This window comes from Rhinolophus hipposideros, assembly GCF_964194185.1.
Source record: "Rhinolophus hipposideros genome assembly, chromosome: 23".
NCBI classification, from domain to species: domain Eukaryota; kingdom Metazoa; phylum Chordata; class Mammalia; order Chiroptera; family Rhinolophidae; genus Rhinolophus; species Rhinolophus hipposideros.
In genome coordinates, this window is record NC_138069.1 from 41,650,211 (window position 1) to 41,782,545 (window position 132,335).

The 132,335-nt window shown below is 42.0% G+C and overlaps 6 protein-coding genes across 14 annotated transcripts; 3 read left to right on the forward strand and 3 right to left on the reverse strand.

Annotated features, from left to right (window-relative positions):
• The first annotated feature begins 5,405 nt into the window (after positions 1 to 5,405).
• Positions 5,406 to 28,431, forward strand: CCZ1 (CCZ1 homolog, vacuolar protein trafficking and biogenesis associated). 5 transcript variants are annotated; one of them, XM_081035277.1, is made up of 16 exons: positions 6,514 to 6,708; positions 7,238 to 7,347; positions 7,719 to 7,816; positions 7,914 to 8,007; positions 8,287 to 8,364; positions 8,772 to 8,819; positions 9,373 to 9,456; positions 10,590 to 10,765; positions 15,382 to 15,463; positions 17,274 to 17,335; positions 17,614 to 17,725; positions 23,136 to 23,169; positions 23,815 to 23,932; positions 26,359 to 26,517; positions 26,806 to 26,933; positions 28,082 to 28,431. In XM_081035277.1, exons 4-16 carry the CDS (start codon positions 7,999 to 8,001, stop codon positions 28,135 to 28,137), a joined length of 1,146 nt encoding a protein of 381 aa, XP_080891403.1. In that variant the 5' UTR covers positions 6,514 to 6,708; positions 7,238 to 7,347; positions 7,719 to 7,816; positions 7,914 to 7,998; the 3' UTR covers positions 28,138 to 28,431. The 5 variants fall into 5 exon arrangements, with proteins under 5 accessions (XP_080891402.1, XP_080891403.1, XP_080891406.1 ...); XM_081035278.1 differs by lacking the exon at positions 6,514 to 6,708 and adding an exon at positions 6,884 to 7,081; XM_081035276.1 differs by lacking the exon at positions 7,238 to 7,347 and having other exon boundaries at positions 5,406 to 6,708.
• A 1,983-nt stretch (positions 28,432 to 30,414) lies between these two features.
• RSPH10B (radial spoke head 10 homolog B) lies at positions 30,415 to 64,122 on the reverse strand. The gene is made up of 20 exons (XM_081035272.1): positions 63,919 to 64,122; positions 62,357 to 62,702; positions 59,054 to 59,129; positions 57,805 to 57,873; positions 56,079 to 56,252; positions 54,385 to 54,470; positions 53,603 to 53,723; positions 50,103 to 50,279; positions 49,012 to 49,171; positions 48,692 to 48,813; positions 45,215 to 45,404; positions 44,231 to 44,345; positions 43,164 to 43,243; positions 42,917 to 43,065; positions 40,287 to 40,394; positions 39,065 to 39,208; positions 37,518 to 37,634; positions 36,074 to 36,167; positions 31,631 to 31,829; positions 30,415 to 30,715 (listed from the first exon to the last, which is right to left on the reverse strand). Exons 2-20 carry the CDS (start codon positions 62,608 to 62,610, stop codon positions 30,544 to 30,546), a joined length of 2,607 nt encoding a protein of 868 aa, XP_080891398.1. The 5' UTR covers positions 62,611 to 62,702; positions 63,919 to 64,122; the 3' UTR covers positions 30,415 to 30,543.
• On the reverse strand, positions 64,095 to 85,841 carry PMS2 (PMS1 homolog 2, mismatch repair system component; the record flags this gene model as incomplete). The annotated part of the gene is given in 16 exon segments (XM_081035271.1): positions 64,095 to 65,862; positions 67,370 to 67,539; positions 67,755 to 67,855; positions 69,881 to 70,048; positions 71,426 to 72,296; positions 74,864 to 75,019; positions 77,545 to 77,629; positions 78,558 to 78,657; positions 79,658 to 79,755; positions 80,205 to 80,372; positions 82,136 to 82,319; positions 83,077 to 83,179; positions 83,350 to 83,436; positions 84,098 to 84,232; positions 85,737 to 85,784; positions 85,787 to 85,841. Coding segments are annotated over 16 exon segments (2,673 nt in total). The 3' UTR covers positions 64,095 to 65,718.
• A 156-nt stretch (positions 85,842 to 85,997) lies between these two features.
• AIMP2 (aminoacyl tRNA synthetase complex interacting multifunctional protein 2) lies at positions 85,998 to 92,809 on the forward strand (the record flags this gene model as incomplete). Of its 3 annotated transcripts, none has more annotated exons than XM_081035284.1 (4): positions 85,998 to 86,235; positions 89,202 to 89,408; positions 91,255 to 91,486; positions 92,290 to 92,809. In XM_081035284.1, exons 1-4 carry the CDS (start codon positions 86,101 to 86,103, stop codon positions 92,676 to 92,678), a joined length of 963 nt encoding a protein of 320 aa, XP_080891410.1. In that variant the 5' UTR covers positions 85,998 to 86,100. The 3 variants fall into 3 exon arrangements, with proteins under 3 accessions (XP_080891410.1, XP_080891411.1, XP_080891412.1); XM_081035285.1 differs by having other exon boundaries at positions 86,000 to 86,115; positions 92,290 to 92,678; XM_081035286.1 differs by lacking the exon at positions 85,998 to 86,235 and adding an exon at positions 88,430 to 88,519.
• Positions 92,810 to 93,555: 746 nt separating this feature from the next.
• EIF2AK1 (eukaryotic translation initiation factor 2 alpha kinase 1) lies at positions 93,556 to 120,982 on the reverse strand. Of its 3 annotated transcripts, XM_081035275.1 has the most exons (16): positions 120,750 to 120,971; positions 117,004 to 117,044; positions 115,750 to 115,908; positions 113,162 to 113,295; positions 112,007 to 112,044; positions 111,277 to 111,376; positions 110,691 to 110,771; positions 110,064 to 110,163; positions 109,466 to 109,523; positions 108,829 to 109,153; positions 106,778 to 106,889; positions 103,215 to 103,315; positions 97,568 to 97,682; positions 97,300 to 97,382; positions 95,991 to 96,224; positions 93,556 to 93,846 (listed from the first exon to the last, which is right to left on the reverse strand). In XM_081035275.1, the coding sequence occupies exons 4-16, from the start codon at positions 113,270 to 113,272 to the stop codon at positions 93,718 to 93,720; spliced, it is 1,587 nt and encodes a 528-aa protein (XP_080891401.1). In that variant the 5' UTR covers positions 113,273 to 113,295; positions 115,750 to 115,908; positions 117,004 to 117,044; positions 120,750 to 120,971; the 3' UTR covers positions 93,556 to 93,717. The 3 variants fall into 3 exon arrangements, with proteins under 3 accessions (XP_080891401.1, XP_080891399.1, XP_080891400.1); XM_081035273.1 differs by lacking the exon at positions 117,004 to 117,044 and having other exon boundaries at positions 109,466 to 109,526; positions 120,750 to 120,982; XM_081035274.1 differs by lacking the exon at positions 117,004 to 117,044 and having other exon boundaries at positions 120,750 to 120,977.
• ANKRD61 (ankyrin repeat domain 61) lies at positions 98,341 to 103,324 on the forward strand. Its single transcript, XM_081035281.1, has 3 exons — positions 98,341 to 98,920; positions 99,835 to 99,932; positions 101,460 to 103,324. The coding sequence occupies exons 1-3, from the start codon at positions 98,705 to 98,707 to the stop codon at positions 102,403 to 102,405; spliced, it is 1,260 nt and encodes a 419-aa protein (XP_080891407.1). The 5' UTR covers positions 98,341 to 98,704; the 3' UTR covers positions 102,406 to 103,324.
• Positions 120,983 to 132,335: the final 11,353 nt, after the last annotated feature.

Consider the following 132,335-nt stretch of genomic DNA (forward strand, 5'->3'; position numbering starts at 1 on the left):
TTTACATAACATTTTAACAGGTTTCAAAAAGTTACGTTTTTGGTAGGGAGTGGATTTTGACATAATTTTCATAGAAACTCTATAATGGATATACAAGGATTCACATCTGATTTTTAAATTATAAAGCATTTCAAGCTTTCAGATGAGAATACACGGCGACATCAACACCTGCGCACCTATCACCTCACTTTATCAAATCTTGGCATGAACTGCCTGCTGGCTTCCTAATTCGCGTCTGTCAACTTGCTTAGGCTGTGAGTACTCAGTTAGGGTGGGCCACAAAAACCACTGGCCTGAGATTTACAGGGTGGGGCATGAAGCAGCAGCCAGGGACTGCTGGGGTGGTCCCTTACCTCTTGGCTCCCCTCTTTGGTGTGGGGTCCTCTTTCAGCTCCCAGTTCCAGGTGTGTGTTTCCTAGCTTTTCCTGGAGGACCCTGATTGTCAGAAATGGAGGTGTGGGAGACGGACATGAATTCCTGTGTGTCCTCACCGTGTCCGTTTACATCCCTCCTCCCTTCCTGATTGCCTGCTCTGCAGACTTCAGGCTTCAGCACTAGATGAAGGCAACGGCCATACAGAGACTGTTGAACCAGCTCTCACAAGTGCATACCTGTAATACATACAGGTACACATATGACTACATATTACATGGCTACATAATTGCATAATACTGTAATTAAAGCTAAAAATTACATTACACATATACTTTTATATGAATATGTTTTCTACTGGTTCTTATTCTCCAATTGAACCTTGATTTACAGAATTTGCTTCAGATTTTTCATTTTTTAATAAAAAGAATCATATACTTTGGAAGCTCCTTTGTCGATGATCACAGGAGGAGATGGAGATCAAGGTCAATTTTAACTGCAGGAGAGAAATTTACCCTTCGATGAAAGTCACTTCTGAATGACACAGTCTCGGCTCTAAATCAACAAAGAACAGACTGGCTACTTGACCCACGGGTCTGTTATTTCTGTCAACAGAGTGCCATGAAGGGGCCCTTTGTACAGGTGACCTTAGAGGTGTATATCACACCCCAACCTCTACTCAGCAGCTTCTCCTTGAAGCTCAGTGCTGACCTGAGTATAAGGAGAGAACTCACGAGAATGTCAGACCAGCCGGTAACCTGAGCTCCATCTGGACGTCATGCAGCAGACAGAACTCTCAAGGAGGAACGTCAATCTCTAAAGTCCGTTTCTCCCCTCTCCTGTTCCCAACCTCCGTAATTCGTCCATTCAACACACATCTTTAAGGCAGGCACTGTGCTATACAACGGAGCAAGACACCGACTCCAATCGTCCTATCAACTAGAAGCTCACTTTTCTTGTTATCAGGGATACAGATACAGGTGAGACCGTGTCTACAACCTCCTATCTGGAACTGTGACTTTCTACCTGGAACTGTGCTCCCTTTTACCACAAAAACATGGCTGTCCTACATCTCATTCCCGTGGAATTTTGAGTTCACAAAATCTTTTTTCTTTTTTCAGCTTTATCGGAGTATAATTGACATGCAAAATTGTCATGTATTTAAAGGGTACAACATGATGATGTTATGTACGTATGCATTGTGAAAGGATTTCCACCATCAAGCTAAGAAACACATTCATTACCTCATATATTTACCTTTTATTGAAATTCTACTCTTAGAAAACTTCAATTATACAAAACGGTAGTATTATCAACTATAGTCACCATGCTGTACATTAGATCCTCAGATCTTATTCATTTTATAACTGAGTTTGTACCCTTTTACTAGACTCTCCCTTTTCTCTCAACCCCTGCCCTGAGCTCGTAGCAACCACTATTTCACTCTCTGTTTCTATGAGTTTGACTTTTCTTTTTTTAAGATTCCACATGTAAGTGATACCATGAAATATTTGTCTTTCTTTGTCTGGCTTATTTCACTAAGCTTAATTCCCTCCAGGTTCATCCATGTCGTCACAAAGGGCAGGATTTCCTTCTTTCTCACGGCTGAGCAATATTCTATTGTAACATATATATCACATTTTGTTAATTCATCCATCTATTGATGGACACTTAGGTTGTCCCCATATCTTGGCTATTGTGAATAATGCTGCAATGAATATGGGGGTACCGATATCTCTCCTACGTAATGATATTATTTCCTTTGGATATATTACCAAAAGTGGGATTGCTGGGTCATATGGTAGTTCTATTTTTAATTTTTTGAGGAAGCTCCATACTGTTTTCCACTGTGGCTGCACCAATCTACGTTCCCACCAACAGTACACTAGAGTTCCTATTTCTCCACATCCTGACCAGCATTTATTGTCTCGTCTTTTTGAAAATAGACCTAACAGGTGTGAGGTGACATCTCATTGTGGTTTTGATTTGCATTTCCCTGATGATTAGTGAGGTTGAGCATCTTTTCATGTACCTGTTGGCTGTTTGAATACCTTCTTTGGAAAAAATGCCTACTTGGATCCTTTGCTCATTTTTAAACTGAGTTATTTGGGGGAGTTTTTCTTTTGTTTGTATGAGTTTCTTGATATTTTGGGTATTAACCCCTACCAGATGTGTGGTTTGCAAATACTGTCTGCTGTTCCGTAGGTTGGCTATTCATTTTGTTGACGGTTTCCTTTGCTGTGTAGAATCTCTTTAGTTTATTTATTTTTTTGCTTTGCTATTTATAAATAGTTTATTTATTTTGGATTTGGTGTCAAATCCAAAAAAATCATTGCCAAGACCAGTGTCAAGGAGCTTACCCCATTTTCTTCTAGGAGTTTTATGGTTTCAGTTATGTTCAAGTCTTTAATCCATTTTGAGCTGATTTTTGTGTACAGTGCAAAACAGAGGTCCAGTTTTCCCAACAACGTTTATTGAAGAGACTATCCCTTCCCCATTGTATGTTCTTTTTTTTTTTTTTTTAGATTTTATTGGGGAAGAACAGGACTTTTGTTGGGGAACAGTGTGTACTTCCAGGCCTTTTTTCCAAGTCAAGTTGTCCTTTCAATCTTAGTTGTGGAGGGCGCAGCTCAGCTCCAGTTGCCGTTTCTAGTTGCAGGGGGCACAGCCCACCATCCCTTGCAGGAGTCGAACCGGCAACTAGTGGTTGAGAGGACGGACTCGTTCCAATCAACTGAGCCATCCGGGAGCTCAGCGGCAGCTCAGCTCAAGGTGCCATGTTCAATCTTATTATTATTATTTTTTTTCGTGTTCAATCTTAGTTGCAGGCGGCACCATCCCTTGTGGGACTCGAGGAATTGAATTGGCATCCTTGTGGTTGAGAGCCGTACTCCAACCAACTGAGCCATCCAGGAGGCAGCTCAGCTCAAGGTGATGTGTTCAATCTTAGTTGCAGGGGGCGGAGCCCACCATCCCTTCCGGGACTCAAGGAGTTGAACTAGCAACCTTGTGGTTGAGAGCCCACTGGTCTATGTGGGACTCGAACTGGCAGCCTTCGGAGTTAGGAGCATGGAGCTCCAACCGCCTGAGCCACCAGGCTGGCCCCCCATTGTATATTCTTGGTTCCTTTGTCATAAATTAATTGACCATATGTGCATGGGTTTATTTCTGGGCTTCCTATACTGTTCCAATGAACTATGTGTCTGTTTTTATACAATACCATATTGCTTTGATTACTATAGGTTTGTAATATAGTTAGAATTCAGGGAATGTTATGCCTCTAGCTTTGTTCTTCTTTGTCAAGAATGTTTGGGCTATTTGGGGTATATTGTGGTTCCATATAAATTTTAGGATTGTCTTTTCTGTGTCTATAAAAATTACTATTGGAATTTTTATAAGGATTGCACTGAATCTGTAGATCACTCTGGACAGTATGACATCTTAACAATATTAATTCTTTAACCCATAAACACAGAATATCTTTTCATTTATTTGTGTCTTCTTCAATTTCTTTCATCAATGTTTTATAGTTTTCAGTACACAGGTCTCTCACCTCCTTGGTTATATTTATTCCTAAGTATTTTAATCTTTTTGATGCTAATATAAATAGGATTGTTTTCTTAATTTCTCTTTCTTATAGTTCATTGTTAGTGTAAAGAAATTAACTGAAGGCAGGTGGCCGGTTAGCTAAGTTGGTTAGAGCTTGGTGCTAATAACACCAAGGTTGCCGGTTTGATCCCACATTGGACCCCGGTGAGCTGCACCCTCCTTAAAAAAACAAACAAACAAACAAAAAACACCTGATTTTTGTATATTGATACTGTATCCTGCAACTTTACTGAATTCATTTATTAGCTGTAAGAAGTTTTTGGTGGAATCTTTAAGGTTTTCTATATATAAGATCACGTTGTCTGCAAACAGAGACAATTTTACTTCTTCCTTTATGACTTGAACGCCTTTTATTTCTTTTTCTTGCCTAATTTTTCTGGCTAGGACTTCAGCACTATGTTGAATAAAAGTGGCTAAAAGTGGCTTATCTTGTTCCTGATCCCAGAGGAAAAGCTTTCAGCCTTTCATCATTGAACATGTTGTTAGCTGTGGACTTGGCATATATGGCCTTTGTTATGCTGATGTATATTCCTTCTACACCCAGTGTGTTGAGAGTTTTTATCATGAAAGGATGTTGAATTTTGTCAGATGCTTTTTCTCCATCTACTGAGATGATCATATGATTTTTATCCTTCATTTTGTTAATGTGGTGTATCACATGTTGATTTGCATATGTTGGGAATGTCAGGAGCAAGAAATGATAGTAATCATTTCCTGTATAATAATTAAGTGCTGGCCACTATATGTCCAATTCATGGTCCCACTTAATTCTTAGAGAAATTTCTTGAAGGAAAGCATTTACTATTATCATTTTACAAATAAGAGATAGCAGAGAAAGGCTAAGTAATCACTCCACGGACTCACACCTAGTGAATGACAGAGCTAGGATAAGTACCCAGATCTGTCTCATGTCCAAATTCCAACACTGCCTCCCTAAATGTGAAGATCCACTCTGCCAGGTTGGATGAGCAGTCCTGTTTCTAAACTTAATCTGTGACAGAGGAGTGTTGACCCTGAGAAAGAAAATATCTACCAAGAAGGACTCCTGGTGGCTAATTGGACCAAATTTAAAAAGAGAGCCTAACATCCATTGCTAAACAGGACCTCTCACAGAAGCCACACTCAGGGAAAAGTCGGCACTGAACTGTCTACCTGCGGCTGAGACAGTCCTCATAAATGAGTTCTTGGAATCCCATTTCAACCAACAGAGCTGAGACTCTCCACATCCACTGAGAGCTGCACAGCCATATCCTCATTAGCATCTTCACTGACCAATCAGGACACCTCCATTATGACCAATCAGGACAGGGCTTTTTGGACCAATCAAACTGAGGACTTCGAGTCCTTATTTGCAAGAGAGCAGACCAATCAGGCACCAGGGGCAGGGACTTCTTTCTATATAAGTCAGCTCCCCTCTGGCTCAGGGATGCACTTTCGTTACCCACTGAAGATTGTGTTTCCTGTCTGGAGGTCTCTCACCTCAGCTGCCTCCCTGGACCAGAGGAGTGGACCAGAGCAGCGATGTCTCAGGTGGAGCTGAGCTCACCTGTCTTGCAACCCAAACTGCACCACTGGGCTTCCTCGTACCTACAGAGCCTCACAAGCTTGTTTTTCTACAGCTGTGCTATATCTCAATTGAGCTGTTTGTGCTGAGTAAAATCTCCTTCACCGTACCCCAAATTGGGGATTGCTGTTGGGGTTGAATTGGCAGCAACCATTGGTTGACATGAGACAACCTAAACCAAGGTCGGCTTGAGCTTGGCCATCAATCAGCTCCAGGGGCTTGACCTCCAAATACCAGCAGTAAGGATCCATTCCAACTGCGTCACGATTCACAGGACTCAAAAGCAAGTGAATCGTAAAAGCTGGAAAGCCTGGTGCCCTGTGAGCCAACGCCTGGGATTGGCTCTGGAGAAAACCATGCTCTGGTCTCGCTTGGGGGGCACACGCGCGCACACGCGCACATGCACACACGCACGCACGCACATGCACACACGCGCACATGCACACACGCGCACGCACACACACACGCGCACACGCACACATGCACACACACACGCAGTGCCTCCCCTGCGCAGCGCCTTCAGCTCTGCAGATCTTCCCTGAGGCAGAGGAATTGGGGTGCTAAGTCGTCGGTTTGCTTTGACCCAGCTGTCACCTGAGGTCTCTCAAACTGGGATTACAACAAGAAAACCTTAAAAGCCCGGAGGAACCCTGTGGACAATGAAAACGGGCAAACTGCACGCTGAATACACGTCTGCCCCACACTTGTTTCTTTCAACGCATAGAGCCTCCTTTGCACCTTCACGCTCCTTTCTATAAAAAGCTATGCTCCATCCATTTTTCTGTAAACAAGCAACCCTGCCCGTTAGCCAGGAGAGACATCTGGGCGCAAACAAGAAAGAAATTTCACCTTCGCCTTAGTTCTCCTAAAATACACCTGCCCAGGAACGAGTCCACACGGTGCGCCAGAAAGGGACGCCGGGCTGCCACTTCTTCTTCCGGGCTGAGGGCGAGCACTTCCGGGGGACCAGTCGCGAGGCGGAAGTGCGGTCTCCTGCCTGCGGCGGTCTGGGACCGGCGGAAGGAGGCTCCCAAGGTGGGGATCGGGCGGGGATCGGGGGGATGGCGGCAGCGGCAGCCGGGGCGGCCCAGGAGAAGCAGTTCCCGCCGGCGCTGCTGAGCTTCTTCATCTACAACCCGCGCTTCGGGCCGCGCGAGGGAGAGGTACGCGGAGCGGGGCTGCGCGCGGGCGTCCCCGGCGGCCCAGAGGGGGCCCGGGGCGGGGGTGCGGGTGCCGCCGACCGGCCGGCGTCGGGCCCCGGGAGCTGCGGGGTGCGTCCCGCAGGCGGCCCGGGCCGGCCCGGCGCCGGGCAGCACCTGTCACTCCGTCCTCCTGCAGCGTCACTTCCCAGCGGCTGCTGAGCGCCAGGGGTGTGCCCGGCCCCGGGGGTGCGGCTGCGGCCGGGAGGCTCGGGCTGCGCTGTGCAGGTCCCGGGCCAGTGCCCGTTGGGGAAGGAAGGTTCATCGGGCTCATCACTCCTCGAGCGGTGACTCTGTGTTCTCTTCGCATCGTTTCCGGATGATTAAAATTGAGCGAGTGTCTTTGTTACTGGAAGTCCCCGAAGTCCCTGGAAACGTGGAACGAGAGCGGCGGGCTGTCCCCCTACACGTAATGCGGGCTCGGAGGACTCAGGAAGTTGTTTTTTTCCCGAATTAATCGATACACTCCAGGAGTTTGGGGGTTATTTTTTAGGTGGGGACGGTGACTTCCTTCCTCAAAGGACATCCGGAGCTAGGTTTTGTTGCCAGAAAAATCAGCCCTTTTAAAGGCTGTCGGTCCGAACGACAGTGAACCCGCTGGGTGTAAGTCGCGGGGGGGGGGGGGGGGTGAGCCGGTGCACGTGCGCGCGCACGTTTCTCTCTTACACGCGTTGGTGTGTTTGTCACAAATTGGCGTGAGGACAGAGCTCCAAGGAGGGAGGGGTTGTCCAGTGCCGCTTCAGGTACCAGGGGCCTTACTCGAGTACCACGGTTGTCTGTCAGGCTGATGGGCGTTACTTACGCGGTGGAGGAGATAATTCTTGCTTTTCTACAGTGGGGCTTTTGTTTGTGTCGTTTTGTTTGGCTTGTAGTATCTCTGACCTGAGAAGTTGACGTTCAACTTAGCGTTTTCAGCAGCTAAGGTGAAAAAAAAAATGTGCATATTAATGGGATTCTGTTTCTTCATACTTTAGGAGGAAAACAAAATTTTGTTCTATTATCCAAATGAAGTAGAGAAGAATGAGAAAATTAGAAATGTCGGATTGTGTGAAGCTATTGTACAGTTTACAAGGTGATGCCTTTAAATGTGCTTTTGCAAAGTGCAGCGAATGCTTACAACTTATTTCTACTGGAGAGCTGTCCCCAACGTATTCTTTTAACCTTTTTAGGACCTTTAGTCCATCAAAACCTGCAAAATCTTTACATACACAGAAGAATAGACAGTTCTTCAATGAACCAGAAGAAAATTTCTGGATGGTCATGGTATTTACATACATAGTACTTTTTTTTTTTAATTTGTGAAGTTATGGTAGGTCCTTAATGTTAGGAATTTAGGAAAGTCTTCTGGCTATTGTGTCAAAGTAAAATTACAATAATGTTGGTTGCAATTTTAAAATCAAATTTCTATTCAGTGTATTTGTTCTTGGGGTTGTTTTAAAAAGTTACGTTTTTGGTGTTGTGTCATATTCAATTTTTTTTAATTTAGGGGAAATTAAAACATAATTGATTCGTTGTATAATTTTAGTTTATCCAATTCTGTAGGTTGTTCGGAATCCTAGCATTGAAAAGCAAAGTAAAGATGGAAAATCAGTTGTTGAATACCAAGAGGAGGAATTGTTGGTAATCTGTCATTTTTTTCATTTCAAGTTTTTAGAAAAAAAATTTATTACTGAGTATGTTGAGCAACTTGCTTGGTCAAATTTAAGCTGTGTTGCTTTTGCAGAAATTTCTCACGGTACACACAGTAAAGTTTTATGTCTGTTGTCTACATTAGCACAATCTCATAAAAATGTGTATGTACCCTATCTCGTTAATGCTTCTACTAATCATCTATGTATAAAGCCCTCCTAAAATTAGGTTTACTGGTTTATAATTGAATTTAAACACCTCTACTTTCAGCACACAGCTGTTGTGGGACCAAGTTTAAAAGCATGACATTACTTTGCCAGGAGTCATTGTACCTCTGCTGTGTGATAGAATTGGTTTCTCTTGAATTGACTTGTGCTATGTCTGTGTGTTGTTTGTAGGACAAAGTTTATAGTTCAGTGCTCCAACAATGCTACAGCATGTACAAGGTAAGCATAACATTCTTTCTGAATTGAATCTAGCTGCTCACCCTTATGTACGGGTTGTTTAAAAATAATTCTTAATTCTTCAGATGCCTGCAAGGGCGACTGTATATCTGTTTTAGGGGAGGAGATAAAGGGGCCTTTGAGACAGTGTTGAGGTTTATGCGTCATCCACTCACTGAGCACTGAGCCCTTCCCTACCTTCTAGCCTGGTACATTCCGCATTCTGGAGGAAAATGCATACTGTAGAAATGTGTATTGTTTAAAAAGTCTGGCTATATTATTTCTGTAAAGTAAAACTTTGGTAGGAATTGAGGTTAAAAACATGCCAGAAACTGGTGATTTCATAAAAATTACATCACTTAACAGTGTGTGAATTTTTTGTGCCTTATTTTATAACTTAGGCTTTCTCATGTATGGAAATGTATTCTATATTTAAAAGGAACTGGGGGAATTAAATTAGTCGAATTCATTAATCTAAAAATAAAAGAAGACCTTGTTATACTGGGTAATAAAAGGGCATGGGAAGTTGACTTTTTAAATTTTTTTACACCGTTAGCTATTTAATGGTACATTTCTGAGAGCCATGGAGGATGGAGGTGTGAAGCTCCTAAAAGAAAGATTAGAGAAATTCTTCCATCGGGTAAGTATCTGGAATTTGATTTATAATCTTGGTAGTGTTCAAACAGCCCCTTAGAGAAGTATACAAACAAATTTGTTTCTCAAATACGAAAAAAGCCAGAACTTGAAAGGGGCAAAGAGACTAAGATATACTGTGGCAAAACAAGACCGGTGTGAAGACTCATTAGATGTGTACACTTGAATCTTTTTCCAACCCTGTGTGTCGGCTCTTGCCACTCGGTCACAGCTCCTTAAAGCATCTTGAAATATCTCTAGGCTTCATCTGTATTCCACCTCCATCTATCAGAGTAGGGTTACTCAAAAAGTGAACTTACTGTGTGGTGGATTGGTTAATTAGCAAAATTTATACTATTTAGCTGAGTAGCACTTCTTGTGTATTGATTCTGTTCACTAAACAGGTGTAATCTATATAGACTGAAAGTAAAAGTTTTTGGCTGTGACACAGACTTGATCACGTTAGAGTTTATTAATGTGATTTTTCCCGTGATAAATGAATATCCCTAAAAGTTGCCATTCTCTTTTACTGTAAATTGATTTTGCATATTTCATCCAACCTCTGGTCAAATTCAGTTTATCTTAAAGGAATACTTTCTAAACTACCTTTGATAATCTGTTCTTAAATTATTTTGTTTTTATGAATTACTTTTCTTGTTTGTTTTTCATTTTAGTGACCATAATTATTCACTCCCATACTATCTCCTGATTCTTGTTCTTGTCTCTTTTACTCTACTACTGCCCAGTGGTACAAGTGACCACATGTCCCTTTCCATGATGTTAGTGTACGATGGCACGATCTGTCCATTATATCCTCGTGTGGATTCCTACCGAGGTTAACTTAATAGCAGGAGCACTAATGTAAGGAATGAACTACTACAGAGATAAAACACAATACTGAATCAACGTTAACTAGCTATGTTTGAACTTCATGTTTGGAAATTGAATTGAAACTTTACATTGAATTGAAACTTTGTATTTTCAAATCCAGGTACCAATGGCTCACCTACTTGTTGGTCTTGTCAGTGTGCTGTTTGCTAGTAATTGTATTGTACCATAAATTAAGACTAATCATTTTTAGTTGTCAGTACTAGAGTCAATGTATCATTAGTAAGTGTTATGCCTTATGTTTTCCTACAGTATTTGCAAACGTTGCACTTGCAGTCATGCGATCTACTTGACATTTTTGGTGGAATCAGCTTCTTCCCATTGGATAAAATGACTTATTTGAAAATCCAGTCCTTTATTAATAGGATGGAGGAAAGTCTGAGTATAGTCAAATACACTGCCTTTCTCTATAACGACCAACTAATCTGGTAGGTACATCCTAAGGATTGGCATGTAAAAGAAGAACTCTTTTAGGATAATAAAAATAGCAGTGACTAGACTGGTAGCAGATTGTCCAACTGAAACTAATGGCAGGGGGGCAAGGTAGAAAGCATCTGTAGATATTGTCAGAATAAAGCAATGATCATTTAAACCAAAACTAGGGTAATTCTGTTTAAAATTACCAAGCAGGGGAGTTTAAAACTTGTGCCATGAAAGGTGGAGAAAATGTTTTATCAGGTTAGGATTTAGGAATCCTATTTTTATTTTGGTGTGTTTTCCAAAAACATCTTCAAAGAAATGGTATAGTAAATGTGGGAAGCGTAACTGTCATGTTTTCTTTTAAAGAAGCTAGGTTTTAAAAACTATCCAGGAAGTTAAAAGTGCTATAAAGCCAGGAAATTCCCGCGTCGTCAAACTCTGTTTGCTTCCTGTAGTAGGAACAAAAACCTAATTTCCTTGTTGAAAGTGTTTATACTCAGGAAGAAAGAAACCATTACTAAATGCTGTCAACTACCTAAGACTAAAGTATGGAAAAGCCACTGAATGTGCGTAAGACTGTACAGAGGACGCGGCCCTAGAGTGCGGTGTGTGGATCCCGGCTGTTGATGGTGGTTGAGTGACCTGCCTGAGATGAGCTGGGGTGCAGGAGGGAGCGGCCAGCTGGAAGCCCTCCAGCACTGCTCCGGGTGCTCGGACTTGGTCAAGTTTTGTATTTGCATTTACGATAAATTAGGGGTGTAGCTTGTTTTAACACGAAAGCTGAGTTCAGCTAGTAGCAAAGGCTGTAGTGGTCCCTTGAAACCCATCCTCTCCCATGCCAAAATTTTGTAGCTTCATTTTAGGAAGAAAAACAAGCTCATCTAAAGAAATTTGAATACATTTGTTAAACAAGTGGATGAGTTTTTGCCTATGAAAATAATAACAAATCCAGATAAAAACACACCTCCTTTTTCACTTGAAAAATTGTTCATCAGGCAACTTGATGTTATACTCACTGAGCCCGTTCTAGTTGTCTTCTCTGATCTTCACGCTATGACAGCAAAGTGAAATTCTTACGCTGTTGGGAAAGGTTGAAGGATAGTTATACGGTATCTGGTCTGAGGAGAGAGCGGCCCCTCCATAGGGGGAAATTCCAGGGAGGACCTGGGAAGGTTGCAGCCAGCCGTGGTGATAGAGAGATCAAGGGAATGGGCCAGAATCCAACAGCAGCCCATGGCCGTGGTGCCCATCAGAGAAGGGTGGCTCAGATTCCAACCTCCTGGTACAACATAAGCCCTGAGATGGGTGCGAACTCTGAGACAGAAAGGATACAGTCCTAGAGCAGGAAGGGCCCCCGGAGACCAGCATGACTGGCAGGCTTGAGCTCTGGACGCCTGGGCTCATCGTACCTGTTGCCCCACTCCCGGGGATCCTTTTGGCATCTTTGTCTTCATGAATGATGTCCCCTGGAGTTGAGCAGTGCCCCAGCTCTGGTGGCTGCACCCATCCCAGAGACAGGTAGGTCCCAGGCAGTTGGGACAAGAAGGAGCTTTATGAAAAATAGCACATTTTGAGAAGCAATTACCAGTTACAAAGCTGGTATATTTAAACACCAAGACAGTATCGTATACTTCATGAACAGAATATGTTTATTCTTTTACTTACTATACTGTTTTGAAATTATCTGATTGAGGGCAGAACCATCTGTCTCCCTACACGAGGCCAGAACCTGGCACACTATGTACTCCGTAAATGATGGTGGGGAGCTCAAAGCAAATGACTAGTGGAAAACAATAGTTCTCTTTGCACTGTGTCACATTTGACGAATGGACCTGGTTTTTGCAGTGGCCGTGATAGGATTAGACACCACTGCTATTAGGAGGATCCTGCTGACTTCCTTGTCCAGAGTTTTTGGCTTGTTTTTTGAGAGAATTTTCTTTTTAATGGATTGACTTACTTTTCAGGGGTTAATGCTTTTATGAATAAATACCTTAGATATTTAATCAAAATTAACCATCTTTTATCTTGGCTGGATTATCTTATATTCAATACATGACAATAGCATACTCTGTATTTTAGACTAAACTAGCCTACGTGAAGGCTTGCGCATTGGATGATCACCACCTTATTCTTGGTAGTGATTCTGAAAGAAGTTTTCAAATTAAATAACTTAGTCTCGCCAGTGGAAACCGAGTTGGTGTGCCGCAGTGAGATGCAGGCTGCTGACCACAGCCGGGTGTGGCTTGCAGCATTGGAGTTGCTATTTCACTCAGAGCAGGTGTAGAGGTCTTAGAGCAAAGCAGTGAAAGTCCTTTGAGCATTGAAGTAAGCAGGACACAGAGTTAGGTGTAAACGAGAAAGAAAAATCCGTTTTGACCAAGTAGTAGCATTTTATGCTCACAGATGAATCAGATTTAAGGGTAAGAAGAGTTTTGTGGTTTTCGTTTTTGTTTTAAAGAAAAAAATCATTCCTATTAAGTCACTGTATTTGAGAGACTTTGAGATTCTGAGCACGAGGGGGCAATTCCCTGTTTGATGGGAGCCATTGATGGTCCTGAATCATTTGGACCTGTCAGTGCAGGGTTTTGTTGGCTTTATGTATGTATTTGTGTATCTATTTGTGCTAAGGAAGGAACTCTTGTTTGATTATTTTTTTAAACTTTATTTTGAGATCATTGAAGATTGCCATGCAGTTGGAAGAACTTTTCCCCAGAGGTAACATCTTGCATAACCGGAATAGAAAATTGTTTCATTTTTTTTTATAGAGGAGCGGGGACTAGGTATCAGGGTGGCGGACACCAGAGAGAGAGTTGCTATGGTCAGAGGTAATGGAGAGCCTGTAACTTGGGCAGGTCTCTCCGTAGGTGAAGTGGGAGTTGCCTGCTGGGTATTTTGTGTTCCGAACAGCTGGCTGCAACTTAATTTTTTTCTTTTATATTTTCTACCCAGAAAACCAACACCAAAATATTTAATGCCTACCATTAAATCTTAAGTGCAGTAATAAAAACAAAGCTGTAAGCCCTGTGCACATAGTAAGTAGTTAAGCCCTGTTGTCTGCCACTTCTTTTTATAGGGTGTTTTCTACTCAATGTTTTTTGCACTGTCCAATAGAATATAATGCAAGCCACATATGTAATTTAAAAATTCCACTAGCCGTGATAGAATAAAAAGAAACTGGTGAAATTAATTACATGTTTTGGCCCAGTATTTCTAAAATATTATTTCAACAGGTAAATCATACAAAAAATTAATGAGCTATTCTTTGTATGCTAAACCTTAAAAATCCAGTGTGTATTTTACACTCATTTCAACTGGCCACATTTCAAGTGTTCCGTAGCTACTGTTACGGGAAGCACAGCCCTAGAAGCAATTGCCCGGCACATAATCCTTTACATACCGTTTTCTACTTGTCATTAACAAACCCCTCTCACTGGAACTTTCTATGTCTTAAAAGGAAAGTAACATCCAGAACTTGTTTTGTTTCTGTTTTTCTCCTCTTTCCCCTTACCTCAACTATTTCTGTGTAAGAAAAAAAGGGGGTGACCTTTCCATGTGTTTGATGTGGAAATTCCATCTGCCTAGTTGGCCGAGTTTCAGAGCTGGCGTTGTCACAGGACAAGCACTACGTGTCCCCAACCACTTCTCTTGTGGCCTTATCTTTGGACCCAAAATTTCTCTTTCTACTGGGGAGGAAATAGAACAAACATGCTTAAGGGCATAGGGCTCCCTTCTAGTTTTAGTTGGGGACTAGACATTATGAAAATTGAACCTCAAAAGAAGAGAGGTGGTAGAGGAAGACAAAGAGGTAAGAGAAAACTGAATGAGCCCCAGGAGGTGGGTAGCACTCATTTGCCAGGACAGACCAGACTTTCCCTAACGGAAAAGAGGAGAGAGCTCCTGGAATAGGGTAGAGTATAGAGGGTTGACTTATGTAAAGTTAGATTTCCTCACACGATTTTTTCAATTATCTTGAACAGAAAAAAGCCCAGATACAGACCCATTGTCTGTTTATGTTCCTACCTAAAAACTGATTTCAGATCGAGTCCGATGCCTGCTAGTCTCTCAGGATTTTCCCACATGCTGCTCATTCTTGCCTCATTTCAGATTAGATGGTTTGCCTGAAGTTGATTTCTTTCTCTTCCTTCTTTTCTCCTGCATGGAAATCCAAACTGTTAAAATGCACATGCATTTCTAAGGCAGAGAAGGACCGATTCCTGGCCTACAGTGTCCCAGTGTTTTCCGGGATGCCAAGTGCAAGAACGTGGCATTACCGTGTAACCCAGAAAGCGAAGAGAAGTCTTTGACCCGAAATGCTGCATTATGGTTATTAATGCCCCCTGAAGAATCCCACATGGAATTCAACCAGAGGACCTAGTCTGTTGTAACTTTCTATTTTAAATGGCACATGAAATGCGCAACGACATACTAACTAGTAGCCTTTAGCAGGTCAGGCTCAGGGTCTCGTGCGGACTCAAGCCTTGCTCCTTCCTTCTTGGAATTCTCAGTCAAAGAATGGGCTTCTTGATAGAATGTAAAAGAAAAAAGATGAGCTTCAGTGTGGTCAGAATAATGGGAAGACAGATTCTGGTTCCAAACTTGTAACAGTGCTTTTCTAATGTTTCAGGAGTGGACTAGAACAAGATGACATGAGAATTTTATACAAGTACCTCACCACGTCCCTATTTCCTAGGCACATCGAACCCGAGGTATGATTGGGTGCTAATAGCTCTCTCTCCGTAGATTGGGGACGGATATCTCTATTGCTATAGACAGACAGACATATATACATGTGTGTATGTATGTATATACCCACACACAGGTGGGAGCGGGGAGGAGGGTGCAGTAATGTGGTTATGGGTGGGCCATCCTGGTCTCTATTTTACTAGTGTGATATTTAGTGATATTTGTTTAGTCGTCATCCCTTAGAACAGAAAACCATGGATGTCAGCTCTTCATTGTATTATGTTCAAATGCAGTAGCAAAGGTATGTTTTTAAGAGGAGCAATGCATTGAGGAGAGGAAAACTGGGAATTGGGTAGGGTTCTGGGAACTCCGAAAATGCCAGGGATCTTTGACAAACTGGTGGATCTCAAGAGATGTTATATTGCCTGCCTGGCTTTCCCACTCTGGTACTTAATTTCCCTGTTCTCTGCAGAGAACTGTAGACACCACAGTGCTCTCCCGAAAGTATCCTTCTGTAGCTTGGGTTAGGCTGGGGGTGAAAAGCATCCACAGCCCACGAAACCATCTCGGCCCAGGTACCCGTGTGCTCCTCTCTGGGTCTCTCTCCTTCCCTCTACTTTCTGAAAGCCATGACTTCAAACAACAAGAAACATATCATTGATAAGAAATTGAAAACAAGGTCTTGAGAAGGACCTGGTCCTGCACTTAGTTCCTTTCTAGGTTCTTTAGATACGGTAGCTAATGTTTCTGGAATACGTACCGACTACGAGACACAGTGTGAAGCGCCCAGCCAGCATGCATCTCCTGACGACAGTCCTGACAGTGGGTACCTTATCTCCGCCTGACAGAGACGACACCCAAGCTTGACTCACCCAGGGCCACCCACCCAGTCAGTGGTGGGGCCAGGACTTGATCGCAGGGTCTGCCTGACGCTGAAGCACCTGCTCACAGCTGCACCCTCAGAAAGCTCACTTCTCCAGGAGGCTTGCCCGTGTGACAGTGCTGTTGCGACAACAGACGTCTCTGGTGCTTTATCATATGCCCGAGAGCCAGGCTTATAAGCTAGGAAGCTACAGTCTCAACGTGGCGTTGGGAACAAACATGGCCACCTGAGGCCCTCTCTCAGTAGGAACTGCATATGTGAGAGTTGTCTGTGCCTTTTTACTATCGGATTTACTGTGTTTATCAATCTTTCATTTGCAGGTAAATGTTAAACTTTCATGTAGACTAAAAGAACATTAAAATCTTTTAGAAGAATAACAAGTTTTAGCTAACATGACTGTTGGATTTTTGTTCGTTTTCCATGCATGTTGAAATAGTACATCTTTAGTAAAAGGAACTGGGAATGTGCTACGAATGTAAATCTCTGAGGAATGGCTGAAGGCCAGGACTTTGATCTCAGACGGGCCTGGTTTTGATGCCTGGCCCTGCTACTTAGGAGCTGTGTGCGTGGGTGAACTTCCATGGACTTGAGTTTCCACAAGTAGGAAATAGGAAGAGTGTTCCCCACAGTGATATGAGATGAAGTGGAGTAATTTATGTCATTGCCTAGCATATGTTAACCACATGGGAAATTTCAGTTGTTGCTAATAAAGGAACTTAATCAGTATTTGGAATTTGGAATTTAGGTACAGTGAAGTTATGATAGTTCTTAAAATCTCTGAGTTTTCTGTGTACCTCTGTGATGCCCCTCGGTTTTTTTTGGCGGGGAGGAAAATGGGACTTTGATGCAGAAAAATGGCGTGGAGCCAACTAGTGGATATAAATGCTGTTTTTCAAAGCTTTGAAAAGAGAATGTAATAAGGCATTTCTCAACATTAACTTTGTTTACAGTTGGCAGGAAGGGATTCTCCCATAAGGGCGGAAATGCCAGGAAACCTTCAACACTATGGAAGGTAGGACTTCTGTTCTTTGATATACAGTATTGGATTTTCTTATCTTTTCATGAACACTGAACTACCTTTGTGCTACTTTATTGATAATAATCAACAGAGGAACTTCTGTTGTTTGTAGTGAATTAAAATTATTACTTTCTCATGATCTAACTTGGTGTTTTCCAAGTAGTATCTAGCTCCCCAGGCAGCTGTATATTAAGCAGGCATGGACTCCGTTGATATATGCCTGTTTATAGTTTACCTAATTGAATTGAGTCGTGTCTGTGCTTACTTTTCAGATTTCTGACTGGACCCTTGAACCTCAATGATCCAGAAGCAAAATGCAGATTCCCCCAAATCTTTGTAAATACAGATGACACTTATGAGGCGCTCCATTTAATAGTCTATAAGGTAACGACTGCTTTTCCCGCCAGTGTTACTGGTTGATACGGACATAAATAACATAAATCTTTCTTGCGGGTGTACATACACAAGTACGTATGCAAACCTGTGGAGCGTTTCTCGGAATAGATGTTGGCAGGCATAATTAGTGTAAAACTCAAAATGGGTGCTGTTCTGAAACAGTTAAGTTTTTCAACTCCTAGTAAACAGTTTTGTTATTAGTGAAAGAGTAACTGTCTGAGTCTGTGACGTCCTGCGTGCCCGCAAGTCGAACGCCACCAACGGTCAGGGTTGGCCCTTAGATGCCCCCTGCTGTCCTGCCCACACTTCAGTGAGTGCTGCATTTGCTCTGATTTTAAAGCTGTGGACTTGCTCATTCTAAGGACAGCCTTGGTTTCGTGTGTGTGTGTGTGTGTGTGTAAGGTGGGTTTGTTTTTGTTTTAAGGGCAATTTTTGGTTCAAGAAAGAAGGCTGAGGATGTGTTTGTGTTGTGTTCCTGCTGAGGGTACAATTAGTTTTCCCTCGTGAAGGCTTAGAAGCAATGCAGTAAGAACACAGGAAGGAGACGGACGTTGGCGGATGAGGGGATTGTGTATCTTCCTGGTAGATAGAAAGGAGATGGCAGAGTGATGCCTGGCAGAGTGGAGGAAGCTGCAGCCTGGGATATGAGTAGGGAACGAGCATGGAGGCAGGCGCGCCCCCACCCCACGGCCCCCCCACGGAAGCCCAGAGAAGCTTTGGCTTTGAGGCAGTCAGTCACCTGGGGGGTCAAGAGTAGGAAGGAGAGAGGGGAATAAGTGAGGTGTTGGACATGAACCACTCAGCTGCCCTTTCCCCATCCTGGTGCTCAGACATGCAGCTGAGCACCTGTCCTGGGCTGAAAACTGAGTCTTTTTTAAGAAGTAAACCTGGAGGGACGTAGAGTGGCTCAGGTGGGTGTCGCACCTGAGAACAAGGTCCTACTCCTGGCATCGCTGTGTGAACACTGCCACCCTGGACCTTCACCCGAGTGGCGCTTCCGCCCAGTCAGCTTTCAGTTCTGTCGTTCTTAAGTGTGGTTGCAAAACAGAACTATAGGTTCTGAGAGAAACAAAAATGATTCTGGGAACAGAAGAGAATGTTTAAAAATTAGCAAAGATTAGAGAAGTTGTAGCTCTAAAACAGGATGACAGGAAAGAGTCAAGGTTATATTAAACTTAGATTAATTGAAAATATAATCTTTAAAAAGTGTTTTTTAGTGGCAAGACAACACATTGCATAAGATATGCCATTTTAACCACGTTAAGTGTACAAGTCAGTGACATTAAGTACATCCACAGCGTGCAACCATCACCACCAGTTCCAAAACGTTGCACCCCAAACAGAAATTCTGTGCCCAGTAAGCAATAACCCCTCAACCCCCACCCCCTGGAGATATAATTTTTGACAAGAAATTCATCAGGAGGGTGAAAGATAAGTTACCCTGCCCTAGAATATAAGATAAAAATGACAGGAAATTAAAATATGGGAGGAAAGATGAGAGAGAGGGTCAGTTCAGGAATTTCACAGAAGTGGAGGAGAGGAAATTAGTAAATGGCGTTAGGAGAATATGTGCCGCTGAAGAGGAGTACATTTCCAGATTGAAAATGCCCAGGGAATGTCTAGCACAGTGAAGAAAAAAGATCCACTCCTATCCACACAATGGGCAATTTTGGAAACAAAGAGAAGTCCCAGAAAGCTTCCAGAAGGACAGTAAGGTCAGTTGTAAATCAAACTGGCATTAGCAGTTTCCTTACCAGCCCTAGATGTTAGGTGACAATGGAAGGAAGACTTTCAAAGTTCTGAAAGGAAGTAATTTTCAGGGTAGAATTTTTTGCCAAGCAAAATTATCAGTCACAGGTGAAGTAGAAGAAAGATGTTAAACATGAAAAGTCTCAGAAAGGTTACCCCATGCGTCCTTTCTTAAGGCTGCTGCAAGAGGTTGTACCCACGTAGAATAAGTGAGGAAACCAAGAAAGAGAACATGCTGGAATTCAAACTACGGTGGCTCCTACCCATAAGAACAGTAAAGAAAGGCTAGCCATGATACAGCTCGGAAGCCCTGCTCACGAACTTATCACCTCAGGTTCTTCCATAAGGAACAGGGAGGAGAGCTCTGTTCTGGGAGCAAGGGCTCCAGAATAAAGAGGTTTCATTCATACAGGAGTATGATTAACAGGTTTGATTAAACGTTAGGTATGATAAAGAATGGCGACGAGAGAATTCCAGGAAAGTAGACAAAAAGGTGTAATGTGAAAATGAACCAAACTGAAATGAGGCATAATTTAAAGCAGTAATTGGGGGAGGGGAAAAAGTCCCCTTTTATATTAAGCTAAAATTTTTCTCCTTTGAATGATTGAGGGGTAATGACTTTGAACCCTTAATGAAGGAAATATGGGCCTGGTACACTGTGTTCATCGGGTTTCCATTTTTAAAGTCAACCACTGGATGTAATTTCAGATGTGATAATGGCATTGTGGTTATGTTAAAAAGTTACCTTTTTTAAACAGCTTTATCGAGCTATTAATTCACATGCCATATAATTCACATACCATACCACATAATTCACTCACTTAATATATTTAAGTCAGTGGTTTCTAGCTGCAAAATTCAGGAGTCCCCAAGACCATCCTCACTCCTGACACCAACTGCTAGTTCAAGGGGTGCCCAAGACCACCTTCAGGTTCAGTAGTTCACTAGAAGGACTCACGGGACTCAGAGAAGCTGTTACACTCACGGTTACGGTTTATTACAGCAAACAAGCAGAGATTAAAGCCAGCCCAGGGAAGAGGCACAAGGACAGGATTGGGGTCACCAGGTGCGAGCTTCCAGTTGTCCTCTTACTGGAGTTGTGCAGACAGCGCAGCCTGTTGCTCCCAGCATGTGTGGACTGTAGCCATCATGGAGGCTCACCTGAGCTTCGAGATCCAGAGTTTTCTCGGGGGTTGGTCCGCAGACACAGCTGACCACCGGAGGAGTCGCTGACCTTAGTCTTCAGCCCTCAGGAGGCCCAGCTGATCCTCAGGGCCCTGAGGGGTAGTAGTCTTCTTTTCTTTCCGAGGCTTTAGTTTTGGTAGCAGGGTTATGCTGGCCTCAAAGTAAGTTGGGAAGTGTTCCCATCTCTTCCATTTTTTGGAAGACTTTGCAAAGGACTGGTGTCAATTCTCCTTTAAATGTTTGGTCACAGTGAAGTCACCTACATCTGGGCTTTTCCTTGTTGGAAGTTTTTAAATTATAAGTTAATTTCTTATTACAGGTCTTTTCTGATTTTCTGTTTCTTGGGTTGTTTTCATAGTTTGTGTTTCACTAGGAATTTGTCCATTTTGCTTACTCAATTTGTTTGTATATAATTTTTTATAGCAGTATGTAGCCTTCAAATCTTTTTTTCCCTATAAAGTCAGTAGTGATGTCTCTTCTTTCATTCCTCATTTTAGTAATTTGAGTCTTCTTTTGGTCTAATTGGTTTAGCTAAAGTTTTTTCAATTTTGCTAGAAAACGAGCTTTAGAGAACGAATTTTTGGTTTCATTTTTTTCTGTTGTTTTTCTATTCTCTATTTCACTTATTTCTGCTCTAATCTTTGTTATATCCTACCTCCTGCTTGCTTTAGGTTTAATTTGCTCTTAACTTTTCCAAGGTCTCAAGATGGAAGGTTAGGTTATTGATGTGAGATTTTCCTTCTTTTTAATATATGTGTTTACAGCTGTAAAGCTATAAGTAATAAGGTTTAGTAGATTTTCTTGAATAAGCATTCCTGCCTTTCCCTCTGGAAATGATTGCTTTTTATAATTTTCTCCAATTACGGTATTTCACTGGAGAGAGTCTGTGGAGCTTCTCGTGCCACCATTCCGGAAGTGCTTCTACAAATCCTCGCCTTTTACAGATTCCTTCTGAACTGTGTACGGATTAAATGATAGGGCTCCTGGAATTGTAGGAATAAGGAAGATGGATGGGGTAGGACTGTCTACGAGTTGACTGTTATTGGGAAAGTGATGGTCCATGGCGTTCATTGTACCATTCTGTGTACTTCTTTATATATTCGAAATTCAAGTTTTTAAATAGAGACTTAAAAGGCACATGTTTTAAAAATCCAACACAAACACCTACGGAAACCCAACAGAGAGCAGACATAAGGGAAGGACGTTGGATGGGGCTTCCATATGGAGTGGTGCTAAATGTGGCACTCACTGCTGCACACGTCCCAAGGATGCCAGCTGCTACCCAGGTCCGCTAGGGAGTGCCTCGGAATGCACAGCCACTGGTCCCAGATGTCTTGATATCTCAGGAGAGGCTGGAAATTGGAAATTTGCTAGAAAACTAGTGAGTATCTAAGTCAAAATTACTTTACACACAAAGAAACACATACATTGGATGGAACTCCTGTAAGGCACCCATTTTGCAACCTGTTTATAGGCAAATAATAATTTTGATTTAGTTACAAAATAGTTACAAATTAACTGTGACCGTGTAAAAATAGTTATAGCCCATAGAGGTTGAGAAGTGGAAGTGGTGAGAGGCAGGGACAGGTGGGAACGTAAATGTCCTCATTTAAAAGTTAGGAACCGGAGCTTGTACCTGTGACTGGGGGCGTGAGAAATGAGCCGTTTGGGGCTGTAAGGTGACCAGTGGGGGAACTAGACTGGCTGTAAACCACAGGGAGGAGGAGGAGAGCAGCTGAGTTGTCACGTCGGTATAGACCTGACTAGGAAGTCAGTACACTGTCTGAAGGTGACAGTGGTACCCACATTCTCTAAATGGTCAAAGTGGTTGCCTGTGGGAACAGGCCTCAGAGAAGGGAGTCTTGCTTTTCTTATTATAAAGTTACATGTTCTATTTGACTTTTATTTTTAACACTATACATTGCTTTAGTAAATTTAAACATTTTGGGTTATTTTTTTTATGGGTTTGGTTGCTATAAGTTGCCAGTATTTGCTAATGTCATAATTGCAGTATTTGCCGTAATAAACAGTGAGACAAGGTGACATTAATTTGCTGGGGGGTTTTTGTGTTAATGGAAATTGTCAAACATACACAAAAATAGACTGGAATAATGAATCCCCAGGTACCCATCATACAGCTTAATTAATTAACAATATGCTAATCTCATCTACTCTCTGTGTTTTGTTTTATTTTTTTGCCAGAGCATTTTCAATCATCATGTCATTTCACGTCTAAATACTTCAGTTTGCATCTCTAATAAGGACATCTATTTTAACATAGCCACCCCGCTCTTCTCAGACCTGAACATCATCTAACATCCAGTACACGGTTCTCCAGTTGACTAAAAAATCTCTTTATAAAGTTGATTTGTTCAAATCAAGAGTCAAGCAAGGTCACTGCATCTGTGCTTAAGGATCCTTTTCGGTACCATGTTGTCACCTGTGGTTTGTTTTCTCCTCGCAGGCCATGAGTGCAGCCGTGTGCTTCATGATTGATGGTAGGTACACACCTGTGTCTGCTTTCAGCCGTTGCTCTTCACAGTTTGCTCCGTTTATTCCTAAATGATCAGTGTGTTTCCCTAAGCAACACAGAGGCTGTATTCAGCGCTGTGCCCCGTCTGGAGCCTCTGCCATCTTAACTAGCTATTTCTGGTCTTTTTCAAGTGCTAGTTTTCCCACTTGTCACCAGTAGGATCTGGACACCTTTCTGGGCCTCCCTGACTATGGAATGGTAACAGTGGTCCTTGTCTAAAAGGGGGCTTTGAGGATTAAATGGGGTGCCAAACAGCACCTGTGTGGTGTTTGTTAAATATTTGACCATTCTAGGCCTGCTTGGGGTGGCAACCAATTTACCACCCCACAGAGCATGCTAAAATCAACATCCACAGTGAGGTGGGTCTTGATGATTTTTTCCATCTTAAATGTAGCTAATTTTGATTCTCTGTTTCTCTTCTGTTTGGGGGACGGGTGGGCAGGGAGATCTGATCATATCATTGTTTCATCTCCCAGGTGCAGTAAAAGTTTAATTTAAATTGTTAATTCAGTAAAGATGGTAACATTGTGCTTAAGGCAGTAAAGTGAATATTGACTCTTTAACACAAAGTATTATAACACTAACTGGTATTTTTTTAAATTCCTTTTAGCCTCTGTACAGCCTACGTTGGACTTTTGCCGAAGACTGGACAGCATTGTGGGGCCGCAGCTCACGGTGCTGGCATCTGACATTTGTGAGCAATTTAACATCAACAAGAGAGCATCTGGGTTTGTACTTTGCTTCCTGTTTACTTTCAAGCATCTAACTCGTTTTGAACTAAGGGTGGTTTTTGCCTAAGAATACAGGCAGTATTGGCATTAGTGTTCTCTCTGAAACCACAGCAGCAGTGTGCTGTTCACTCACGTCTGAAAAGCTTCCGGGGGAGCTGCTCCTGTGTTTTCTGCCCCACCTTGATAGTTGGGGCTGCGTCTCCTCTGAATGCAGTCCCTCGCTGTCCCGATTGTGGTGAACGTGTGGGCTAGCTATGCCTGTGAACTGGCCTTGTGAAGTGCCATCTTACATCCTACTTGACCAGCCCAGACTGTGGCATTCACCCTGGTGGTTGTAACCAGCAGGCTTTGCTTTGCAAAGGCTGAAAGCACTTTGCCTTGTGTGAAAGTGGCTGTGCTGGAAGCCGTTAAGGCATTGGTACCAAGTCTGACAGCTAGAAAGGCCCAGGACCAAGCATTAGGAGACTCAAGGTTAAACTCGTGTTGGTGCTAAGAACACTGAAAAGTCTCTAACCTCTTTCTATTCTCTTCACAAGTAAAGTGGAATTACTGTAAAGATAAGTCTGTAGATGGACAGTACATCTTTTATTGAGAAATGAAAGCCCTCTTCATGTGGACTTCCCATGTGATTGAGCAGTTACTAAAACACTGAATTTATATGTGCACTTGTGTTTGGTGACTCGTTATGTTACAGTGGGTCTGGTATGACCCACTGTGTGTGGTCTGGTATGAGCAATAGCCTATCGCCAGGTCCCGGGGAACAAACATTCGGTTCTGTGTGGTGATTGCTGCTGACAGCTTTCTTTGTTTTAGAAAAGGTACTACCGAGGACAGTGCCTGACCAACTTACATCTTCACAGCTGCTTACCCTTTTTATTCACTTGTTCATTTTTACCATGAAACTGCCTGATTTTCACTGTTGAAGGATACATAAGTGATTTAAATCTGTTTTGGGTCATGCACGTTGTGAGTAGAGAGAGATAAAGTGTGGTTACCTACGTCCCCGGCCCCGGAACATCACCGGATATTAACTGTTCTGTCTGTGCTTTCAGTAGATGTGATGAATTTCAGGTAACACAGCAACAAATACCCAGAGGTGAACTTGCTGTCCAGCACCTTCTGTTTCACAAATAAGATGAACTCTCCTTGGGATCATGCAGAAGAAAGGAGTGAGCCTTGGGTAGTAATTATCCGATCATTAGAAAGCACTTTTCTCTCCAATATTTTATTATGAACATTTTCAGACACAGGAAGGTTGAAAAAGTTGTACCGTGCACACACATATACCCCCTACTTAGATTCTGCAGTTAAGATTTTGCTGTATGTGTCTTCACACACATCTGTCTGTCCTGTAGGAATCATCCACATTCTTTCTTTTCCTAGATATAAAGTATTACAGTAGTAACCCCCTTATCTGGAGGTCAATTTCCAGTATCCTGAGCCCTCCAGAACATGGTTGCTAGCCCTGAAGGAAGCAGAGACGGCTCTGCACCCCACAGTGGCAGGGCCTCTCAGGCTGTCACCCAGACCCCATACTGGGACATCTGTAAGAGCACAGTGAGAGGTGAGGGGGGGAGGGCCTGGGAGCTCATGGCGCAGCTGTCTGCGTGGTTCCCTGAAGAGTTGCAGACCCTGACCTGGGAGGCCCAATCATTTAAAAATCAGAAAAGTGTATCCCAATTAAAATATTCATTTCACTTGGGCAGAAAAGGCTAATACTGTTTAGAATGATCTCCATTTAGGATGATGAAGTACTTTCCAGTAGTTAGCTTCAGTTCTATGGCAGATTAAATACATGGAACGCGTTTGTTTCCTGGTGCTGTCGGATCAGGGAGATGTTACTCTCCTAAAACAGGTCGGCAGACTTCCACAAAGGACTGAATAATAAGGATTTCAGACTTTGTGGACTGTGCGTGTTGCAACTACTCAACTATCATTTAAGTGTGAAAGCAGCCGTAGACAGTACATAAACATATGCCTGTGGCAGTTCCAGGAAAACTTAATTTAGAAAAACAGGGCCAGGTGTGGCCCCCAGGCCAGAGTTTGCTGATCCTTCCACTAGACAATAAATGGCCTGTACTGATTTAGTTTGCATTTTTTAAAAAAAATTTAGTGATTGCCATTTATAAAACATTATAGTTTTATTGAGAAAATTATCACAAAATGGTTAAAACATTTTTGGTTTTTAAAAAATTCACTTTAGCTCTCTGGAAAATTCCATCATATTGAGTACCTCACAGATATCAAGTAAGTGACTGATGAATGAGGAGCATGTTACTTTTAACTGAGATTCTTGATTTGAAGGCTCAGCCATTGCAAGTACAAGGCTTAGCCTCACGGATTTAAAATTTTAACAATGTCGTTATATAGTTTGGATAACTGTTCTTTCAGAATGTTACCATTTTAATGATATGTTTTCACAGGTCTGAAAAAGAACCCCAGTTTAAGTTTATCTACTTCAACCATATGAACTTAGCAGAGAAAAGTACAATTCACATGAGAAAAACACCCAGTGTGTCACTTACGTCAGTTCATCCGGATTTAATGAAGATTCTGGGTGACATCAACAGTGATTTTACGAGGTAATTCTTGCCACCTCTCAAATTAAGTGTCCCTTTTGTAATAAGACAAGAGACATTAAGAAATCATCTTCCAAACCAAATGACCCAGAGCGCCTTAGGGGAGCTCACACTTGACCGCCCTTCTGGGGGCCACTTCCAAACAGATCATTAAGCCCAGAAGTCACTGGTCACTCGCACATGACTCCCTACACTTTTTAAATGATTGAAGTTTCCTGGTTTTGTTTTAGATTGTGTTTCACGATCTGGCTGTTTTGATAACTATTGCATTTTGAAACTCTTATCTTACAGAGTGGACGAAGATGAAGAAATCATCGTAAAAGCGCTGAGTGACTATTGGGTTGTGGGGAAAAAGTCTGACCAGCGGGAGCTATATGTTATTTTGAATCAAAAAAATGCAAACCTGATTGAAGTAAATGGTAAATACGATTTGGTATTTGAGCAGAATTTTAATGCTACTGATATTTAAAAACTATTGTCTTTTCAGTGTACTAAGAAACACTAAATAGAACGTCATGACTGCTGAGATTTTTAAGCACATGTCTCTGTTGCATAAAGGAAACCATCATTTGATCCATTCTATGTCTGTCTCTAGCTTAGTTCCTCGAAAAGTATGTGAAAAACTTTCCTGTTATCACAGGAAACTTGGATAAAAGAAAATTAGTTTCTACAATGCTAAAGGGAAAGAAGGGAGTCCCGTTAGTTTATACACCGTGTATAAAAAGGCTATTTGTATTTCCTGGAATAAGAATACACATTTCGATGCAGAGTGGCCGGGTTCATATAGCCGTTTACAGCCATGTCTGTCTGTGCACAAGCAAGATGTAGCAGTTTCCTTCGCCTTCCAGCCAGTGCAATTGGTCTGGGCCTCTGCACCGTGTGGCCTGCACAGCTGCTTTGATTGATCTACCATTTGTTGCCTGCAGGGAAGGGTGATGTCACCTTCAGGGCAATAGGCTCCTTTGCTGCTCTGCAAGCAGTGGACAGTTGGGGGGGGTGCGCCCCAAGTACCGCTTGTACAAAACGGTGGTGGTGAGGTGTCTTTTCTCTGCACGGATCTTCTGGGGCACATTAAATTCTTCTCTTTGTTAATACTTCTGTCACTGGTAGTTGTGTGCATCAGAAACATCAGGAAAGATGCCTCGTTACAACGGGAAGTGGGTCAAGATAACGATGCCTGTATGGAGCACTGATCTGCAGGTCACCGTTGTAGCCAGAGTTTGTTTTGCGGCATCAGATTTCTCACGATTTTAGAAGCTGGGCTCCTCACCCCCTAGCCCGGAGGTGCCGTAGGCAACTCGGGGGCTGGCTTTGGGATTCCGCAGACCCTGAAGCAGGGTTTGTCCGTGTCATGTACTATGAAGTTTCGTGGTCATGGTAGGCTTTTTCTTTCTCTCCATTTATTACCATTTCTTACCCAGGCTTCTGGGATTGAAGGTCACAATTAATGCAGAAATGTATTTATTCCCAACTTTATTCCAGAAGAACTTAAGGTACTGCTATGTATCATGCAACCTTGACGTGAAAACCGCTGTTCCGTACTCACTGTTTTCTGTTCTTTTTGCAGAAGAGGTAAAGAAACTTTGTGCAACGCAGTTCAATAACATCTTCTTCTTGGACTGACGACAGCGGCTCACCAAAACCTCTTTTAAAACAGCTCAGCAAGCGTCTCGTTTACCACTGCAGATTATTGGTCATATTATTGACTGGATTAATGACAATAGTAAAGCAATACTTGCTTTGAAGAATCAAATTTCTACTCAGTCTTCTGATCCTCTGAAGTTTTTAGATTTTAAATATTTATGTGGAATTAATTCAAGGTAGTCAGTTACATCTCTGTCATTCCATTCTTTTGACATTATGTGAATATTTTACTGGAAAATCAGACTAATAAATTGTTAAAGTTTTTAAAATTCTGGTTTTGCATTGAGTCTCTGTCCTATTGCCTGTTCGTAGAACGTGCTGACCAGTGGGTTCGTGGCTCGTCCTCGGTATTCTAGCAGCTAGAGCTTCGCAGAATTGGGGTCCCTTCCTTGGTCACTAGACCTGAAGTGGTGAGCTAAGGCATTTGCACAAAGTAATTAATTGCTAGACTCGGTTTTTCTCTTGAGAACTAACATGATATTTAGACCACGTATAATAACACAGAGAACTTAATGGAAGTTTTCAGTATGGTCTAAACAAAGTGTTGTTTGTAGCGCAGCACTCCCATGCAGGTTCACAGCTGAGGCGGGGCCTGGCTGAATTTTATGTAACTTAACCTAACTTTTAGTTAGGTTAGGACAGCAGAGTTAGGTCTGGAGCAGAGTTTGGGTGCAAACTAGGCAGGTATGGTCTGGAAGCACTGGTACCACCCGGCCCTCACGGGCACCACAGTTCCCCTTCCCTTGGCCTGCGTGAGCTGCTGAGGTAGAGAGGAGACGGGGAAGGACTTCTCGCCAATGTGTAGCATTTTTGTTGTCACCCAGTCTTACACAATTCGCAGTTTCCATTCTGATTTCCTCTTGACCCAGGAGTCATGTAAGGTTGTGTGTTTTAGTTTCCAGTGATATTAAGCGTTCTTGATGGTGGGCCTTCAGTGCTGTCTTAGTAATTGCTATGCAATGTGATCGTGGTCTCTGATGTGTCATTGGAAATAGTTGCACTTTTCAACCTAAAATGTAGCCAGTGTTTATTGTCTGTTGTATTCTGGTTTCTAACTGTTGGTTCAGACTTACTTGAGTTCCTTAACTTTTCTATATTCTTACTAAATGTTGGTCTTCCTGATCTGTTTCTTCTATCATTATACCGTGTTTCCCTGAAAATAAGACCTAACTGGAAAATAAACCCTAGTGTGATTTTTCAGGATGACAGCCCCTGAGCAGAAGCCCTAATGTGTCTGTTGGAGCAAAAATTAATATAAAACTTGGTCTTATTTTCGGGGAAACATGGTCGTTTTCTTCCATTCTGTCAGCTTTTGCAAGGTTAGTATGTAAGATGCACACGAATAATGCATCTTTCTGCTTATTGGTCCTCTTATTAATTTTTACCTGTATCATGCAGGTGTTTGCTTTAAAATCTGTTTTGTCTGCCTTTAATATTGCTTGCTATTCCTGTCATCTTGATTAGATTTTCCTGGTATACCTTTATTCATACCTTTATTTTCATCCTTTCTGTATGGTTTTCTTGAAAATGTTTCCCTTGTAAAGATTCACATTGAAACGAATTTGATTTTTTAATCCAATCTATCCCTGAGTGGGGGTCAGAGGAGGGGTGCGTTTAACCTGTTACGTTGCTGATTACAGTATCGTAGCACTCCCCCCCCCCCCAGCTTTTATTTTCTGTTTCCATCCTTTTCGTTGTTTTCCAATTTCCCAGGCTTATGCTGGATGAGTTCCTGTCCTTCTGCTAGTTTGGAAGCTACCGATTGTATTTTCATGCCTTTTGTGGTTCCTGGTAAATTTTCACACCATTATTAGCTCTAATACCGTCGAAGAGGCTGAGTGTGCACTGCACCGCCGACGGCACTCTTGCTGCTGTTCTTGGCCTTCGGTCCGTGCAGTGTTGTCTGCGGGGCAGTGGGACTTGGTGGGATGGGACCGGGGAAGGAACCGTATCAGAGGTGGCAGGTGAAGGACAGGTAGGACTTGGCTACAGGGCGGGTACAAGGACAAAGGAGCTGTTTTGGGGGAAGAGGGATCCAGAGAAATGTTTAAATAGCTTCATCTTCTCCCCACAGATTTCCAGTCCGTTTCATCAGATCCTAAACTTAATCACCCATACTTTACTTTGACTTTTTAAAAATCATATTGAAAGCACACATTGAATACCCACATACAGGTGTTTTCATTCAGCACAGTCTTCAAAATGGGGGCATATCAGTGATCCAACCTTAGAAGAAACCTTCAACACAGAGGTGGTATTTCAAGAACACTAAGACAAGAAGTAAACCACAAGCGATTTTACTGGTCAGAAAATTGTTACAGTGCTTCGGTTCTAAACGCCTCCTACATTGACTTGTTCTTGGGGCTCATGTACAAACCCAGCGACCTACTTTTTCTTTTTCTTGCTCGAGATGGGTTTGGACTGGGACACCACTGCCTCCTCCTTCGTGGGGCTTGGCGTGAACTGCGAGGAGGATGTGTCTGTTGGCTCCTTGAGCACAGCGATGTCCATCTCATCATCTAGTCTTTTGGCCTCTTCCTCTCTCAAGATATCCAGCCTAACACAAGAAGCAAACACAGGAACGTATGTTTTCTTTGTAGTTTCAAACCAGTTTTCTGCTGTGCATAGTGTCAAGTTGTCCGTACCTGGATTTCAACAGTGTTTGTTAAAAAAGGCTGTAAATTATCCTCCCTTTGCCTGAAATAAAAAGCGATGCCATATCTAGACAATTCAAAACGAAATTTTCATATATCTAAAGTGACTTGTGAACCACTTTTCTCTGTAGCAACTTAGCAGCTAGTAAGGAGCCTTTTTAAACACTCCTTAGTCTTTTTCCTTAAGTATAATTGAACGCCTTCTTCAACAGACCTGCCGGCTGCAGATGCACTTTACAATAAATAGGCATCTGCCCTCGGGACCAACATGTCTGCATAGAACTGAGCCTGGACCATGATTCTAGAAAGGTAAGTGCAGCACTGACTGGGTGCTCACCATGTGCCAGGCATGGTTGTAGGTGCTTTACAAACACTAGCTCACGTAATCCTCACAGCAGTCCTTTGGGTTATTATTTCCAGCTTCCAGAGGTGGAAACTGAGGCACACAGTGATGGACACTGCCCAAGGTCACCCAAGTGTTTAATGGTGGGGCTGGGATTTGAACCTGGGCAGTATGGATCTGTGGCCTGACTCTCAGCCACTCCGTCATAGTGCCTCTTCGTGTGAGGCTTGGGACACAGATGTCATCACCACCTTACACAACCGGTAAGGAGAGAACCGGTGGCCCACAGGCAGGATTCTTCCAGGCCTCTGCAGGTTCTCCAGAACACATGAGGACACGCCACCCTTAGGAAGTTGGATATTTTTAATGGAAGCACTGCTCCTGAAGCTTCTGGCAGCTCCAGACAACAGGAAGGAGAGAGAACTGAGAGCTCGTGCAGGGGAAAAAGAGCCAAGAGGCGTTATTATAAAGTTACCTTGCTTCCAGTTCCTCATTTTCAATCTTCCTCTGTTTGGCCAACGCTACAAGATGTAACCTATTTTCCTTTACTTTCTCCTTGAGAATTTCTTCACATTTGTGTGCTTGGAAGAATGTGTTCACAAAAAAGATACACATATTACGGACCCACATGTTGAGCTTTTCCTTCCCTTCCTCCTTGGATTTTTCTTTTTTCTCTGGAAGAAAGTTTAATTAAAATGAGCACTCACACAGTTCTGCAATAACTTAGGAGAGTGTGTTCATATTCTGGTTCTGCCACTTCCAGAGTGGTGCCTCATCCCCCGGAAAATGGGGAGGTGTGGGGTTCCTCGCACAAGGGTGCCTGTGGCCACAGAATGCTGCAGTGACTGCCTGGGTGGCTGTACAGCACGGCTATGATTGTCAGCACTGCCTGTGAGTCTCCTGGTACACGTACTCCTTTTAAATAGCTTTTGTTTTTCTAAAATTAAGTGCTGCACCTTTCTAGAAAATTTGCAACACTTTCCATGTTGCAGGGGGTGGGGAGTCTTGTTTTTTGCTTACATTGTCTTTAAAGGCAGTTTTCATTAAGAAAATAGTTAAAAGAGGATTTTAATTCTGAATTGAATAAGGAGGGAAGTACTTTCCATTGCATCCTGTTTACATTCTGATGTCATGCAAGTTCTGTAGCAGTGGGTGGCTAGTCCCTATCTACTCATTTTATTGCTGTCACAGTGATACCTTGTCACAAAATAGGTCATATGTGCAGTTTTGGGTTTTTTTGGTTTTGCTGTACTGTCTTTATGGGAGAATCTAGGGAGATGAGAAAACCTACACCAGTTCCACCTCCGTCTTCCCAGAATTCCCTCTCTGGGTGGTTTCCTTCCTTCCTGAGAAACAGTAAGTCTGTTATTTTCATTTTTTAATCTTTATCAGGTTTTCATATCTTGGTTACACTAACGTTAAATAAACTGAAAGCTTTATTTTATGCTTTGGATTTTTAAAAAATAATATAAAAATATAAGAATTTTGGGGGGTGGGGGGTGGAAGATGAGGGTAAGGGGTAAAAAAAGAAAAGTCTACATTTGCTCCATGTGGCATTAAATGTAAGTTGAGTAGGAAAAAAAAAGAATAATTCTTATATTAGTGCTTCCTTAAACTTTTTAAAGAACTTGCTCATAAAAATTAAATTTGGGGGAATAATTTTTTTGACTTTTTTCTCCCATGATTATTCAGGTTTTTTACGTTTTCTTGAGTCTACTTTTGATAAATAATTTCAAATGTTTCCAATTTATTAGCTTTGCAGTGCATATATAGCACTCTCTTATTATACTTAGAAAAATCTTATCTGGTTACTTTTTCCTTCCTAATTAGTATATATGTGTTTATCACTTTTATTCTGACTATACTAGGTTGAGGATACCTATTTTATCTTTTTACTTAAAGAATCAGCTTTTAGGGCAGCCGGGTGGCTCAGTTGGTTAGAGCATGAGCTCTTAACAACAGGGTTGCCGGTTCAATTCCCGCATGGGATGGTGGGCTGCGCCCTCTGCAACTAAGATTGAAAATGGCGACTGGACTTGGAGCTGAGCTGCGCCCTCCACAACTAGACTGAAGGACAACGACTTGGAGCTGAGGGGCCCTGGAGAAACACTGTTCCCCAATATTCCCCAAAAGAAATTAAAAAAAAAAAAAGAATTAGCTTTTACAATGATCATTTTTAGTACTTTTTTTGTAAGTTTGTTTTTTTAATGCCTTCCTCCTGCTCTGCTTGTATTTTATTAATTCTTCCCTTCTACCGTTTTGGGATGAAAGTTTGGGTTACTATACTTTCTTGTTTAATAGTGAAAACATTTAATACTATAAATTTTCTCTGGTTATAATTTTGACTGTGTCTCATAGGTAATATTTTAGTATTTCGGTTTTCTAACTATTCTCAGAAATGCAATTTGATTTTCTCTAAGAATTATTTAGAAGACGGGACTTCATTTTTGGTGGGGCTTTTTGTTGTTTGTTTTTCCTTTTAAATTCCAAGTAGTTGGATGATATTTTACTTTTCAAATCAACATACCTAGCTGTTCTTTAATGAGACAACCCTGAGGCATTGGATGAACCCGACAGAGGTGAGGGATGAAGTTGGAAGCCAGTGTGGACAGCTGAGGAATCAACTGAGAGTTTAGGAAATGGAATCGGCAGATAGAATGCTAGAGGGATTTTACCAGGGAAAAGTATAATATTAAAAGGAATATGAGGAATTGAATAAGGGTTTATTTGTTGTTGTTTTTAACTTGAGCATCTTGAAAAACCAAAGAGAATGAGACTCCTGAGAGAGAGAAGTTGACTGTATACGGACACAGTCAATGGATGTGCAGGACCCAGGTGGAGGGACAGCTGTCCCAGAGGACGGACTCAGCTCAGTAAGATCGTGCCTTGAAAGTGAACTCCGAGAGAAGTGTCATCACCAACATGGTGGCATAGGTCATTCCTCACTCCCCCTCACAAGAAGAATCAAAACTATTCATGGACAAGACACCTCTGAGAGAATCCTAGGACCTGGGGGTGAGGCTGAAGCACCCCTCTGCACTGCAGAGAACAAGACAGACCGCACTGGAAAGGGAAGAGGAGCAGCTACACACTGACCACACTGCCCCTCTCCCAGGCTGCACCACACCACGCCAAGAGGTCTCCCCTGAGCCTGCAGTTCCTCCAGGAGGAAAAGAGCCCAGGGTGGACATCGAGCCCCCTCCCCTCAGCGTTGTGGTTACTTCTTGGGAGCCCCCACTCCAGTAGCTAAATTAGGGAATGCTAAAGGGAGTTCTTTGAGTGGAAGTAAAAAGATGCTAATTAACATCATAAAAACATAAGAAGACAGTGTAAGACTCACTGGTGATGGTTATACACAGTCAAAGTTAGATTCTGTAATATAGTAATGGTGGTGTGTAATTCACTTGCAACTCTAATTCAAAAGTTAAAAAGCATAGTAAAAATAACCATAATTATAATAATCTGTTATTAGTTACACAATATTATATATACACACACACACACACACTTGGCAACATCAATAACCTAAAATGTGAGGGGCAGGATAACCAAGTGTAAAGTTTAGGCATTCTGTTGAAGTTATCAGTTTAAAATAAGGTGTTACAATCTTAAGATATTTTATGTAAGCCTTATGGTAACCGCAAGAGAAAAACCTGTAGTAATAACACAAAAGATCGTGATAAAAACGTCAAAGCAGGCCGGCCCGGTGGCTCAGGTGGTTAGAGCTCTGTGCTTCTAACTCCGAAGGCTGCCGGTTCGATTCCCACATGGGCCAGTGGGCTCTCAACCACAAGGTTGCCAGTTCAATTCCTCGAGTCCCGCAAGGGATGGTGGGCAGCGCCCCCTGCAACTAAGATTGAACACGGCACCTTGAGCTGAACTGCCTCCCCGATGGCTCAGTTGGTTGGAGCGCATCCTCTCAACCACAAGGTTGCCGGTTTCGACTCCCGCAAGGGACGGTAGGCTGCGCCCCCTGCAACTAACAACGGCAACTGGACCTGGAGCTGAGCTGTGCCCTCTACAACTAAGACTGAAAGGACACAACTTGAAGCTGAATGGCACCCTCCACAACTAAGATTGAAAGGACAACTTGACTTGGAATAAAAAGTCCTGGAATTACACACTGTTCCCCAATAAAGTCCTGTTCCCCTTCCCCAATGAAATCTTAAAAAAAAAAAAAAAAGTCAAAGCATACTGATACCAAAAGACATCAAAACATGAAAAAAAACCCAGCAGGATAAGAAACAAGCAAAAAGGGATGTACGGCAAAGCCAGAAAACAATAAACGGTAATTTTAAGTCCTTACCTATCAATGATTAAATGTAACTGGATTAAATGCTCGAATCAAAAGACACATAATGGCCGAATGGATAATAAGACAAGATCCCACAATATGCTGCCTACCAGACCTCACTTGAGCCTTAAGGACACACAGATTGACAATGATACTTCAAGCAAATGGTAAACCAAAAAGAAGCAAGAGTAGCTCTACTTATGGCAGATAAAACAATTTAAACTAAAAATGGTAAAGAGGCAGAGAAGGTCATATGATGATAAAGGAGTCAATCCATCAAGAAGATGTTCATAACTGCAGTTAAGTAAATATGAAAATGTGAATATGAAAATTCACATCATGTAAATATGAAAGCTGCTCAGAGTGCAAATCCTAAGAGGCCCCATCACAAGGCAATTATTTCATGATATTTAAGTCATGTTGTATATACAGCACTGAAAGTCAGTTACCTCTCACTAAAACTGGAACAAAAACCCAACTCAGTAAGATCATGTCTTGAAAGTGAGTCTGTCAAGCCAGGAGGCAGAATTGGAAACAGCAGTAGCAGCCTGACTATATATATTTTAAAAGATGGTTGTACATTTTTATAAACTCTGTCATTTATAAGCAACAGTTTGTACTCACCGTTTTGAGATAAAAAAAAAGTTAGCTCTTTTCCTGGAGATTTAAAATTTACTTTGGAAAGTTTTTCATCACTCGGTGCCGTCCTCATCTTGGGCTTTTATGTTGAAAAAAAATAAAGTAAAATATCTCTGCATCATGACAGACTAAAACTCATATTCTACGTTATGAATAATTAGATTGTTAATGAGACCATTCTCTTTAAGCTAATTTGACTATTTTTAGCCTGTATAAAATATTCACATTTATACTACGAAGGAAATGAATAACGGTTATTGTTTCTACCGAAAGGCTCCTCCCCCAAGAACCCAAGATCTGAGAAAGTATTTATCATACACGTGCGCACATTCTCACGCTAATGCCAATCTTAAGCTTATCCCTTCTATACTCTGTGCACACTCACCCTTCAATTCCAGGCTGTGTGTCCAGCCTGCCACTTGCTGTCACCACTTGGATGTCTAATCAGGCACCTCACGCCTAATAGGCCTAAAACCAACCCCTTACTTTTGCCCCCAAACTCATCTCCCCTCACCCCAGTCTTCCCCTTCACAGTAAACAGTAACTCTGTTCTTCGAGTTGTTCAGGCACCAAATCTTGGAATCACCTTTGCTTTCTCTTCCTGTCAAAAGCTACAGCCTTCAAAATACCTTCAGATAATTCCCAGAGCTTCCTGACGGGTTGGTCAGCAGGGAAGCCATAGAGAGCCTCAACCCCTCTGCTCAGGGGCCTCCCTCCCACCTCAGAGTAAACGCCAGGTTCCCACTATGGCCAGATGCCCTCCAGGCCGGGCTTGCTGCCTCCCCGAGGACGTCTTCCCGAGCCACGTCGGCCTGGCTACACTTGCTGCTCCACTGTTCTCTCAACCCAAGCATGCTCGCACCTCGGGCCTTCCAGAACTGTCTTCCTCCAGACAATTACATGGTTGCTTCTTACTTCCTTCAGGTACGCTCAAATGTCACTTCATCAGAAGACCTTCACTAACTCCCCGGTCTGTCACCCATCTCCACTTCCTGTCACTTCTCCTTCGGAAGTGTGGGGACGGGTTGCACTGTGGTGGGCATGCAAATTCTGGAGTCTAACTGCTGCCACGGCCGCCCAGCTCCTCTGCTAGCTAGCTCTGTGGCTGTGGGCATGTCATTACCTTGTGCCTCAGTTCCCTCCTAGAGGTCGTAAGAGTGCCCAAAGCTTGTTTGGGGCGTTACGTGAGCTAATGCCCAGGAAACACCCCACGTGGCCCTGAGAAACACCCATGAGTGTTAGCTAGTCCTGTGGTTCACCTGTTACCATCTCTCCACCTCACTAGCATGTAGTCCTTGGAAGATGGGCTGTGGGTTCACCGCTAGACCCAAGCAGACAGAAGAACGACCATCACTTACGCAGTAGGCAAGCAACAGTGCTTCCCACGACAACCATGTGCTCGTTTTCCGTGGGCCTTATAAATACAAACCTCTGATTTCCTGATTTTGCTAAAATCAAACAAGAGTGCTAACTTGCTTGAAGGTGACTTGGCACTGCCATTGTGCATGTCAGACCCCTGGCTCATGGCTGTGCTGGGACTCCTGTGCTGGGGAGTCAAGAAGGAGAACATAAGAGAATGCCGGTTTCCATGGAGATACACACACACAAACATGACCTTAATGAAGTGTAACTTACAATAAACTACACATAAACTGCACTATTTGATGAGTTTCGACACCTGCACCTGTGAAACCACCACCTCAGTGAAAGTGGCGAACATACCTATCGCCCCCAAAACTTCCTGTGCCCCTCGGTGGTCCCTCTTCCCCTCCTCAGGCAACCACTGGCTGCTTTCTGTCACTTCAGGTGACTCTGCACTTTCTAGAATTGTATGTGATTGGAACCACAACAGCACGTGCCCTGTTCTGTCTGGCTTCTCTCACCAGCGTGATGGTTAACTCATCCACGCCGCTGCGTGTCTCATGAGCCACTTCATTGCTAAGTCATACTGTAGTGTACGGATATTATAGGGTTTGTCTCGATGGACATTTGGAACGCCACATGGAAAGCCAGACGTGAACCTGACTCGATGGTTTCTGAAGAGGAGCCCTGGACCAGAGTATTCACACTCAGGTACTGGAGTCCATGGTGACGCCATCCATAAAATCATGGGTGAAGTGAAGGTAGACACTCATTTCCCTCAGAGCAGAGTCCCACACCCAGGTCGGCCAGGGACCAGGCTCCCTGATGACGTAGAGAAGCCGTCAGTCATCTCCTCTAATGGGAGGAGCCATACCTGGCTGATGGAGTGGACTGAGGGGCTGAAACTGAACCAGAAGCTCTCAGCACACGAGGGGCCCAGGCCACAGCCCAGGGCTTCATGGTAAGACAGTGCAGAGGCTTCTATAGGAGCAGCTCTGAAGAGCTTCCTAGCTGTGGGCCTCCGCTGGCCTCCAGCACTCTCCCTTGTGGCTCCAAATCAGAAATCCTTCAGGCCAGCTAACCTGAAACCCCACCCAGAACTTCAGTGTCTCCCTTGCCCTAGTGGCTGGGTCCTCTGTCCATCACCGGCACTGCCCCTGCTCCTCCGAGGACTGGCGGGGAGGCCTAGTCTCTCACCCGGTGCGCAGGCACCGTCCTCAGGGACCCACTGAGCCTCGTGCACACGCAGGAGCTGTTCCTTGGCATCCTGGCTCTGGGGCAGGCTTTCCACCCGTGCAAACACTAGACCATGTACAACATTTCATAACAAAATATCTCAGGCATTCTAAGCTCGTGGTCCGCCCAGCGTGCTGGCAGGCACTCTGACCTACATTACAGGTTTTCCACTGTGGCTAATTCATTGGAGGAGGAGACTTCCTGGGTCAGGACCAGGCAATACATTTTCCCTAACATAAAAAAGAAAACCAAAATGCGAAAAGAAGTCTTCAGTTACTTCCTGAAGGGTTACAAAAGCCCGAGAGTTTTGATGACAGTATAACCATTCCAGGATAAAACCCTTCCTTGCTCTATCAATTCTAAGCTATTACTTGTTACCTGATTTGTTACTGTATAAGTGCTGCCATGTTTGTTTCCAGACAAGTGATCATTTGGAAAATTTAAACAGGATTTAGTCATTTGGTCAGTAACAGAGATGAACACGAAGCTTAAGAGCGCTTCAAAGAATTCCAGGAAAACCAGCTGAAATATAAGAAGGTATAGTCAGTCTTATTCATTCTGACACACGTCGAGGTCAGTCCACGCTTCATCTCAGTGTTCATTTCTATCTTCCAGAGAACACCGCCTCTTCAGTGCTTAAGTATCGCATTGTGGGTGTACACCAGTTTGCCATAAAACCTACAACATTTAAAACATCTATTATGATACATGTTCTATCATTAGGTTTGTAAGTCATCTTTCTGTTTGGATGAAAACATTTTATGTTACTGAGGACGGTCATTTCCCAAAGTGTTGCCTTTTTTCTTAAACTAGGAAAGTGGCATTGGTAAACCCAAGTGACAAGTGCCAGTGTCATCCACTGAGTCGCTGTGCCCCCTTCACCCTCCATGACCCCGACCATGGGCCCGGGGACTGTCTGCCCATGCGGCTGGCTCGCTCGGACTTTGAGCATCCACACCTGCCATGTGTGTCCGTCCTGAACCCAGGGCCTGTGCGTCTGAGCTGGAACAGGCCCTCTAATTAGTCCAGAGGCTCAGGGCCGGCGCCGCCTGTTGCCAGGGGTCTGCCCAGCACCCCTCAGCACCAGTGTCCCTGCTCTAACCATTTCCTGAGACCTGCCCAAAGGTGGGTCTAGCTGTTAAAATGAGGCATTTGCCTGCTGCAAGAAATGCTAAAAACATTAATTCATTGGAGGAGGAGAGCAATTAATGTCTTTGGGTATCTGACATGGGTACCCCAGAAACATTCATGTATTAAGTTGCTAAATAATTATCCATGAAATAGTATTGTAGTTTTATATTCTTTTGACTTTGTTCATTTCCTGACATCTGAAGTATTCTTTTTAATATTAATCTCTAGTTTTCTAATACAATCAAGGACATATATATAGCTTTATGTATATATATATATATATATATATATATGTATATATATGTATATATATGTATATATATATATATATACATATATATACATATATATATGTAGCTTTATGTATTTAGGTTAGAATTCTTTTCAATCAAATCTTGGTTCTTGGTATCCAAGCCAAAACAAACAGCCTGAATTAGATCTATACCATTTGTGTCACTTCATTACAAACCTCAAGTTCAAAGTTGCTGTCAATTCCATCATGAATGAAAGGATTATCATCTGCTATGATCTCTACAAATTTGGTTGCTGTTAATTCTTTATTTATCATTTTAAAGTCCTGTAAAAAGAAACAACCAATCAAACCATAATGGCTGATAATTACAAACAGTTATATATTTTTAATGTTAATTTATATCAATACACCACTTTAAGAAAATGTACCAGAAATGATTATCTTAAAAACTGACAATTTTGTACAGCATTCTGGATTAACATTGGTATTTACCTCTCTTCTCCTTTCCTCATCCCTCTGAAATAACTGTAAATGTTGTTTTAGAGGCATAAACACAGGACAGGGAATGGGAGAGTAGACGATCCAGATAGGAGATACCAACATGATTCTGTGAGTGGGAAAGTGTGGGACTGGTGGGCTTAGCAGCACAGGAACAGAGAGCTCAGGGAATGAGTTGAGTCATGCTGTAGGAACGGGAAGGAGAGGCACCTCTACAGGTAACACTGCAGGTAGGGCTGAACACAGGAAGACTCGCTGAAAGTCTACGTGAGGACCCTCTCCACGCCTAAGCTGAAAAGAGAAGGTTTACTCTCTGAGATACTAAACCAGAGAGCATATAAAATGAACTGGCAGACTTATACCTAACATGTCAATAATTACATTAAACGTAAACAGTCTAAATATGCCAATTAAAAGACAGATATTGGCAGATATTGGTGGTGGAAATATGAAGTGATCCGGCCACTCTGGAAAATAGTTTGGCAGTGTTGAAAAAAAATAAATACTTACTACATAACCCAACAACAATCTAGGGCATTTATCCCAGAGAAATGAAAACTATGTCCACAGAGAAACCTGTACACAATTGTTCATACTACCTTTAGTCATTACAGCCACAAACTACAAACAATCCCAATGTCCATCAGTAGGTGAATGGATAACAAATCATCATGGCACATCTGTCAAAAGGAATGCTATCAGCACAAAAAAAAAGAACTACTGATACGTGCAACAACATGGAATCTCAAAATAATTATGCTGAGTAAAGAAGCTACACAGAAAAAATGGAAAGTCAGAAAAGAGACCCAGAGGATCCAGTGTTATAAAGTCTAAAATATTTTAACTACAGTTGCAAATAGAAAAAGTGTTCAGAAGGAATGATTAAAGAAGTAATAGTGGAAAAATTTCAAAACTGATGAACAAACAACATGAATCCATAGATTCGCGGTAACAGATGCCAACTCTTATTGGCCAAAAATGAGAAAATTTAACCATCTGAAAAGAAATGATTGCAATGCATTAAAACACACCAAATATGTATAAATCCAGGAGCTAATGATATATTTTTTTAAAGCTCATCAGTCACCTTTTAAGTATTGCTAAGACATCAAATCATTATTCTGAAAATTAGTAGGAGGAAAAAATTGAGCATAACCCCTCCTTTCCTGTATGGACTGTATTTCAGAGTAACTGCTAAGATAGCGACCATTTTCTGAAAATTAATAAAAAGGGAAAATCAAGCATTTATCCCTCTTTTCCTATATGAACTATATTTCAGAGTAATCAAATAGCTGATGAGGTAAACTTATGTAAATGGGATTCACGGCTAATTAATCCAGAAGGAATGACAGAATTGGGAAATTATTGTTGTGGGACCCTTAGTGAAATAATGGATGCTGGCAGTGAGCGTCAGGACGGCCCAGCCACTAGAGAACAGTTTACAGGGAAAGTTTAATGGAAGGATCACGCTGACACCATGCAACCCACTGGTGAATCTCAGCACCCCTAGAAGGGATACAGCAAGAAGTACACAGAACCACCTGTGGCTTTGTCAGAGAAAAAAAATACCTCAATCCAATCAAGCCTCTTATTCTACCACTTTAACAGAAATATGGAGAAAGGGGAAATACATTAATGAACTCTGAGGGAGAAGCCGGCCAAAACCTGATGTCTGACCAAGCTACATGGACAAACAACCTCCTTTCTTCAACAACAAAGGAACACGAAGAATGAAAGAAAAATCAGCAGCTGTATAACATTCCATCCAAAAAAACCACATGCTCTAAAAAAAAAACCTATTTTCTTATCACTAGACACTAGGTTAATGTCACTTTTTCGCATACATACAACACTGTTAAATTTCTTAAAGCACTCAATGCCTTATTAGCACTCAATTCCTTTAGTTTTATCATTTATCTTCCCACAAGTATAAATTAAAAGCATCATGAAACAAAAGAAACCAATAGTTAGTATGAGAATATTGTATAAAATAGATATTCTCTCTATTTTCCAAACTGATAACTTTTTAAATCACTGTGATGAATGCTAATTTTTAAAAATGACATTCACCCCCCTCTTCCTTTAAATGGCAAGATCTGCATCAGCAGAGACCGTGGAGGCCCCTCGCCTAACTGGGAAGACGCCCCGTTTCCAACTTGCCACTGTCGCAGACCACTAGAATTACTACTCCCTCCTGCTGAACGAGACCTAGGAAACATTCAATGGCTATGAAAATTCATCCCAGATCTTCACCTCATCATTTGCCTATCATCGCTAGAATATTTTGCCTTTAATTAAAATCCAAATGTCAATCAACATGGAACCAATTCGCAATCACGAGTGCTTACCTTCAACATCCAGAGGAAGTGTCTCATCTTCATTGTAAGCTCGTGGGGAGGGGCTGCGTTTGGTCTGCAGTGAGTCGTATAAATCTCCCAGCATTTGTCGATGTAATTCATGGAATAGAGTGTCTCCTGTTGCCCTCTGAATAAATTGCCTACAAATACAATGAACAAATAAACATTAAAAAAATGATTATAGAATCACGTTTTGAAAAAACAGTGGTAAGTATAATCCTATGGGTTTTGTCTTTACCTTTTACACGGCAGGCATTTGGATGAATGTTCTCAGTCATCAGTTTTGTAAAACACAAAAAGAGCGATGGGCTTCTGTTTCTGTGATTACAAAGATATGATAATCACTCCTCCCTCCAGGAAATGGGATGTAATTCCCCTCCTAGAGTGTGGGTGGACTTAGCAACTGGCTTCTAACAAGCAGAGTATTGAAAGGGAGAAATCGTAAGTTTACAAGAGAGAATCCTGGTTGATACCACTTTACACAGGTAAGCAAGGTCAAGATCACCAGTAGTAAGACAGGGAGATGTCACATACCCTGACAGGATGTCACGAGAAGGGCCGCTCACCTCCTTGATACTTTCCCCAAAACCCATAACCTCAGTGTAATGATGAGAAAGCATCAGCAGACCAAAATCAAGGGACATTTTATAGAATGACTGACCAATATGCCTCAAAAGTGTCAAAGTCATAAAAGCTAAAGTCTGAGAAACTATTACGGGTTGTAGAGGACTAAGGAGATAGGACAACTACATGTGACGTGTGATCGTGGATTAGATCCCGGACTAGAAAAAGGACATCCATGGGGAAACGGGAAGTCCTAGGAAAGTCTGTAATTTAGTTAATAATACCGCCGCCATGCTAGTTCCTTCATTTTGATAAGTGTACCATGGTTCTGTAAGACGTTATCGCAAGGGGGAGCTGGGCGAAGGGTATATGTAGGAACTTTCTCTCCTAACTTGGCAATACTTCTATAAATCTAAAATAATTTCAAAATAAAGTGTGTTTTTTTTAAAGATACAATATCAATTTTGCTCTGAGAAAGACAGAACATTCTGGCCTAAGGAAGAGTTGGTTGTGGCTATTTCTGACTAAAAACCTGAGAGCTATTGGCAGCACGGAAACATGACTCAGGTCTGAAGGGTTTGCAAAGTTCTAAGCTGGTGTCTCAAAACTTTCGTTTTTGTCCTTCAGTTCAAGAGTATGGAAAAATACTGATGAATGCCGAAGAGAAGAGGGCAACATTATGATTAGAGGAATGGCTAGCTCTGCCCTCATCTTCTCACGGGGGCCAGAAGCAGTACTTACTGATATTCTTTGTGATGAATGTGGTAAGCCAACTGCAGGAGGTAATTCAGAAATGTTCTCAAAAGTATTGTTGTAAATGGAGAATGAATTTCTTCAACTGGTATGTCCTGATTGTCTAAAACAAGAAAATTGCCTAGTATTTTCTAGAACCTTCTATTTTATTTGCTCCGGCTACACAAGTCAAAGACCTGAATACAATGGAGTACTTCTTTCCTAGCGAACACTCTGAACAATACGTATGTATCCACCTGAAAATTGAGTACCACTTTAAGACACTTTACAAGACACTTTCAAGATCCCATGTCCCATTGTTTTTCAGAGTGGTCAGAGCCACAGTTTGATTAATGCTGCCGATTCTAAGTCTGTTTCAAACACTTAAATTTGAAGTAAATAGGAATTCATTCTAATATTTTATTTCTCAAGTAGATAACGTGAGTCCTGCCTCCCAGAATTCAGCTGAAAGGAGTAAAACCTTCAAAGTCGTTACGTTTATTGCGTGAGTTTTCTAATTTGAAATCAAGACCAAGCCCAAGACTGCCTAAAGCCTATTCCAGTCTATTCCAAGGCCCCCCGATCGTTTCTACTTCTGACCTGACAATTTCACGTGTTTTTACTATAGATCGGGAAAGGCAAATTTCTCTGCAAAGGGCCAGGTGGGAACTATTGGAGGCTTTCAGGGCCGGAAACTGTCTGTCACAACCACTTAGTTCTGGTGTTGGAGAGCAGGCGCCACCACAGATAACAGCAAGCAAACAGCACGGCTGTGTTCCAAGCACGGGGACGGGGGGACCTTTGCTGGCCCCTGCTACAGATGGCCTCTTTAAGGACATTTAAGCACCCTGAGAAGAAGCCCACATGTCGACTTCTGGAACACCTCTCCCAGCCTCTGCCTTCACTCACTCGACATTTCCTAACTGGTTTCATGGTGACATGATGTTACACTACTCTGTAAACCAAAAGGTGTGGAGGACCAGGAATACTCACCACTTAATATCCTGTCCATATCAGCAAGGGTTATTTTATGGTGATGAAATTTGCAATCTTTCAGAAACCTCCAGAAGTGAAGCTTCGTCATTAGAAAGGTGTTATCCAGGGACTGATCACATCCTAGGCTGCTGTAAAAGCTATAGATTCTTCTTAATTCTGTAAGATTCCTTAAGACAGCATATTCTGCCTGAAAAGAGAAAAACACACATATCTTAATCTTACCCAATAAGAACAAAAACAAAACAAACACCCGTTTTCTAAATTAAATGAGATAACATACGAAGTAATGTTATTCTACCCACCCATCCCCAGGTCAATAAAATGAAATTTCTGGTAATGGTAAAAAAAAATGCTGTTATCTGGACAATGAAATTACTTTCTTACTATGTGATAGTTTTCCTATCTGAATGGCAGCAATAAAATTCTCCTGTCTACAGATTAATATCTCTTGTGAACACAAATATAAAAATCCTCAACCAAATATTAGCAAATTGAATCTAGTAATATATATATACATATATACATATAAACATGTCAAGCACAAGCAGGGTTTATCCTGAGATTACAAGGCTGGTTCAACATTTGGAAACTCAATCAGTGTAATTCATCATTATTGATAACTAAAAAAGAAACACGACATAATCCTATCAATCGATGCATTTGACAAAACACCATTCATGATAAACTCAGCAAATTAGGGATAGAAAGGAACTAACTCCCTGACCTGCTGAATGACACATACAAAAACATACCACTCACATCACACTTAGGCTGAAAGTCTGAAATCAGCAATATCCCCCTTGATAGCTTTACTGATCTCCCTCTGTCCCCATTCACCTTCTGTTATTTTCCCCAGGTCCTCAGTGGCCTTATGCTGCCCCAAATTCCCCACACATGCAGCCCTACAGCCTGTAAGTCCCGTTCTCCAAAACCACTTACTCTTACCCCATGCCTCACCCTCCCAAATGAAACAGAAAATTGAGGAAGAGGATTTGGGGTCACCATGGAGAAAGAAAAGTCCCACCCGGGCACTGCAACAGGCATCTGTCACTCTTAGCAGCAACTTCTGCTTTTTAAAATTCAGGTCAATTGGATAAACATGTATGGTCTACCCTGTCTAAAGCATTGTTCTAGAGAAGGACACAAAACTTTCTTCATGAGACTTAAAATCTAGCAAAGAACACAAGACATACACACAAGTCAGTAAGGTAGAGCAGTCACGGTGGAAGGAGAGATGGAGCTAAGGAAAAAGCTTCCTGGAAGAGGCTACCCTTGAACTGAGAAAGGAAAAATGAGTAGGGCTTCACAGAGAGCAGGCCCGCAAAATGGAAGCTGGGTTGGGGTAGTGGACAAGGTGGGATGATCCAAGAATGCCAGGAGGGCCGCATGACCTGGAGCAAGGCTGACACCTCCCTGTGCCGGTGTCCCAGCTCCCGCATGTGCAAAGTGGGACAACCACAGTTCCCCCCCTGTAGGCTGCTGGGAGGATTTAGGGACGTAAAGGCATTTGAAACCGTGCCCAGAGCCAAGGGCTCTCTATGCACATCTAGCCATTATTATCATGTGGTAATATTATCAGGTCAGAAAGAGGGGTTGACATCAGATCCTAAAAAGCCCTGCTTAACCAGACTAGATGTGGAACTGACAGCAAAGGCAGCCATTTGGATGAGAAAGGGAATAACCAGAAGGCTTCAGCTTGTTCCGTCTGGAACTAGAATGCTCCAGAAACCTGCTCAAGAAAAGACACCCACATTTTGACAAAATGATTCCAATCACAGGTAATAAAAATATATATACATGAGAAAACATCAGATAAACCCAAGTTGAGGGACATTCTTCAGAATAACTGACCAGTACTCTTCAAAAGTCTCAAGGTCATGAAAGACTATGAAAGATGGAGGAGCTGTCACAGACTGAAGGAGGTTAGAGAGAGGTGAGGACCAAATGCAGTGAGGAATCCGGGGTGGGATCCTGGAACAGAAGAAGGGCATCAGGAGAAAACTGGTGAAATCCAAACAAGTCTATAGTTTAGTGTCGTAGCAAGGTTAATTTCTTGGATTTGATGGTGATATAAAATGTTAATAGGAGAAACTAGGTAAAAGGAATATGGAAAGGGTACTATTTTTGCAACTCTTCTGTAAGTCTTAAAATCATCTCAAAAAGTAAAAAAAACATACATGACTTGCCAAATTGTAACATGTCCACATTATGAAACATTATCTGGTCATTAAACAAAGATATTCTTAAAGTGTGAAATTGTAGAATTCTTTCACTTTCTATGTCTCATATTTCTGTGTTTGAATTTTTGTAAGAGCATGTCCTACTTTTGTAATTAAAAACAGTCAAGATATATTTCATAATATATAATTTTTAAAAGACCCATGTTTTGACATAGAACTCCAAAGTGGAAAATGAATGACATACACGTGAAACAAAAATATGTACACCTGTACATACACATCTAAATAATATAAAACAATGTGATCCCTTTTTTGTTAAATCAATGTATATGTTCATATATTCATCTGAAAATTATATTGGTGGAGAGTACGTAATGGCACTGAATAGCTATCATTAAATACTACACGAAAATAGATTATATGAACAGAATGACCCATTTCTAGATAGGTTTGCACAGAAAAAAAACAAACTAGAAAAATGGTCACCATATTTTGTCTGGGTAGAGGTTCTCTTTTACTTTTTCTTACTGTATTTTTTACATTTTCTACAAGAATTATGTATGACTTTTGTAACTAGAGAAAGTAATAAAGGTTCCTATGTTTAACAAGAATCTTGCAGTGAGTGGCACAGTGTTGACCAGGAGACAGAGAAGGGGAGGGAGAGGGATGAAGGAGGACTCACTGCTGAGGCCCAAAGACCTGGGGCCCGAGAAGGCAGGGGTGAGGAAGGGAAAAGGGGCCAAGATGCCTTGCACTTTTGAGGGACTAACACTCATGAAGATCTCCTAACGTCGTAGTTTCACAGAAGAACCATCCCCAACCCCAGGCAAAGCAGGGCCAACATACTGGAGTGTGTGTAACGTGCGCCCTCTGACTTGCCAGCCGCTAATCACATCATTTTTTCTCTCTGAGGATTGCTAGAGTCTAATGATTTGTAAGGGTTTGAAGTTCCTTGAATCCTGGCAGCCCATAATAATGCACAGCAGAATGAAAGTCCTGCAGAGCAAGGGGGCGGCAGCCTGAGCTTGCAGACCAATCTGGGTGGAAGGGTGACTCGAGCCTTTGGGCTCTGAGGCTCTGGGGAGTTCACTGAGGCCCTCTGTTGGGCTTCCGTTTCCTCACAGAGCTTGAAATTAAACAGGATGATACCTGCAAAGCACCCATCAGGCTATAAAAGACACTCAGTACACGACAGCAGTAATCAACTATTTTCCTAGGACTGTGGAGACTCTGATGAATATTTACGCCTACATCATAAATTTACCACAATACAAAGGTCTTTTTCTTTTTTTACCTGCCTCTTTTCCTCTGGTTGGTCTTTCTCAGGGTACATACTCAGCAGCAAATGTAGATCCAGCTCAATGCTCGATCCTAACACTGACTTACTTTCACTGCCATCAAGCTTTCTGATAACTTCTAGCAAATGAAGACAAATACAGGAGACAATTGTGAACAGCAACATTAAATCAATGTCATGCCAAAATCATTTCCCACAGAAATGTGATACGAGAGTCTTCCAGGGGAAACGTCTGTTTTCTGAGTGTCAGGTATATTTGGTAAGTTACATGGTTAACACAGACTAACGTCCTTTCACCTGACAGGTGAACACACTACCAGCACTGGTGGAAGATCCTTGGTACTGGCTCCTGACGGCACATTCTGAGGGCAGGTCTGGGCAGTTTACCAATTCACCTTCCAGGTTGGGAAACTCCGCTATGTGGTCATGGGAAAACAGGCCATCATAGACACGCCCATTCTTGAAAGTTAATCGGCCCTGCAGGTAGAAAGGTAACCATTGCAGTTGAGGAGACGTTTTCTTAGAAAACCATTGGTAAATGTACATCAATATCTTTTAAAAGGGTTTGGAGATTTTTGCTGGCTTGTTTTTAATCCACACACAGTCAGGTTCCTAGAGTCTCATGTCACTGTGCAAATCCTCTGTTTTCCTCCTCTTCCTCCTGATTCTCCTTCCCTTCTCCCCCTCTCCTCTCCTCTCGTTGTCTTTGCCCCACAACCTCTCCCCAACTTTAAGCACCCCTAGGTCACAGGATGTGTCTGATTAAACTGTGAATGACCAGCAGACTGCCCATCACAGAACAGGGATTCTCTTGGTATTTGTCAAACCTGGGCCAATAGTCAGTCTGATTCAGAGATGGACAAATGACCCAATTCAGCTCAGTGAAAATCAAGACATTTGTGGAAAGCGTCTTGAAAAAGAGTTCCTTGTCTCCTACTTAGTGTGGTATGTGGATGTGACCTCTGGAACCTCAGCAGCCATGTTGCAATCACAAGGGCGGGGCGGTGTAAGGGTGCAGCTGACATGGCCGGCGGCACAGGGATGGATGGAGGAGAAACCCTGACACCCTGAGCTGCTGAATTAAACCGGCTGAGAAACCTACACTAGTCTTTATCTTTTACTGAAGATTAAGCTAATTTTCTGTTACTTGAAACCAAAATGTCCTCAACACACACTCACACACACACACTCACACACACACATCACAAACTAAATAACCTCTAAATATACAGGGAGTTGATATTTTGGTAATTATTTTAAAATTCATGTAGTCATCTTTTAAAAATACTAAGTTATCCTATGCAAAATGGATAATGCACTTTGCGAAATAGAAAATGGCAGGCCTTTTACTGTATTTCCTGTGCTTGACATAACCTTTAAAATGTAATCATCACAGGTCTGTACTCACCATGCCATGTTTTTTATTGGAAACCCATTCTCCCTCGTATACAGCTCCACTGGCATAGTAAAACTTTCCACGGCCATGACGATATCCATTTACAAAGTCTCCTATGTATTCATTTCTCAAAGGATACTGGGAGTTGGGGATTCTCTTTAGAAACCATGTGTGTGTTCCAAAGCCATTCTTAAAGAAAGGAAATTTTCATGAGAAATGCTCAAAATATTTCCTCTTTTTACCTGAATCTATTTACAATTAGGACTAGATTAAATACAATGATTCATTGGAAGGGGCAAAGAACATGGATTTTGGGGTCACACAGAATTGGGTTCAGTCTCAGCTCAGCTACTTACTAACCAGCTTTCTGACCTAAGGCAAGTTATTTAAGCCCTCTGGATTTCATCTGTAAAACGGAAGTAACACCTGCTTTGCAGGTTGGGTATAAAGGCTGAAGATGATGCGTATAAAGTGCCTAGCTTGATACTAATAATTTTAATTATTATTTTAAAATTTATTTTTAATATACAGATTGATAAAAATACCCCCCTCCTCAATCCCACTTTCCAGAGTAACCACTACTTGGGTTTCAGGATTTATCTGTATTTTCCCCAGATACATACAATCATACATACTAAATCAACATATTATGTGTACATATAAACCCACACACAACTTTTTCAACAATGTGATGATTCTATGTATACCATTCTGTAACTTCTGGGAAGATAGAAAAATAATTGAAAGCAGGGAATTGAACAAATATTTGCACATCCATGTTCATAGGCGCATTATTCACAATAGCCAAAAGGCAGAAGGAACCCAAGTGTCCACTGACGAATGAATAAACAAAACATGGTATAAACATACAATGGAATATAATTCAACCTTAAAATGGAAGGGAATTCTGACACATGCTATAAGATGGATGAACCTTGAAGACATTATGCTAAGTGGAATAAGCCAGTCACAAAAGGACAAACATTATATGATCCCATTTCTATGAGATACCTTGATTAGTCAAACTCAGAGACAGAAAGCTGAATGTTGGTCGCTGGGGGTTGGAGGAGGAGGCTGGGGAGTTAGTGTTTAATAGGTACAGAGTTTCAGTTTTGCAAGATGAAAAAGTGCTGTGGATGGATAGTGGTGATGTCTGCACAACAGTGTGAATGTACTTGACCCTGAACTGTACACTGAAAAGTGGTTAAGATGATAAATGTTGTTATGTGTATTTTACAATTAAAAAGAAAAAAAGCTACATTCACATCAGAAAAAAAGTAGACTCCAGAGGAATAAAAATTACCAGGGTTAAAGAAGGACATAATATAATGATACAAGGGTCAACTCACCAAGAAGATATAACAATCCTAAACATGTCTGCACCTAACAACAGAGCCTCAAAATATATGCAGCAAAAGTGAAAGATCTGAAAGGAGAAATAGACAAATCTACATTTATACTCAGACACTTCAACACTCTTCTCTTAGAAATGGATAGAAAAATTGGACAGAAAATGAGTGATGACACAGAAGATCTGAACAACCAGTTTGATCTGATACCTATGGAACATTCCACTCAACAAAAGCAGAAATACATGTAACATTCACTAAGACAGACTATATTCTGGAACATAAAATAAACCTCAGCATATTTAAAATAAATGCAGCCATACAAAGTGTGTTCTTTGACCACAGCAGAATTAAACCTAATAATAATAATAATAATAGAAAGATATCTGAAAAAATCCCAAAGTATTTGGAAATTAAACAATATATTTCAACACAATTTATAGGCCAGAGGCAGTCATGGGGAAATTAGAAAATATTTTGAACTGAACAAAAATTGAAACATAATATATCAAACTTAGTTGGATATAGATAAAGCAATGCTTAAAGGAAAATCTGTAGTATTAAATGCTTATATTAGAAAAGAAGAAATGTCTCAAATCAGTAAAGATTCCATCTTACAACTCTAGGAAAAGAAGAGCAAATTAAACCCAAAGCATGCAAAAGGAAAGTAATAACAAAGAGCAGATATCAATTAAAGTGAAAACTGAAAAACATCAGAGAAAATAAAACTAAAACTGGCTTAAATTAAAATTTGAGAATTTTAATGAAATTGATATACTTCTGGCAAGACTAATGAAGAAAAAAAGAGAAAACACAAATCACTAATATCAGAAGAAAGGGGGACATCCCTATAGATCCTACATATGTCAAAATAAGTGAATATTATGAACAACCTTATGCCAATTTCTATAAAATGGACAATTCCTTCAGTGACACAAACTTCCAAAGCTTACTCAAGAGGAAATAGATAACCAGAATAGCACATTATTTACTAAAGAAATACATAGTTCATAGTTCATTTAGAGTTAATCTCCTCAGAAAGACAACTCTAGGTCCAGAAGGCTCCACTGGCATATTCAACTACACTGATGAGGAAAAGAAAATACCAATTCTACAAACTCTTCCAGAAAATTGAAGAAAAGAGAATACTTCCCAACTCATTTTATGAGACCATCATTACCCTAAAAGCTGCAAAGATATTATAAGGAAAGAATATTATAGATCAATATTCCTCATGAACATAGACACAAAAATTCTCAACAAAGTACTACGAAATTGAATCCAGCAAGATATAAAAAAGAATACTATCATGACCAAGTTGGGTTTATCTCAGGAATACAAGGTTGGTTCAACATTTGAAAAATCAATCAATGCAATTCAACATATCAACAGACTAGAAAAACCACATGATCTGACTGGAAGCAGAAAAGGCATTGGACAGAATTCAACATCCATTCATGATAAAAACTGTAAGCAAATTAAAAATTAAAGAGAGCCTCTTCAACCCCATAAAGGGCTTCTATGAAAAACCTACAGCTAATATCACACTTGATAAAAGACTGAATTCTTTCCCACCAAGATCAGGAATGATGCAAGGATGTCCGCTCTCTCCACTCCTATTCAATATCACACCGGAGGTCTTAGTGCAATAGGCAAGAGGGAACAAATGGCACACAGATTAGAAAGGAAGATATATAGTTGACTATTTACAGATAATATGATTATCTACATAAACATTCCCAAAGGATCTACAAAAAAGTGAGTACAACTATGATGTGAGTTTAGCAGGGTCCCTGTTACCAGATTAATATACACAAGATATCACCCGAAAATCCTAGCTCTGCAAACCACATAAAATTAACCATACAAAGCTTTTCTTTTCTGTGCAGTAAGTACAACGTGTAAATAACAGTCTCAGTCTATGCATTATGGATTCGCCAACGGCAGAACCTAGCCTGTGGGGAGGACCTTTAGAGAAAACTGAATAATAAAACAGCACTAAAAAAGCCTGGTTTAGACCAGTTAATCATAATTTGAGTTTCTAAATTTAGCAGAGCTTGAATTTCAGATTACCATACAATACCATACCAAATAATATATGGCTGTGGATCAGCAGAGGGTCCCCCTCTGGGTGGATTCTGCTAACACCAGCTAGCGTGGTACCTGGATGCCCTTCTCCCATTGACCAGTATACTCCTCATTAGTTGTCAGCCATCTCATCCTGCCTTCCCCATGGCGCATATTGTTTTCCCACTGACCTTCGTATATGTTTCCAGATTTGTAACTAGGACAAAAATAAATAAATAAAAACAGTCAGTTATCTCATATACAACATTCACCTTTAAGACTTTCTTTTAAATGTTCCCTCTAAACACCTTTGAGAAATCCAAACCTCCTGCTCAACGGATGGGCATGTGGTCGGTAAAAATAATCATTTTAGGGGGTAGAATAAATCACTTTATTAAAGTCCCTGACCATTTAATAAGGTGATAAAGTGAGTAAGACCAGGGATTTAAAATTTTTTAAAAATAATTCCCTGTAATACTATAATTAGTTAATATTTTGCCCCCAAATATTTTAATCTTTAAAATATCTGACTCTATCAGCTCAGTCTAAAATTGTGTCACCATTCTTTAGAAAATGTAAAACTAATCACAGAGAGCCATAATTAATATGGGAAACAAAGAAAGGCAGTTTCTACGTATAAGAAAGTAAAACAGCATGATTAGACATCATTTAGTATGGTGCTTTTCTAAATTTTCTGTAGAATGTTTTCATCACCATGGAGATCATACTGGGGTTAAATTTAAATATTCCACCCTGTTTATATAGAAAATGTTTTCTCTGTGATTTCTGCATCTTCGCTTTAAGTAGCCTAAGTGAACACCATTTGGGCCCACACACACTTGTCGCCCACACCCCAAATGAGAAGCAGTGATACTTACCATCTTACCCCCCAGCCCTTTTTGATGTTGTGAACCCAGTCTCCCTCGTACCAAGAGGTACCCTCTTGATTGTAATAAATGGAGCCCTAAAACAAATAATGTCATTTAAAAGACTCAAGCCTCATAAAACAAATGCTTTTTTCAAGATAAAGATACATATAAACTTAAGGAGTCTAAACTATGCAGAAGTCAACGTCACACAGGCAAGACATCACAAGTGCATCGTATCACATCACACTCTGTCTGCAGTCAGAACATGGGTGAGGATCCACCAGGGAACGAGGCCGTGTCATAAATCAACTGCTCCTTATAACAAAGTACTTATAACTACGTGAGGGCATGGGATGACTATATCCATTACATTCAGTATAATCATTATATTCGTAACTATTAAATAAATACCTAAAGCAATCCTGTTTTGTTGTCACCTAAAGTGAAGAGCGGCAACTTCCATATAACTGAAGGTCACTCTCATTGATGTACCAACACCATTTCTGTTTCATCCATTTTGACATCTTTCTTTACTACATCCAAGAACAAGTAAGCACGGCACTCACTTGTGACTCCTCTAAGGGACTTTCTTTGATGACTCCTCTAAGGGACTAGTCACTGTACAAGGTATTTGGATCTACACTGAATGGTCTCAGATTGTTTATTCACTGGTCTCTCTCTCTCTCTCTCTCTCTCTCTCTCTCTCTCTCTCTCTCTCTGTTTCTATCTTCTGCCTCATTATCAAGCTAACTTGTTCCTTGTTGCTGCCATCCAGGTACCTTCATCTAGAAGTCACCATCCCCAACCCCTCCAATGTGTCTAAACTGATCTATAAGCTAAAGAAAACAAACAAAAACAGAACACAATAAATTAAATCTGAGAAAAGTGATGATTACAATGGTTGAATTTTTCTTTCCTTATCATATTTTCTAAAACCATTCCTACAGTATTTTATCATCCCATACAAAAACTAAACAATAGCACCAAAAACAGCAACCTTGCTTAAAAGGGAATAGACATAACCTACATTGCTGGTGAGAATGTAAAATGGTGCAGCCACCGTGGAAAACAGTCTGGCGGTTCCTCAAAAAGTTAACCTAAAGTGGAATCATTAGGTACCTCGTCACCTAACGACTCCATTCCTAAGAATATGCCCAAAGAACTGGAGTACTCAAATGAATCCTTGCAACATATTCACAGCAGCACTATTCATAGTAGCCAAAAGATGGAAACAACCCAAATGCCCAGCAATGGATAAACAAAGCGTGGTCTATACATACAGTGGAATATTATTCAGCCACAACAAGGAATGAAGTACTCACAACATGGATGAAAGTGAAAGAAACCATCCATACACAAAAGGTCGCATATTGCATGATTCTATTCATATGAAATGTCCAGAATAGGTAATCTCAGAGACAGAAAGCAGATTGGTGGGACTGGGGCTGGGGGAAGAGGTTGGGGAGTAACCAACTAGTGGGTATGGCGTTCATCTTGGAGTGATAAAATGTTGGAGGTGGTGTTTGCACAACATTGTGAATGTACTAAATGCCCCTGAATCATTTCCTCTAAAACGGTTAATTTCACGTGGTGTGAATTTCACTCTGTGAACAAAAAGTGAATATACCCTAACAGCCCCCTTCCCGCCCTCCATGTTTATACATTCTCTTCACAGGTGGCCGTCACGTGGCTGCCTCACCCACCTTGCCGTGTCTCTTGCCATGGCACCAGTGGCCAATGTAGGACACGGGCTGCGTGCTGCACTTGAACATACCAAACCCGGTCCTCATGCCGTTTAACACTTCTCCTTCGTAGGTGCTGCCATCCGGCCACGTGTACATGCCATGGTTCATGGGGACGTTCTTCACAAAGTCTCCCTAGGTAAAATGGCCATAGGAGTGACAGAAAGAAGGCAGTGGCACGATCCCCAGGCCTGTGGGCTGTTGGAGACGCATCCTTGACTGCCGATACTGTTTCTGTCTCTCCTCCCACAGAAACAGCTGAATATCCACCCTCCTCCTCCCTTCTCCACAGAGTCCTGGCCTCTCACACCTGACCCCTCCCCTGGGTAGAAGCCCAGGCAGAAAACAATATCTGCAAGGCCATGTGCACACAGCTCCGAGCAGCAAGCAGGTGACATGGGGCAGTGGTGGCTTCCCTCCGGGCCTTGGGGACTTCAGATTCTTGGAACCCATCTCCAAGGAGGCTGATTCACTGGGTCCATGGGTTCCCCCTGGGGATTCTGATGATTAGCCAGGCTTAGTGAGCACTGGTAGAAACCCATCCTTCTGCCTGTGGTTCATCAAAATATCCTGCAGACACGTCAGTCAGCCGCCTGCCCAGGAGGTGCGTTCCAGAGAATCCTGTTCAAGCCTGGGACGAGTGGGCAGCACAGAGTCCCTACCGCTCCCCGCCCCTCAGAGAAGCAGGTTCTCTTCCACTCGTGAACTCGCTGGAGGCAGCCAGTCAGCAGAGAAAAGAGGACAGAGCAGTGTGGCCTGACCACCGGCCAGAGCTGCTGAGAACGACTCACCTCCCTGAAGATGCTCTGAGAGCCTGAATCCTGCCCATAAACCCTCTTGACCGGGCTGGGGTGAGGGGTCTGTGCAAGAATGACCCCTGCCTGAGAGCTCCCAGAGACAACGACCCAAAGGCCGCGGGCTGGAAGGCAGGGCTGTGGGGGAAGGGAGTTCCCCGAGAAAGTCTGGTCCCAAACTACTGCTGGGACCCAATCCTCAGGGTCCCCTGGGCCTCGGACGTCCTCTTCCCTCCATGACGGTGAAGGTCGTCCTTGCCTTGCCCGCCCTGCCCCGCTCCAGTTAGCTGCCCACGTGGCCCAAACCTGCCTGTTTCCGTCACCTGGCATTTGTTTTACGCAGCTCCATCGCCACTTACAAACACCATCATAATCAGCAGCTCTGCAGCTTGGATTTCTAGGACAGAGGCTCAGGCCCCCCTCACACACTGTGGGTAGGAGCTGAAACCAGTGCACTCTCTTGGAGGGCAGTTTGGTCCTAGCAATCAATTTAAAAATTATTCCCCTCAACCCAGCAAGGTGGGTTAAATGAGACGCACACAATGGAATACGAGCAGCCAGTAAAAAGGGTAGTTCTGGGAGAATGGATAGGATCTGATCTCTACAAAATGAAGGTACAGAAGAGAATGTATAGTAAACTATTTCTTTGTAAAGACGAAAGAGAGGCCAAGTACATGCATGTGTATGTTCTTGGATCCTCTAGAACATACAAATGACACTGGTCACCAGAGCATACAGGGCAGTAACGAGCTACTTTTCACCTATATTCTTTGGTTCTGTGGAGTTTTTAAACCCATGCGCTTAATTACTTTCATAAAGTAAGATGTCTAGTTGTGGGAACCTGACCATGAAGTCTCATAATTACAGTAACTATAACGTATTATATGCTTTACCTCATATTTCAATCCATCGGCCCAAATATAAGTCCCTGGTCCATGCATGAGTCCTTCTGAAAACATACCCTTCAAAACAGAACAACAAACCATTAGGGCCAGGGCTTGATTTCATAAAACAGTGTGTAAAACTCCTTGCTATCCCTGGCCTCGGTCCTCAGCCCCCCTTTCATCTGTGTGAATAAGCTTGTCACACATTCAGCTGCGGCACCAGAGCCCTCCTTCAAGCTGGTACTGCACTGTTCTAAAAAGGGTCTGAAGGAGGAGTCCGGAAAAATCCAGTTCCCTAAAACTTACACCAGGCCCTCCCGTGCAGGCGTTAAACATGGGCTGCAAATTCCATCTGTGTCCGTGTTTTTGAAGAGTTTTTATGTCACAGGAAGATGGACGTGAAGGGGGAAACATGGGGCACTAAAACTTACTCCAATGACCTCAACCACAAACATTTGCTCCCCTGTAAGAATCACATACTGCTTTGATCATCTGTAGGAATGCCTTCATTGCATTATTAGTAATAAAGGCAAAAAATAAAGGCATTATTAATAAAGGCAAAAAAATGAAAACACCCCAAAAGTACCCAACAACTATGGCATAATTATGAATATTAATGAGAATACTATGCAATGTTTAAAATTATTATGGAGAGCTGGTGTTTAATGGGTACAGAATTTGTGCAGGATGATATAAACGTTCTGGAAATGGACAGTGGTGGTTGTTGCACAACATGGTAAGTGTGCTTAATGCCACTGACCTTTACACTTACAAATGGTTAAAATGCTAAGTTTTATGTTATGAATATTTTACCACAATAAAAAAATTTAAGTTATGAAACCATATAGCAATACAGAGAAGGAAGGATTCATGAGTGACAAGATTCAAGTTGTTATGTACAAAATGAATGTGGCCTTGATACATCCACTCAAGGAATAAAAGGAACATACCAAATTGAAAACATTTATGGCAAAAGGATGATGATACTGGGACTTTACTCTTCGTTATTTACTGTAGTGACTTAATGCTGTTTGTACAATGAATAAAAATTGGGAAAAAAAACAAAATCTAAAATGAAAACTTCAGTTGTATCAAGCCATGTTTCTACTTTAAAGTATATAATCAGGGTTCAAAATAACATCAGCATTAAGGACTTCCAATTTCTTTTGAAGAATCAATGGACCTTTCTGAAAACACAAATCTAAAACTATCACCCCACTCCTTGCTCCCCATCCATTTCCCCAAATGTGTAACTCACACGGTAGGTACAACCTCCTTGGAAGACTGCAAAGCCATCTCCCTCATACAGTCCACGGACTTTTTCCCCTTCATAACTGCAGGGAAATAAAGTTCAAGGTAATGAATGATGCGAGTAAACCCAAGGGACAGCAGGTAAAATACAGAATTAACATGAGTGAAGAAGTACATCTCACACTGATTCACTCAACATTCCCCAAGGGCCACTATATGACTGCCCCCTTCTAGTACTGGGCTAGAGCTGTGAACAAGACTGGAAAGTTCCTGCCCCAGGAGCTTACAGTTCACTAAGGAGAAACAGACAGGGAACAGAAAACAAGCTCATTCCAGATCGTGTCCAATTTTTATGAAAGAAATGATCATGGGAGGAGGCTACTGGGTACAGATGGTCAGAGTGGAGGCCTCGCTGACGACACGAGAGTTGTACTGAGACCCGAAGGACTTGAAACAAAAATCCACGGGAAGAACTCTGGGAAGAGGATCTCAGGAAGAGGGAACAGCAAGTGCAAAGGCCCTGAGGCAGGAAAGAGCCTGACACTTCAAGTTCAGCAAACATAGAGGAGAGCAGCACAGCTGGAGGGGGTCAGGAGGAAGAGAGAGGAGGCGGAGGTAAGGCAGCTGGGCATGGTGGGCTGTGACAAAGGCTGCACTAAAACCCAAAGCTCTAGGAGGAATCATGAGATGGTCAGAGTTAGTTCACAAAAAGATGGCTCTGGCCGCTGTGTGGAGAGCAGATGTGGGGAGAGCTAACTGCCGGGAGGGAGGGAGCAGAGGCAGGGGAGAGACATGAGAGGTTACGGTATATTCTGGGCAGTTTCTCTTCGGGGTGATGAAACAGTGCTGGAGTGGACGGTGGTGATGGTTGTCCAAATGGTGAGTGTACTTAATGCCTCTGAACTGTACACTTAAAATGGTTAAAATAGTAACATTTTATGTCACGTCTATTTTACTACAATAATTTTTTTAAATGAAGATAATATTCTGGACATAGAGCCAACATGCTTGCTGACGTGCTGGCTTTCAGGGAGGGAAGAATCAAGAACAGTGTCCAGACCTTTAGTTCAGAGCCCAGTGGATGATGTGTGATTTGTCACCTAGCTTAACCCTAGACTCTGAGGTAAGTGAGGTGGGGAAACAAATGAACCTGTGACAGCCATGACCAAATTGAGCTTATTCCAAGAATCCAAGGAAGATTAAACATTAGAAAATCCATAAACATAATTCATTAGATCAGTAAACCAAAGAAGAAAAAAAATGCTTATGTCAAGACGCCAGAAAGGTATGTGATAAAAATTCAGGTATTTGATAAAAAATCATTTCTTTAAAAATTCTAAGTAATATTATGAAGAAACCACTTAATCAAGCATAACAGCCTATGAAAAAATAATAACTTACATGATTTTTAAGAGTGAAATACTGAAATCAATTTCATTAAAATCAGGAACATGAACAGATGATTTCTTTTACCAATTATTCAATACTGTTTACAAGGTTCTAGTTAATGAAGACAGTCATGAAACATAAATATAGATCAGACTGCATACTTTTTAATATGCTTCTATAGTGCTCGCCCCAGAGCTGGCACACAGGAGCTCACTAATAAATGGCCGCTGACATCATTCAAACTATAAATCTTAACAGAGACCATACTGGGCCTGAGGCCCAGTGTTTGGTATTCCGGGTGTATCTCCACTATGAAGGAAATTTCAGCCTGGTAGAGAAGTGGAGAGTTATAAACAAATTACAGTAATTTGAATGTAACACAAATGTATGTAATAGAAAGTAATATGTACTAGGTATATAGTAAGTAATACATAATAGAAAGTGATACGTCTGAGAAGTTTTGAGGAGACTTACTTCCTATTGGGAAGAATTAATGGAAAACGTTGGCCCTTGAAGAGTGGATGGGATTTGGTCATTCTGAAACGAGGGGCAAACATTCCAAGTAGGGCAATCTTTGTAAGCAAAAATAAAAATAAATGGGATTGTGGGGAGAAATCTATGTCGACTTTTGTGTTTGGGAGAGGAGAGGCAGGCTGAGGTGTTTTATTCTGTAGACAATGGAAAGAAACTAAGTGTTTTTTAGAGGAGAGTGGTAGCCAGCCCCCAAACAGCTCCCAATGATTCTCATCTCCATGCATTCACGCCCTCGTGAGTCCCCTCCCACACTGAATAGGGCTGACCTGTGCGAGCACAAGGACATTGCAGAAATGACAGGGGGTGATGTCCAAACTAGGTCATAAAAGACAACGTGACGTCCACCCTTGCTCACTCTGGAATCACTCTCTGGGGAAGCCAGCTGCTATGTCATGAAGACAGTCAAGCAGCTCTCTGGGGAGAGTCCATGTGACAAGGAACTGAGACAAGTCCTCCTGCCAATAGCCATGCCAGTAAGCAGCTCTGAAAGCAGAGTGTCCAGCCCAGTCAAGCCTTCAGATAATGGCATTAGCCCTGGTTGACATCTTGACTGAATCTCATGAGTTCCGCACCCAACACCATCCAGCTAAGGTTCTCCCAGACTCCTGCCCCCCATAAACTGTCTGACACAATATTTATTGTTTCAATTGTCATGCTTTAGGATGATTTGTTACACAGACAGAAAACTAATACAGGGAGCAATGTAAACCGAGCCATGTCTTAGGAAGGTAAATCTACACCGGAGGCAAGAGAGACAAGAAGCAAGGAAATCTTTAGGAAGCGAATCCAATGGCCCAGTCAAGAGGACATGAAGAGTCTATGCATAAAGGAAAGGACTAATGAGAAACATAGAGGAAAGAAATACGAAAGGCACAGGGAAGAAGGGAGGACAGTTCTACAATCTCAAGCCTGGAGATGCAAGAAAAGGGCGGTGTCCTTACAGGAACAGGGACCCATGGAGAAGCCAATGGCTGGAAGAGAAACAGCAACATTATAGGAACATTCTAAGGTGAGCGATCTCATTTGTTTTCCACAGTTAAGAAAAGGGCAGTGATAGGGTTGATGTCATAGAGCCAAGACTCAAATCCAGTTTATCTTGTGTCAAGTCCAGCAGTCTTTGCTTTTGGACACAGAGAGTTTCGAGTCTAGTGGATGATGTCCAGCAGGGAGTTAAACATTTGAACCTAAAACTCTAGGACAGAGAACAGTGTTAAAGACAGTTTTGTTTTGTTTTTACAGTCATCTAGGAAGATGGTTACTGAAGCTACAATAAGAAATTGCAGACAGAGAGAGAGAAACGAGGGGAGAAGAGGAGAGGGGGAGAGAGAGAACAGAGCATAAAAATGGTAGAAAATGGAGCATGGACAACGCAGCCCGTTAAGATCACCTTTCAACGATGAGTTTGGTCAGAATGGGGTCTTCATACTGAGTGCCATCTTCGTTCTGCTGCTTCTCATCTCTAGACTCCCTTTTGGATCCCAGTTCATTGAGCATCATTTCCAATGGTGGGACAGTGCTTGAGGACATTTCTTGTCTAGCAGCATTGCCATCTTGTTTGAGAAGCTCTGGATAATCAGAGAGAGATGTGGGAGAGCGGACAGGCTTATCCCCTTTTTTGTCTTTTTTCTTTTCTTTTCCCATTGCCTTTAGAAGAACTATAGTTTACTTTATACATGTATCAAATGATTCCTTTGCTTGAGATCTGCTTGTTTCAAGGCACTGATGAGTTTTATCTGAAAAATAAGAGTTATGTCTCTAAATACTTGAGGGTTTCACTTGTAAAGTTTAGCTTTGCAACCCAATGCCATTATTTTTCTCCTAAAGCCTGAAAAGTTAGAAGTAAGAAGCATCACCAGTTTATAAAAATAAGTCTCAATATTGCATTGGTTGTTCCTAAAATTTTTAAAATCGGAAACACCATCTACCATTTCTTTTCAAATAGTGTTCTGGTAAGAAGGATAATCCTGTCCGTGAAAAATGGCTACTTACTCCCTAAGGTCTTACCTGCTGGCAGTTCCTACTTTAAAAGCCTGACTCCTAATATGTCACTAGGGCTAAGTGCCGGACCCAGAGCTGGACCCAGGCCCCTCACTGCCCTTGACCTGTATGCTCTTGAGCAAGTTCCTTGATGTCCTTCTACTTCAGGTATCAAATAGGAATAATAGTACCTTGTTTCCTTATAAGAATTAAATAAATTGATGCACAAAACATTTCTAATGTGCGGAATACAGCACATAATAATGGAGTGATTATTTGATGTCACTTTCCTGTTTTTGAACTTGAAATCATCAGCTGCCTACTCCCTAGGTGAGCACTACCATTAACCGAGTGCCAGACAAGAAACTATGCCAATCATTTGTCCAAGGTCAGAGCCGAGGGCCAGGGCTCCAAAGCCACAGCTTCCATGGCCCTCTAAAACTGGCCCCACTGAAAGCATTCCAGCCCATCAAGCAAGACGCTCAGATGTGTCCTGGAGTGTAAGGCAAGCTCCCTGTTCACATGCCCATGCCCGGAGGGTGCAGAGGGCGCCCCACGCCCTCTTCTGCTTGGATGGCATCCTCTGGACACCCCACCTGCCAGCTCAACCCCTCCTCTAGGCTTTGCCCTCAGGAACATGGTCCTGCTTCTCTGTTCCTTCAAAACCCCATCACTCCCGCCCCCGCCCACCACTGTCTGTGGGAGGAGCAAGCTGCTCTCTTCTAAACTCCAGCTGGTGCTGGCTTTTCTGGTCCAGCATCAGTGAAATCCGAACTACAAGTAAGGCAAATTTCGTTTCTCATGGCATGTTTCCTATTAGTTTTTGTGTGTTTTCTGTCCTCCCTGGCTTGACACCGTATTCTCATGACTGTTTATTCTTTCCTGAGGCAGCACAAAAGGGGTGTGCATTCTGAGCCTGGGGGTCCCGGTACTTTCTGCCCCTCCCTAAGGCCCTGCTCGCCCACCATGCACCTGCTCGGGTCCTAGGAGGCTCGGCTGCTTGGCAGAGGAAGGGCGGGTCTTGTTCCTCACGTGCGTCGCAGCTCACGCAGGACAACCGGCATGGGGCTCTGGGACCTCACGCGTGGTGCTTAGCTGGCTCCAGACACCGGGTGGGCTAAGCCAGGTCCAAACGAGGTGTTGCGGGCCCAGCGCGTCCTGACCCGCTCGGTCTCCAGGCAACCGCGGGCCCCGCCCCTCCCTTAAAAGGGCTGCCAGGTCGGAGAAGCTGCTGTGCAGCGGGCTCAAGGCCCTTAATTCAGAGGGTCAGGTGGAAATCTGGGGCTGGACGCACCGGACCTGGGTTTCCCCAGCTCTGCCATTTGTCGCGTGGCCTCTCAGCCGTTAACTTCACCGTAACACAGGAATGATTAGTTCAGTCAGTTTTCCATCGCCTCTGTAAACAAACTACCCCAAATTTCCTCAGTGGCTTAATGCAACAACATAAAGCTGTCATCCTAGGGTTCTGTAAGTTAGGAGTCCAGTTCCTTCTAGCAGCTCCTGGGGAGAATCTATTCCCTTGCTTTTTTCAGCTTCTAAAGGCGGCCTCCTCCAACCTTGGAAATCAGTAACATTGCCGTTTCTGGTCCAACTGGGGGAGGTTCCCCAGGTTTAAGACATCACAGGATAGATTGGGCCCTCTCCGCCAATCCAGGGTACTCTCCCCATTTCATGGCCCTCCCCTTAGTCACATCTGCAGAGCTCCTTGGCTGTTTAGGTCACATTTTCAAGGGTTCTGGGATTAGGTGACAGCCATCATTGGGGGACCTACCAGAAACCCCCATTTGCAGAGTTCTTGCAAATATTCAATGAAGCCCTGCAGACAGCCCACTAGCATAGTGCTTGACACAAGAAATGGTAATAATTACTTGACTGTCATGTTACAGCTAAGGAATTCCAAGTGCGTGAATGGAGGACGTCTCTCCCCAGACGGAGGTGGCCTACCCCTGCCACTGTACCACCCAACACTCAGACTCCAGAGGGCATATTCACTTGCATTTTTGGCAGCATTCAAATGGGACAAGATACCATGAGAAACTATTTGATAAAACACACAGGAATTCTTCTACCTCCGGCACCACTCAGAGCCAGTAACTAGACTATCTCGCAGTTACCAAGGAACTGCACACCAAGGAAACCACATCACAGCATTACAGTTACAGACGAATCCGAACCTTTTATTTCCCCTTGCCTGCAACAGCGCCTTGCTGCCCCGGCTGCCCCAGGGAACGTTTAAAGTTGTGACCCCAGCACACTGGTCGTTTCCTTCCAGCCAGGCCGAGAATCCCTGTTGGGTTTTCTGGATTATTCCTTTTCTTTACATTTAATGTGTATCAGGGTTGAGAACCACTAACACTAAAGAACCACATTTTAAATTTATGAAATGAAACATTATGAATTTAATCATCGTTATGGACTTAAGAGTTGCAGCCTAAAATATGCTGGGCCAGAGCAGCGGCCCCAGTAACTTCCAAAGTGCTCTTCCTATTTTTATAAAATCTGCTCTTGCTTCTATACACACACACACACACACACACACACACACACACACACACACACACACTCAAATGCAGAACAAGAAATACTGCAAGCAATGCTCCCTCTGGTTCAAGAAGGTTCTAAAGACCACTTCTAAATGGCTCTGGGAATTTTTTTTTTTTTTTAAGGAGCAGGTTAGTTTTGAAGCAAACAAACAAAAATGCTAAAACCTTGCCCTTTCGAAACAGAAAAACCTGCAATAAAAATTATAGTTCTGTAACATGAGAAATGTCGTCAGTTTTGAGAAATGATATCCAGATTAGCAATGTGTCTCATGGTCGGCCTTCCGTGAGGACAGTTCCAGGGATGGTCCATCTCACCCATATGGGTGATGAGTTTCTTCATCTCACTTGTGTTAAGAGCAGTTCCGATCATCACCTGAGTATGAGACAGAACGGTTTCAAGTTTGACAGAAGAACGGTAACTCTTCAGATGTCTTTTTCTCTAAAACAAGGCCGGGCGAGATTACACCTGAAAAACAACGTTCCCTGAAAAAACTTCCTCCAAAGAACCCTGCCTTCCAGTATCTTAGCCTCCACCTTTCTGACATCCAGGCCCTCCTTGGCTCCTTCACGGCAGCACACCTTTTCTAAAGATGTCAGCCGTACCTGTCCAGAAGCCAACCAGCCAGGCAGCTCCAGCATATCTCCATCCCAGCCGCCCTGACTTCTCACCTGGGCAACTACAACGGCCTCCGGCTGACCTCCCTGCTTCATCACCCACCCTCATTCCCCCCCACACACACACACCTGGTCTGCACTCAGCAGCCAGTGATTCCTTATAAAGGGATATCAGACCACGTAGCTCCTCTTCACGGCCCTCCCCTCTCACCTGGATAAAAACGCAAGTGCATCACCTGATTTGGCCCTCACTGGCCCTTGTGCCCACACCTGCACGCGCTCCCTTCCTTCCCCCACTCCAGACACAATGGTACCCCCCTTTCCTCTTGTACAAGTACATAAAGCAAGCACCTGCCTCAGAACCTTGGGACTGGCTGTGCCCTCGACCCGGGAGACTCTCCTCCAACATTTGCTCGTCTCACTCCTCCTCTCCCTTTAGGCTTCTGCTCAAGTGGTCCTGGCTCCTCTCAGTGGAAGAGCTCTCCTTGTCTATTCCCCTGCAGCTCTCGCCCTGCTTTTTTTCCATACTACACATCACTATCTGACCTATACGTGGAAATGAGCAGACACCACAGCAAACAGAAACTGAGGCCCTGAGAAGCAGAGAGGTGGTGAGAGGCGACAAGCCTGAACTTAACCGTCACCTTCTTTCTTCCGCATGCCAGTCCTCATGTGCCTTGTACCTCTGCGCCCCCCAGGACCTGGAAGAGGACAGGCCACACAGCAGCGGCCAAGGACTAGCTGCTGAATAAGTGAAGGAACGATGTCCCGGCCCTTCATATGGGCCAGGTGATACAGACCCACTTACTCTGCTGGGACATCAGGCTAATGACCAACCATTGCTACCACTTTGCAGCACCCATCTGAGCTGTGAAATAATTCACAGTGCTTCACCCTGTGACGTGCTTGCTGACCGAAGGACTGCGTGACCTGGTGCGGTGTTGCTTAGAGTAGGCAGCAGCAAATCTTTATCTGCTAACGTCATTACCCATAAGGTCCACAGACGATCAATGTGCATGAAGCTACCTGCTCTGGGATCAATGGAAGACCTCGAAGAGGAAGTAGAGAGAGCAGTAATTATGGGCCAGAGGTCAAAGGTAACACAGACTGCTGATACTGACAGAGTGATGAGGCCCTACACACACAATGACCGCCGGCAATCGCTGCCACATTTGACAATACTGACTGGTCAGGTGCAGAACTGATGACTTCTGGGGACCACAAGCTGACCGTCAGGTCCCGGCCGAGGAGCTTCCTTTACTTACAGACTTTCGACAGGCTCTGGAAGCGAACATCTGCCTGACGCGGGAAGGCCGGCACATAACCCCAGGGCTGTCACTTAGCATAAAGATCAGTTCATCTATGTCCTGGGGTCCAAAGGTCCAGCTTTTACTCGTTGGCAAGGAAATCAATTTAGCCCTTTCAGTGACTGGAGCTAAAAGAATAAAATTTGGAGAAAATTCTACTATTTGAAAAATGCATTTCGTTGGAGTGCCCCTTGTCGTGAAGATTTGAAAGAGAGGGCAGATGCAGAATGCTTGTTTGGGGAAACCATCTTCATCTCATATAAAACAGATTCATCTACGTGACCTCAGAGATTATTCCCAGCGCGGGAAGGACACAATTCTACAGTCCTTACTGATAACTTACCACTTTCATCGATAACAAAATCAAAGCCATTCTTTCTGAATATTTCCAGATTTTCTATCAGAACAGCTTCATTGACGGCAGTTAAGTTTAGAGTCTGAGGTCTGAAAAGCAGAGAAGAGATTCAAGCCATATCTTGAAATCAAACAGTTAGCTATAAAGCAAAAATGAAGTTAAAACAATACTATGATTCCTTGAATTCATTTCAAAAAGCAACATGAATAACAACACTTTACTGAGCCATGTGCCTTTCCTGTCACACAACTTTCTGAGAATTTCCTTTTAATTGAATTGTTTCAAGTTAAAGTTGCGACAAAAGGAGTTTGCTTTTCCTCAATCTGCCGTCCCACCCCAAGGACCCAGTCTTTTTTTTGAATCTTCTCCTTAAAGATAATAATGTAACATAAAGATGCTATTTTTCTGCCTCACAATAAAGACAATTTGAAAAGTTGCCTTAGGTCATTATAGGCATTTAAAAGCAGAATAGATAGCATTTGTTTTGCCATCCTGCACCTCCCTCTGCCTGCATTATTGATGTGTCCAACCGGCCACCCAGCCATCTTGCCTCCTGGTTTACTGACTGCTGAATAAGGCAGACACTGCTAAAGGAGGAGTCGGAATGGTGAGCACACAGGCCGGTCTCCGCCCTCATGGACTACTGTCTAGTGGAGAAGGAAGGCACTGATCACACAGATGAATGACAAGCACTAACTACACTAAGACTCGGGAAGAAGAGACACGCAGTGCCATAGCGGCAGAGAGCAAGTGAGACTGGACCTGGGGAGGGGGGTCAGGGAAGATTTCTCTGAGGAAACTTTACGAGGCAGCTTATTAAATATCTTTACTATTACCACTTCCTCCTACTGAAAATAAACATCATGAATGCATTCCAGGGGAAGTATTCAGTAGCCGAGGTATATCGGCCCAGCTGAGAGTGTTTCATGGGACATCTCTTCATCCTGGGATCTATTTCTGCTGGGAACTGAGTTTATTTCTCTATGTAGTTTAATCTCCCCAATGAAAATCCATGACCTCTTCTAACTTTGCTTAAGAAGAGGCTTCTGGTTTACTCGCTATACCATCACACTGCCTGTGGCAAAGGAGAGAGAAATACCCAAATCTGCAGGGACTACTCACTGGACGTGTTCTATCGCTGAGGGCTGCCGCAGGCAGTGCTGTCTTTCCAGACACATGAATTCTACGTACTATAACTAGATGTACCACGGACGATACGTTGCCCTTCATCAAAAGGATTTTCTGGCCAACCAGTGATCAACATTTTTTGATAGCTAAAAAAGTTTGATACTTCAGGAACACAGCTATGTGACCTTGAGCAAGTTACTGAACCTCACTGAATGTGCCTGTTTTATCACCAGTGAAATGCTGATGGTAACAGTAACTACCTCATAGGTTTGTGAGAATTAAATGAATACATGTATCATGTTTCCCTGAAAATAAGACCCAGCCGGACAATCAGCTCTAATGCGTTTTTTGGAGCAAAAATTAATTATAAGACTCAGTATTACATTATATCACCCAGTCTTATGTAAGACACAGTACATATTATATTATGTTATGTTATGTTATATTATATTATATTCCAGGTCTTACATTAAAATAAGACTGCGTTTCATATTAATTTTTGCTCCAAAAGACCCATTAGAGCTGATGGTCCAGCCAGGTCTTATTTTCCGGGAAACACGGTATATTGCTTCAACAGTGCCTGGCACATTGTAAGCACTAAGTGGCAGGTATGACAATTATTATGTAAAAAGTATAAAAATCTGCTGTAGGGATGCTTATGGCAAAAGCATATATACCGGGGGGTGCCAAAAAAATGTACACAAGTGGACAACGTTGCTCAAGCAGTAACTCGCCGTAATCAGAAGTGTCTGGATGCTCATGGTAACCACTTTAAGCCCTCTTGTCATTGCAGAAGTCAAACATGACTTGTATTCATCTTTTGTTATCAGTATATATTGAATATTACAATTCTAATAGTTTTCCTTCCTTAAAATGTGTATAATTTTTTTGGCACCCTCTGTATATAGACACACATGTAAGCTGTTAGATCTTAAATTTGGGGGGTGAAACGACAGTGGAAATTGCAAGCACTGAGATGAACTTACGCTATAAGCCTCTGCCCCTGGAGAACAGTGTGCTGCTGTAACATCTCAAAGTTGTACTTCTCGTCCGTGGCGTGCTGGTCCACTATGAAGATATCCGCGTCCAGTTTAGTGATTATAAATCCCAAGTTAAACTGGCCAATGATTTCCATCTCTGCAAACATCGTTTTACTGCATGTAGAAAATGTGAATTATGAGATAGTTTAAAAGATTATTTTTCTGATGAAAAATTTCAAGCACCATAATAACAGGTCATCAATAAATGTTTGCTGAATTAAAATCTCTATTGCAAAAAAATTAGTTAACTTCACTCACTGAGAGGGTTAAAAGAATCCAAAGATGAAGGATAACCAGCTTTGGTTTTGGGGTACCTTACGTGTCTTTCCCAACCAAGCACATACTTTCTATGACTGTGTGTGAGTGTGTGGTGTGTCTGATGGAAACTGGCTCTTTTCACTGGATCTAAGTTCACGGTCCCCAGGTCACATCCAAAAGTTCACTTCCATTAATTACACTTTTTCAAGGAAATGTTTCCTGAAGACCTTTCTCAATGTGATTGGGGCACTGTGAATATCAAAGGACTTATATAATACTCACTGTTGAAGAATTTATAATCTATATTAAGCAAAGGCTGTGTGGTCCAGACTACAAGTGAAAGTTCAATGTAATTACCAAGGCGCACTGCGTACAGGACACAGCACATTTCAGTAAATGGCGAGACGAAGTTTAAAAAGATAAAAGTTAAGTATTTCAAAAGAATTCAACATTTTAGTAAGTCACAATGTTGTACATGATTATTGTGAAAAAAGGTGGCAGTGTTTTCTACTACCTGTATTAATCTTTTTCTTTAAACTGACCTCCTTTTTCACTTAGCCTTATCCTATGCAATCTTGTAATCACGGGTTTGACTGTGTGTTATAATTTTTCCTAATACATCTTAAAACGAAAAATGGGAAAACAGCAACATCCACCAAACCTGCCATGAATTCCTGGCAGGGAAAAGTCACCATGGGCTGACAACCTTCAGGAAGAGGCATGAAATCAAGAAGAAGGCATCGATTCATTTGCACTGATGGAAAGGAAATGCTAAGAAAATCCAAGGGAAAAAAATTTTTGAAATGTTTCAGGCAGCAGAACAGCATGTTAAGAGTTCTTTAAAGGCAATGTGAGAGGCGATGAAAAGAAGTTGGTGAATGGAGAAAACCTTGCCAAGAGTGCATTGGTACGGCTAATGACCAATTTGTGGAGTCAAAGCTGACTCCAAATTTACAGTCTTCAACGGGGAACAATGGGAGGGAGAAAACAGGGAGGGAAAGAAGCACGGGAAGGTCTGCCGTTCTGGGACATGTCAAGTCCGTGGAGCTGGGAGACCCCAGGTGAGGCCAGACCCTGTGCCCAGGCACAGCCACACCGGCCCCAAGCCCTGGCATGTGGCCACAGCAGAGCAAACGACCCCCGGAGGTGCCTAGCGGAGCGGGGAGGGTCAGCCCTTGGCTCTCACAGCAGCTCACCCAAGCGAACAGAAATACTCTTAAGGAAAACCTTTACCTTATCTCTTTTCTTAGTTCATCTTCTGCTGCCTCATTTTCTCCTGGGCAAATCTTTGCCCTGAACTTCCTATACTTCTGTTCCCCTTCTCTTTGCTGTTCTTGGTACCATAACTGCTTTATTCGTTTCTCCAAAGAACTCATAGAAAAGTCAACAGGCACTATTTTCCTATTAATTTTAATAGCGACATCAACCTGAGACACTGCCCCATTCTGAGTGTTAACCCACTCTTGAGGGAGGTCAGAATTTAAAGGCATTCCTTCTTTTTTAAAACGCTTGCTTTTTGAGGCTGAGAGATCAGTTGGCTGGGGCAAAACTCTAAATGTATGTCCTCTATTATCTTCTTGGTCTACACCACATTTCGTGTCTGAAAAACGGTGGTCAGTTTCAGGTAACTTCTCATGAGACTCCACGTTTTCTTGTGAAAACCTGTCTTCTGGGGAGCTTGCTGCACAGTCACTGCTGGAGTGAGTGCCCACTTCTGGGGTGCTCAACCCTTCCTCTGAGCTGGCTGGAGTGCTGCTGTACCCCGAATGCTTCTCCACCTCCACTCTGCCCTCATCCGACCTCACTACCTCTTCTGGACGGCCCAACGAGCCTGGGCCACAGATGGGCTTCTGGGGGCGGAAGGGGTCTGAAGGGCTGGGAGGTAGCACGTCGCTTTTCTGTCTCGGGGAAACCCGTCTCAGCTCAGCAGACTTCAGGCCCCGAGGCTTCTTCTCTTCTGTGTGACTCAGAGAAAAGGCCTCTCTCAGTCTCGAAATGGTCACGGCCCTTTTCTCTTCTCCTCGAGTCCTGAACAAAGAGGGATTGCCCTCCTTCTCTGGCAGAGGCTTTTCCACTTCTGCCGAAGGCATTTTTATGAAGTGACCTAAGTAGATATGACAGAGGAGAGTATCAGGGACTGTCCTGAGACGGAATAAGAGGATGCTTTGACGTGAACAGGCACTTCACAAAAGAGGAGATCCAAAGGGCTAATCAAACATATGGAAACTGTTCTACATTCATCAGAAAGGGATGCAGATTAAAACCGCACTATGAGGCCAAGATACACTCGCCAGAACTGGTAGAATTAAACAAACCACAAATGTTCACAAGGATAAGGATCAAACAGAAAGCTTAAATACTACCGGTGGGAGTGAGACTGGTACAGCCACTTTGTAAAACTCTGGGAGAATCTCCTAAATCTAAATATAAGCATGCCTGCGACCCAGAATCACATGTCCTATCAGAAATGTCTACCTATGTTCACCAAAGTCATGGATGGGGACGTCCACGACAACTTTATTTGTTATAGCCAATACTGGAAATAACGAACTGTCCCCAAATCAACCGCGGTATTTAAATGTCATAGAATACTGTACAGCAGTGAGAACGAATGAATAAATGAATTGCCACATGTGAGACTTGGATGAATCTCACAAATAAAATATTGAGAGAGGAAAACAAATCACAAAAACGTACAGACTAGATGGCTTCAAATTAAAAACAGATCAGGGGCAGCCAGATGGCTCAGTTGGTCAGAGCGCGAGCTCTGAACAACAGGGCCGCCAGTTCGATTCCCACATGGGCCAGTGAGCTATGCCCTCCACAACTAGATTGAAGACAACGAGCTGCTGCTGAGCTTCTGGAGGGGCGGCCGATGGCTCAGTTGGTTAGAGTGTGAGATCTCAACAACAAGGTTGCCGGTTCAATTCCCACATGGGATGGTGGGCTGCACCCCCCGCAACTAAGATTGAAAACGGAGACTGGACTTGGAGCTGAGCTGCGCCCTCCACAACTAGATTGAAGGACGACTTGGAGCTGAGGGGCCCTGGAGAAACGCACTGTCCCCCAACATTGCCCAATAAAATTAAAAAAAAAAAGATAAACAGATCAAACAATTCTATGGTGTTAGAAGTCAGGAAAATGGAGACCACTGGAGTTACTGTATGAAAAGGGGGACCAGGGGCTCTGTGGTGCTAGTTCTTGACCTCGGGGCTGACACACTTATAAGCCATATGCATCTGGTGGATGGGTGTGTGTGTGTGTGTGTGTGTGTGTGTGTGCGTGTGTGTGTGTGTTGTTATACTTCAATAGAATGGCTAAAGGAAGAGCACAAGACCCACACATGTCGAGCAGTTTCTTTACGGGGCAGTGCCTCTGGCACAGCGCCTGTGAGTGAGCTCAGAGACGCCAGCACGGGCCATGCCACAAAGACGTGAGGCTACCTACCATCGTTCCCCCACCCCCCACATATACATCCATGACATCCCGCGCAGATAAGAGCTGCGAAAGATGTAGGCCCTGCCACGCCGAAGTCAGAAAGTCAGCCACATTCACATGGGTGTTTGCGAGCTCCTCTCCTACCACTTAGGAGTGCACCCCAGCCCTCGGGAGCTTTGTGTCCCCACCATGTCCTGATTATCAAAACCGCCCAACGTGGCTCTCTACGAGAGCCGAGAGCTGACCCTGCTGTCTTCCAAATCGTTGCCTCCTGACTCTTGGGCTGTTAGAAATGTCAGGACAGAGCCGCTCTGCATTCCACCCCTCCTCTCAATCCCAGGTTTAAAGCTCCTGGCACCCTGTTTACAAAGCCTCACCCCACAGCAATTTCCTCTCGCTGGGAGCAATACGCATGTGTCACCCTGGCTTTCCACCGACCTTGCATTTCAGCTTCCTCAGCAGCTGGTCTTTTCCCATCTCTGAGGACACAATGATGGGCACTGACCACCTCCATCACTACCCAGACAGACATGGAGGTCGGGAGCAGGTTGCCTTAAAAATAGCATCCACCCCAAGGAGTGGATCAACCCTAGTCACCATACAAGAACACACGTGACTAATTTTCCCATCATGACCACTGGCTATAATATGATTTATCTCCACCCATCAGATGGCATAATGGCCAACCCTCTCCTCTGCCATGGGAGACAGCTGGGGCTCAACTCTGGCCCCTCTCCCAGATATCCCGGAGGACTTGTTTTGGACGAATAAGAATAAAACTAACGACTTCAGTAAATGGCTGATACGTGATGACCTGGTAAATATGGACTGCGCATATCACCACAGATGTCAGATCAGCTTTGTGGCAACTCTCATTACAACATGACACGCGGTGAAGAATGCACAGGGCTGACTAAGGGCACACGGCAGAGCCACGGCCTCCAAAAATTCCCTCCTCCATAAAAGCAATCGGAAAACTGGCAAGAGTTGTCAAAATCAACTTTTTCAGAACTCTTGACATGAACAAGAGGCTTGCAGCAATCGGTGAGTGTTGGTAAGAACACATCCCTGTGTACTGAATGTGTTTGCGCATGTCTCGTTTTAAACAGATTACCTCAAATCTTCAGTGTGGTACATCCTTACTATCCAGAAGAGACTTTACTTCATGTCAAAAACACTAAGGACAGGATCACAGTGTTTGAGAAGCTGTTTACATACCTGTACTTTTCTTACCTTCAATATCTAACAGTGGCTGCTGACTGACATTAAGTTTGTTGGCATCGTTATCGAACATTCCCATCAAAGACGTCTTTAAAACTGCCAACAAAAGTTTCTCCTCTTGTAGTAAAATTTGCCTTTTATCCGGAGTAACATTTATATCAACACATTCTAAGGCAAAAGAGAAAGGACACTTATTGTGTTTAACTTCACCTTTGACGACAGAAATTTCCCTACCTATTTTATTCACTGGTACTTACAAAAAGTACTATGAAAACCATTACAGTGTCGAGATTATTATTCATAAACTGTAAAATACCCTCTTTTAAATAAATAAGGAAAAGATGAACAATACTTTAAACAGATAAAATATGTGAGAATTTGAATGGGTAGATTACAAAAGAAAAAAGCAAATAAATACATGAAAATGTATAATAAAACTGCAAACTAAAATAAGATGTAATTTTATCACTTAATGAATTTGGTTAAAAATGATAATACCAAGTAATTTGTTGGTAGATGTGTAAATTGGTATAACATGATCATACTCACTGATTCAGTGATTCTAATTCTAGGAATTTATCTTAAGGAAATAATCAAAGATATAGATAATGATTTAATGATAAGAACAGTATTTAAATTTCCAAAAATTGAACACAACTTAAATGGCTAAAAGTAAAGAAGTTTCAAATTAAGATACATCCATACATCGAAGTATAATGAAACATACAATGGAGAAAAGACAGCCTCTTCCATAAATGGTGCTGGGAGAATTGGATAGCCACGTGCAAAAGAATGAAACTGGACTGCTATGGTCCAGTTTGGTCACTATGTACCAAAATTAATTCAAAATAGATCAAAGACTTAAGCATAAGACCTGACACAATAAGCTGCATAGAAGAAAACATAGGTACTAAACTTATGGACCTTGGGTTCAAAGAGCATTTTATGAATTTGACTCCAAAGGCAATGGAAGTAAAAGCTAAAATAAACAAATGGGACTATATGAAACTTAAAAGCTTCTGCACAGCAAAAGAAACCATCGACAAAATAAAGAGGCAACCAACTGAATGGGAGAAGGTTTTTGCAAACAGTGCCTCCGATAAAGGGATAATAGCCAAAATATACAAGGAACTCATGAAACTCAACAACAAAAAACAAACAACCCAATTGAAAAATGGGCAGAGGACCTGAAGAGACATTTCTCCAAAGAGGACATACAAACGGCAAATAGACATGAAAAAATGCTCAACATCAGTAATCAGAGAAATGCAAATAAAAACCACAATGAGATATCACCTCTCCCCAGTCAGAATGGCTATCATCAACAAGACAAATAGTAACAAGTGTTGGAGAGGCCGTGGAGAAAAAGGAACCCTCCTACACTGTTGGTGGGAATGCAGACTGGTGCAGCCGCTATGGAAGGCAGTGTGGAGGTTCCTCAGAAAATTACGAATAGAATTACCATATGACCCAGCAATCCCTCTCCTGGGTATCTACCCAAAAAATCTGAAAACATTTATACATAAAGACACATGTGCTCCAATGTTCATTGCAGCTTTGTTTACGGTGGCCAAGACATGGAAACAACCAAAATGTCCTTCGATAGATGAATGGATAAAGAAGTTGTGGTATATATACACAATGGAATACTATTCGCCGGTAAGAAAAGATGATATAGGAACATTTGTGACAACATGGATGGATATTGAGAGTGTAATGCTAAATGAAATAAGTCAGACAGAAAAAGCAGAGAACCATATGATTTCACTGACATGTGGTATATAAACCAAAAACAACAAAAGAACCAGACAAACAAATGAGAAACAAAAACTCATAGACACAGACAATAGTTTAGTGGTTACCAGAGGGTAAGGGGTGTGGGGGGAGGGAGATGAGGGTAAGGGGGATCAAATATATGGTGATGGAAGGAGAACTGACTCTGGGTGGTGAACACTCCATGGGATTTATAGATGATGTAATACAGAATTGTACACCTGGAATCTGTAATTTTACTAACAATTGTCACCCCAATAAATTTAAAAAAAAAAAGAAAAGAAATATAATGAACACAGCAATTGAACTCATGTTTCTTAATAATTTCTAATGACATGGAAAAGAAAATGTTCATGTCTAAGGAAAAAGAGTATTATACAAAATTACCCCAAATTATTTTCTCACCCCAAAGGACATAGGTGTGTATGTATGTATGTGTGTATGTGTGTGTGTGTGTATAATATATATTATATATACATATTACATGTATTATACATAACATATATCATATATAACATGTTATATATGTTATATATAATATGCATATATTTCATTATATATTTTAAAGGTGTGCACATATGTATTTCTAAGTGCCTAGAAAAAATATTGGATAACAATAAACCAGAATTTTTACAGTCAGAAGAAAAATATGAATAATTTTCAAAACCAGGAAGAACATTCAGTCACTTTCTCCCTTAGAGGCCATGAAAAAGTCCCATTTTTCTAATAATACAATTAACATAGTTTCAAGTAAAAAGCAGGAAAATCTGTATAAAAAAATGAAAGTCTGTAAAAAGAAAATACATCACCATTAATTGCTACTACAAAACTCTCTTTCCAGTCATATCAGAGCTTTATAATTTTATTTTGTTGTTTTAGGAATAAGTCACCAATTTTACTGAAATCTCAGTGGAACTTACCTGAATCAACAGAAATGTTAAGAACAACAAATGGGTATTGGTGTCGATTATACATGTGATAGACCTCGTTTACAAGCCTGGAAACCTATATACAAAACAAAGATTAGAAAGAATACGTGTTCCCTTCCCCCAGTGTTCTAATAACATGCTATTCTAACCGTAAAGAAGGGATAAATTTATAACAGCTTTATTGAGGTATAATTGCCCTACAATAAATTACACATATATAAAGTACACAATGTGTAAGATTACAATCAAGATCAGTAAGATTACAATCAAGAGAATGAATATGTCCATCACCCAAAAAAGTTTCCTTGTGCCCCTCAAAGGGACACTTTTAATCACAGAATCCTAAAACTGAATCTTTTTCCCATCTAAAGATGCTCTTGAAGAGATGCCAAATGATGTAGGTACAGTTTAAATACTCATAAAACACATTCAAATGTACGTAGAAATGTATTTATATGACTTTATAATGAGATTATTAAATGGCATTGGAGATAAACCATAAAATCACACTAATTAAAATATAGGTTAACAATTTAGAGGTTGAACTGTATCTGATAGAAGTAATTTTAACGTATCACTGGAAAAAATTACTGAGGTACAATATTGCTGAAGGTACAAAGTCAAAACTGAACCACTAAAACCCCATGTAACCCTATCAAGATGATCAGTTTCAGTTTGAGGCAGAAGAAATCTGGGCCCTTATTTTCCTGGAAAACGGACAGAAGGAAGAGAAAATACAGAAGTATATGTGTGTCTATACTAAAAGACTAGACGATGGTGAATGTTTTGAAATGTTTACTCTCTTCAAATAGTGTTAATTTTTATGATAATAAATATATTGGTTATTAACGTGTATGTACACACACACACACACACACACACAATTGAAACAAGGATACAGTAGACTTTTATAAATCCCTACAATAAGCTGTTTCTAAATCAAAGTCCTAAGTTCCATGTAAATTGCCTGTGTCAGAAAACACTATTAAAAACATTTTAGATACCTTTGCTGGGTCACAAGGCCGTCGATTGATAAAGAAAAACTGTCTGTCTGTTGAACTCCTTCCAACACCGTGAGTACAATGAGAAATGAAACCTGAGATACTGTTCAGTGTTAACAAGGGCAGGGATCCAGAGTGAAAAGGATTAGAAACACATAGCATGTGGCACATTATTTAAAAAAAAAGAAATGAAAACAAACACCTGGTGATGTGCTGATAAATACTAACATTTCAGTTAGTGTGCACCTGTGTTCCATTCCATGAATCATAAAAAGAACACAGACCTAAAGTGCCTGTGGAGCAAATCCACCCTGGGGAAATGCCATGGATTCAAAATGATTTGCTTCAGCTCTTCTCTCACCTTCCCTGTTAAATCCTTGGCCTCCAGGAAAGGCGTGGGTCTCACCCCAAACTCACAGTCTAGAACCATTGTGCTGTCCTCTCCAGCTGTCCAGGATATCCAACCAACTACTGGTCATCAGGATCTTTCCCACATTCCCTGTCCATTGAGAATCTGTTCTCAGTTAGCAAACCTGAGTCCGATCAGGTGTTGGTAAAGTGCTTATTCTACCTCAAGGTTCTCTGTTTCCATAAGAATGATACCTTAGCATAAAAAAATGAATCCCCATCTTTAGTTTCAGACATAAGCCAAAGGCAAGTGGAGGCAGGGTAAGCAGTATGGACCATCCCAGGCCCAATCCCACTTATGGAAAATGTCTATTTTTGTTACACTAAAAGTAATGACACTGGACTGGACTTAGGGTAAGACATGAATTAAAGGAAACACAGCCTCTGCTGGTCTCCACCAGATGCCAGTAGTGTGAAACATTATACTTAAAATAATTTTTTAAAGTTATTCTAATTGTTCACTAAACAGAGCCTTTACTATAAAGACTAATTCAATAGAAAACCCCCTAAAATGCACCAGTTACGCAGAATTAAGTAACTGACTCCTTTATATAAATCCTCTTTCTCAGCCTAATATTGCCTACAGGCTTATAAATGGAACTAAGAAACTAAAAGCCTTAAGTCACTATCTTTAAAAAAAAAAGACTCAAGAAAAACATGTTTAATTCTCATTTTCCTGGCAGCAATCTACTCACCGAAACAGATTATGAAGAGAATCAGAGCAGCTCAGCCCGAACTCTTCACAGACACTGTCACTAGGGGGCAGCTGAACAAAAGGAATGAGGCTTTGCAACTAAAAAGAAACCAAGATTCAGTTACTTACTAACAGAGACAGAGTGGACCTAATCTCAGAAGGAAAGATACAATGAGGGTTTTTGTGTGTTTTCTTTCCCAGTCAGCTAGTCACATTAACAACAGAAAGAATTTTGGCAACTGCTTTTTGCAGCACTATAATAATTTTGATTTTTCATTAGAAAGATGAAACACTTGAGCGCCTACTTATCCACAATCAATATATAGCTCACAATACTTTATACTTTTTTCAGACAGAGTAAAAGTATCATTTTATTCTTGGAAAGAATAAAATAAAAATGTCCAGCTCTCAACACTGATTTTTATGATGGGCACCTAATAAAAAAATCAATTCTTGGTTTTTATTTTCCATTCTACTGGAAAGGACAATGGAAACCTGCCATAACCACTAGAGCAATAAAATGTTTTTAGATAACCAGTCGCCACTACCTGTTTCTGCCCAAACACAGAGCCAATGTTTTCCTTTATGCTGGAGCTTCCGCTCGTGCCAACCACAAGCTGTCGTTTTCCTTGTCCAACCTGATTGGTGCAACTTACACGGATGCCTACAGAAATGATACAGTACGCATGGAAGACCTGGACCATTTTGGCGTACTCCTGTTTAAAATACACAAATGCAAGACTCAACATTACTTAATCTTACAAGAATTACGTGATTCAAGTTATAACATCCACTGCAAGCTTCTCATGTCATCTCACAATTAAGGCAAATTATTCCTGACAGAATGACCGTGAATCGCATCTCCCTACATGGTATAAAAGGGAACTCAGAGGCTTAGGTCCTTAATCCCAATCTCCCACTGCTATAAAAATCAAAAGCTCATTCCCTTTGACATTGTAATCCTTCCTCCAGACACATATCGTTGTGGCCCAAGCAATCAAAGATATATCACCAAAATATTCACTGAGACAATCTGTAATTGTGAAAAATCAGCCACCTCAACAAGGAGTTAATTAATTGTGGTATACATTCAATGGCAGAATGACAAAGAATCATACAATGGCAGAATGACAAAGAATACATACATACAATGGCAGAATGACAAAGAATAACATATCTACAATATACTATATAAAAAGTAAAGTCATAGAACAGCATATATAATACGATCCTAATTGTTAAAAAAATAGAAACATGCATAAACATTAGATATACCTGTATGTATACATTTAAATTCTAAAGGATATAAAACTAACTCTGGGAGGTAGGCAGAGACAATAACATTCTATGATATACATTCTACATTACTTAAGTATTTAATATTCTGTATTACTTGATTTTGTCACATTAATTATCTTGAAATTATTTTCAATATTTATAAATACATGAAACCACGAGGGGTCTGAAAAGACATCAAACTGTTAACAATGGTCATCTATGGCAAGTACAAGTTCTTTGTTCCTATATTTTTTGAGGCACTAGTTTTTTACCATAAGATATAAAATAATAATATTAAATTTTCTCTGTACAAAAAAAATTAATTTTTAAATAAAAAAGAAAACTTAAAAATTTGAAGTTTTTTTCTGTATGTATTTTAATTTAATCAAGTTATAAATGGCACAAATTGCTCTACAAGAAAGTTTTTGCTGCATGTTTTTGGCTGCATATGCCTAAGTAACTTTTTTGATTAAAAGAAAATACATGTACAAAACAGAAAAGCACAAGAAGCATATTCATGTATCTAATCTTGCAGCCTTTTTTCTATGCACATTTAGGCCAGTTGCTTTGTTTTTACAAAATACACACACATATGCATACATATACAGTTTATAACTGCTTCTTAAACACAATTTTATCATACATTTAGCTATTTCATTTTCATTCAAATTCCTAAAAGTTGTAATAATTCATTTTTCAGAAAACAGAGAAAAATGATCTCATTAAAAATATACAAAACTGTTATTTCTTAAAGGATTCATGTCCCATATCCCTAAAGGATTCATGTCCCAGAATACCTAAATAACATGATCTGATAATTCTTTTCAAGAAAAGAAAAGGATAAATCATCCTCAAGTTAAGCCTTTGAGGGGAAGCAGCAAACCGAGCACGTCTCAAACACTTAAGGGGAGAGAATCCAGTGGAGTAACCTGCTCTGGTAGCCCCTTCACAGCACATGGACATCACACTCTCAGTGCTCTCAGAAGCTGAGATCCGAATTCACCGTACCTTTTTTTTTTTTTAAATAAATTTTATTGGGGAACAGTGTGTTTCTCCAGGGCCCATTAGCTCCAAGTCATTGTCCTTCAATCTAGTTGTGAAGGGTGAAGCTCACTGACCCATGTGGGAATTGAACTGGCAACCTTGTTGTTCAGAGCTCAGGCTCTAACCAACTGAGCCATCCACCACCCCTTCACCGTACCTTTTTAATATTCCTTTGAAACTCCTTGTGGCGCACAGGTAGCCTATAAAATAACTGGTGCACGCTGACCGTTGTTCCTCTGGGCCGTGGGCAGGGGCTTTTCTGGATGATTTTCCCATTGTGATCAAACACCAGTCGAGTCCCAACCTTCGCAGACGAGTGGCAAGTAGAAATAGTGACATCACTGGAAGAGAATGGCGGGCACGGCATGGTCAGTGAGACACTAATGGGTGCTGGACATCACACGCTTACTTTCTCACCTCCGTTCTCTCAAAACTCTCATAAGAGATGATGATCCATCTGAGATCAGCAAGACAGTTCAAACAGGTGAGTCGTCATCATAAAATCTAAGGTTTGACCCCTAATAGACTGCAAGCAAGAGCGTTCTGGAAATGCTTTGCTTTGACAAAAGCTTTGATATGTGTTTTTTTGGTTGAACTGCAAAACAATAAAAGATCTGAAAACTTACATTCTTGAATAAAGACTTATTTCTCAGTTTTATTACTAGTGTTATAACAAAATTTTTAAAAAGGATCCAAAAGATATTACAGTTCAAATATATAAGTAGTTATTTATAAAAATTTAGACTCTCTTATGTAATTAAATAAGTGCTTCGGTTAAATTTTTTCCCTAAACATTGAAATAAATTAAAACCAATAGCATCTATAATTTCCTATCTACATATTAAAACAGAGAAGTTACTGCTTTAATAAGGGTAACAATTGTTTTACAATACTATTTGCTTCATTTCATTCATTCACTGCTTACGTTTCAGAGGCTTTACCACTTAGATCGGTAATAAGATAATAAAATAGAATGCACAAGTGACATGTGAGAAGCATTCGGATAGACAAGTGTAAACAATGATTCTAATCATACTGCTTAATTTTCAGAGAGATTTTTAGAAGGAGTCAAGTTAGTAGAGAAAAATATTGCATCACCTCAGTGCACAAAGTGAGCTCAGAGCTTCCCCCCGAAAGCCAAAAGTTTCAACCTGAGTTAGGTCAGCAAACTCTTGAATCTTAGAAGTGTGATGTTTCAGAGCTGAAAGAGAGGTGTAAAGTAAGGCCCAGGATATCTCAAGTGCTATTGCAATGAATATACATAATACCTACCAAAGTAACTGGTTTTGAAAAGCTGTTTTTGTGTTTACTCAAAATTTTGAGATATTTTGCCCAAACATTTAATAATGGGATGAGAAAAATTCGACTTACTTAAGCCTTCAAAGTTTTCTTCTTCTACCCCACATCCATTGTCTGAAACTTCAATGAGATCCACCCCATAGTCTTTAAGCCTCAGATCTAAAAAGTTTAAAATATTTATTTCTCAAAGAACTGATCCACATAAAAGCCTTTTTACACTGAAGTATTTATAACTCACATAATGCAAATTTGAGTCTTAACTGTATTTATTTAAATGCACTATTGTTTTATTTTTTTTATTTCTTAAAGTCCTTCTTGGCTATTTACTAGCCCTAATAAAATAGTTTTGTTTTTACTTCCTTTCTTTCAAAAGAACAATTTTAACATAGTCATTACAGAGAACAGGCTCTGGATCAGACTTCCTGGGATCATATTTTACTAGCTTTATAACCTCAAAAAAAGTAAATTCCCTGTGCCTTAATTTCCTCATTTGTAAAATAAAGATAATTAATAACAACAGTAATAATTCCTATCGCCTAACATTATTCTGCAGATTAAATAAAGTATCCCATCTATAGTTCTTAGCACAATGCCTGCCTAGCACATAGTAAGAACAAAATAAGTTAACTGCTATTATTATTACTACCTAGCTAAGTACTAGGCACGTAATTTATTTTATTAATAAATAATTTTAATAACTCAATTTAAGTTAAAAAAATTTCTCAGTATACTAACACTTGTTTTTTTACAGTAGCAAATGTTTCTTGAGTAAAATAGCATAAACTGATTATTTCTTGTGGCCTAAGTCTCCCAAACTTACCAATATTAGTGGCACCGGCATCCACACTATTTTCTACCAACTCTTTCACAGCAGAGCTTAGACTCAGCACCACTTGTCCAGAACAAATCTGATGGACCGATCTCCCATCAATAGGTTTGATGGACTTAGCAAGATCTGTACTAAAGAAACCAGTTACAAGAAACAAAGCAAGTGTGTATTTAATTACTTTCATCCTGGTTTTAACTGTGGGAAACGATTCATTTCTGTTAACAGTCAATGGGCCTAATGTGTTCATTTATTATAATAAGCATACACATTTATTATATTTATAAATATTAAATGTTGTTTTACATTTCTTAAATATCTGTCAAAAAAATCTTCTGAATACATACTTTGAATGCAATAGATATTTTAAAAATCTAATTATACTGGGGTCTACCTGGAGGAGACACATGAACCCCTCAAACTGTGGGTCAATAATATTGCAACAATGGCATCTTTTTTCTTAAAAAGCAGCATTTCTCACAGAATTTGACAACCAAGAGCTTGCTAAGAAATACACAGTGTTTATGTCGGTCAAAACAATCTCAGAAACTGGGTACCAGTTGTGTATTCCCACAGTTGCCTTTGACTCCCCATTCCAACTCCAGGCTGCCAGCCGCTGCCTCAGCAAAGGGCCTCAGAGTTTGAGCTGCTTTAAAACAGTTTTCCAACCAGTTTGTCTCCACTTTCTCCCTACTCCAATCCATGCGCTATGCTGTCAATTACTTTAGAAATCACAAATCTGGTCAATTACTTTTTCTGCTGAAAAACTTATTAGCATCCCACTGTCTGCTATGTGCAGTTTACAATCTAGTCATAATTGGACCCAATCTACTGTATTTCCTAATGCTCTCTAATCCTCCCTTCGAGAATTGCCCTACCAGTCGTAGCAAACACTGTTCCCTGAAAACCACAAGCTCTCTTAGCCACTGCACCTTGTCTATTAGGTCTATCTAGTCCAGCTGCTCCCCTCTCCCTCTCTGCCTGGCAAACCCCTGCTCACCCCAAGACAGCATTCCGTATGTCCATCAATTTAGCAATTGCTAGGAGATGATTTAATTGATAACTTGGGTGTAACAGAACACAGAGCCACAGGCTACAGATCCACTTCTAACATTTATTTTGAGGGATGGGGATAAACCATTTAAACAGAGCGAATCTGGGTTCAGGAATCCGACGCAGAATGCAGCCGAGCCAGCGGCAGATTCGCTACCCCGAATTCCGTGGAGCTTACTGGCCAGGCATCGCCTACTCAAGGAGATGCAGAAGTACTCCATTTTTTAAAAACTGGGGCTATGCCAATTAGCATGTGCCCTGAAGCCTCTCCAAAATGACCTTTTTTTTTCCCAAAAAAAAAAGAGAAAAAAAGGGTAAAAAGTAAATGAATTCAGTCTACTGGGATGTCATGCCCGGCTTTAGTTCCATGGTCCGGGCACCGCCTGCCTGGGAGCGGGCCGAATCCCCCGCCCACCCTGACCTCACAGCGCACCCAAAGCGGCAGTGGGTCGGGAGAGCATTGAGGAGCCCACTCCGGGCCTGCGCGCCGCGGTCACTTCCTCCAACTTTGCACGGCTCTGGAACGCCGTGCGCCTACAGGGCGACCGCGAGGGGCGACCAGACCGCAAGCACCGCTCACCTCGGGCCCTGGGCTGGCTCCATGGATCCAGAGCGTAACCCTCCTCAGGATGCGCAACAGCTCCCGCCGCAGCTCCCACGGCTGCCCCGCCTCCCGGCCGCCCATTGGCTGTTTCTGCAACTGTGTCTCGCCCCTTCCGGACGGGGCGGAAAAACGATTCCCCTAGTTCCTCCTGGCGATTGGTCGTGCGAAAGGTCGGGTGGTGACGTCGAGAGCGCCCGGACCACTTAGAGCCCACGGACTGCCCTTTCCAGAACGCCCGCAGCCAGATAATAAAGGAGGTGGCCGCGGTTCGCCGTGGCCTTTCCCGGCTTTTGAGCGTTCGTGTCCCTCACCCGCCACCTGCTCTCCTTTGATTCCCAGGATGCCGATGTACCAGGTAAAGCCCTATCACGAGGGCTGCGCATCTCTCCGTGTAGAGCTTCCCACCTGCATGTACCGGCTTCCCAACGTGCACTGCAGGACCAGCCGCCCAGCGCCCAAAGCGGGCCATGTGCAGGTAGGAGCGTGCGCCCCCCCCCCCCGTCCGTTCGGTGCGCAGGTGCCAGAGCCTCACTCCCACCCAGGGCACAGGCGCTGCGGTCGGGTCCGAGGAGTTGTGTTCTAGGGGCCGGGATCTCTCCAGGCCCGGTCATGGGATATGGCCTGGCCCCGACAAGCCGTGGCACCCAGCCCGGCTTCCTGCCCCACCCCGGCCTCACACGCCCGCCAGTTCCCTGACTATTAAAAGATCTATCCATCTTATATCTATTATTTCTCGTATGGCTACTTAAAACTTTTTTATTCTGAAATTTTAGCTACAGAAAAGTGAATAGTCTGTAAATGCCCGTTTTAAGAATAATTGAACTCCAGTGTCACCCCACCCCCCCAGGTTAACACACGCTGTCACTGCCCCAATTAAAGCTACCCCTAAAGGTCCCGACTTTACGTTATCATCATGTCCTGCTTTTTTCTTATTATGCCACCTAACTATACATCCCTAAGCTAAGTGGTCTTGGTGTAAACGGAAGCATGCCGTTTGTCTTGTCTGGCTTCTGCTTCTAGGCATTTGAGAACTCGCTTTGTTGGTGTGAAATGACGAAGTATTCGTCCTCTCTGCAGTCTATTGCTCCATCGCATGACTACCCTCACGGTTTATCCTTCCCACTGCCCACGGAGGTCGGCTGGTTTTCCATCCAAAGCTGTTACATTCCGCAGTGAATATTTTTGTACACGAGCAGGCATAGGGTATTTACTAAGGGATGATGGACTTACTCAATGGGCAGGTCTATCTTCAACTGTAGGTACTAGATAAATGGCTTTCCAAAGTGGTTATGCTGATTTACGCTCCCACCAGCAGTGTATACAAATTCCTGATGCTGGCACCCTCCCAAAAGCTTCTAACATAGAAGACGCACAGTCCCACTTCTCTAGCCGATAACAATGTGAATAGACAGATAATTAGAAATCTAACATATCCAGGATAATGAGAGCGACACAAAGAATAAACTAAATTGCTTCTAAATACATAAAAATAGAACAAACGGATACACAGTATGCCAAATCAGTCTAGTCTGAGCAAGGAAAACAGGCCAACATTAAAAGGGATGATAGGTAAAACAGATTTGAGCATTTCCTCATTCCTGAGATCAAGAAAGGAGAGATGAAGCCTCAGATGAAGCTGGGGCTCTCGCCCACCGGCCACATTACATACGCAACACTCATTCTAATGTGTCAGTGCATTGACAGTTTTTTAATCCAGTAATGCTTCTTCACCCTGGTTCAGCAGGGGCCCTACTGACATTTATAAAAGTGAGCAAGACTGCACAAACAGTGCATAAATACAGGCTGATTAAGAGAGATTAGTCATGTTACCTGGGAGGACTGTCATTGAGTAACATGAGGATACCTCACAGTTACTAGCAGTACCTGTCGTCTTGCATTCAGGCTTAGTTCTGCTCGCTCCACACCTAATTATTTAAATGGCATGCTGAACTCTGTTCTTTGTTCCACCCAGAAGCCAAAGAGCAGCAAGTGGGGAGAGGTGAGAAAGTGATGATTCAGCTCTAGGGTAACGAAGAGTTAAGCAGATGAGAGAGAAATGTTGCAGGTAAACAGAATGAGTAAAAGTGCGGTGGCAGGTGGGGGCATGGTGTGTTTTAGGAATCCAAAGGATAGTGTGGCTAGAGCACAGAGCAAGGGGAGAATTATGTGAGGAGCAGCCGGAGGACACGTCATTCAAGCTATTTCTCTAGCCAGATTAAGAGCCTTGGTTTTTAGCCTAAGAGGTTAGCCAGGGGAGGAGGTGATGGGATCTGCCTGTGTAATCTGGCTACTATCCTAGGGATGGGGTGGAAGGGTGGACCAGAATGGGTGCAAGGTGGCCAGTAGAAGTAGGCCAGGTGAATAATATGGACTTGGGTAGTGACAGTGGAGGCATGCTTAGAAGCCAGTGGATTGCAAAAAATTGACAGTACGTGGTGATGAACTGGATCAGTGTGAGAGGGCAGAGTTATGAGTGTCTAGGGGAAAAACAGTTCCCAAGAACATTAAACTTACCAATAAATAAATGCGAGCAAGTACTCCTCCTGTACTCGTACTGTATCATGAGTGAATGTATATAAATAAACTCAAGGTCATTGCCATATTCTTGACTGTTCTGTCTAGTTATGAGCATTTTACTCATGTTTTATGTATGTATTTTCTCAACTCAGAACGGATTACCTATTGTGAGAGTTCATGAATCTGGAAATTGGTTGCACAATGTGATTGTATTGGAAAGTTGCTTGATATTACTTTAGAAGGTAAATCTATATAAATTTTTGAAATTTATTATAAATATTACTGGTAACTTACTGTGTACCAGTCACTACACCAGGCAAGAAAGATGCAGAGATTCAGTTAATGAAGGCTGTAAGCGTTCCTTATTTATATAAGGTTATACACATGGGCAGTGAAAAAGTTCTAGATGATTCTAAGATGAGAATGCCGGTACTGTCCTGAGAATGAATGATTTGGGGATTTGAATATTTGACCCTTACACAGACAGACTTCCAAGCCAAAGGACACTTTTTTTAAAACTACGTGTGCTCCCTTTTTCCTTTTAATAGTGTAAGTTATTGAGTTATAGTTTTGCTGTCCTGCCATCTTTTTCTATTTGTTTAAGCAAAGTGTTTTGAACTAGCTGGATAAGAAGAATAAAGAACAATTTATGTTCATTTTTCTATCCTGTTCTTAGACTAAATTACCGAAATTAGAGTCATACGAGTACAATTTGCAAGTGGCTTTCAGTCATGTGTTTTGTTTGTTTTAAAGCATTTATGGATCGATTTGCACTGTGGGAAAATAAGATGATTCTGCAGCTTCATTTTGTCTTCTGAAAGGTGGGAGGTTGATGAATTTGTGAAACAAAGTAGACGACAGGTGATCAAACTAAACAGATTGCTTTGATGCTAGAGGAAGTAAACTCTGCTGTTGGTCGTTTAGGGAGAGTCTGACCCATCTCTTCAAGCTCTTGAGTCCCACCAAGATGACATTTTAAAACGACTGTACGAATTGAAAGCCGCCGTCGATGGTCTCTCTAAGATGATTCAGACGCCAGATGCAGACTTGGACGTAACCAACATAATCCAAGCCAGTGAGCCAACTGCTATATCAACCAGTGCATTAGACTTAAATTCAGTGCTTGGAAAGGTAAGTTCATTTGGAAAGCTAAAGAACATCAGCATGCCAGGTTGCTGTCAGTGCCGGGAAATTATGCTAGTCTGAGTGAAGTCATCGTTTTCTCGTTTTCAAAGGTGGGACAAAGAGCGAGTTCTTTTCTCTCCCCTAAATGATTGTGTCTTTGTATCGAGCAGCTTCAGGAGCTATGAGTGAACCCAAAGCAAACGCTACAGCCACTTCTTCTTGGATCCAGTGGAGAAGAGCAGGGTGGGTCGGTAGGCAGAAAAGGATGTCAAGAGTTCCAGCTTCTCGCCATTCCAGGCAGCATTCCAGCAGCCTGAGCCCCACAGAAACAGGTGTTCCGTCATTCGCTCAGTGCTTCTCAGAGGTCCAGCAGAGGCAACCTAGACTCTGAGAGGAGCCTGAATTTCAGAGCTTAGCCCAGGCACAAAAATCCCAATCCTTTTGAAATATATCACTAAAAGCCAAGTCACAGCCTCTTATTTCAAGTGTATTTTGCTTAAATTCAGTTTGCTTTATTAACATGAACTTGTATCAGCTACCTTTAATGATCAGTGTGCAGGCTTCAGCTAATATAGAGCATAATCTGATAAAGAATGTCTTACTACAAAGTGTTACTTATTGGAGGGTCCAAAAGGGTTTGTTCCAAGAACCCCTGCGAACACCCTCCTCTAGAACTGGTGATAGAAATGCCACAACGTAAGGCCTAACAAGTGGAGGCGGTGCTGTAGTCCTCCCAGTTCTGTTTTTGCTATCTTGAGACCTGCACTGTATTCCTTTCTCAACCCAGTACGTTTGCATGCACGTGATCCAGTGAGACCTGGCCAGGCCCCCAGGGAACCAGTCTAGTTGAGGAGTCAGTGACCACACACAGTTGTGCGGTCTCAGGGTGCTGGGAAGGCTTCCCAGAGCACATGGTCTTATGAAGTATTGTAATCTTTCAGAGGCACAGCTCTCCTCTGAGCTGCAAAGCATCCATCGTAGCTCAGTGTATCGGTCCGGGCATCGGTCCGGAGAGGCCACCAAAGGCCAGGTTGTGGCAGGCCGTGTACAGAAAGCCAGGGTTTGGCCTTCATTGTGTTCTGCGAGTTCCTTAAGAGTGAGTGTATAGAAATAAAGGCTGCATCTGAAAAGGCAGGGTGTTTTGGCACTTAACACTGTTTTTTAGACTCCTCGCCTCCCAGTGATATTTTGAGCTAAGACCCTTTTACAAGAGACTCTTCATTGACAGTAACTACTCAAATACATTGATGTAGATACTGGATCCTGTCAGGCGGTCAGATATTAGGAAGATTTGGTAAATGGAGTTGTCGTCCCCCGGTATCCGCGTGGGATTGGTTCAAGGATCTCCCGTGGATACCAAGATCCATGGGTGCGCAGTCCTTTATACAAATGACATAGGACAATGCACGGTCGTCCCCCTGCATCTGTGAACTCCCAACTGTGGATCGAAAATAGTTTTCAACCCCCAGTTCTTTGAATCTGAGGATGGGAAACCCGCAGAGACAGAGGCTGACTAATTGCATGTGATTTGTTTTAAACTTAAGGATAAACAGAAGTGTCATTCGTAGTATGTTGGTTTACTAATTTGACAGTAAAGTCAACTTTTTATTTGTCAGGAGCCAGCAGTGCAGGGGTTAAGGGGTTGGCGTCTGCTTATAGCCCAGCTCCACTTCTTACTGAGCAGGTGACCTTGGATGGGTCACGTATCTCCCCAGGACTCCTTTCCTCAGCGGTGAGGCAGGATGATCATACAACCTTCTCCGTGGCAGTTAGGTGCTGAGAACAGCGCCGGGTACACCTCACACTCAGATTGCTGTTAACATCCTTTGCTCCATTTGGGTTTCTCCCCCAGGATTATGGGGCACTCAAAGACATTGTGATCAATGCGAACCCCACCTCGCCGCCCCTGTCCCTGCTCGTGCTGCACCAGCTGCTCTGTGACCACTACAAGGTCCTGTCCACTGTTCACACGCACTCAGCAGTCAAGAACGTGCCACAAAACCTTCTCAAGTGCTTTGGCGAGCAGACGAAAACACAGCCCCGCCATGAGTACCAGCTGGGTTTTACTCTAATCTGGAAGAATGGTAAGAAGAGGGGACTGGGTCCGAGTCACATCCTACATGATTTTAATAAGCGGCAGCAAGGCTAGGACAGTGACACGTGTTCAGCTACTTGCTATCAGGTCAGACTGTGTAGAAGTCTCGAAAGAAGAGCACAGATGAATATTGACCCAAAGGCGTCCTCCTTCCTGTGGGAAGGTTAGGGTCTCTGATAGAGCAGTTTTAGGAGAGACTGGTCTAAGAACCCAGAGCAGGGGAGTGGCAGTTGTCAGTCATCTTGACCTCACATTCCAAAGCCTATCATTATGGGGGCATTGATGTGATCTTTTCAAATGGCCTAAAAAGGATGGCAGGATACTATTTATTCATTATGCCACTGATGTATTCCTCCCCTGGTTAAATTTATACAGAGGGAAGTGAGTCAGTCACCCATCAGTAATGCTTTAACTGCCCTCAGCTACACGTCGGGAGCGGCGGTGAGGGTACAAAGAGGGTCTGACCTGGGAGACGGGACCTCTGGTTTCAGCTCTCATCCTGCAAATGCTTAGGCACAGGGGTTCGAGTAGGTGGTCCCAGGTACCTTCTAGCTTGAAAACTGTCATAATCAAATACCAGAAATGGTCACTTTTTAATAGTTTGCAGTCTTTAAACATAGTTTAAACTTTCTTGAATACTACCTTTTGGAAACAGACTAAAAATGGGATTTTCTTAAAAATACACTTTCCTTTGCCACCAGTTCCTGTTAGTGAATCCCCTTCGCATGCTGTGCAAGTACTCCTTCCAGGGTGCTATTCTTACTGACATAACATGGTGTGTTTTCCTTTCAGTGCCAAAGACTCAAATGAAGTTCAGTGTCCAGAGAATGTGTCCCATTGAAGGGGAAGGGAACATTGCACGTTTTTTGTTTTCTCTGTTTGGCCAAAAGCATAATGCTGTAACTTCAACCCTTATAGATAGCTGGATAGATACAGCTATTTTTCAGTTGAAAGAGGGAAGCAGTAAAGAAAAGGCCGCTGTGTTCCGCTCCATGAACTCTGCTCTCGGGAAGAGCCCCTGGCTCGTTGGGAATGAACTGACGGTGGCCGACGTGGTGCTCTGGTCTGTGCTCCAGCAGACGGGGGGCTGCAGCGTGCCCGTGCCCACCAACGTGCAGAAGTGGATGAGGGCCTGTGAAAACCTGGCCCCATTCAACATGGCCCTCAAGCTCCTTAAGTGAGTCTCAGGAACCAATTTTAAAGGGCTTGGATTTTAAGAAGGACGCTGTTTCATGCTGGTGGTTGGTAAAAGGTACTGAAATCAAAGTCTTTTCGGCCAGTTGTCAAGTATCAATAAAAGCACTGTATGATTTGTGCTTTTCACTTTATTTAAAATTCAGCAACATCATGTGTAGTGGGCCGTGACAGCTATGTGGCAGGCGCTTGGAGGTAGGCGTGGCGTGCCACATCGCTGTTTTTGAGGGACGTGGTGGGGAGTGAAGTACCATAACAGAATACCGTGGAACAGTACGGGGGCAAAAGCAGGAACACTGCTATCGGAACTGCTGAGATCATTTTGGAGACAAGAAGTACAAAGCTTTGAAATGGCATGGTTTTGGACTGATGTCAAGTTGAAGGTGAAGAGAACAGAAATAGGTAGGATGATGTACACTGTGCTAGAAGTAGGAAGTTTTCTCTCGGAGGCAGCAGAGAGGTGGCAGAGGCTTTTGAAACAGGGCGTGAGCTGAGATGTCTTTTGGTCACTAACTGGCAGTAGTGTGAAAGGCTTAGAACTAATGGCAGCTGCCAAAACCAACAGTCCGACTAGCATACAGGCCTGGGCTGGATAGTGATGGGGTGTGGAGGGTTCTTAAGAGTCCTGCAGTAGAAACTTCTAGAGGACGGCTTGGTGGTCAACAGGCAGAGTTCAAAGGAGGAAAAGAATTGGGGGTGATGTCTAAACTTTTAGTCTGAGACCAGATGGGCAGTTATATCGAGAAATCCAGGAATCGGAATGTGTGGGATGGAAGGGAAAGGGCAAAATAGGTTTAGTTCAGAGCAGTCTTAAGTTCCAAACGCTAGATCAAAAGGACTATTTAAGGAAAAGGCAGTTTAGGGTACTCTTACATACTCACTTTAATAAGTTGCGTACGGGCTTACTAAATAAATAGAACTGAGTATTACACCACCTACATCCTAGTCAAGATTGAAAACATACATTCCAGTTGATTTAGCTTAAAGAGTTGCAGTCCATTTTCACATTAATGAGCCTGATTAAGGCTAGACGGGCACCCCATCTGTCATGTCGTCCTTAACCCCTTTGTCCTGAGAAAGAAGGCTTAGCTGCTTCTTTAGTTCTTCGATTTCTTTTTCTTGCTCTAGTATCTTCATCTGTAGGGTGAGATTAACCTGTAAAGAGGAAATTGTAAGCTCCATCAAATGGCTTCTTGTCTTTTAAATACACAGGCCTGCCTCACTCACTTTGCAGTTCCAATATGTATGGATCCCACTTATCACAGTTTAATGAAATAACACCAGTCACCCAGCAACAGGGCTCAAGTGTCAGTCACCACAGTAGAGTGAAAAAGCAGTTTAGTCCACTATGTGAATGACAGATACATCATGACCCAGGACCAATCACATCACTTCTCCCAAAGTCTGTGGGGCGGGTGGGCGGTCACTGCATCTGTTAGTTCACACACAATGTGTGGAGTTGTGCTGCCTCCTCGTCCAGTGATAAACCCAAGTGAAACTTTAAAATGAACAAATGAAAGAGGAAACCGGCCAAGAAAGATGGAAGTGCAGCAAACTAATGACACGTCGTAATGCTGGAAGTGAAAACTGAATGGTGTTCAGAAACAGTGGACCTGCTGCCCCTAGACTGGGTGCGTAGCCAGGGGACTGAGTAAAGGACACTTGTCAACACAAGGGAGCAAAAGGATGAAGAAAGGGACACCAGCAAAAAACCTCACATTAGAAGAACTCTTGGAGCTACTTCACGACTTCAAACGGGCAAAGGAAAGAAGTTGGAAGGCGATCAAACGGGAGCGTGACAGTTCACCAAGGCACCAAGAAGGGGCTTGCTCCATACCCTAAGTTACATGATGAGATGAGGGCACGCATTCTTCAAACTACTCTTGAAACACTTTAATTCTCAACTACAACGCACTAAATATTCTACATTTTTTCATTTCTGCATACATCTGTAACTGACACTTAGGAAGTTTTTTCCTTTCCACATACATTTGTAAGTGACACTATAAGTTTTTAATGTTTTGACAAACATTTTTAAAGGTCATGGAATAATCATAACTTTCCCATTGATTATTAAGACCCCTCTACGTGGTTTGAAGTCTGCCTGGTCATTTTTACAGCCCTACTCTACAATGCAAAGCGAGAACTGCCCATATATACACATTTTACCTGTAGAGGTATGTGTAAGTTATTTCATAAAAATTCCACAAGACGAGAAATCCTTACCATAAATACCAAATAACTGGTCTCTAGTAGCTACCTTAACTGGGAGTTAGAAAATCCCTTCAGTCTGAGGAGATCATTTAATCACATCTGCCATTCTCAAAGACTCAGAAAAGTATTCCACCTACCTGGTTACCATTCAAGCTACTAAAATTCACTGTTTTACTTTAAAAATGAATAAGCCTAAAATAGAAGATAAATCAACTAAACAGTTACTGCAAGATGTTCCCAAACTAGTGGCACCAGAATCATTTCACGGTCTGTAGAAGCAGACTGCTGCCCTCTCACCCCCAGGTTTCTGTTATAATAGGGAGGGAGGGCTGGGCAGTCTGTCAGGCCCTGGTGATTTTATGCTGGTCTGGAGACTACCGTCTGACACCAGTTCCTGCCATGCTGCTCACACACTGTCCATGTCAACCACTCGGGGATCTTGTGAAGTGCAGACTCCGAGTCTGGATGTCTAGGGGGAGGCCCGATCCTGAGTTTCTAATGAGGCCTCAGACAACGCGGGTGCAGCTGCTCGGAGGACCGAAGACCGCGCTGAGGACATGCAGATGAGAGACTAGACTTGGCACTAAGAGCATGTCAGGACGGGGAAGGGCTTGGGCTGCCCTGGGGCCACAGCATCTCACAGGATGGAGTCCAAAACTATACACTTGAGGCTGAAGCCTTTACACTGGCCAAGGCGGTCTCGCCACCGCAGCTCCAACGCCCCAAGAATTACTGCCGTCTTACCCTTTGCTACACGTCCCTTTTTACAAGTTGGCACATTATAATAATTTATGAAAGGTTACATACCATAGTTGGGAAGGAAAACTAAAACCTTTTGGCTTAGCCATTTGAGGTTAGAATGTGGAGCCTGTCATTTTTAGAGCAGACAGCTGGCAGCGATCATCTTTCTTACTGGGACGATGAAAACAAGTGTGCTGCTGAGACCTCTGAGAATGGGTTCAAATATATGGTTTCCATAAATCTCACTCTAAGCTCTACTGTTCTTCATGAAACAGGATTCACAATTTAAACAAAGTCTATTTGAAGCTTCATATTTTCCCCAGCATTAAAAAAAATGTACATACGCTTCCGGAATTTTGGAAAAGTTCACTTTGCAGCAACTGCACAGCAGATGGTCTCTGGGATGCATTCTTTTTGGTCAACTGCTGGATATACTTGGCTTGCACGGGACACCTTTTACTGAGTGATTCAGGTATCTGACCAGCTCTTAAACCTGTGAGAACTTGGGCTCGCTCCATTTCTGTTCCAAACGGCTGAAAGAGCTCAAGCAGGATCACACCCAAGCTATACATATCCGACTGGAAAAGGGGGGGGAAGGACGTCAGTAATGAAATACCAAGTGAGCACAACAGTACCAGTTCAGTGCACCACCCTCTCAAATACGAGGGACTGGCTAAGAAAGGACGGTCTGTAGTGTCTACAATGAAGGGAATGGCGGGCTGGCGCATCTCTCGGAGGCGGTTATCTGCCAACCTGATAGATGTACCGCCCTCAGTGAAAGGCTGACAGGTACTGTCACAATCCCCATCTCTACTGCCAACAAAGGGAAGGACTGGTGGCCAGGGGAGGACAGGGATAATCCCACTGCCCACAGCAGTCTCCACCATACACCTGACTCCACCTCTCCTTGAAAATCCAGGCCTGACGCAGCCGCAGACAGATGTGAGCTCACGTGTGTGGGTGCCCGCTCCAGAGGGGTCACAAGAGTATCCCTGGGCCACCCCAGTCTCACCTCTGCCTCGACTCAAGCATTCTTGGTAAAGTTTAACAAACTGCATAAAATCAGTGTTACTGTTCCTAAAAATAGTTTTTTAGGAAGCTCTTTATTAGACAGTACTTTAAGAGCAGTCATGGTTTCTTCTGGTAGCTCTTTCCCAATCCATCCAAAAAGCTGAATGATTCATTAAAAGGAAAAAACTGACTAGGCTTTTCTTTGGAGAAAAGGATTTACTTAACATTCCTTCCAAGAACAATGTGGATTAAACTTTTTGGTATCTTCATTCTACTTCAAAGGGAGTCAAGTGGTACACTTCCTTGTAGCATTAGTTAGCATTTATTTAAGCTTGAAAACTGAAGAATGAAAGGCTGAAAACAGGCCTCTGAATTCCAGCTGCCTGAGGTGCGTGACATTTTAAAGCGAAAGCTCATTTCAAGAACAACTCATTACACCCAAGGATTTAGAAATAGCTTAAAAAGCAGTGCAGTCAGATTCAGCTGAAAAGTGAGGCTTCCTATCATGGCCGCCTGATGTAATAGACAAGCTACAGACCTGTGGCCTCCCAAACTCCTCGGCCTCGGAACTTCCCCTGCATTTACTGTACGTTTTGACTGCAGAAAAAGTCCAGTAAAAGGTTAAAAAGCAAGAAACATTACCTTGGCATCATACGCAGATCCTTCCAACTGTTCAGGGGAAGCGTACAGACATGTACCCACTCTGGAAGTATGTGCTGGTGTCCCTACAATTTGAAAAGCTGAGTATTAAACCCTGCAGTCGACATTATAGAACACTGTAGCTCCCAAGGGAATGACGGTGGCTTTTGTCTTTATCTCACTTTTGCTAGTGAATCTTTATAATTCTTTTTAAATCTTGACATCTTACGTTTTGAGTGCAAACAAGCAAACAACAACCCCCACCACTTACTCTTCCCATCCCTGCTGTTCCAGTCCGTGTTCTTCAGTATGATGTCTGTGCAGGCCAGACCAAAGTCTCCTATTTTCACTTGCTGATCAGGGCCATGAAGAAAAATATTTCTGGGCTATAAACAAACAGAACAAGTCAACTCCTCGGTGTTCTTAAAACAAATAGCAAAAACGGGTGGATTTTAAGAGTCTTCAACTCAGCAGCAAGTAGCCCCTCAAAAATTAAAAATCAGAGCAGTGGTTCTCAAACTCAGCTGCACGTTACAATCACTGGGGTAGTTTTAAAGAAATCTCAATGTCCAAGCCATTCCCCAAACCAGTTACATTGAAATTCCGGTGGGTGGACAGACATCAGGCATCGTATTATTTAAAAGTCCCCCCAGATTATTCCAAGTTTGAGAACCATTAATGTAGAGTGTGCATGTACACAAGTGCTCCTCGACCCTAACTGGGCACCAGAATCACCAGAGAAACTTAGAAACTATTGTCTGCTCCAGTAAGCCAAAGACCTTGATTTTTTTAAATGAAAAAACATTGATTTCTTTTTTTTTTAAGTTCTCACGTGATTCTTATATGTTAGCCGGGGCTAGGAATAACTAGGTCACACTATAAAGGTACACACTTAGCTCTACTTAAGCCACCACCACAGACCCAGAACATCCCCCAGTGGAATGACTCCTATGCCAATGAAAAACGGCACCCATGTTGGAGGGGAGGATTCCACTGAAATCTAAAAACTATTTCGGTTAGAAGTTGGGTTTTCTTACTTTAAATGTAACAATTTTAATTTTTTATTTCAATGTATAAATTCCTGTTTTACCTTTGTTAGTTTTTTGATCTATAGCTGAATGGAAAGAGAAAATACGAAGAATCTTATGAATAAGATGATAATTTGGGTATTTCCTGCGATTGAAGAAAGCCCTGAAAACTGTGCTTATATTTGGCACTATATGATATAGGAACAAAATTTGAAAGAGTTTGGCTCTGACATAAAAATGAATCGTGTTCATGGATACGAGTGTCAACAATTCTAGAACAGTTCTAGAACTGAACTGATGGAATCATAAAGAGACTAAAACTGAGCAATTCCGTAACAAGTTTCCCCTGACCTCTTTGTCTTCACTCTTAAGTTTTTCTCATGGGAAACATAACCAAGAGGGGCAGCAGGGAGCTGGTCACTGGCAGTGCCAAGTCACCGGAAGAAGGCCCACCTGCAGCACTCCACACTCAAGTCTATGAAGCCATAATGAGAGAAGACTGCACTGCGATCCAGGCACTGCTAAGAAGCCACCCCGTCAATCAGCCCATAACCGTGCTGGCCACCTCCATCAGCTACAGGTTACTTGGGAGCAAGGTACCCTCCTTTCTCCTCTGGCACTTTTAGAAAAGACTCACCTGGTTGTGTTCTCGTGAACTCATTAAACCTCCTCATTGCCCTCCCCACGCCCGAGGCTGGACAGTACATGTCAGGCAGGCTCACTCTGCACCCAGAGCTGTGTTCCTCTAAGTCTGTAACGTGTCCCTTCCACTTATCATGCAAGCAGATGTGACAAAGACTAGAATGCGTTTGGTTGGAGGAATGTTAACGTCATCCTCTCAAATATCCCAACGGTGATTACACATCTGTGATGGGATTGTTTTCCCTTTTTTACGTGTTTTCATTTTCTAAATGGCTATACAATTATTAACTTTATAATTAATTTTTTTTTCAAAGAGTCACCCTCTCCTTTACCCCACCCTCTTATCTTGCAGTCATGCTGTAAAGCCACTACTTACGTGTTTTTTTTTTTAAGAACAGCATAAACAGCTCTGCTAATCATAGACAAAACATTTGCTGCATTATCTCTGAGACCATGAAAGAGCAGGTTTTACTACTGATACTATGACTTTAGCAAAACCTTGAAAAACACAAAACCTAGTTGTCAATCACCCTGTGGGTTAATTTAAGGACTAAGTGGCTTAACAGCAATTACCATTATTTTTATACTATGAGCTCTTTACAAGAATCAACTTTCAAAACTATAAATAAGTTATTTCGGTTGTCTTTATAAATTTGCATTTATATAACACACAGATTTTATAATACGAAAGTCACTGGTTTGGGGTCATTTAAAACGGGCAAAAGAAAAGGAAAATGTCAATGCATATACCAGAAAAATACTGAACCGAGATACTAAACACACTTCCTTAGAAATGGCAAGCTAACACAATTATTATTTCTAACTACATAAGGCTACTTAAAATGCACTTTGGTTTTTTCCCCCGAAGCAGATGCAATCCATCATCCCCATTCATCTGGCTGCCGAATACCACAAGGCACAAAGTTTGCGCTGTTTGTTAGAACATGGCGCAGACCCAGACATAAGGTAAGTTAACTCAGGAGGCGATCGTTTCTAGAGGAGGGTATGCATGCTTTAGGTATCACTTTGCCCAGCCCTGTCGGGAGTCGTCCACTCTTCACAGGTCATGGACTACAAATTGTCATGTTTCAAATGAATCGGTTTCTTTACTGACTAGATGAGATACTCTGAACAAGAGGAAAAGATGCAGGAAACCACATCAGTCAGCCCCCTTGGGGGTGAGCATGGTGAGCGCTCAGCAGCAGTGTTAGGAAAGTGCATTCATGCGCTCACAGCCCTCAGGGAGTTTAAAGACCTATGTTAGATATGAAAAACAGATTTTCTTCTTTACCCACCACTAGAAGGTATGTCTCATGACAGGTTCCTCTTGCTCACCAATGTGTTTTTACCACTTACATCACTGCCTGACACTTAGTAAGTACCCAATACTATCAGAATGAATGCAAGGATTACATGGTATACAAGTCACACTTCTTGCCCCCATGACTAAAAGAAGGTCCAGCCCCAAATCCTGACCACTCCAGAAGAGCCCACCTGATGCGACCTTGCTCTCACCTGTCCCAGCGCACCCCGCCCAGGCTTGGCAGGTCCTCCCGCAGCCACCCCAGGACTGGACCATCGCAAACTCGCCCATCTGCCTCAGTACACCCTTTCCTACCCTTCAAGCCACAGGTTGTCCCTGGGTCAGGCTTTCTAGAACTTTGTCCACTTGCAGTATTTACTTCACTGGTTAAATGTTTCATGTCTTCCACAGACTGACTGTAAGGCCTGCTAAGGCAGGGACGACGCCATTTCTCCAAGCCCTAGCAGAGGAAAACCTTGCACTGAATAAACATCTGTAAACTTAAAATCATTTTCTAACTTCAATGTTGCAGTTAGATGTTCCTGATAAACCTCCCCCTTTTTTCTGCCAAAAGGAAGGCATTTTGGAGGCAGTCCTGAGAGATTTCAGGAAAGCAGCAGATGAGGGCCAGGCTGTGAAACACGCATTCCACCTGGGTCAGTGCAGGGAATGACAACGAAGTAGCTTCGCTAACTGCAGAGCGACTGAGGTCTAGATTCAGCCCTGTCATCTAGCCGACCTCCACGCACGAGAGACAACACCAGGCAGAAAAGCACATGCACAACCACCAACTGAGTCAGTGGCCTTCGAGCCCTGTATGGCTCACTTCTCTGGTGACCCCAGATCACACTCAAGTCCACACAATTCTAATGAATGGCTGCTAACTCAGCTCACAGCACTGCGTGAGGTACTAGGGTACAAAAAGCCCTAGGACACAGCCTTGAAGAGGCCAGTCCTCCTAGCAGGAATCACAAAATTGAAACAACATGCTAGAGGAAGTTGGGCCCCTCTGTGCTGTGACGCATACTGCCCTGTCCCCCCCAAAACGCTGTGACATCCTGAGAATTAAACAGCAATGCAGATCTTCAAATACTTCCGTAAAGTAGAGGGATGGCCTGAAATAAACGGTGCGTTCTTAAGCACCGAGGCCCGCTGTGAACTGAATGTAACCTATGTCCCTCCTCTTCCAGGGACACAAGAGGCCTCACCGCACTTCACCTGATGCTACTGCACTGGCCGGTCACTTCTAGCATGTCGACAAAACCGGGGAAGAGAATCCGGAGGCTGCTGACAGACATTCAGTGTAACGCTATGACGTGTCTCCGCGTTGTGTGCGAGCACGGAGCTCAAGTGAACGCTTGCATGGACAACAGCAACAAGCTTTCACCCCTCCACCTTGCCGTAACATACGGGACCTACCCAGTTCTCGCCATCTTAGCCCAAAGCGGTGCCCATGTCAACGCCATTAATGAATCCAGTATGACACCCCTTCACATGGCTGCAGATATACTGAATAAGGAGATGATGGAGACGCTCATTGCCTGCGGAGCAAACGTCAACTGCGCTGTCTCGTCCACGGGGAACACGGCCCTGAAGCTGGCAGTGTGCACCGCGTCCAGCAAAGCCGGCCGCCTGCTGGCAGCGGGGATCAGCTGCATCCGTGTGCTGCTGACTCACGGCGCCCACGTGAATGCCCAGGACCACGAAGGCCTCACAGCCATCCACGAGGCATGTTTCGGAGGCAGAGAGGCAATAATCCACCTCCTGCTGGAATTTGAAGCGAATGTTAATATCTTAACGAAAAATGGGGAGTCTCCAATCTACATGTACCTACAACGCAGCTCCAACATCAGAGACACCGCGCTTCTTGCCAAGCTGCTTTACCACTCCTACCCTTTGCGACTGACCAATAACCAAGGAATTCCACCTGCAGGAATCATGCTACCGGAATTCCAGCTCTTAAGGGAAACCCTAATAAAGTTATCTCAAAAACCCTTATCCCTAGAGGACATCTGTAAAAGAAATATCAGAAATATTTATGGTGAGAGATACAAGCAACACGTGAAACACCTTCTCCCGGGGAAGATGTGGAGTTCTGTATACGGATATTATGATTTAGCTTGCCTCTTGAAATAGACCGCAAAGTTTCACAACGCCAAAGAATTCCAGTAACGCCAATTACATTTTCTGGCTACACACATATCCAAAAAAACTCAACCCGTTGCCTTCTAAACCTCAAACGTACAAACGACTGGTCCTTAAGCCTTTCTGAATAAATATAATGATCTGCATATTCACTTGTTCCTAAATATTCTTTGAAATGCATCTTCCATGATTTAATTTTGTCCCCAAAAGTAAGCAAATTCATTTAAAACTCTCAGCAAAAGAAGTAAATATATTTTCTTTCTTGATGGCCTTTTGTGGATAAAAACTGGAATGGTCATTACAGATTTTTCAAACAGCAGAAACACTTGTCCCATGTTAAATTTCCTTTAAGATGGATAATTACAGAAACAGGTTTGCCCTCATGACTGAAATAACAGATGTCGACAAAACCGGGGAAGAGAATCCGGAGGCTGCTGACAGACATTCAGTGTAACGCTATGACATGTCTCCGCGTTGTGTGTGAGCACAGAGCTCAAGTGAACGCATTACATAATTCTGTCAGCATTACGTAATTTGGCACCATCTATTACAGTAGTAGTACCCAGTCAGAGCACACTTACAATCTGAAAAACAGTGAGAATTTCTAACGTCCAAAGATTACTGTTTTTAAATTCAATCTGAAGTTTTCATGTTCTGGATCTATAAAACAATGATTTCAATATGAAGGTAAATGATATCATTCCAAGTAGATGAACTAAGATACACAATCCCATTTAATTCAAAGAACCAACACCAAGTCATCCCTGATAAGTTTCCATTATTTCATCTCCCCCACTTACCTTCAGATCTCTGTGTACAATTCCCATGTTATGTATGTAAAATACACCTTCCACCAATTCTTGAAAAATTTTTGTTGCAACACTGGCCATAACATAAGGACCTGAAGTTAAAAAAAAAAAAAAAAAAAACAAAGAAGAAAGTTTTGTTTCTCTAATTTTTTGGAGTTTTTTGCTTATTACATTAACATCTAAATGGTAAATGCAGTTCCAAATACAGTAACTTCTGACATATACACAACATTCAGATTTTTAACAAAGTCAATACTCCAAAACGGTTCAAACGTAGAAACTGGCAGGGAGGGCTCCTCAGCTAGCAAAGCCATCACAAACGAGCACTCAACAATGGGTGGACTGTCCCCACAAAGAGACTTCTGATTTCACTCAGAGCCCCTGTATGAATTACACTGTAAACAATTCTCAGGCATCAGGTGGCTAGATTAAATGTGGTTAAGTCCCCTCAACTCCTGATATCCTGAGGTTTAAGGCTAATAAATCTGGTATCCTGGCCCACTGTGGACTGGAGACATTATTACAAATAATGGAATAAGGAGATAAATTATGTAAGCCCAAGGGGTGAGCTTCAGTATCTGGAAGATTTGGAATGCATTTTCTAAAAACAACTGACAAACGATGTGTATGGAGAAAAGTAAATGAATTAATTCGTCTGTTAATATGACATAATATGTGAACTTAGAGGTGGAGAGGTTTTGTAGAACTAAAACAAATAAATTGATAAAGAAAAAAAATCCTGGAGTTTTTCCAGCCAAGTAAGTTTAGTACTATGGTAAGCATGTACTAGCTCTGCTGTATTCAATCATTTTCAATCATAAACCTATTGTTTACCTTCAAACACAAGAACACCACACGCTCCCTTCTCCCTGAATGAGCCCACTTTGTCATACAGCTCAAGCCTACTCCACACTCTCCTGACCCTACCTAGCATATAACTGGGGACCTAAAGTACATGAGAAGACAGACAACTCATATGTGTGTGTATGTGTAAAAACAATGGCTCCACTATATGTTCGTCTACTGTGGCCTTTGACTCCCCCTTACCCTGAAGTGACAACCTCCTACCTAGGTAGAAATGCAAGGAGGGCTTTTGACTTTTCACAACTATATCATTGACAACCTTCCTTTGTCTTTAATACAGTTCTCATTTTAACCCACCTAACACATCCAAATGGTGGACGACTGTTAGAGAAGTCGGTAATCACACACAGTAAGTTCCCATTCACTCAGTGCTACAGCCTTGACACTTAACTGCTTTTATCCTCTCAACAACCCCATAAAACCGGAATGATCCACGTATTACAGTGAGGAAAAGACTGAGAGCAGTTACTGACTTGCCCAAAACCTTATACCTGGTGAGTACTAGAGCCAGGATTCAAATCCAGGTCTCTCACTCATGGGACTGCTGAGAATGACTGACATAAAATGTAACTGCTCTAAGGCAATACATAGAGTGCTAGAATACTACAAAGCTAACATGTTTTATTTTAAACTATTTTCTAAAGAAAAATATGTATCACGCTAGCGTTACCATACATATCTTGCCTTCACTGTTTTGACAGGTTTACTGTACTGGATGGTACAGAGTTCTCAGACCACACTTCACGAGGGACTCATTTCCCACATGGAAAGTTAAAGGTCAACAGCACACGATTTAATACACCATTCTCCTTTTCATAAAGACATTACTCATGCAGCAGGCAAAGGATACAACTTCACAAGGCACTGAAGAACCCCACACACTACCTGCCACAAGTGAACTATGCTGACTGGCATGTCCTAGGTACACGGCAAACTAGAGAAGGGGGTGGGGTGGGGGGGGCATCAAGGAGCTGCCGTAGGGAGACCTCGTGTTTCTGTCTCCTCTAAGATTTTAAGTAGGTTAACGGACCTATATTTCAGATCAAATAGAGGGTCACAGTGTCATTAGAAGTAAACAGTGACTAATGATCAATATTTCATGAATGAATGTTTATTTAAAAATCAGGCCACTCGTATCCCCTATTTTGATCATCTAATACAGTGAATTTCAACTTTGGCCACACATTAGAATCAACAAGAGAACTTTCAGAAAAAAATACCAAAAGCCCAGCCCTATCCAAGTCCAATTATATAAAAATTACTGGTGCGGTCCCAGAAACAGCCTTTTAAAAAAATTGACTTTATATTTTAGAATAATCTTAGATTTACAGAAAACTTGGAAGATAGCAGACAGTTCCCATTTACCCCTCACCCAGTTCTCCCCGTTGTAAGTACCTTACATCAATGCACCAATATTGCTACCAGTCCACGGTTTATTCACAGTTCCATAGTTTTTACCTAATGTCCTTTTTCTGTTCCAGGATTCGACCCACGACACCACATTATGTTTAACTGTCATATCTCTTTGAGGCTCCTCTGGTCTGTAACAGTTTCTCACTTTCCCTGTGTATGATGACGTTGGCAGTTTTGAGAAGTACTGGTCAGGTATTCTGTAGAAGGTCCCTCAGTTGGGGTTTGTCTGATGTTTTTCTCATGATTAGACTGGGGTTGTGGATTTGGGGGAGGAAGACCACAGAGACAGAGCGCTCTCTCACCATGTCTTACCAAGGCCACATACTATCAAAGAAGGGGTTATAACGTCATTTGGAGTGAACAGCACTCCAATGACAATGAACTATCACTAGCAAATGAACTATCACTGCTGATGTTGAACTTGATCACTAGCTGAGGTGATCTTTGTCAGGTTTCTCCCCTGTAAAGTTCTTCTTTACTGACATCTTTTTAAAAGTTCCTCTGCTGATTCCAATGTGCAGCCCAAGTTGAGAACCACTGCTATAATTTTTAAAATATTAACCTAACAGCATTTCCAGAGAATATACAACTGCAGGGGAGGGAGTAGTGTGTGTGTGTGTGTGGGGGGGTTATCTGGATCTTGAGGGAAACAAACTTTGGACCACATACCCGTCTACAGGGGCTTCTTTAAAGGTTTTTTGTTTTTTTTTGTAAGAGTACACGTTTTCAGGTTAAAAAAATAAAGTAAGTATTTAAATTTTTACAATAAAAAGTTTAAAATTAAGATAATATTTTTAAAGACCTTTTCCACCCAAAATCATTTACCTAAATTCTAGCATTACTGCTTAAATATCAATAAATTATGTCTCACAGAAAAATTTAACTTCCAAATACCCATTTGTTTTTTAAAAATGTTGAAATAAGCATAATTGTTTCTTTGGTTTAAAACAAGTGATTTTTTTCCCTTCTAATCAAAAGCACCTGGAGGCAGATGGCAGCAGATCCTACTGCCTTTATTTCCCAGCCTGGTACTTACAGACCCACACGGTACTTACAGACCCACACGGTACTTACAGACCCACACGGTACTTACAGACCCACACAGCACTACAGACCCACACGGTACTTACAAACCCACATGGTACTTACAGACCCACACAGCACTACAGACCCACACGGAACTGCAGACCCACACAGAACTGCAGACCCACACGGTACTTACAAACCCATACAGTACTACAGACCCACGTGGTACCACAGATCCACATGGTACTTACACGCAGCTTCGTCCACACACTCCCGGCCGCGCTTGTTTCTCTCGACTATCCAGTCCCACAGTGAGAGCTCACACAGCTGCATCTGGATGTGCAGCATCAGGTGGTACTGCACCTAGGGGGCGACACAACACAGGCTCCCATCTTTATGCCATTCGCTCTGGTTAATTTAGTCAACAACTACTCTAGGACAAGCATTGGCCTTAGTGATGAGGACAGAGACAACCGACACAGGGCTGTCCCAAACGCCCAAAGCCTAGTGAAGGAGATGGAGAAGTAAAGCAATACTTACAATGAATGGTCTGTCCTAATCAAGTGGGCAGGCACAGGCCCACTGGAGTTAGGCAGCCGTCAAAGGGCAGAAGCTCTTGAATGTGACAGAGGCACTAGGCCTGGAACTGTTTGGAATGCTCACTACATAAACAATTGTTAAAGCTCAGACCAAGTGTCAAAGATGGCTATGTGCTATCCTGCTACTCTGTGTATACCCCAGAGTATTTATATAGTTTGGCTGGCTTCACATTATACATAACTAATAACTTGTTTAAAGAAAAGGAAAGCAAAAATTAAGCTCACTGTAGCCCATTCATTTAGGCATCCAGGAAAATGTTCCAAATTACAAAGTAATAAAACTATTCTGATTAAAAATCCCTCAAACCCAATTCCTCTGTATTCAGGTAAACCTATTCATTGTTTTTTGTTTCACACAAAAAACACAGAGCCACATTCCTGGACAAGAATTAACTCTGCGTATGTGTATATATACGAGGTGTGATCAAAAAATTACAGTGAATGCTGCTGCGGAGTGCCATCCATGGAAAGGCAGGGATCTTTAATTCGGGAAGTGGTGCATCAAACCTTAGTAACAGTGTGTGACAAGTTTCAACTTGTTCGGTGCAGTCAGTTGGGTGTGAGCTACGGTTGAAAGAAGGTGTGTCTAAAGCAGGGGTCCAAACTGTGGCCAGATCCATTTTTTATTGGTCTGCAGCAAATTCCAAAAATACATTTAGTTTACTTAAATAAACCAGGTGAGGCAATACGTACTTCACCTTGAGTGAGTGGCCTGGCTGTTTGTGTATTTTACTGCATATGGCCCTTGGTGAAAAACATTGAAAAAAGTATGGACACCCCTGGTCTAAAGTGTGGTAAATCATCCTCCATCATGACAACGCTCCGTATCACACATCGCCTCTGGTATGGCAATTTCTGTCAAATAAAAACATTACGGTGTGTCCTCATCCTTATTCAATGGATCTGGCACCGTGCAACTCCTGGCTCTTCCCCAAAGTCAAAATGATTCAGGATATCGAAGCAACCATGACAGCACAACTAAAGATACTCATGAAAGAGGACCTCCAGAACTGCTTCAGAAAGTGGCAAGAATGATGGGGTAAGTGTGTTCAAAGCAGAGGGTGTGGCAGGTATTTTAAGGGAATTAATAGCAATGTATCTTTTACTGTAATAGTTATTTTTATTTAAACATTCACTGTACTGTTTGATCATACCTCATAGATGTTTTTCACAGTTCTGTAATCCAACATGACAGATTATGTGTAGACCCTGTTAAGTTCAAGTGTTTAAAATACTGATAGTCATTACTAGTGAGACTACTTGGGAGTCTCCCCAGCAGATTAGTGTAAACCTCAGCAAGAGTATCCTGAACACTGACCTGGTGATCCTACTCAGACTCTCTCCTAAAGCCATGCCCCAAAAAGCAGGAAACCTGTCTGCATGAATATTTTTATAGCACGATGCTAACATACAACAGAAATAGAGCGTGCATGATGCTTCCAAGTCCAGGGTACAAGTGTGGGAATAGCTATAGGAGGGAATGACCCAGTCAGGAAGGTCTGAAAAGGAAGAGCAGGAGTTAACTGCATGAAGGAAGGAAGACCAGATATGAGGGCCCGTGGAAAGAAGAAACAGCAGAGGGCAGAAGAGCTAGAAGAGGGAGGAGTGGAAGGTGAGAAGTCAGCTGAGAGACAGAAGGCCCTAACGAACCACAGTGATTATGGGTAAACATCAAATTGGTAGGTTCCAGGAAAGTCATCTACCTCTGTCATCCCCAACAAGTTTAAGTTTTCTTCGGAAGATTCCTCGGTGGATGTGATATTCTCTTCTAAGCCTGAATTAAGCCTACGCGGCAGGTTAATCTCAACAACAGACCTGGACGACAAACCAGACAAGCCATTTCCTTGGAACTCAATGGATGACTCAAATTCATTAGCATCTCTGGTGAGTAATTTGGTGGTATAGTTCACCAATCTGTTATTCTGATTTTCAATTCCAGATTCTAAGGATTTTTCTTCTTCTGAGGTGTACTCAGCAAAGATAATGGATGAGCTATTACTTTCATCATTTTTAACATCAGACTGATCGCTGGAGAAAAAAAACAGTAAGGATAAAAATCAATGTCAAAAAAAGTAACTCAACTGTCATTTCAAATCTATATGAGTCTTACTGGTAAACTCTTGAAAAAAAAATGGCAGCTAATCTGTGTAGCAGCCACATTTATTTAAAATACTGACTAGAAATACCTGAGGAAGAAATAATTTAATATTTCATAATGAAAATAAGCAAAAAGAAAAGCCTAAAACATTACTGAGCTTCTAATAGCAAAAGACGAAGGCAGCCTAATGCAGGTGATAGGAGGTTGTATGTAACCAGTAAAGTCCACACTAGTCCACATACCTATCATCCTCCTGGCTGGGGATCACTTTCAGAGATGGCAACTGAAGAGCAATTCTATCTGCTGAGCAAAAACAAGAACAAATTTCAAACAGCCCAAGTTTCTAATTTATAGTCAAAAGCAGGGCTAAATTACCCAAATAACACCAAAGGAGGCTACAAGTCAGAACATGGCATGCCCTTCTGGCAAAACACACTACAACGAGCTTATGCAAACCAGCAGCACATTTTAGAAACTATAAAACAGAGCTGTTCCATGACACAAGGGGTCAGCAGACTCCTGGGAACGATCTGACAGTAAGTATTTCGGGTTTTGCGGGGCCCTGCGGGCCCTGTTTTAAAAGCCACCAGACAATACAATGAACGAGCGTGTCTTCTCATACGCTGTATTTATTACTGACACTGAAATGTTGAATATAATTTTCAAAGTATTCTTCTTTTGATTTCTTTTAACTACTTAAAAATGTGTGTGTGTGTCGGGGCGGGGGACAAACAAACCATTCTCAATTTATGGGATGCACACTAACAGGAACAGACTAGATATGGCGCATGGCCACAGCCTGCTCAATCTTCAACTCTACCATCTGACTCTACTGCTTACCTTGTGTTCGGGCCATGTGAACGTGTTCTATCCAAGCAGTGTGGTAGCCTACAATATTAGGGTGCTGCAGACCTGCCAGCACCTTCACTTCCCGTAGCACCTGAAGAAGAAACATACTTAGATCTGGCTTTTACTGGCAATTTGTTAAATGTTCATGGTATAGACTACTACTAGTTCCAGAGTAAAAGCAGCAAAAGCCCCTCTGTGTCAACAATCTCAACTATGTTAAAACAATGGGAATGTTTTTGTGACAGACAAATGCAATTGTTATAGCAACTAAGCATACATGTATGTAGCACTTTATATGTTACATAGTTCATTTATGGGAGAATCCTGGGACCTGACTGAGCTCGTGCTTTTCCATAACAAGCTGTATTGTGCATGAATGGTTTCCTCAAAAAATTAATTTCCCTAGTGATGACCATGAAACGTGGTCAATCTGAAAGCCCTATAAAAAAGTCATATAACAATTTAGTTTTGATGTTTATTTTACTGTAACCCATTCCTAGTAGACTGGCAATCCAACACACCTAGTATTTGTGAAATACACACACACATACACACACACACAGGGAAAAAGACCTAAATACTCGATTATTCAAAATAAATAAATTTTGAAAATCATACCTTCATGCAATCTGTCTTAGTTGCACCCTTAATCAGGATTTTTTTAATCGCGTAATACTGACCATCTAATTTATTCCTGACCTAAAAAGTAGAAGAAGAGACAAAGTATATTGTGCCATTAAATTGCAACTGAGTAAAGAAAGTTCTTTTAACCTGAGCTTAGATCATCCAAACCAGCCAGAGATAAAATTCAGCTAAAGACATACATCCTCTCTACTATGTTCAGGGAAGTTGGTGGTGGGCAGGCAGATCTTTTCAAACTGCAATTCGAGTCCAGCTCCAAGGAGCTCCAGGTCTGAGAATGGGCATGGTAGTAAAAGGGCTCGGTCTGATCCACATCACAAGGGCACAACTTTTTTCAGCAATATACTCTTAATAAATATACAACAAAACCTCAGTTTCCAGAATTCACCTAAACCTCCAACATGGTTAGGAAAAAAACAAAACCTGCCCACTTCCCCATAGACGACAAATCTTAATGAAAAGTAAACATACATGACTTCTAGGAATTTTCCTTTGAGCTCTTTAAATAACAAAAATAACTTTGTTTAGAGTAACAGGTCAAGGAGAATATGTAGAAAACAACCTTGTAAACTCGTCCATATCCACCTTTTCCTAAGATGGCAAGCTCTTCAAACTCATTTAAGTAACGTGAAGTTTGTGCTTCAAAGGTTACGTCCCTTGATCTAAAAGTTAAATACAGTCAATATTAAAACATGCAAGCATCAGAATGTTCTAGGGTAGTTCACGTTCACTGTACTACTGCCTCATTTATCACTAAATTATGGTAATTTAGAAAAGAATGAGCGAAACTGAAATGTTTCATTCGCGATCAAAAAAAGCATTTGCTAAGCAAATCGAGAGTGTAATAAAGGTAGCAGGGAGATCATTCATCTAATTTTAAGTATTTTACTAGTGATTAGGCAGAAGTTGATTAGCAGAGTTCAGTAATAAAGTTACTTAAATTCCATAATGATCCAGAACAGTTACAGATTTCAAACTAGCATTTCCTAAATATAGCCAGAATTCAGTGGTTTTCCTGATAGATTGGATATCAGTACTCTAAATTAGGGGTGGAGCTTATGGAACCCAGAGAAAATGGGGAGAACCGGGGATCAAAAAGGAGGGAAATGAGAAGTAAAGCAAATCTTGGAGCACTAATTAATTGCTGAGAACAAAGTTTGCAATTTCCATAAACAAGCCTATCTACATTATTTTTTAACCCAAATTAATTTCTGATTAATTCAGGTTCTTAATCCTGATTTCTTTTTCGATTGTTTAATCTTTACATAATCACAAAAGTGTTTACTACATACCTGATCTTCTGGATATGAGAATTATCCTCACAAGGATCCTAAAATCAAAGTAATTTTTAAAAGCATTTCAAAAATTTCATGGAATAAGGAATCTATCAAAATTCAATGTCACATTAATAGTCCAAAATGCTTAAACAATATATTTTTTAAAAGATTCAATGGCTTTTTCAATATTACCTAAGAGTATTACCTAAGTATTAAAAATATTTCCCTCTTAATCAAAAATAACTAGTAAAAATGTTATATTCTTGCCGTGCACTGACAAAGCTGAGACTCTACCAAGAAGCTCCATTAGCAAATAATGTGATTTTACCTTCAAAACTGACCATTTCTCACATCTCCGCTGCTACCACCCATCCCAAGCCACCGTCATCTCCTCTCGCCTGTATGGCTGCACCTGTCTCCCTACTTGTGCCGTTGGCCTCTCTCGGCCTAATCTCAACACAGCAGCTGCTGTGATCCCATTAAGATGTAAGTCAGATTCCATCACTCCTCTGCTCAAAATCCTGCAATGCTTCCCATTTTACTCGGTGTGAAAACCAAAGACATGTTAAGTGGTCACAAGCTCCAGTTCCATCCAACTTTCTTGCTGCCCTCTTGCCCCATCTCTCCCATCCACCCCCTTGTTTCCTCCAGCCAGAAGGCTGCCTGTCAGCTTCCCTTGGCCAAGCACACGGCTCCCTGGGGCACCACTGTGACTGGGCCTGGAGCACTTTTCCCTCCAGGTATCTGCATGGCGCATCTCAACTCCAGCTCCTGATTCCAACAACAGTCTGTCTCACTGAGGACCTCCCTGGCCACCCTACGTAACATTCACACATTTTCTAAGCCCCTGACTGCTTTATGTCTCACCTTACCACTTGTCACCATCTAACAGCCCGTTTCTTTTTACAGTTTTATTTTTCTGTTGTTTACTGTCCCCTCACCAGAACAGAAGATCCATGAGGGCAGGGATTCTATTTTGTTTACTGCCTGAACCGCAGCACCTACAGGAGAGCCTAACACACAGTAGTCATTCGATAAATATTTGTCGAATAAGCAAATTAAAGTTAACGTTTTTATAGACTCGTATTATAATCAGGATTTCGCTTTTAAAAAGTCCTCTTGAAATCACAATGTTTTTGTCACACACAAAGTATGCATTTTAGTGCTTACCTGCCGAACTCTCTCTTTAGCTGACCTCATTAAATGAGTAATGGCTCTGTTGTGATGCAGTCTCAATGAGCTGAACTCATCGCTACAGGTGAAAGAAGACAGCAGCCCCATTTTGATAAAGGTCTGACAAAGTACTAGAAAAAGAATACGGAAAACAATTGGAAAGGCCATCAATAAGATGGCTATTTTAAAGAGTACACAGAGAACAAAGAGCAATAACAGCCTCTATAAGAAAACAAGTTACATTTATACGCACATTACAACTTGGGGACTGACCTTCTAGCAAAGCAACACTGGTCCAGTCCCTGATCAGGAACATGCCTGTAATTACTTCTCTGACACTGAACGGTCTTTTGTTCACCATGCCTGCTCAGTCAGTTACGTACTAAGCTCCATCCGTTAAAAAGGCAAGAAAAGTGTAAACAGAGTAGTGCTCTCACATTTAAGCACATTATACTTTGCTGGCAGGCACTGAGACAACAAAAGAGGCCGGAGTGGAAACGAATGATTAGAACTGACAACAAAGTGAGTAGTAATTGTTCTTTTCTATCATGGAGTATCTATAACCAGCATTGAAAAAGCATACATGCGATGTGTGTATAGACCAAATACTAGGGAGAAAGTGAAGTCTTAAGTCCTGACAGCGGGCTCCTCAGAAAAAGAAGTTTCTAGAGAAGTATTGGCTTTTACTCATTCAAGCAATATAGATCCATAAGGACATCTTTCTACATGGAAAACTCCACATTTAGATTATCCACTAACTGAATCACACAAAAACATTTATTTAAATAGACTTTATTTAAAAACTCAGTCATTCAAAAAAATCTTAAATCAGCAGGATTTGCTTTAACTAGGAGCAAGGTCACTATATTAAAATCATTCTAACCTGCCTTTCTCTACGGTGAGTCCAATACAATGACCTCCAGCTACCAATGCTTTGGAACCTACAGAACATCCCTTTTTGTACAACCCACCTCCCCCGCCCCACTTATTCAGGAAAAGAAGTGTACACCGTACAAATAATGTTCACCATTTTTCATGTCCCGTCAAGCTTATCAAAATGATCATCTGCCTTTAAATAAAAGCATTACATTCTAAGACCACATAAAGGAATCTATAAGTTTGAGGATTCCTAACACCAAACAAGACTCGCAAAGATGTTTTAGGTAGAAAACATCCTTAGAATCTGATTGGAGCTATTAAAGAAGCCACTCTGGTCTCGGTCACTGAACTGAACGAGAAACACCATAGTATATAACTCTGCTTATTTCTGTGCTCACATTTCTCATACAAGGAATTCTGGCAGGAACCAAAATAAAAATTTTCAACAACTGTGGCTGGCATAAGAAGAAACGTATTTGGTCTTTGTCTCTGGTTCCTGGCACCCAGCTCTTAAGTGCTAGGGTTGCTTGGAGCATGTTTTCTTCTAATATTTGGTCTCTGACCCAGTTTGTGACACAAGAGCTCCTAAGACCCTTGGAATCTCCAGAGTGAAGAGTGTCTTCCTGCAGGCTAATGAGGTGGCTGAGGTCCCCTAGAAAGCTTCAAGATGGGGACCAGTCACCAGAAAGACCAAACCACGATTAGAAGCTTAAAACGTTCAGCTCCACCCCCCCAATCTCTGGGGAGGGGAGACAGCTGGAGATTGAGTTCATAACTGATGGTGTCAACATGGTAAAGTCTCCATAAAAATCCCTAAAATTCAGGGTTCGAAGAGCTTCTGCGAAACATATCCACACGCCAGGAGGGTGGTACACCCCAACTCCACGGGGACAGAAGCTGCTGCACTCTGGACCCTATCAGACCTCACTGTATGTACCTCATCAGGCTGTTTATCTGGGTCCATTATCACACCCTTTATTACATAATAAACCTGTAAGCATAAGTAAGTGTCCTCCCGAGTTCTGTGAGCTATTATAGCCAATTGTCAAACCTGAGGGAAGGGGGATAGTGGACATCAATTTAGATCCAAATCAGACACAAGTGTGGGTAACCTGAGGACCCCGGGGACACACTACTCACAAAGGCACCTGAAATAAGGGCAGTCTTGTGTGACGGAGCCCTTGACCCGTGGGATTTGACACTGACTCCACACAGTGTCAGAACTGAACTGAGCCGCAGGACACCCAGCTAGTGTCCGAGAACTGGTCAGGGCAGAAAAAATAACCCTGCACATGTGGTACAGGGAGTGTGCAGAGGGAAACGGTCAACACCCCAAAATGCTGCTGTGCGGTGCTCTGGTCAAGAACTGGTTCAGAGGGAATAGCTGTGGTTTTTCATTCACCTGCTCACCGACTAAATCATAACTGATCTTCACAAATTACATGAATTATTGTTACAGATACAAAAGAACCAGCTCTTATCCATATAAATATGCACAATTTAATGGTTATTACTCTTTTGGGCCCCCCAGTGATTATATTCATAAGGAATTACCAAGAGGAAAATATGAAATGAATTTAAGAAATATAAACCATTAACACTTAACATCACATTTTTATATACCTGCAGCTTCTCAGACCCACAGCACTAAATAACATAGTGTTTGTACAAGTTTTATAAAGCAAGATTAGTTCATTCTTACTAACATTTGAACACCTGTCTTGAACGAAGTGGATTTGGTTCATGCACATGGCTCAAGTGTTCCAGCAAAGAAACAAGCAACAGCTGGTTTGCAACGGCAAAAGGGAATGTTGGCTGCTGTTGGGGTCCTTTTAACACCTGCAGCTCTGCTGGGACATCAGATTCTAAAAATTAAAAAGGGAAAAAAATTTCATAAATGGTCAACATATCGCATAATAACAAAACAGCACATTCTAATTAATGGAACAAAGTATTTAAACTTACGGAAGTACGAAACAAAACAGCAGTTAAACTGTGTGGGGTTAGTCAAGACAAACTTTCTGGAACTGAGTTTTAACTTGAATTCCAGAAGTTGGAAGACTAAAAGAAAGAGGCCATTGGGGGGAGGGAGAGAGTTTTGGTAGTAACGATGTATACAAGGGCAGAAATAAATAAATGAACAAATAAAGGTTCAAGCAAACAAGCAGGAACAGAGTGGCTTCCTGCCATTGAGAGGACAGCCCAGGCCCAGGCACAAGGAAAGAAGCTGAGCAGAGGGGAAGGGAAACAGAGGAAGGACAGAAACTTCATTTTGAGCATGAACCTCTATGTACCAGGCGTTTTTATGCACGATCTCATTTAATCTTCACAGGACAGTAAACAGTAAGTGTTACCATTCCCATTTTACAGATGAGGACACTGATCTCCTCAGAGGGTTAAGGAACTTTTGGAAGCAGGCAGATCAGACCGACTCTCAAGCCACGCCCACTGTCCTCTTTCGCCACACAAGATCAACCAGACAGACAAGTTGGCACTTAACAACTGAAGGTCATAAGTTCTTACTTATTGTTTTATTAATACGTTATTGAACAGGCCAAAAACACAACGAAGGAAAAATGTTTGAGGAAACTGTTCTGGAAACATGTAATGGGGCGCCTAGAAGGAGGCATATAACAGTGAACAGGAGACGTTAGGATAAGCTAGTAAAGGAAGTAAGTAACAAAAACATGGAAAGAAAAGGTCCCAAAAATGTGAAGACAAAATGGACTGGCCAGGATTTCAAACACTAGGAATGGGAAGATGGAGGTGTTAATGAGTGGAACTGGGTAAAAAGGGGATGTCAGAGGAAGGATGAGACAATTCAAACACTCAATAGCTGTTGACCCAACTCAAGTGGAAATGACACAGGACCATAGATCCTACACATGCTAAAATCATCCCATTTCAAATATTCTAGTCCACTCTCCTCTATGAACGACTAAAGGTCCTGGAAAACCCACGTTTTCAAATCCAGGCTTCATTCACCAATTTCCTCTGTGACCTGCAGGTGGACAAAAAAGACCTGCATGTTTGTAGATGTGCTACTCATTTTAAATAAATACTTACTGTCTGAATATGGGGGAAAAAAGAATAAAAAATGTGGCCATGTAAGAACTTCTCTATGTAAAGACATTCTTAAAGTTAAAATAAGAATTACAAATTCAGATATAGTACATATATCTGTACTATACATGACAAGAAAAGGTAATAAAATTTATAGAACTTACAAACTATTAAAAAATGAAGCACGATTAAGATTCAAAGAGCTTCAACATAACTAGTAACTAGTGACATACATATTAAAATAACTACAGTACAGAGTTTGCCATCAGATTGCTAACTACTGACAACCTGGAATACCTGGTGGTGTTATGGGCAGAGAAAAAAGACATTTTCAAACACAATAGGATACAAGTGTTTGGAACCTTTGGCAATACATCCTAGAATTTAAAATGTGCAAATCTTTGACCCAGCACCTCTACTTTTGGAAACACACACCAAGGAAGTAACTAAGCAAAGCAAAACAGCCAAATACGTACAAGATGTTCAGCATGACACTGTTTGGAGTATTGAAACAGTGTTCAATTACATACACATACGAGTGACGGGATACTACGCAGCTGTGACTGTGTATAGGAAGCATTATAAATAGTTCACTATCAAGTCAAAGAGGCTGGCTATCAATCAGGAACACGTATGAAAGGCAGGCGAGATAGTTTCAAACAAACCAAAACACCCTTTCTGGTCATCATGTTAGCAAGACGTATCAATACCTTTTTTTAAATAGCATATTTCTTTGACCCAACAAATTCTACTCTGTGGATCTGTTCTAAAGAAATAATCAGGTGTTAATAAAGATTTATGTATACAGATGTCAAACCCGTTATTATTTTTAATGGTAAAAAAAAAGAAAAAGACAAACCTATTTTCCAACAATTGAGCAAAGACTAAAGAAATGATAGTACAGAATGCAATAGTCTTAAAGTAATATTTTAAAGGCTAATTTATCGCAAGAAAATGCTAATGCCACATTTAGAGAGCAGAACATCAAATGTTTATCATACTACTAAGATCACAATTTTAAAGTCTATTTATTTTATAGCTATATAAATCTATACACACAAAAAGAATGGAAAGAACTACACAGACAAAACATTTGCCCTCTCTTTTCAATGACACATTGACAGAATTTGTAAAAAGAATGAAATTACAGTGGACATGCCATTGTGTAGTCTGCCTTTTTGATCTGTAGGCCTCTAGCTGGCACACAGCAGCTCTCAATAAATAGTTGCAAATGAATACACCAAATTGTTAGCACTGAGTTTGTCCCTGGGTTGCAAAGGTGACTTTCCCTTCTTTTTCTTTGACTTCTTTAAATTTTTGTGAATGACTTCTCTAAATTTCTAGCTTATTTGGACAAAAATCAGAAAGAAATCTTTAATCTAGTCATGATAGCTTTCTTTGACAAATAGTTTTAAACACAAAATTCATCAAATATGTTGTCTCCAGCTACACCAAAATGTAAACAGTAATCTCTGGGTAATGAGATTATGGTTTTTAAATCTTCTTCAGGCTTTTCTATATTTTCAACATAGTCTGTAATGTGAACTTTTAAAAAAATATGCTGAATTGTTAACAACGGTGAGATTACGGTTAGGAGGGTTTTCTAATTCTTTATACTCATACTTTCCTATGTTCTACAATGAGAAAATTCTACTATTTAATAAGAAAAAACAAAAAAGAATGGCTGGTCCGTGGAGTAGAATGAACCTAATAAACCAAGAAAAGGAGAACTTGAAGACCAGTGAGTGGACTCATGCAAGAAGGAAGAAAACTAAAAGGAAATGAAGTCTGAAGCTGAAAGCTTCCCATCTCACAGTTCTGGTCAAGAGTAGAAGAGGAAAGTGGCTAAAAGAAAAGATGAAGTCAAGTTCTCTTACAAAAAATGTTAAGAAATAAGATCTATATTCTAGGTGAATTAGAGTTCTAGACTTTTGCCAAGTAGGAGGGGAGCAGACAAACAGGAAAGGGATCAGCAAATTCAGTCTCCTCAGGAAAGTATAATCCAAATGGTCCATTATTAAATGAATGAGGAACCTGGAGGGTTAATCCAAGGGGAAATTCGGGAAAACTCCTGTCAGATGAAAGAAGAAAAATGAATGAGTCTGACAATGGGCTTACCCTTGGCCTCCTTCTAACGCATGCTGTTCCACAGGGGAAACACACAGCAACTGATCAAAGGCTCATGCCAGCTCTAGAAGAATCCCTACACAATCAACTCCTGCAGAACACCGGTTTCAGAGTTACACTTAGGTTTACACCATTAACCGGCACAGCGACCTCCTCCCATCACACAGAAGACCTGTGAGAAACTATTTAACTGTTGTTTTTACGTCTACTACAAATAAAACTACCTTTTTCCAAGGCTTTACTGTTCACATAAAAAGATAAATTATGTTTGGACGTGCTGAGCCTCTTTGGAAGAAAAGGCAATATGTAAACACAACAGTATTATCAGAAACCCAGGAGAAGGAAATTTTTAGAAGCTAATCTAAGATCACTCCCTTCAAGAACGATCTTCAATTTGCAGAACACCTTATCACACTGTTACAGAAAAGACAGACTTACGTGTCTCTATAGCTGGGGCTTTCCCCGTGACATAACACTTTATGTGTTACGAAGCTGCTGTAACATACCACCTTACGTATGGAAAACATCCGTTTGTCCATTAAAAAATAGTTATCTTACAACTGTCCTCTGCTAACGGCCTACTTAAATTACCACCAGTCTGCCTCTGTCTCCCTTTAGGGTCAAGACTTACAAGTAGTATTAAGGGTGAAGAGCGAAGAATTTAAGGGATAAGTTAAAACCTTTGCAACTCAGCTTCCACCTGTAAATCCATTCCACGTGTTACCGGTTGCTTCGGGCGTCAGCTGAATATGCATGCTCCGGGATCACCTTATTCAAACTGCCCAATAGTAACAACCTCCCTGAATCAATATTTTCATTCTTGATGGCACAATTTTTAAAACGGCCACAACAACTGGTTGTAACTAAAGAACCTACTGCACTTTCATTAAAATACTGGATACGTGAAATTGGTTAGTCGATATTTTGAGTCTGTCTCACTTGACGCGATTTAAGAACGTGACACACTTAGGCCCTCATCTCCCAGTAAACAAAAGCCTCAAGAACCCTTGGGCATTTCTTTTTAAAACCGAGGAGGGTGAGTTCCACGCTGCGCACCGTGTACGTGTGGGGCAGTCTTTAGCTGCCCTACCGGAGACGCAAGACAAGAGAAGCCACCCAGCAGAACTCGACCCCCAGGCAGCGCGCACGGTCTGCAGCGTCCCGCCGCAGTAGTTTTACAAAGTTCACGCACCTCGCCTGACAAAACCACAGGCCTTGGGGGCGGAAAAGCGGCCAGAGGGAAGTCTTAGCAAGTCCGAAGCCCTGGGTCGGCAGAGACAACACCAAGACACAGAAATCTAAACAAACGAGCGCGTTGCACAGACTCGTCTCAATGTTTACCTTACCCGAACGACACGCCCGCGCCCCCGGCACCGCACCGCGGAGCCCCAGCTCAAGCCAAAATCCAGACAAATCTCCCCACATCCTGGAGCGAATCTCGCTGCTGCCCAGCGCACCCGACAATTCAAGTGGACGGGGGAAAGGGCGGGACGCCGCAGCATTCCGGGTCCCTTACCATCATACTTGGGGTCCGAGCCTTCCACGGGAAAGTCGATGGCAGGCGGCGCGGGCAGAGCCCAGGCTCCGTCGCCTTCCGCCTCGCGCTCGCGGGCTTCGGAGCTGCCCCCCAGCATGGTGGACCGCGCGCGGGACGCAGCCCCGCACGCCCACCAGCGAAGGACCACCTCGCTCAGCTCCAGCAGCGAATGCCACCGAATCCGGAAGCAGCCCCTTGCGAAACGGAAGTCCTGCCCCGGACTCTCGCGAGCCGCTGCAGGGGGCGGGCCTTGCTGCAGGCTCCGCCCCTTCCAGGAGGGAAGGATGATGGATTGGTCCTGCAGGAACGCACCCCTGGCGCAGGCGCCCTGCTGGCCTGGTTCTCAGGCGGCGCCCGGCGGGCTGGTGGGAGTGGGTGCCCACCGTGCACGAGTGGACTCCCGGCTTGCGCTCCCGGGCACCTCTTCTCGCTGTCCTTTAGACCTAAGAACCCGCAGGCGAATCAGCGCTCACATCTCACGCCAGGACTCGGGTGCGGGTATTGGAATCACGTGTCTGCAGGGATTTTTAACCCAAACGTTTATATTTTGAGGACACAACAGTGACTATTTGTCATTTGTTTTTCAAAAAAAAAAAAAAATCAAAAAAAAAGACCCGTGTCAACGAGAACTGAACCTGTTTTGGTCAACCGTTAAACCGCACAAAACGGGAAATGCTAACTAGATTCCAAAATGAATCTAACCTAACAGAAATTCCTCTGGTTTTGAGACTGAACTTTCAACTGAAATTATTTCAAACCTGAGACAGCCTTTCAAGTGACCCCACGGCCATAGTGGATTAACTTTTGAAGCCCTTAGCTTCAAAACTCCTCCCCCTTTGCCATGGAGATGTCGCTGATGATCTGGTCGCCAACACAATGAGGCTGCAAATAATTCTTACTTCAGAGATCAGTTAATATAGCTGGAATACACGCCTTTCCAAAGGCCTCAATATCTGACGTGCAACATGTAAAAAATGGTATTTAAAATGGTGTAAGCATTTTATTTGCGCACTGTTTCCATATAAAGTCTAGTGGATGCATTTAGCCTGATAGAAGCAGTGAAGGGTGTGGTTCCCCAAATAACTCCCAGAGATCAGGGATGTCCCTTTCCATGCCCTGCTGACACGGAGAGCAGAGCCTTTCTGGAGGGTGATTTATCTATATGTACCCACAGCTTTAAAAATATAAATACTTTTGACTCATCGTTTCTACTTCCAGAAATTTATTCTAAGCAACGGGTTAAGAATGAGCAAAAAGCTGTAGCTTAAAAGTATTTATTGCAATACTAGTTATAATACCAAAAACAAGAAGACACTAGAATTGGCAAAATTAATTATGAACAACCACACAATGGCACACTTTGCAACCATTAAAAATATTGGTATGCAATATGCGGTTCTCACCACGTTTCCACCACCACTAGAGTGGGGAACAAAAGTAAACGTTCTGGTTAGAATATAAACACAGGCAACCTTTCTAGAAAATGACGTGCCTACTTATAGTAAAAGCTTTTAAATAAGCATACTCTTTGACCTACATACAGGAGTATATCCAAAGGAAATAATCAATGGTGAAAAAAGATGAATCTATAAGAATGTTCATCGAAGTGTAGCTTATAATAGAAAAGCACTGAAATAAATCCAAATTCCAAATAAAAGAGCAGTTAGGGTACATCCATGCAATGAAATCTTATGCAGCCATTACAAAAAATGAAGAAGAAAAAGAAAAGAGCAGTTTTTTTCTCTTGGCTTCCATGATATTACACAATTCTAGTTTTTCTCTATTTTACTGGTCCTCCATCTCATTATCCCTTTCTGGATCCTCCTCCAAATGTATAGTAACGGTATGTAGGGCTCTTGTCATGTCATTCCAAATTCTCAGGAGATAACCATATGCATTGCTATCACTTTACATACCATCTATAAGCTGACAACTCCCAAATGTATCTCTGTGGCACAGACTTCTTCTCTTGGATGACTCAAAGCATCTCAAATTTGTTTGAAAGTATAAACTCTTGGTATTCCTACTAAAATCTGTTTTCCACTACCGCTCTTCATCCATTTAAATGGCACACAATTAGGCTTTTACAAGCCTAAAACGTGAGTCAACCTTTATTCCATATCCAGAATACATGTATATCTAGACGGCTTAAAAATCAATTTTAAAAATAGAAACATGATACAGCACATAAACATGTATATTAAACATACAGTTAATTGAAAAGGAAACCCAAATGGCCAATAAACATAGAAAAAGATGCACCAATTTCACTAGTTACAGGTAAATGCAAATTGAACAATGAAATATTTCAAACTATCATGCATAATTAGCAAAATGAAAGTTTTTCATATTGGTAAGGACATGGAGAAATAAGAACTATCATACAGTGCTAAAGAGCTATTTAGTGATATTGAGTAAAGTCGAATGGTGTGTACCCAAGATCCAGTGATTAGCCCCCCTGTAGATTTCTTTTGGACATCCCTATATACCCACAGATATGTGTATTTCTTGCAACATTGTTATAATTGATTTGGAAATGACCTAATACCCATTCACTAGGGAAATAAATAAACATATTATATACACAAACAAATATTGTAGAACAGTTAGAATGAATCAACTAGATCCACATGTCTTATCATGGACATTGAACACAACAGTGAGAAGCATAAGCTGCAAAGGGCTTTATAGTAATAATAGCAGCTAATGTTCAGTAAACACTGTCTCAACTCCCTAAAGAGATGGACATTTCTTCATGGCAGGGGTGGGGCTCTCAAAGAGGGAGTTGGCATCCCAGAGTAGTCCTCTTTTTGGCATTATAGGTGTGTGTCTGTGTACATCTGTATGTCTGCATCTGTGTATGTGTGTATGCACAAATGCCTAACCAGACTCGCTTCTGCCTCCCCCATCACCAAGCCTCCTAATGTTCAGCCTTCCCATCAATATCCCATGGACTTTAAAGTCAGCTCTCTCAATTAGGGGGCAAACATCAGTAACATCAGGAGATGCCCTCATTAGCTACCTTTATTAATCATCATGTTACATGAATACTTAATTATGGTTACTCAACAGAAGGTAGGTGCTATAAACATTAATTGGATAAAATTAATGGTATATCCACACGTTTGGAAGTAATGAGATTGGGAGAGGATGAAATTTCTCTTCTATTTAATGGGGAGTTAAAAGATACTGTCTCAAGGAGGCTGGTTAGCTCAGTTGGTTAGAGCTCAGTGCTCTTAACAAGGTTGACGGTTCGATCCCCACATAGGCCACTGTGAGCTGCGCCCTCCACAACTAGAGTGAAACAACTACTTGACTTGGAGCTGATTGGTCCTGGAAAAACACAATTAAAATAAGCAAAAATTAAAAGAAAAAATACTGTCTCAATATTAATTGGATGGATTAATACACAGATGTTTAAGAATATTATATAAGGTAACTAAAACTATGTTTAGTACGCTGTGTAAAACTATGGTTGTATACATTTTCTCATCTTCCCTGAGTACTTTTTCATCTGATGTTAAAGAAACTGTACAAGTGTAGCACTGCGATCCAATCAGTCTGTCGCTAATCCTACAGTGTCTCTAATTCCTTTACTTCTACTACAGCTCTAGCCACCCTGTAGCTATCTAGTAATTATCAGTGAGAGAGTTTGGGAAATGGTACGACACCACGGTTGCTAGCCTTTAAGATGGCCCCCAATGATCTCCTTTTCCTAATCTTCACTTCCTTTTCCAGTTCCCTTTCACACTGTACTAAATGTTGGTTTGTATGATCATCAGTATACGAAGACTTAATAGTATGAGAATTCCAAGATTAGTTTAAAAGACACTGGCTTCCATCTTGCTCTTTCTCTCTAGGGGCAACAAGCTGCCATGTTGTGGGCAGCCTCATAGCAAGACCTGTGTGATGAGAAAATGAGGCCTGCAACAACATGGAAGTCTGCTTGGAACAGATTCTTCATCCCCAGTAGAATCTTGAAATGACTGCAGCCCAGGACAACTTCGTGACTACAACCTCAAGAAAGACTGAGCCAGAACCATCACACTACACTGTCCTCAGGTTCCTGACCCTCAGAAACTGGGAGAAAATAAATGCTTGTTTGGGGTAGTTACACAGCAATAATTAATACATATGTTAAACTAGATTTCAGCATCTTATCAGGGTGAGGGATGGCCTAAGCCAAGGTCTTGTGAAAATTCTGTTGATCTGACTCGCTACCAAGCAACAGTTGTGATGTCATCAGGATTAGAACCCTCACTAATAGGGTCTTGTGGACCGTATGATGAGAAGTCCCAGATATACAGGAACTTCTCAGGTGAGCCTATCTATTTCTGCTTTCCTTTTTACTTTCCCAAGTAAGGTGAGTAACTTTACAAGTAATAACTACCATTTTCTTAAGTTATGGTATAAAATATTTTAACTAAAATATCAGGAGCATATTTTAAAAAGCACTTAATATTATTGAGTGCCTTTGAGCTTCTATCCAGTATGAGCTTGTAATGTGGGACTACAGCCGTTTTAGGGTAACACTGATTTCTTTTTTTTAAGCTCCTGAGGCTAAACAATGAGATACTGCACTGTTTAAAATGACTTTTAATGTTCTCTTTTGGGATTCCCTGAGAATGCTTCATTTTTATGCTCATATTCTTATAACCCTCAAGTTTTCAGCCCTTAATAGTGGATTTTCTCTAATTAATCAAATGTCATGTATATCAGAGAGATATTGATAGGATAAAAATGTAATGTTTACTCAACTTTTAAAATTCATTTTTATATTATATAAAGACTATATACATATATAAATTTTACTATGTAAAGTATATACATATTTTTCTGACCACACCAAAAAAATCTTCATGCATAAGGATAAAGTCCTGTTTTACCATAATTCCCACGATACCTATGTCCCCCCCATCCCTCCCCTATTCACTGGTATCAGTTTAGTGTACATTCCAGTTCTTTTAATTCATTTACGTAGCCAAGTTTGTACCACAATAAAACGGCATTGTTTTGAGGGTTTGTTTTTGCATCAAAGAATGACGAAATACATATTGTTCTGCAATTTGCATCTTGTTCTCCACTCCAAAGTACATCCTGGGGAACTTTCCATGTTAGTATAACATAGTATCCCGTCACTGGATATTCCATAGTTAATTTAGCCATTCTCCCAGCTGGACCAAAATTAGGTGTCTCCAACATATCGATATTACAAAAAAAACTACTATTCCCTGTAACATCTACAGGGAAGTCTGCCACTACTGGCTGTGATTTTTGAACAAAACATTTAACCTGCGCCTCCGTTCTTCATTTGTAAAGACGATTCCACTACCTCACAAGGCTGCAGTCAGGACTAAATGAATTGACACATTTACGGCGGGCTCTTTGTAAGTGTTACCCAACACAAGTATTTTCTTTGATTAGCTCTGACCCTTTGGTCTTGGCTCCTGGGAGACTTGATTCTCGCTGCCGCGCGCTGCGCGTCGTCTTTCAAGTCCGAGGAACTCGGAGCCCCGTGGGAGTGTCTTCCTGTCGTCCCGTATACTCCAGCTTTAAGGCGAGAGGATTTTCTGACGCTTGTGGCTTTTCTTTTCAACGGTTTGCTGAGGTGAGCTGGACACACACACGCTCTGCTCTTGGTCCACACGTAGTTCCCACTGCCCAGCGATCCAAGCCGGCCCCTCTCCATCACGCCTGGGGTCCGAGCCCTCAGCCGGGGGAGTCGCCGACAGGGGACGCAGGCACAAGCCGCGCCCCGCCGCCCTCTGCCTCGCGCTCCCGGAGCTGCCCCCCAGCATCGCCGGCCGCGCTCGGGCCGCAGCCCGCCTCACCTGCCAGTCCAGGGCCGCTGCAGTTCGCTCCCGCAGGGATCGCCACCAAAGTCGGAAGTCCCGCCTCTTGCGAAGCGGAAGTCCCGCCCCGGCCTCGCGCGCCCCTGTCGGGGGCGGGCCCTGCCGCAGGCTCCGACCCTTCCCCCTTCGGGTTTGAAGGGTGGACTGATCCTGCGCCGGCGCACCCCCTGCGCAGGCGTCCTAGTGGGCTGGTCCTCGGGCTGCGGCCGTCGGGGCGGCGGAGCTCCGGGCGCCCCACACCCGCTGGAGCCCGGCCGGTGGTCGCGCGCGCCTCTCCCGGTTGTCCTCGAGAAGGCCTAAGCTCCCGCTGACCGTTACACGCGATCTCGGTCTTTTTCCCCTCCCCAGAAGTAAGCATTTACCTGTTCAGTGTCCTCCTGATTTTCATATTAACACACAACTGTATTACACATAATATAAGCAAGCTGTGGATCCAAACGTAGAATACCATGCCGTAAGACAATAAAAACACGAGCCCCAAGTAATAATATGTATTTCCGTGGGGATGTGTCTGTGCACATACATAAACATATATACATATATAAGCATATATATATTTGTGTATATACATATAAGTATATTCATGTACATATCCATGTAAATATATCAACATGCATATACTTATATCATATTATATATATACATAACATTATATTTATACACATAAATGGAAATACACACAAACCCTAGTAAACATATTTGCATATATATATACACATATCCCCACAGAAGACAACATACTCGTATTATTATTTGGGGTTTGTGTGTTTATCGTCTTCCAGTATGCTGTTTTACATACCGTTCAGCAACTAGCTATTTTTGCTCGTTTCTCTTTGAGAACTCGCCACCTTAAAGCAAGTGCATTCCACCCCTCCTCCCCGCCCCGTTTTCTTTTCCAATGTGTTTCATGGTGTCTCTCAACCCATTTATACAAAGCTATGGACTGAGAGCTTAGAAACCAGTAGCAAATATTTTGGATCTCTGGCAAGCGTGGTTTTTTCATTGATGGGTAATATGGTTCTTAACCTTCTGCCTCATTTTCCTCACTGTAAAATGGGATTATTAATGGTACCGCGTTCTCGAGCCGGTTGCAGGCTGTCCGTGAGTTAAGGTCGTTACATCACACACAAGAGGTACTTGGTCTGTTGAATCTTTCAGTAACTTTTAGTCCTTGTTAGTATTTTGCCAGAAAGACTTCTGAAAGTGTGTAACTTTGTATCTTCATCACTCATGGAGGTGAGCCAGACATTATGCTTCCCGTCTCTGCAGTTCTCCCCCTCGGGCTCCTCTCCTTGCAATCTGCAGTGTTCTAAGAATGTAAATGTTGGGAATGGTCTGGTCAAGTTGGTGGGGCCACAGGAGGGAACGAGAACCAGGCTTGGAGGGAAGAAGTTTATTATACTCACAAGTCCCAGAGAAGGGGTCACCACATTCCATGCAGGGCCACAGGGAAAGCACCAGTGGATTTGGTCAGGTGGCAAAAGACAGGAGTGAGGGGAAAGCCTGTGCTGGGGTTTCCACCGGAAAGAGAAGGCATGGCAGCGTAAGCAACTCAGGATTGGCTAGTCAGAATAATTCCAGCGGGCTATGGGCTCTAGGGCCGTGCCTAGTTGTCTGGTACCTGGCCCTGGGATGATTTAGGGCAGAGAGATAGATAAGGAGGGGGTGGCTGTGTCTGTAGACTTGGAATCTCTTGGTTTACATTGCTCGATGAAGATCTTTGCTGTCCCTAAGACTTGGCTGGCCCAGGGAAGGACAGTCACTCTTGGCCGGCAAGCTTTCCAAGATGTCAAAACATCATAAAACACAAAAAGTGAAAAACATTAATTTATGCAGATCTGGTTCCTTCTGCCCAGAATGCTCCTCTGCGCCAGCCTTCATCTGACTTCCTGTTACTTCTCCCTTGGGTCTGTAAAGAAATGTGACTTGTTGCATTTATATATAACATACTACTTCCCTCCCTTTCTTAGTTTCCTAGAGGTGCAGCAAAAAAAAAAAAAAAAAAAAAAAAGTACCCCAAACGGGGCAGCTTAAACAGCAGAAATGAATTTTCTCACAGTTCTGGAGGCTGGAAGTCCAAAATCAAGGTGTCAGCAGGCTTGGTTCCTTCTAAGGGTTGAGAGGAAGAATCTGCTCCATGCTTCTCTCCTAACTTCTGGTGGTTTTTTGGCAATCTTTGGGGTTCTGTGGTTTGTGGAAGCATGACCCCAACCTCGGCCTTCATCTTCACATCGTGTTCTGTGTGTGTGTGTGTCCAAATTTCCCCTTTTTATAAAGACATCAGTCACCAGATTAATGCCCACTTAAAGGACCTCATTTTAACTTGATTACCTCTATAAAGACCCTGTGTCCTCATAAGGTCATATTCTCAGATAATGGGGGTTAGGATGCCAACATATCTTTTTGGAGGGACACAATTCAACCAGAACACTCCCCTCACGGTTACCCTTTCACTCCACTATTAGTGCCTTCCACTCTGCGATTCATAGCACTTGTATTCACCCCCCATAGTATTTAGCCCACTTTATTGTAGATGTTACTTTTTTGAAGCCAAGTCTTCTTCCTTCCCCCAAACTCCCCCACATAGAAACGTGGTAGAAATCCCACTAGTACAGCACTGTTTATATGTCTCTTACTCATCATTTTTCTCTGTATTATGCACACTCTCTTATGCTCGGTGGACAATCAATGGAAAATTGATAAATGAATGAAAGAGTCAACTATTGGGGGAGGGGGGGAGATGTCCAGAGTGCATAGCTGTACTCATAACTTCATGTATTTATTGCTTGGAGAGCATTTACATTTTTACTAATTTCCAGAAGGAACTCTCTTGGGATTCATTACATTGCACTTGTAACTTAATTAAAAGGCATATATTTACACTATAAGCAATTTATTATGTTCCAGAAAGAGTCCCTTTGGAATCAATTTCATCACAGTTACAATCTAATTTGGGGACACATGATGCCTGTTCAATATTGAGCTATAGCTCCTCATTTGGCAAGTCTCCCTTGGTTACGTTTGATCATGTTCTTCCCTTTAAGTCCTACAAGTTATTTCATTTTATTTATTTGCTAGTTTGTTTCAGCTACTGTGATGTGAGTTGCTGCTTATAACATTTCCTAAGTTGTTATTGTTAATAAATGAAGATCAGTTGACTTTACATACATATCTTTTTTAATCAGCCAACCTTTTGTATTTAATTGTGTTTCTATTGATGATATTGAGTCACTCATCTTATTTTTATTCTTGTTTTTTTCTTACGTTGGTCCAAAAAACAAGAACCATATGTAATCATTATGGTAATAACACACCTCACAGGTTTTTTCCTGAATAGATATAAATTATTTTAAATTTAAGATATTATATCTTTCTTCGTATGATCAGCCAGCCAAATAAATCTTTACTTCTTAGTAAATATGTTTTCACAACTCTTTCTCATTCTTCATTTGAAAACCTTATGCCCTTAAACATCACTGCCATTTTCTCTGCTTTTGTCTTCTGACTTCTGTGTCATTCCTTATGTACATAAGAAGGCTGTAGTCTCCAACTCTGTTTTATCCACCCTACTCCTCAATTAAAATTATCACTCTCAATTTCAACATCTGTATGAATAAAAAAACAATGCAAAGTTACCTTGATATATAGTTTTCACCATTTTTCCGAGGAAGTGGGGAAAATGGCATATCAGAATAACCAAAAGACTGGCCATTTAGTGTTGTTTGAACCCTCTGAAGACCCCCAATGACCATGTTTCTCACATTTTCCATGTGTAGGATCACATATATATTATGTCCCCTCCAAAAAATTGGCATTAAAAAAACAACTCTTAAGGGTGATGTCTGCAAAAATGGTAGAGTAGGGAACTCTAGGGATGGTCTTTTCGCAGAAACACTGAAAATCCTGGCAAAAACTGTCAGAACCAGCCTTATCGAAACTCTGAAAGATGCTAGGTGGATATATCCTGAACAAAACGTGAACTGTTTCAAGAGAAGGTAACTATATGCAGCTAAGTGTTGAGTGCATTAACAAATGGTTTTATTGCCCAGATGGACATTCAAAACATTTTAGTAAGTGCCACAGGAGTCCTTTCAGGACTAACTGCTTTGCATTTGTAAACTTATTTTAATCTTAATACTATAGGCATTTCATTAAGTTCTGGAAAGAATCTCTTTGGGATCAGTTATTTTCACTTAAAATCTTTACAAATTGAAGTATAACTCTTCATTCAGAAAATCTTTTCTTAGACCTCTTGGCCATGAGTTTTAGGCCCTGTACATTTTTCAAGTTTATTATTTATTCCTCAGTACTTTGTTTGAGCTCTTGTAATTAAGATTTTTTTAAATCATTTTTCCAATTAGATATTGCTAGTCCATGGATTTCAATTGACTTTTTTATTGTGGTAAAATATATACAAGATTTATCATTTTAACCATTTTCAAGTGTGTAGTTCAATGGCATTAAGTAAATTCCTATTCAATTGATATTTTTATATTTATCTTTTAATCAGCCATTTTCCTGAAAACTCTTAAGTGGGTCTCATGTATATTCTCTTTTTTACAAATAGATGTATAATATGCAAATGAAGATAAGTTTGTCTCCATTCTGATAGAAAAATCTTGTTTTGATGGTATGGGTGGGGGGGAATTTTCAAGACCATGTTTAATCATTGCTTAGGCCAGCATGTATTCTTGTTCATTAATTGGACAGGTATGGAGTTTCTGTTATGTACATCTAGGAAGTGATATTTTTCCTTACAGGCTCAACCAACCAGTTAGATCTGTACCTCTCGGAATTTCTGCTTTGAAACCCCAAGTCCTCTAAATAAAATTACATGTTGGACCTTCTCCTTGTTATCAACTGTATTATCTGTCTTCATTTTTGCACATTTCCAGGGGCAACAGATTTCTAAGAATGGGGAAGACTTGTTTTTTACTTCCCAATGGCATTTGCTCCTGAAATCTCAGCATCTTTTTCTTACCCCTTATTTGCCTGAAAAAAAATTCCACTTAATTATCAAGGACCCATTTCAAGAGTCACCACCTTCGTAAAAATGTTCCTGAAAGGCATGTACTTCAGGGTTAAACCCACCTATCCACTGCCTCCTAAGCTTTACCTTCCTCATTTGGAATGTGTGTTATCATGATGTGTGTTAACTAATTAGGCATAACTCTGCATTGCAGACAAAATGGTCTCTCGAAAGTACATACAGTATCTCCAATGCATGGGTCATTCTAGGTTCTAAACTAATATTTTTGCAATACATAAAGGAGTGACTTGGTCTCTGTCAACTAAAAATAAACTATTTGGTGGCCCATGGCCTCAGATTTCCTTCAAAGGAGACAGTGGTCCTCAGAAAATCAAATATATCTTTCCTTGAAAACATTGAGGTTTTAATATCTTATGTTGGGTTGGTGGGAATGGCTGTTTGTTATCCATTCAGATCAAGTTGGCTTTGATAAATTAGATAGACCTTTCATTTGATGAGAGCCCAAAGCAAGACCCAAATAACTTAACTAATAAATAAAAGCTGGAGCTGAATTTACACCTGGTCCATCTGTCTCCAAACAGCACTCTGTGATGACTGCATCTCAGCCCGTACTGCAGGGTCAAGTGTATTGATGGAGTCACCTGACCAGTCTTAATAGTGAAAGGTAGGTACTCTTTTTTTTCCCCCCGTCCTTTCCTCTTCTTTCTTTTTGTGCCTAAATAT

Coding starts and splice junctions, on each gene's coding strand:
- EIF2AK1 (XM_081035273.1), bottom strand. CDS start 120,867: ATGCTGGGGGGCAGCTCCGAAGCCCGCGAGCGCGAGGCGGAAGGCGAC. Junction 110,772..111,276: donor GATATGGACGAGTTTACAAG/GTTGTTTTCTAC, acceptor TCTACTTTTTAG/GTCAGGAATAAATTAGATGG. Junction 97,383..97,567: donor GAACAGCAGGGATGGGAAGA/GTAAGTGGTGGG, acceptor TTCAAATTGTAG/GGACACCAGCACATACTTCC.
- RSPH10B (XM_081035272.1), bottom strand. CDS start 62,610: ATGGGAAAAGAAAAGAAAAAAGACAAAAAAGGGGATAAGCCTGTCCGC. Junction 57,874..59,053: donor AAGGAGGTTGTACCTACCGT/GTGAGTTACACA, acceptor TCTGTTTTGAAG/GGTATGTTTTCAGAAGGACT. Junction 31,830..36,073: donor TTTTTTTTTATCTCAAAACG/GTGAGTACAAAC, acceptor ACTTTCTTCCAG/AGAAAAAAGAAAAATCCAAG.
- ANKRD61 (XM_081035281.1), top strand. CDS start 98,705: ATGGGAAACATAACCAAGAGGGGCAGCAGGGAGCTGGTCACTGGCAGT. Junction 98,921..99,834: donor ACAGGTTACTTGGGAGCAAG/GTACCCTCCTTT, acceptor TTTCCCCCGAAG/CAGATGCAATCCATCATCCC. Junction 99,933..101,459: donor GGCGCAGACCCAGACATAAG/GTAAGTTAACTC, acceptor CTCCTCTTCCAG/GGACACAAGAGGCCTCACCG.
- CCZ1 (XM_081035276.1), top strand. CDS start 6,607: ATGGCGGCAGCGGCAGCCGGGGCGGCCCAGGAGAAGCAGTTCCCGCCG. Junction 23,170..23,814: donor CGTGTGCTTCATGATTGATG/GTAGGTACACAC, acceptor AATTCCTTTTAG/CCTCTGTACAGCCTACGTTG. Junction 23,933..26,358: donor ATCAACAAGAGAGCATCTGG/GTTTGTACTTTG, acceptor ATGTTTTCACAG/GTCTGAAAAAGAACCCCAGT.